Source organism: Heterocephalus glaber, unplaced genomic scaffold, assembly GCF_053883595.1.
Source record: "Heterocephalus glaber isolate CG9 unplaced genomic scaffold, H.glaber_assembly_v1.0 deba00001538, whole genome shotgun sequence".
Lineage (NCBI taxonomy): Eukaryota > Metazoa > Chordata > Mammalia > Rodentia > Bathyergidae > Heterocephalus > Heterocephalus glaber.
The window spans coordinates 7019960-7164138 of record NW_028258333.1 but is presented as its reverse complement, the minus strand read 5'-3'; the positions used below and the strand labels follow the sequence as shown (position 1 = coordinate 7164138).

Sequence of the window (144179 nt, the reverse complement as noted above, 5' to 3'; positions counted from 1 at the left end):
TCCAACAGACGACCAAAAAAAATGGTCTTCTCAACAAATTGTGTTAGAACAATTGAATTTCCATTGAATCAGTTTGCTGGGTCTTTCATAACACAATACTGCAGACTGGAAGGCTAGAAAACAGAAATACATCTTCTCACAGTTCTAGAATCTTGCAGTCCAACTTCAAGGTATGTGGTGGTGTAAGCTCTCTGAAGGCTCCTCTGTCCTCAGCTTATACATGGCTACCTTTCCGCTGTGTCCTTGCATGCCCTGTCCTCTGTCAGCTGTCATGTTTGGTGTTTCTCAGAGTCCTAATCTCTGCTTAGAAGGACACCTGTAAGATTGGATTCACCCTGAAAACTGGTATAAGAGGTGATAAACTTTGTGTATTAAATTAAATTAAAATAATTATAGAGGGGGCAAAAACATACCAACAATAGGTTAGTGGCTGCCAAGAGCAATGAGCAAAGAAAGAGACTGATTACACAGAGGCACATGAAAACTTTTTGGAGTGATGGAAATGTGCTCTCTCTTGACAGTTATGGCAGGTACCAGGCTATAGACATTTGTTAATGCTCATCAGATTTCATATTTAAAATACTTAACTTTGAGGGTGGCAAACCCTGAAGAATGGTAAGATTATAGGAATTTTTCCCATTCTAAAAATTCATCCCTGTATACATAGACTCAGCTCAACTGAGAACTCTAAGTCTTTGTGCTCCAAAGTAGGCGACAGATAGGAAAGAGATCACACAAGTTTGCACAGAAACAGTAACTGGGAAAGAAATGCCTGTTTGGAGGGCATCTCATAGAGGTGGCACTGTGGTGATCTTTCAGTGGAAGCATTTTAAGACCAACTTTTGATCCTTCCAAAGAACATAGTAATAAGGGAGAGAGGGATAATTTCCAGAATTATGACAAGGTGAGAAAGAGAGTATTGTATTTCACAGCTCCATTTTCCCCCAGACTGGTGTCACCTCAGAAACAAAACACTTTTTAAATTATATTACCTCATATCTCTTAAGTGATAGAATGCAAATTTCACTTTTCAATGTCTAAAATACTAATCATATTAAAGCTTAATCACTGCAGTAACTACTGAGGCAAAATGAAGTTACAGACAAAATTTTTTACACGCTGCAGGAATTTTTTTTTCCTGCTGGGAGAAAAAAAAATTCACACCTCAGTGGCTCTGAATAGATGCTGCAGGAGTGCCATAGGAACATCCTTTGATGATTAATGTAATCAATGTTCCCTTCTTACTCTCCAGCGAATATGATTTGTTATCCAGATTAATTTAAACTTTTAATTAGCCTACAGGGCTATCCTTAGCATTAAATTATGTACCTGTACTGCAAATTAACTTTAAAAGCTTTAAGGTACTTCCTAGAGAAAGAATAATGCAGGATTAATCATACTAATAGTATGACATAAATAATTATATACAAAGACAGTACATAGAGAAGATAAATTTTAGACAAATGTGAAATTACTCCTTATTTTCATTGCAACAAAAATAAAACATATGCAACCCTTATATGTTTCCTAACTTGCTATCCCTGAATTTGGTAAAATAGATTTCAAAGCTGTATACATCACTACATTTTTTTTCTGCCTTAAAAGACACATCAATAATTTTCATTTGAGCCTGGAAGAGTCTATTACCTAAGAAAATTAAGAACCACTGTATAAGACAATTGGCTTTTTCTAATAATAAAATGAGAAAGTACTTTAAATTTCATTTTCATTTGTATCAATCAAAATATTGTATCTTGGAGCTAAAAACATTAGAACATTAACCATGATACAAAAGTATTTGCAATCTAAGTCTATTCATTCATCATGAAAATAAAATGTAATAATGACAGCAAGCATTTTACAGCAAGTACCATCTGTTAGACATGGTCCTAAGTAATTCATATGTAGAATGTCATCTACCTTTCACTGTCACCATATGGACTCAGTAAAGATGAGGACACAAGCGTGGCTTGCCAAAACCATACAGCTAGCAAGTGTCATAGCAGAAACACTGGGCCCAGATTCTATGCCAGCCAATCGTGCTCCAAAGACTCCTTCAAGAAACACATTAAACTCCATACTTTTAAAAAATTGACATCTATTTTTAAAATCAATGTGGTCATTAGAATGCAATCTGCTTGTATTCACATCCTATAAGTACAATCATTTATACTACCAAGTATTTTTCAGCTTTACTAACCAACTTTCATATGGAAGAATTTTAAAACATAGATTCACATTGATTTTTAAACATGGCTTAAAATAAAGTGATTCTTGATATTTCCACTGCTTTACATTGTAGAATAGCCTTGGATAACCTGTATTGTTCCTTTAATTTTATAAGTTATATATTTTGAAACCAAGATGGTGACTATTTAAAGTTCTTTGTATGAATATGTCTTTATTAGATTGATGTATTATTCCATTTTTCTAGAAGGGTATTTAATTTTCTTTACATCACTTTGCTAATGACTATATCCTTGAATCCAATATAATTAAGAATCAGGATATGTCATGCACAGGTACAAATTCCTTATGATGAATGTGATCATAACGTACACCTAAAATGTACCCATGAACTTAATGAATAAAAAATAAGTCTAACTATGTTGATTTCACTAAATACCATTCATTTCATTTTTTCCTGCATGTGATACTCTAAAAATTCCAGGAAGTAACTTAATTTAGCACAAAATAATGGCCATTTGGGAAAAATTGAAATAATTTAATTCTTTACAAATTTGCATTTGCTAGGGACTTGTAGCAGAGGTTAGTGTGATGAAGTAACTATATAGTTCAAGTCCCACTTTTCTATTTCCTCTCATTTGTTCTATTTCTGTAGTCTTTATTTTTAAAAACTTACCATCTGTATTCACCTAATTCTTGTTCTTTTTAATTGTATACCATTATACAGGGAGACTCCAGCAAGTAAGAATGGTGTCTTCAAGGTAGCAGGGAGCAACTGCTTTACCAGGTAGTAAGAAAGAGTTTTTGGTAGTGTGATGTGTAGAGCAGAGCTTGGAAAACATCTCAAACTTTGTACCATACCACACATAGCCCATCAGTAATTTGATCCTAATCTTTTTTCTTAACTCTTGTCTTCCAGTCTTTCTCTCTTGTACATTATGTATTTCAATCTTCAGTTGTTTTCCAAATCAATCTCATGTTTCTGATCATTGATTAATACTTTTCTACCACAGTGGGTTTTAGTCAATCTTCCTATTAGATGCAATGTCCTTAAATTCAGAGACTAATTTGTATTTTCCACCCCTTGATCTAGTATTTCCAGGGTACAATGATATAGGAAAAATTTAACTCCTCACCTGTTATATGTCAAATGTGCTGAGTTCCTGGTCTCACAACATCAAAGAATGACGTCATAAACCAAAGGAGGAAGTTAGGAGTTTTATTGGAAATAATAAGAAGACTAGCTCCTGGCTTTCCAGGAGGAATTCCAAATGGGTGGCCACTGAGGCTCTTTGTCAGGGGTAATTTACACGATAAAATCACAATGTGAGTACAATGTAGGCCAGACTACAATGAACCTATAATATTACAAGTGGAGCCACTTAGGAGATACTGATCCAATAGGGAGATGAGTCACATAGCAAGGGTACATCATGGCAAGAACAAAGACATTTTGGAGAAGAAATGGATGGGTTCAGATGAAGGTCACTCACCTGGGTGACTGATACCTATCTGGACTTACAGGACTAGGGCGCGCTAATAACAGTAGAATCTCAAGTTACTGATTATCCCTTGGGCTGCCCATTGCATCTCCATCTCGAGGGCTGATCTTCATGTGCACCTCCAGCCACATTTCTGATGTCTTTATTGTTTGTGCTGACTTTCTTGAAGGCCCAGTCCCACTCTGACTATATTAATTTCTATCTAACTTAGCTGCCTATAATAGCAGAACAGTGATTAACAAGAAATTAATACCTATTACTTAAAAACCATGCATCTTAAGAAGAATATAGAATAAGTTTCACCAGAGCTCATAAATGTAAAGACTGCTTGGGTGAATGGATGGAAGGAGTTGGAAAACCAAAAAAAACCTAACAGTGACATTTTGGGGTAGGCTTCAACTGAAAGGATGTAGGTGTGAAAAATGCTAGAAAATGGCCCTCAAAAAATACTAAGCCAAGATAAATAATCAGGAAGGCATGTGTGAAAAAAGTTTAATCCCATCTGGCCAGAATAACAGGAAGAAAATGGGAAGCTTAAAAAGACTGCTATTAAACTGGAGAATGCCCTGGAGTTTAATAGTTAGAATTTATTTTGTAAATAATATAGTAATTGCATTGGTATCTTAGGTAGCATAAATGGAACACCACTGAATAATTAGTCTGAAATTTTGAATTTAAATGCAATTAAAATTACATTTAACAGATTCGTTACACATAGCAGGAACTCAATATAGTTTTATTGAATAATAAGTGAATTAATGAGCTGCATATCAACAAAAAATAAGTTTTCAGAACTGTACAAAATGTAGCAAAAAGCAGAAATCAGCAATAGCCAGCCTGGGTTCTGTCCATCATAAGTTGCAGGCTGAAGGCACTGAACTTTTTCAATGATCAGTTTGAGTCAGTTTCCACCAATGTTGACATAAACTACATGAGTGCCTCCCAAATTCATATATTGGAGCCCTAACCCCAAGAAGAATATATTTAAAAAGTGAAGATTTTGTGAGGTTATTAGTTGTAGATGACATCAAGAAAGCCAGAAAGCACTCACCAGAACCCTACCACATTGGCACCCCAATCCTGGGCTCCCTATTTCCCTGAGAAATAAGTGTCTTCTTTGGAAACTACCTTGGTTATGGTATTTTGTTCAAACAGATTCCTATGGCCTGAATTATGTTGGTGTTCCCTCAAAACTCATATTACCAAGTACCCGATGAGATATTAATTGTGAGGCCTTGGAGGAGGTGACTCCACCCTCATGACTGAGATGACTTGGCATGGAAAGTCATGAAAAGAGTGTCCCTTCCTTCCCCACTGAGAAGACATCAGAAACGGGTCATCTATGGAGCAGCACAGCATAAGCTCTCGTTAAAAACCAAACCTGCTGGTGCCTCAAGCTTGGACTCCTCAACCTCCAAACAGAAGGACTAAATTATAAATTAGACAAGTTGTAAATCACTGTATGTGAAGTATTCCACTATCACAGCCTAAATGGACACACCCTATGCTGAAGGCACGTCCTATGCTAAGACATGTTATATCCAAAAATAAATAAGTAAATAAATAGACATTACTAGGCTTGGAAAAATAATAAACAGTTGCTAAACCAGTGACCTGCAAACCGTAACCCTGACTGGTGCATAAAATCTATATCATATCTCAGCATGAACAAATTTGATTGGCTGACTTGCTTGATTCTTTAAGGTATGTAATGCCTACACATAAAAGGAACAAAATTGCTCCATATTGTCTTGGCATTTTCTGACTTCATAGCTATCACTGTCTCTTTAATAGTTAGGTACAACTTTAGAAAAATACTTTCATTTGTCTATGCTTGATTTTGTTGTGTCAATTTATTGAAATCAGTTGCATTTATATTCTGTCATTTATCTTTGCAACATTTCAAAATTAATTGAATTAAGACTGAAATTACTTATCTCTTCGTTATTAATGAACCAAGAAAACATTTTCTTCCTAAAGTTTATATCTTCCTATTTAATTGTCATTTTCTAAGAAGCTACTTTTTATAATTGGGAACATGATGGTTTGGACCTATACCTTTCCATATCTTTATTTTTTAGTTTTTTATGTAAAGTTTAATCTGTAGAAATATGATCCTTCCCTCAGGTCTTAACATTTTCTCCAATTAATATAAATTTTCTGACTTTTTTGTTCATATTATCTCCATCAATAGAGATCAATAAGTAAATTATAGAGGAATTTCATAAGTTTGTTTTAGAATCCCTCAAAAATTAGTTCTCCCCATTTTTTGTCTAGTTATTTGTAGGTTTTATAATCTTCTTTCTATAATCTTTTTTGGTGAGCTTTTATAACTGAGGCATAAGAGTCAAATAAAATATCATGAACATTGTATCTGTAGCCAAATATCCTTGGCTAAATTATGTTTCTGCCAATTTCAACTTCTAGAATTGTAGCGTAGGTAATCACTAGATTTTGTCAGACTTGAGTTTTGTTATATCAGCTATTTTAAAATACAGGAATGAATATGATGTTTCTCATAACCGAGAAATGTGATAGACACTTAAAAATCTAAAAATATTTATTATTTTCATTGAAGATATTACAATCAACCTATTAAACTGAATCTTTCATAGATTATAGAATTTGCAGGGATAGAGGAACAAATCATTGAAGAAATGATTTCATTAAAAATGTACTGGATACTGAAATCACTTAAATGATGCAGAAGTTAATTTTATCTGTTTCTTGAAATGATACTAGCACAAATTCCCAAATTTTTGGATTTCTCAGTAGCAGTTCTATTAAAAAAATCCATCATGCATATCAATGAATATGCTGTTTTACACAATTACTATGAACCAGAATACTAGTACCATACACATCCAAGTGCCACTTAAAATAAATATCTTGAAAGAACAGAATAAAAAATGCCCACTAATTCTTCAGACATAAAAAGATATAAGTTATGGAACACATATGATACAGCAAATGGAAAATCATATGCTTGAGAATCATAATTTTGAAGAATCGAAATGTCTGAGTGTCTTTATGGATCTCCAAATCCATAATTTTTCAAGTGCTTCAAAAAAACTCTTGCTAGCTAAGTGCTTACTTTCACACCTAATAGCATTTTCTAAATTCATTTGATTTCATAAATGCTGCTCCCCTTATATACATGACTACAGAGGACAGGGATAAACATAAAGTCTGTGAGATAGACCTTCGGATACTCAGGCTTGGAACATGAAGTGCAAATTTCTTACTTAAGCTGAATACAATGCAGCATTGGCAGAGAACAAACCACAGAAATGAGCAGGAAGCTATGATCAGCATACTGGAGAAAGGAATCTGGATGATTTTCAGAGGAAATTTCAAATCAGAACCTGAATGAAATAAACAAAATCTAGAGAATTTGAGCCAAAAGGACAGAAATGGAGCACAGTGTGTTAGAGTACTACTGCTCCATCAAAATTAATTTTTAAATTTTCCACAGTGGATGGAACCCTGGATGCAAAAAAAAAAAAAATTAAAAGAATTATAGAGTGAAAAATTCATTGTTCTCAATATAACCCTTGCCTAGCTCCACCAGAATATACCTTCTGTAACTTACCTTTTTCACTTTACTTTGTCCTTTTCAGCACTCTGTAGAAAAATTCACATTTTTCCATGCACATATTTTTCTTTTGTAATACCAGAGATCAAACCCAAACCCAGGGCCTCCTTAAGTAGATGCATGTTCATTTTCTCAGTGCTCTCCTGTGGAGGATATGCCACCTTGGCTTCATTGAGAAAAAGAATAAGTAGAGGTACTATTTCCCAATGATAGTACTACCAGTGCCAACCCAAGTTTGATTTCTTCTCTCTGTGTTCCAGTGTATTCAAATAAAGCATTGTGTATTAGATGTTACTATAGTCTGGATCCTGATGTCCCCAATGGCCCATGTATTGAAGGCTTGCTCTACAGATTACAGTGTTATTAGGAGAAGGTAGTACCCTTAGGAGGTGGGGCCAAGTAGCAGAAAGTCATATCATTAAAATAATCTCCTAGAAGGAGATATTGAGACTTGGCTCCTTCACTTTCTCACTGCTTCCCAGACCACCATAAAATAAACAGCCCTCCTCTGCCATGTGCTCCCATCTTTATACTCTGTGCTACTATAAGCCCAATGCAACATGGCCAACTGACCATGGACTGAAACCTCTGAAACTGTGAGCCAAAATAGTGTCTTCATCCTGTTAAGTTGATTATCTCAGGTATTTTGCTGCAGTAATGGAACAACGTTGACATAGATGTCATTAAAAATAGGATGATTTTGAAAATAATACAAACTGTTACTGTATCCTTTACCAGGTATATTTTAAACAGTTCAAAGCAGTAATGCTTTGAGAGATGTCTTTCAAGGTGAGAGGAAAAGAGTAAGAAGAGCTGTGTAGTGAGTAGAAAGGAAGAAGAAAAATTAAAATAGAGGAAACAGCAGGTTTCAAGCATTTGTGTAGTGTCTCACTATTGGAAATAAATAGAAAATGAAAGAGTATGAACTATTTGAAGAAAGCTATTTAACATGAATGATAAAAAAGAAATTTAATCAATTATCTCAGAACACTCTTTGAAAGGTAGAGAGCACAAACACCAACAAGAAAATAAGGGACAAACGGAACAAATTATGCATAGAAGAGAAAATTTTGCAACAACAAAAAAAGATGAGTAATGATTTTAAAGAGACAAAAGACCTAAACTCATTTTCTAATGAAAAGGAAAACATCTTATGAAAAAGGTAATTCAGAAAACAGATGATCACAATATTTAAAAACACTGTATGTTTGGTTGGCCCTCAAACATATCCAAATCCTAAACTATGGAAATTTTGGATCTATTATGTTACATGGAAAGGGGAAATTAAAGTTGCAGATGGGATAAGTTGTTAATAAACTGACCTTAACATAGGAAAGGATCTGAGAGGGCCCAGTGGAATCACAATGTTCTTTAATGTGGAAAAGAGAGTATCAAAGTATGGGTCAGCCAGCTGCTGCTGCGTTTTAAGAGTAAAGGATCCAAGGAATGCAGTGTTCTCTAGAAATGGGAAAAGGCACAAAAACAGAACTCCCTAGAGCTTCCAGAAAGGGTAGTGCACTTAGAGGTCTTGATTGTATCATTTAAGACCCAATTCAAAATTCTGGTCTGCAGAAGTATGACATTAAAAAAAAATTGTTTCAAGCTACTAAATTTGTAGTAATTTCTTTACAGAAACAACAATGATAAATTAACATACAAACTAAATTCAAGGAAATATTTCAGAAATTAGAGAAGAAAAACAAGTGGAAATTAATATGTGAAGAGGGCCAACACCCAAAGAATAGTAAATTTTAAAATAATAGTAAATGGAGGGAAAGAAGAGGAAGAAAAATTATCCATGAACATTTGCATTTCCACATTGAGAAGGCTCAAAAGTCACAAACCCTAGATATTTGTCCTGAAATACTGATCATGTGCAGATATCAAATTTTTCCAGGAGGAAAGATATTTCATATTATTTCAGGGTTGAAAATCAAATGAACTCTGGTCTTTCTGAACTTTATTTTACATTTAAAGGCCAAGGAAAATCCTGAAAGCAGTAGCCCTCCAGGACATTGCAGAGGAAATACAGAGTTTTCTGTCTACACTGATGAACTGACTTATAACATCAGTTTTCTCCTACAATTTAAGGCTAACAAGAGCCCCTTCTTGAAGTTAATAAAAGTTACAAAATAAAATAAAAACACATTCTGGAAGATCAGTTAGACAGTGTTGTCAGAGAACAATGGAACATTATACAGGCATTAAAATTGAAGTTTCATTTCCAACAAGACCTAATTTGCAATATTTTAAGCAAATAAAACCACAAAATAAGATATTTGTTGAAGAATATAATATTGTGTCTCTGTATCAAAATGAGTGAGGCATTTAACACATATGAACATACAGAGTCTGCCCAAAAAATGTATGCACACTTCAGCAGTTTTCCGTACTAATAAATATCTAGAAGCTGACAGCCCCCACTTTGAGCATCTGTTGTAATTGTAGAGGCCAAAAGTAACTTGCATTAATCACAATATGTCTCAATAAATTTAGTTTTAAAATATTTATACAAGTTTTTCTTTTCCCGACAGATAAGTTTTTGAGTGAACTCTGTATTTGTGTTTTAGTTTTTCTTGTCTAGGAAGATTTATAAGAGACTGCTGAAAATCATTGTCTGTTGGATGTGAACCCTGTGAAATATATATCAGAAATCAGACATGGACTTCCTTTTATTCTGTATACCGTTTTTACCTATCTTACAAAAATAGTATTAGTTTAAAATTCCTCAAAATTTTAAAAATGCAAAGAGAAACTACAAGTCAAGTGTTTCTAAGCAAGCAATGAAAGAATTGAAATGTATCTTTGGATTTAGTGACATAAAGATCAGCCATGATCAAATCAAAAGCCATTTATTGATATCAAAGGGACAAAGTCAGAAGAAAAAAACAAAAATGTGTAACGGGGATGAGGAAGTAAAGATAATGAGTATAAAACTTCATCAAGATGATTGCAAAGGACAGAAATATTTAAGATGGTAGCAAATTAAAAAAAAAAAGCCCAAAGCAGTTCTAATAAAAAATACAGGAGGAGCAATTGTTTTTAGACAAAAAAGATTCGGTAGAAAAAAATGTACAAGAAAATTTCTGAAGATACAGAAAGAGAAGTATAGATATTCTTGGCTGAAGCACATACCTCAGTTTTTAGATAATCAGGAAAAGCCTCTAAGGAAGAAGGAAAAAAAAACCAAAAACAGGAGCTTAGGCACTGAAGTGAGTATGACTTGCTAGGCAAGTATAAAGAAGATTGTTAGAGACAAAGACAGTGTGAGTCCATGACCAGAATATGCGATGAGGAAAATGGAGGTGGAGAAGAGTCAAAAAGCAATAGAGGGAAGGATGGAGGAGAAAAAGAGAGAATCATTTAGAAAATAAAAAGCATGAGAAGTGGGATGGAATTATGCTGTTGTTATTTTAATGTAAGCATTCCACATATAGAAGAACTATTGAGCTGAGAACATACCATGGCTGCTCATTGAGATCAAAGGTGAATCCTTGAGGAAATAAGTAACAAGAAAACAAATAAGATGAAACAAACCTGCACTGAGACTTGAACAGGGTTAATGGAGTAAAGAAAAAGAAAGAAATGACCAGTGTGGAAGAAAGCAGAGACTGATCTAGTAACACGGTGCTTAGCTGAAATCAGTTTTCAAGAGTGCCCCCAATGATAAGTGTAAACCTATTGTATACCTAAAATGTACCAATAAAAGAATTTAAGAAAAAAAAAAAAGAATGCCTCTTCATCAGTTTCAAAGCTGTTTGGACTATTAAAGTCTCACTTATATCATCAAATATCCATTCTATTAACCACACAACCAATGCTCGATAATTACTTTTAACAAGTGATTCAAGCCAAAGTTGAATCCTAAATCCACTCTAGACCAAAATGGAATATCATCAATCCTTAAAATGAACCAGTTTCAGAAATCAAAAGCTTGGAGCCAAAGTTGATCATGAGAATTTAAGTTTTATGGAAACACTAAAACTTTAGGGAGGTATTAGACTCCTACCAAGTCATGGGACAACATTTTAGAAATAAAGGTTCTATATTTTAAGGAGCAAGAGAATTATAAACAACACAAAGTTTAAAAAGATTAATAAATTTAGGTATACTGCCGTTAGTAGTAATTTATTAAAACAGAGTAACTTAAATTTTGGGAGTTTTTAATAATCAGTCTTCAGAGTTGCAAGTATATTTCTTAGATTCAAGTACACAGATTTTAAAAACTGGTTAAGAGGCTATAGCAGTGGGGTTGGAAACAAAAATAAGTGCATTTGAAAGCTGAGATCAATAGACGGGGGACAAAATGTACAAGAAAAGCAAGAGTAGGAGAAGAGAGAGTTGTGCCGCTATTCCCAGGTGTTGTATAATTGTGTAGCAGGGACTGCTGGTGTCCCTGTCTTCATTCTATCACACTGGAGCCATATGTTTAGCCAGGCTCAGGCTTGCTAAGAAAAAAGATACATTAATCAACTTCCTCTGCTGCTTGCTGCATGTGTCTGCTCATCCTGATTTGTCATATTCATTAGATTAAGAAACATTTAGTAGATTAGAAAAAAACATTTCTGAGTGTGTCCAGATGTATCTCAGAGGCGTGACTTTGGGTAATACATAAGGTCCCTAGCCAGTATCTTTCCACACTGTTCCCTTGCTGAGCTTCCTGGCCACCACGAATGAAGCAGATTTGCTCCACCAAGCCCTTTGACCATTATATTTCTGCCTTGCAGCATGCTGATCATGTACTGAACCTCTTGAAACCATTAAATAAACTAAACCTTTTCTCCTTTAAATTGTGGGTTTCAGATATTTTTTCTTAGTAACTGGAAAGCTAGCTCATGCACTGTGGGAATGTGATTAAATTCAAGGCTCTAAGTAGTTGTATTGCAGCTTCATGGACATGGTCTTAAATGCAGCCGAAGAGTTATTCCTTCTTCTTCTTCTATCTAGTGTCTGGTATGATGATAGGGGAGCTGAAGTTCCACCAGCTATCTATAATGATTAGAAATAGCAGAACAATGTGGTGGTCACAAACAAATAATCTAAAAGGAAGACCATCCTTTTAGATGGTCCCATGACATGGGATGGTCATACAATTCCAGAATTGATGGTATCTGGCCTTTTTACATGGCAAGTTAAAATGAAGGAGGGTTAAACCAACATCATTTGGTGTTTTTTGTCACATATATCATTTTAATACAGACATCACTATTTCTTTTGATACCATCCAGTATTGAAAAATACAAAAAGAAGGGACTTGCCAGGGAATGAAAAGGAATTCAGTTTTGGATGTAGAGAATTTAAGTTACTTATGAAATATTCATGCAGAAACAGCAGTGAGTTGAGAATAAAGTGTAAGACATAAATGTAAAAACATAGTAAATAATAATCAAATACAGAAATAGAAACCAGGAAGAAAACTAAAATTTGTGGCTAGAAAATCAAGAAATTTTGGCACCACAAAAACCAAGAAAGGAATCTGTTTTCTAGAATATTGAAAGGTCTACAGTGACAGATGTTCGAACATCAAGGAAAGTAAGCAAAGAACTCTGCCTCTGAAACAACAGTCAACAAATTTTCCGGCAGCCCAGAGGAAAGCAGGCCTGGTAAAGACGACTGACAGAAGCGAGCTGCTGTCCGCTGTGGTCTGCATGGTAAGGAGAGGCAAGGGCACAGGGCACGGCCCCTGTGTCACCCAGTGGGGCACAAACCTTCTGACCAGATAGCAAACTTACTTCCCATTCCTCTGTGGCCAGAGCACAATCGTCTTCCAGCTTATTCTTTTGTAATTTACATACATTTTGTTCATTATCTTACTTCTTGGACCAAGTAACTCTTATTGTTTTGTGGATTTTGGCCAGACCCTGGTCGTCCTCAGTCATCATAAGCACTTCTATCATTTTATTCAACAGCTATTCCAAATTTGGTTTATTCTCTGGACATTTCTGCATAGTTCTCAAACCCTTTTTCTGCAAATGACATCATCTACTGCTTCCTTACAGGAAGTTCTCAAACCCAGCACCACTGGCACATTGGACTGAATAATCCTTTTAAAAAGACTCATAGCAAGTTGATCCCTGAACACTCAGGGAAGCTTCCTGAGGCAAATGGAGTTGGGACCACATTATCCCACTTGCTCCAAAGCTGAGGGCCTGCAAGAGTGGCCTGTCCTGGGCTACATTTGCTAGGTCACAGGACCTGCTGGAGTAAAGCGCATGAGGATGTCTTATTTCAAGGTTGGAGAGAGAGCCTTACTATTCTGGCTAGCTCCCCGTTATCGAAAATGTTGCATTTCCAGCACATTATACAATTATTCTTAACAAATGGAAACTTAAAAAGGGGGAGAAACTGAGTGAATCACAACCAATCCAGCAGAATGTCCTTTAGGGGTTGAAATGTGTATTGTGAAATGTTTAGCAGTATTCAAGCCTTTACATGATAAATGGCAGTAGCAACACACCCACCCGTTATGACACGCAAAGTGTCTCCAAACATTGCTAAGCATCTACATCCACTGAGGAGAATTACCCCTGCTTGAGCATGTCAGATCTAGACCAAAAAAAGAAAATTTATCAAGAATTCTTTGGTCCCTTTTGCTCCACAGCTGCAGACTCCTCTGATTCTTAAACTAGAGATTCCAACGATGGATGCACAGGAATTTTGAAAACTGACTTTTCAAGCTTGAGAGTCTTTCAATATTTTCTCTCTGTTGAATTGGTCTCTCTCAGCCTACATGCATGTGGTTTCGTCCTGATAAAGTAACCATCTTATTTCGAAACTGCTTTAGCGATAGTCCTTCCTCTCACATTCTCTGAAAAGACTTCTCAACTACTTCTGTATGTCACACTCATTTCTTATTTTGTAACCATATGTACGAGTCAGATATTTATCTCTGTGAACAAACAGTCAACCTGAAGGAGAAAAGGCTTATTTTGTCTCATGATTTAAAATATGTCAGTTGATGTTCAGCTGGCTTTAAGGTAGAAATATTATGCAAAAGAATGTGGTGGAAGAAAGCTAGTCAACACTTGGTAGTAGAGAACAGAAAGAGCACCAGAGAGAAGGGGCAGAAACTACAAAGTGCCTAAGGTTAGACTATGTTAACTACCCAGATATACAAAGAAGGGTGCTATATCAGTCTCCTAGGCATCTTTCAAGCCAATCAGTTTGACAATCAAGCCCCACCATGTCAGCCATACTACAGTATACATGTATTGTTTTATCCCTAACTTCATTTCTCAAATCTTCATTATTTTGTCCCTCTTCCTTTCTACATAAAACAATTTTATTTCCTTCCTATTCACTTGTCTAACTCTGGTATACCCTTACTAACTCAATTCAACAAGTCTTTCTGACCCTAACATTGTGAGGGAGTTAGGGTCCTTGCTACTTCCAGATCCCTCGGGATTTCTTAGGTTATTATTGTGTTCTTATGATTTCAGTTGACACTTTCCTTCTGTTTGCACAGTTGTGAACAACTTAAAGGCAAGATCTACATCTGCTTCCTCTGTTATGCTTAGCTTTTTAAATCTAAAATGAACATGAACTGTGCCATATTATTACATTTAAACAGTTTTTGTTCCTTTAACTTGGTTTTGCTCTGCTGTGCTCAGACACAATAGAAGCTGTTAGGAATTTCATTTACACCTGGGTGCTTTACAAATACATCATCCACCTCAGCCTATTTTGGTCAACTCATTTTTTTTCTATCAATTTATAAGCTCATGAGGAGAGATGAAAGTAATGGAAATAACACATACTGTTTAGAGCCTGGTGAACAATTGCTTCTTTCTGTCGATGAAGGAACAGCTTCCCAATTGGAACCATGCTGCTTCTTCATTAACTGATGGCCCAAATAGAAATTGTTTCCATTCCTGCCTTAGGTGAGCCATAATTCTGAAAGGCACTTTTAAAAAACTCTGCGTGGATACCTCATATAAAGTTAAACAGCAGTAATAGGTACAGATTGATATACATCGCAACTGATTATCCTAAAATAATTTCCATGTTTGTTCAGTTGAGATTATACTGAGTGATACAGAATTATAACATCATCAAATATGCTTAAAACCACAAGGAACTATGCTATTATTTGGTAGACTGCAACACATATTCTGTTTAGCTTTTATTTAAACCCTAAGTCTCAGAAACTTGAGATTTTTTTCACAAAAACACTGAAAAATTAGAAAAATATAGGTTTATATAATTAATGTCATTTGTTAATTTTATTCCTTCTCATTTGGAAAAATATATAATTTTGTACTAAGATAATAACTTTATCTTAGAGTTAACAGCACTTTACGATAATTTAAACACTTTCTTGAGATAGATGTGTTGTAAATTGTTATAGGCTGAAGTAGTCAAGAAATCTGCAACATTGCTTCTATCCTTGGTAACATGGAAATGAAAAAATTGGGTAAATATCCAGATATTTGGGCCAGGGATGTAGCTCAGTGGTGCTGCACCTGTCTGGCAAGTTCAAGCTCCTGAGTTTGATCTCAAGTACCCACCCCCCCCCCAAAAATCCAGAGATTCTTTACATCCAGACTATCAAACTTGCCTCCTCTTTTCTACTTGTACTTGTACAAAACTAGAGAAATTCCTATAAATAAAGATTCAGGGAATGCTTTACTTAGGTAAATAGAAATGCCAAGATATATCAAAACATTGTTGCCATAGTGTCATGCATGATATTTCTGCATTGGAGTAGGCCAACCTCAAACTGAAACCATGAACTAAATTAAACCTCTCCTCCCTTAAGTTGTGGGTGTCAGTTATTTTGTTCCAGAAATGAGAAAGCTAACTAATACAGAAAATTGGTACCAAAGAAGCTGGGTAGGTGCTGTGACCATACCTGACCAGGTGGTTCAAAACCCTTTGAAACTGTTTTATAAAATAATTTTGGAAAAGTTTGAAGAATCAGACTGGAGAAAACCTTGATTGTAAGCAGAATTTCATAGATGATTGTGGTATGAGTTCCAAAGACCAGGAGGCTGCTAGAAATGTGAGCAGTAAAGGCCAGGCTCATGGGTTTCCATTGGGAATGAAGATTTTATTGGGAATTGGACTAGAGGCCGTGTGTAATATATTGGGCAAAAAAAAATTATATACATTTTGTATATGTCCTAAGCTTTTATGTGCAGTGTGATTTAAAGGTTGTTGACTAATCAATGTAGTAGAGGAAATTTTAAGGGAGCCCAATATTCAAGCTTTGGTATGAGTACCACTTATTTCTTTTAACTAGATTTATACTGAAAGTCATGATCAAACACAGAGCATCAAGATTAGAAAAACCTGAATTTGGGCCAGAAAGCAAATAGTATAAATTTGAAACCAAAAATGTTGTGGTTGCTGAAGAGGTTAGTGTAATTAAAAAGAAAACAAGTACTTTGTACAAGGGCAAGGAAAGATTCCTTGAGATAATCTCAGGAGTCAGTTAGACCCACACATTGCAGGCTGAAGGGTGCAAAAATGTAAATCTTAAAATTAAGAAGAGACACAGTGCAGAAGGGCCTCCTAGGAATTGATTCCCTAGGCAATTGGCACTTCTTTAATTCACTAGACTCAGTTCTCTAGGTATGCAGAGGCTGCTACATTTAGGAGTCAAGGAGGCCTAGATACTGCTCACACTGGCAATAGACCTTGGTGTCATCCAAGTCATACTAGTTTTTCAGGTATGCATAATTCAAGAGTTGTGGAATCATGGAGGTTTCCACACAGATCTCAAAAGAGATCCTAGTAGGCAGGCAGTGTCCCCATGAGAGGTGGATGCATGTGTGGGAATGAAACCAAAGGAGGAGTAAAGAACTCCGGGGGTTGGAACTTCAGGAATGGAAAATTTATGCCAAAGATAGCTATGTCATGTGGGTTACAACCAGCAGAGTATTGGATTGGGGCCACTCAAACCCTTTGGAACATACATCTTACCACCATGTGTCTGAGAGGGTGGACATAAATCTATGGAACTTAATAATTGCTCTGCTGGTTTTTGGTCTTGTTTGTCCTCTTCTTTGGTGTCCTCTACTCTACTCTTTTGTAATGAGAATCTTTACATTGTACCATTGTATATTGGGAATGTATAAGTTGCTTTTCAAATTTGCAGGCACCTTTTAGATGAGAATTTGCCTTCAGTAAAAAAGCCTTGAACTTTTATACAAGGCTGGAGCTGTTGCGACTTTGGGGAAGGGAATCATTGCATTTTCCATTGTGGACAGAATGTTTGAATCATTTTATGTGGAATTATAAACATGTTATACCTTTATCTGGAGATTAAGTATGGTTTGAGGCAATGTCCTGGGGTTTAAAGTTAACAAGTGGTGGAATGTAACGGCTAAGCTTATTTAAGCTCACATTTTCAATGTGATTGGCTTAAAAATCTGTGTAGGGGATTAGAAAAGCACACTTCTGATTATATATGGGTGGTTCATATGGTATATTTGGACTCTGGCCCCTTTATCTCAAGAGCTCCTTCCCCTTTTCTGCTTCCCAGCTGCCATGAACTCAGAGTTTGCTCAACTAAGCTCTTCTGCCAGGATATTTCTCCCCTGGAGGCAGCTGACTGCAGACTGAAACTACAGGGACCATTGACCAAATCAACAATTTCACCCTTAAGTTGTGTGTCAGACATTTTCTCCCAGAAATGGGAAAGTTGACCAATAATATTTTCTTTCTCCATTTCACAATAATAATGGCAACAGAGTCCAAGGATGCAGGACCAAAGATGACATGAACTTTTATCAATGTGATAAATTTAGTCATTTGTTCCTGGAAAGAATGCTAGACCAGTATGATTGTTTTTAATTAACTAAAATATAATTTGTTCTATGTACGGTTTTCATGCATGTATATAATGTGCAATATTTATTTAAGTCAGAGTAGACAGGCCTATTTCCTCACTTATTTTTATTTATGATATGAAGATTCAAAATCATTTGTTCTAGCTTTTAGTAATATACAGTACCTTATCATTGTGTATGATACTCTTTTTCTGTAGCACAACAGAACTTCTTACTTCTATCTAACTATAATTTAATACCCATTGATCAGCCTTTTCAAGTCCCTTTCCCTGACTTTTCCCAAGCTACGGCAACCACCACTCTATGATCAACTTTTATGAGATCAACTTTTTGAGAGTCCACATATGAGTAATGTCATGGAGTACCTGGTTTATTTCACTTTACATTAATCATCTCTAGTTCCATTGGCATTGTTGCAAATGACATCATTTTGTGCTCTTTTATAGCTGAATAGTATATGATCTATGTGTTCTTTTGCATTCATTTGTGGATAGACACTTTGTTTCTATTTTTGTCTACTATAAATAGTACTGCAATGAACACAAGAGTGCAAATATCTGTTAGTCTTATTCATAAAGTGATACATGAAATATTTTAATGTTCATAGCCTATTTTTCTTATGTATTTTCATTTTATTTCCTCAATAGAATGTATACTATTCAAGGGCAAGGATTGTTGTAGGACCTTGATAAATATTTGTTAAATAAATATTTTTACAAGTTATAGTTTCTTTCATTAATCATTTTGACAAGATCCACTGTGCAGAAACTTTAAGTGTGAGTACTCTTTTAATAGAATCATCCACTTTTCAGAGATCCTGATTTCTCTTTTGTCCTCTTTCTTCCTTTCCACCAGCCTAAGAAAGCTTTGTCTAGACTTGTTTAAATTCACACATTTGCTGTATCCTGAGTCCCATCAAGACCTACATTTCTGATACTTAAAATCTCCTCCACTTTGTCTGTAATATTTTATTAGCTTTTTAGAAGATTTGCCTTATGATGTATGAAACTGAGGGAAGGAAAAAAGAGAACATTGAAGAGGGGAAAAATTATAATTATAACATTAAAAAATCTTATTCCAAAAGATGCTTATTTGTGTGTCAAGAAAAGAAAGCTACAATATGATATAACAGGAAAATATGTGAATCTTATGCACTGGAAAAAATATAACACAATATTATTGAAGTCAAATTCAAAAGGAACATAATAATTTCTTTCACCTAATGGTCAAATATATCCTGAAAACTATGACATTCAAGCTGTCTTATAAAAGAGGAAATAGCAGTGTTGGTCCTTGCATAATGACCAATCATCCTCATAGGTTTACAGATATTAGAACTAAAATCAGCTGCTGCACTTGTTTGGTAAATGTCATAAAAGCTATCATTCTGTGAACTATGACAATTAGTTTAGTATCCTCTATTTCAGAGGTATAGAATCATATGAAAAATCTTTATCTCATAAATAGGTTCTCTCAATGGAGCACAAACAAAAATAAATTATAACATGTTGCCTAGCTAAAATACATATTAATCACATAGCAGATTCATGTGGTATATGTCATACTATGATGTAATACACTTGTTACAAAAACTTTACTATAAATTTGAAGGATTTCTACACCAATGTTTTGAGTGCAGTCTGCTTATTTGAAGCACACACAATTATTACCTATCCTGTTTAATCACTGTGAAGAAATTGGAGATATGTACACTATGATTTTTTGTACAGCAGTGACTTTACCTTCCACAGTCAAATATTTATTCAAATTTCAAAAAACACTAAGATAAGTTTATTTTTTGGCAATCAAAGAAGTAATATGAGTGATGATTTAACATTGAGAGTTTATCCTCATCTTAACAGGAAGAGTATGATTATCAAATTCATAAATGAATTTCACCTGTGCCTAGGATGAATACAATGGTGACTTTAGTTTTATTAGGAAATGTTTATATTGGATAAAGCAATTTGAGAAAAGAACTTATATTATTCTATATCATAATCAAATCTATTTTTTAAATAAATATGTAAACATTTCAACTAAAGAGACAATGATCTTGCAAGTGTTGAGTGACTCTTTTTTTATTCTTAAGTTCTTTTATTGGTACATTTTAGGTTTACAATACGTTTACATTCATCATTAGGTGCTTGCACCTGTACATGATGTATCTTGGTTCTTATTTTTCCCCATTATCTGTGCACCCTTCACCCCCTCCACCCTTCCCTATTTACATAGACTTCATTTCCATTTTTTTTTTTCTTTTCTCATAATTTTTCCTTTCCCTTCTTTCCTTTCCCCTTCCCCTCCCACCAACACTACCCCTTTGGACCTTTCTTCCTATTTCAAATTATCAATTATTCATTTTAACCATTTTAACCTTTATTTACACTTTCAGTTTTTCACACTAGAGAAATCTCAGTTTTTACACGTTTGTCCTATTTATTTCACTTAAGAGTATGGCCTCGATATGCATTCATTTAGCTATAAATGTTCCCAGTTTCTCATTCTTTATGGCTGAGTAGTACTCGATTTTATTTTTTAAAAAATACATCTTTTTTATCCCTTTAACAGTTGATGGACACTTGGTCTGTTTCCAAGGTTTAGCTATTACAAACTGTGCAGCTATAAACATGGGTGCTTGGGTATCATTCATCTAGTGATACTGATGAAATGAAATAAATAGATGTGAAATCGATTTGTTTGAAATAGATTGCAAAAATAATGGTGAGTTGATAAAAAATTCCTAATTAAGAGGCAGTGACCACATCAGCATGAAATCTGAAAGTGTACAGCTTGAGAATCTATGATATGCACATACTCATTTTTCTGTAAATAATATCACTACAATTTGTTCAGCCATCTTTCTCCTACTAGCAGGTAACATAGTATTTTAATCACTTTTACACATAAAATAAAGTTTAGCAAATTCTTTGAAATATTAATGTTCCTATGCACATAACTACTCTAGCAAGTTTTTCTTAAATTTCTTTGAAAAAAATCTATAAAATTACTGTGTAAATTGCCATGCAATATTGTTTATAATTAAATTTAATTTTACCACACTCAACTAAATCATAATATAAATATCATGTTTACTTTAAAAAGGTACAATATAATTCAAAGTAGGAAATTATAAAGATCAGAGCAGAAATCAGTAAGAGAGAGTCTAAAAGACCAATACAAAGAATGAATGCATTAAAGAGCTGGTTTTTCTGAAAAAATAAACAAACTAGACAAACCTTTAGCCATTCTTATCAAAAAGGGAAAGAAAATACAGAAATCAATGCAATTAGAAACGAACAAAGTTGAAATCCAGAATATTACCACCAACTACTTCATAAATTTGTACACCAACAAATTGGAAAACCAAGTAGAAATGGAGAGATTCCTAGATACATATGTATTACCAAAGCTGAAACAAGAAGACTTAAAAATCCTGACTAATCCAATAATATCCAATGAAATTGAACCAGTAATGAAAAAAACCTACCAAGAAAAGCCTAGGATCTAATGGATTCACTGCCAAATTCTACAAGAACTTCTGGGAAGATCTAACACCAATACTCCTCAAAATCTTTAATGAAATTGAAAGGAAAGGAATACTACCAAAATCATTCCTGGAAGCTAGTATTAGACTAATTCCAAAACTAGACAAGAATCCATCAAAAAAAGAAAACTATAGCCCAATCTCTCTAACGAACATAGATGCAAAAATCCTCACTAAGATAGAAACAAACAGAATGCAACAGACCATTAAAAGACCAAGTAGATTTCATTACAGTGATGCAAGGATGGTTCAACATACACAAATCAATAAATGTAATTATCACATAAACAGAGCCAAGGACAAAAATCATATGATCATCTCATAGATACAATAAAAGACTTTGACAAAATCCACATGCATTCATGATTAAAACCCAGAAACAAAAACAGATATAGAAGTATTGTATCTCAATCAGATAAAATCCATTTATGACAAACCTACTGACAACATCATATTAAGTGGAGAAAAACTTAAAGCTTTCTCTCTAAAATCAGGAACAAGAGAAGAATGTCCACTATCACTTCTGTTTAACATCTCCCTTGAAACATTAGCCAGAGCAATCAGGCAACAGAAAGAAAAGTATCATCATTTGCAAATGATCTGATCTTCAATTTACAAGACCCAAAAACTTGGTTAAAAGACTGGTAGAATTAATAACTAAATTCAGCAAAGTAGAAAGACAAAAAATCAACACACACAAATCAATACCATTCCTATGCACTATTAATGAACTCATTGAGAAAAAAATTAGGAAAACAATGCCATACTTAGGAATTAAATTAACCAAGGAAGTAAAAGATCTCTACAATGAAAATTACATCAGTCTGAAGAAGATTGAAGAGGAAATCAGAAAATGAAAAGATATTCCAGAGACAGGCAGGTCTGCAGATGCTGTAGCAACATCGGGAGTCTCGCAGAATGCGCCCAATCAGCCCGCGCCCGGCAGCAATCAACTGGACACACCCACCTCACCCCACCCCCTACCCCCGCTCACTCCTCTCTACAGTCACATGGTTCCACACTACAAAGATGCAGAGGACACCGGACCACAGACCACTGTACTGGGTAAGTTGGAGTCATCTTCCCTCCCATCAGGATGGGGACTATCTTCAGGGGAAGGGCAGCTGGAACCTGCAATACAACTCTGCAGAGTTCAACCCTACAGGAGGACAGGGAGCTCAACTTGGGACTTGCACCCAGAAATCTGCCTGAATCTCATGGGTCTGCGACTGGCTTGCTGAGGCTCATTGACTTATATCTGCACACTGCTACCCACGTTGTCTATTGTGACAGCAGAGACATACCCTGAAAGAGGCCCTTCATCTTCATGGTTATTTTTTATTCCCAAAATTAGTATTATTAGTTTGTTTTTTTCTCTTCTCTTTTATTTTGCTCCTCTTATCTTTAATGTTTTTCCTACTCTTTGCAAATATTTGATTTTCTCTCTCCTTTTTTTCTTTTCTTTTCTTCTTTCTTTTCTCTTTCCTTTCTCTCTCTTACACTCACTCTCTTGCTCTCACACATTGTTTATCTTCCCTTTTTGTCCCTGTTTTGGTCCTCATTTGGAGTTCTTTATTTTCCTATTATTCTCTTTTTCCTTCTCACCTGTGTCCTCTGACCACACTGTTAACCTTCCCCTATCCTTCTTCCCATCTATCCCTCCCTCCTCAACCCCTTCTAACTCCCCATCCCAAAAGGTAAAGTTGTTGTATTGAAAAGTTTATTCACTATATGTGGGGTTGGTCCTCGATCTTGATTTGATTCACACAGCTAAACGTGATAGATTAATAACTACCACAAAATGTCATTTTCGAAGGTGTACTTGATGCAATGGTGTTGCTGATTGTATCACTTGGACTAAGGTGTTGTTGTTGATCTAGTCAATGGACCTTCCTAGTATAAGGAAAATCAGATAGCCTTAGAGTTATTAGAGACTCAAAACTTAAAGACCAGCTATATCTGGAAGACACCTCTGAGAAGCAATCATTCCATAAGGGTTCTAATTACAATCAACAAAGATACCTACAATAAGCAATTTCAAACTATCAAACCAGGAGTTAAACCAAGGACAGTACCAAAAGCAAAAATGAGAAGACCTTTAAGCAAGGCACAAACTCAGACTTCCACCCCACCAAGAGTAAATCCTGGGGGAAATGGGATGGAAAAGTCCCATAGCCAACCACCTGGATACCCTGAACTGATAGCACAGGAAGTAACAAAACAGATGAATGAGGCTCTAGAAAAATTCAAAGCAGAAATAATCTCCCAGATATCCACAGAGATGATGAGCAGAATGAAAGACATGATTAGAGGATCTAGAACAGAAACAGATAAAAAAATACATGAGCTCAGAAACATGTTGGAAACAATAAATGACCAGCATAAGAAAGAAATGGAAACCATGAAACAGATTCAAACAGATATTCAGGAGACCAAAAACTCCATTGAAAGTATCCACAGCAGATTAAGATAGACTATCAGATATAGAAGACAGGATCACAGTTAGAGGCCATGAAAATAGAGATTTCTTAAAAACAGTAAGGGACCACAAGAAATCAATCCAACAACTGCTAGACGATACAAAGAACAATAATATAAGACTGATAGGAGTCCATGAAAAAACAGGAGAAAGCACAGTTAACATAGAAAAACTGTTCACAGAAGTAATCGGGGAAAACTTCCCAGACAGAGGTAGAGAGTTGGACATACAGATAAGTGAGGCATATAGAACTCCAACTAGCCATGATCAAAAAAATCAAATCTACATCTAGACATATAATAGTCAAGATCCCAGAAACCCAACAGAAAAACAAAATCCCACAAGCAGTTAGAGAAAAGAAACAAATCACCTACAAAGGAAAGCCCATCACTGAAAGTGTAAATAAGGACTAAATGTATAATAGGTCATGTGAAATAGGAAGAAAAGGGGCAAAGGAGAAGGAAGGGGGGGGGCTAAGGGAAAGGATAGAAGGGAATGGGATTAATATGAGAAAATGGAAAAATAGGAACAAAATCTTTGTAAATAGGGAGGGATGGAGGGGTTGAAGGGAGGGCTGGGCAAAGGTGAAAAATAAGAACCAAGAGAGACTATGTAAAGGTGCAAATTTCCAATGATAAATGTCATTATATTGTATACCTAAAATGTACCAATTATTAGAATGAATAATCGATAATGTAAAATAGGAAGAAAAGGTCCGAAGGGGTAGGGGTAGTGGGAGGCACAGGGGAAAGGAAAGAAGGGAAAGGAAAAAATGATGAGAAATGGAAAAAATGGAAATAAAGTCTTTGTAAATAGGGAAGGGTGGATGAAGGGAGGGCTAGGAATGGGAAAAAAATAAGAACCAAGATGCATTATATAAAGGTACAATTCCCAATGAGAAATGTAATTGTGTTGTATACCTACAATGTACCAATAAAAGAATTTAATATAAAGGAAAGCCCATCAGAATCACAGCAGACTTCTCAACACAAACCATCAAATCAAGGGGAGCCTGGAGTGAAATATTTTGGGCCCTAAAAGAAAATAACTTCCAACCTAGATTGTTGTATCCTGCAAAATTATCTTTCAAAATGGATGGGAAAATTAGATACTTCCATGACAAAGAACACCTGAGAAATTTCATGAACACCAAACCAGCACTACAAGCAATTCTAAATAATATCCTAGAAAAAGCAATGAAGGTCACAACTCCATGAGACCCAATAGAGGGAAGCCACCAGGCAAGGTAAGACAATAAAGGGAAAGGGGGAAAAATAAGAAATAAAAGAGCCAACAAAAGTAAAACATCATGGCAAAGATAAATCAATATCTATCAATTATAACCAGCAATGTTAATGGCCTCAATTCACCAATCAAAAGAAATAGACTGGCAGAATGGATTAAAAAGGAAAACGCAACAATATGCTGTATACAAGAAACCACCTAACTCAAAAAGAAACTCATAGACTGAAAGTAATAGGATGGAAAACAGTTCTCCATGCCACAGGAACCCAGAAGAAAGCAAGGGTAGCAATCTTATTTGCAGACAAAGTAGATTTCAAACCAAAACTAATTAAGAGAGACAAAGATGGTCACTACATCCATGTGAAGGGAACAATCCAAGAGGAAGAGATGACAATCCTAAATATATATGCACCAAATACAAATGCCCCCAACTATACAAAACAAATATTAATAGACATGAAAAACCAAATAAACACTAACACAATTGTAGTGGGGGACCTCAATACCCCACTATCACAAATAGACAGATCATCTAGACAAAAACTTAACAAGAAAATTCTAGAACTGAACCAAGCTATTGAACAAATGGACTTAATAAATGTTTACAGAGTGTTCCACCCCACAAAATCAGAATACACATGCTTTTTGGCTACACACTGGTCATTCTCCAAAACAGACCACATGCTACCTCATAGAACATATCTAAGTAAATGTAAAAGAATTGAAGTTACCCCCTGTATATTATCAGACCATAGCACAATAAAATTGAAGATCAATAACATAAGAAACCACAAAACCCCAACAAACACATGAAAACTGAATAACACCCTATTGAACACCCAATGGGTCACAGAAGTAATTAAAGAAGAAATTAAACAGTTTCTACAAGTAAGTGAAAATGCCAGTACAACATACAGGAATCTATGGGACACAATGAAAGCAGTTCTACATGGGAAATTCATAGCAGTGAATGCCCATATTAGGAAAACAGAGAAAACTCAGATAAATAACCTAATGCAGAACCTCAAGCTCCTAGAAAAAGAAGAGCATAATGAATCCAAACCTCAAACAAGAGAGGAAATTACAAAGATTAGGGCAGAAATCAATGCAATGGAGACTAAGAGAACAATACAAAAAATCAATGAATCAAAGAGTTAGTTTTTTGAAAGAATAAATAAAATCAATAAACCTTTAGCCAACCTTAACAAAAAAAGGAAAGAAAATGCTCAAATACATTCAATTAAGAATGACAAAGGTGAAGTCACAACAGATCCAACAGAAATCCAGAGAATCATCAATACCTACTTTGAGAACCTCTACTCCAATAAAATGGAAAACACAGAAGAAACGGGCAGATTCCGATACGTATGAACTGCCAAAGTTAAATGAAGGATATATAGAAATTCTAAAAACCCCAATTACAATGAGTAAAATTGAAAATGTAATAAAATATTTACCAACAAAGAAAAGCCCAGCTCCGGATGGCTTCACTGCTAAATTTTACAGGACATTTAGAGAAGAACTAATGCCATTGCTCTTTAAACTCATCAAGGAAATTGAAAGGGAAGTGATACTTCCAAATTCATTCCTGGAAGCAAGTGTTACTTTGATTCCAAAACCAGGGAAAGACCCAACCCAAAAAGAGAACTACAGGCCAGTCTCCCTAATGAACATAGATGCAAAAATCCTCAACAAGATACTGGCAAACAGAATACAGAGTGTCATCAAGAAGATCATACACCCTAACCATGTCGGATTTAATTTTTCCCAGGGATGCAAGGATGGTTCAACATTCATAAATCAATAAATGTAATACACCATATTAACAGAATTAAGGACAAAAAACACATGATCATCTCAATAGATGCAGAAAAAGCATTTGACAAAATCCAGCACCTATTCACGATAAAAACCCTACAGAAAATTAGAATAGAAGGTCTTTATCTTAACCTGATTAAGGCTATCTATGAAAAACCAACAGCCAACATTATACTAAATGGTCAAAAACTGAAAACTTTCATGCTAAAATCAGGAACAAGACAAGGATGTCCATTATCACCACTCTTGTTCAATATAGTTCTGGAAACATTAGCCATAGCAATTAGAAAAGAGAAAGAAATAAAAAGAATAAAGATAGGAAAAGAAGAAGTTAAACTGTCATTATTTGCTGATGATATGATACTTTACATACAAGACCCAAGAAACTCCACCAAAAGACTTCTAGACTTAGTTGACAGATTCAGTAGGTATGGATACAAGGCCAACACTCAAAAAACAGTAGCCTTCTTGTACACAAATAACAGGCTCACTGAGAGAGAAATTAGGGAAACAATTCCTTTTACAATAGCATCCAAAAAAATGAAATATCTAGGAATCAATCTAACAAAGGAAGCAAAAAACCTCTACACTGAAAACTACAGCACTCTGACAAAAGAGATCGAAGAGGATACAAGAAAATGGAAAGACATCCCTTGCTCCTGGGTAGGAAAAACCAATATAGTGAAAATGGCCATACTTCCAAAACTACTATATAGATTCAATGCAATGCCAATTGAAATTCCAACAATAAACTTCACAGAACTAGAGAAAACAATCCAAAAATTCATTTGGAACCAGAAGAGGCCTAGAATAGCTAAAGCAATTCTAAGCAACAGAGACATGGCTGGGGGGTATCATGATCCCCAACTTGAAACTATACTACAAAGCTACTGTGATAAAATCAGCATGATACTGGCAAAGGAACAGACCTGAGGATCAGTGGAATAGATTAGAAGATGCAGAAACAACTCCAGACATGCTCAGCCACCTCATCTTTGACAAAGGAGCCAACCACCATCATTGGAGGAAAGATAGCCTATTTAATAATTGGTGTTGGAAAAACTGGATTTCAACCTGCCAAAGATCGAAACTAGACCCATACCTATCACCACGCACTAAACTAAGATCAAAGTGGATTAAAGATCTAAATAGTAAGACAGAAACACTAAACTTGCTGGAAGATAAGTTAGGTAGAACTCTTGAAGACATTGGCATAGGAAAAGACTTCATGAACAAAACCTCAGCAGCAAGGGAACTAACAGGAAGAATCAACAACTGGGATCTCTTCTTATTAAAAAGCTTCTGCACTGCAAAAGAAACACCAACAGAGCTAACAGACAACCTACAATATGGGAAAAAAATTTTAGCAGCTGTACCTCAGACAAAGGAATACTACCTAGGATATATAAAGAATTGAAAAAAATCAGACCTCCCAAACTCAAAGACCCAATTCAAAAATGGGCATCTGAAATGAACAGACTTTTCTCAGACCAGAAAGTAAAAGCAGCAAACAAATATATGAAAAAATGTTCAACATCACTGGTCATTCAAGAGATGCAGATGAAAACAACACTGAGATTCCACTTCACCCCAGAAAGAATAGCTGCTATCAAGAAATCAACAAATAACAAATGCTGGCAGGGTTGTGGGGAGAAAGGAACCCTTCTCCATTGCTGGTGGGAGTGCAGACTGGTGCAACCACTGTGAAAGTCAGAAGAACTAGGACTAGAGTTCCCATTTGACCCAGCTATTCCCCTGCTGGGTATCTTCCCAAAAGAATTAAAAGAATCATACCACAGTGATATATGTGCACCCATGTTCATAGTGGCACAGTTTGTCATAGCTAAAGCTTGGAAGCAGCCCAAGTGCCCATCAACTGGAAACTGGATAAAGAGAATGTGTTTTTTTCTAAAGTGGAGTACTACTCAGCCATAAGGAATGAAAAACTAGAGTCATTTATAGCCAAATGGATGCATATCGAGGCCATACTCTTAAGTGAAATAAATAGAACACACGTGTAAATAACGAATAGTTTCACTAGTGTGAGAAACTGATAGTGTAAACAAGAGTTAAAATGATTAAAATGAATATTTGATAATTTGAAATAGGAAAAAAGGTCCAAAGATGAAGGAGTGAAGGGAGGGGAAGGGGAAAGGAAAAGAGGGAAAGGAAAAACTATGAGAATAGAAAAAAAAAGTGGAAATGAAATCTATGTAAATAGGGAAGGGTGGAGGGGGTGAAGGGCGCACTGGTAATGGGGAAAAAAATAAGAACCAAGATACATCATGTACAGGTACAAACATCCAATGATAAATGTAAATGAATTATATACCTAAAGTGTACCAATAAAATGTACCAATGAAATTAATTTAAAAAAAAAGAAAAGATAGTCCATGTTCTGGGATAGGGAGAACCAATATAGTCAAAATGGCTATACTTACAAAACTGATATACATATAGATTTAAAGCAAAAATAATCAAACTACCAATAGCATTTCTCACAGATCTAGAAAAACAGCTCTAAAATCTATATGGAAACAGAAAAGACCCAGAATGCAAAATCAATTCTGGGTAACAATAGCAAAGCAAAAGGCATCATGGTCCCAGATTTGAAGGTCTGTTACAAAGCTACAATGATTTAAAAAACCCATGTGATACTGGCACAAAAGCAGGAATGTAGATCAGTAGAACAGCACAGGAAACAGAAACAAGTTGAGGCAGATTCAGTTATCTGATCTTCAACAAAGAGGCCCAAAATGTACACGGGAGGAAAGATCTCTTTAATAAATGGTACTGGGAGCTCCTTTTTTTTTTTTTTTTTTTTTTTTGTTGGTACCAGGAATCAAACTCAGGTCCTTGTGCTTGCAAGGCAGGCGGCAAAACCACTGAGCTAAATTCCTGGCCCAATAAATGTTACTGGGAAAATTGAATAACCACATGCACAAAATTATGTCTAAATCCATATATCCTGTACTAAACCAAAATCAAAATGGATCAAATGTCTAAATGTTAAAACAGAAACAATCTATTGGAAGATAAAGTAACTAACATTGGTGAAGACATGGGGGTAGGTAAGGACATTCTGAGCAGAACACCAATTGCACAAGAAGTAATGCAAAGAATAAACAAATGAGGTCATACCAAATTAAAAGCTTCTGCACAGCAAAGGAAACAACCAACATAGTGAAGAGACAATGTACAGATTGGGAAAACAAACTTTGTCAGCTATTCCCTAGAGAAAGGATTGGCATCTAGAAGATATAAAGAAAATAATAATGTAAACCCTTCCTTTTGATTGAAAAGATTCAATCAAAAAGTGGGTGCCAAAAATGAATAGAAACTTCTCAGAAGAAGTACCAATAACCAATAAATACATGAAAAAATATTCAACATCACTGGCTTAGTTACTGTCTTGTTGCTGAGACATAATACCCAATATCCACATTTAAAGGAGAAAAGGTTCATTTCAACTCACAGTGCGTAAGAGGCTTTATTCCATAGTCCAGGGGCTCCAAGACAGGGAAGCATGGCAGAGGAGAAACCGTTCATGGCAAGACAGGCAGGAGGCAGGAGGCAGCAAACAGCAGCAGCAAGGCTCAGGTGGTGAGCCCACCTTCTTTCTGTCTGTTTATATTCCATCCAGGATACCAAGAGTGGTACCACCCACACCCAGGGCAGGCTTCTTATTGTCCACACCCAGAACATGCTAAAAGTGGTCTAATTTAGTACTATATGTCCTTAATCCCAGAATCACACATCCTAGTTCCGGCCAGCTCCAAAAAGCCCCATCTATAAGCACATGAGGCTTTGAGCGGACACCTAAATAAAGTCATAGCATTGACCTTTAGAGAATGCTAATTAAAACAACACTGAGAGACCATCTTACCCAAGAATGAATGGTTAATATTAAGAAATTAAGTTATAAAAAATGCTGATGAGGCTGCAGGAAAAAGAAACAATCATCCTCTGAAAAGTAGGCAGAACCTACTGCAAGTCTGCAGCTAGCCCTTCTAGGAAACCCCAAAGTTGGGCTGTTTCATAACTCTGAATGTACCCTAGACCTAGTAAATCCCCCAATACTTGTCAGAAAGCACAATGATAAGTGGAAAAGCATAGGCTAACATCCAAACTCTGAAAAACATGGGAGCTGAAAGCCTAGCAAGCTGTTTCTGAAGGGAGCTACATTTCATATCACTGAATGACTATGTTGATTATCAGCTATCACATAATTCTTAATGTTTTTCTTATTTCTCTTTAGCATTCATAATTTATTCTTGTATGGCTATGGCTATTGTGAAATTCAACCACTGTATTAATCATGTCCTAGTTTTCAAGAGAAATTTGGATACAAAATTTGCTCAACATAACATGGCCATGAGACTCTCAAGGAGGCCCAGTGAATGTGCAGGGAGCTGTCGGAAGGGGAGCCAATACTTACTGCTGGACATATGGCCACGGGGGGTAATCCAAGAAGCAGCGCATGTTGCAGCCATTGTCCAAAGGATAGCTGACTGCCCAAATAGGTAATCAATCTGGGGGAGCAGAGAGAGCTTCCAAGTAATGATGCCAATGTCATAGAACTCCGGAACACCAGACTGGAGAGAGGGTCCACAGCAGATGGTGAGATTTGCAGCCACCTGGAGTAATTCCCTGAGTCAATTAGCAAGTACGCCTGGTGACTTTTGGCTAATTCTTTAGGCTATAGAAGGGAATATGCCTGCCTTAAGGATATAGCTTTGATTCTATAGTGAAGGACATAGAATTTTTAACTTATCTTTCCTTTTCCTGTCTTGTATCAGCTCCCGTTCTGTCACCACCTCATTCCCTATCCAGCCTGGACACCACTGGTGGTGACTTTGGTTTCTCTCCTAGGATGAACCCCAGCTAACTTTCCGGTGTTTCCTTAGGTTACAACCGTGAATGACAATGCAGTGCTAACTTCTCTCTTGAGTGCAGGGTCCCTCGATCTCTACGGAAATAAGCATGGCTCTCAGCATTACTGTTACTACAAATTCTAGTCTAATTTGACCTCTTACTACAATTTATCAGTTGATTTGTCTTTAACCAATCCTCTCCTAAATGACAATTCTAAAATTTTGCTACTCTATGAATTCCTTCATGCTAACCCTTACTCTTCTCATTTCAGGACCTACTTCTATGATCTCCTTCCTCACTAGATCTCCTGTCTCCCATCTTTGTATAGTACATGGCCTGCACCCTGGGTTTTCTTTCAGGTCCCAGGTGGTGGTATGTGTCCTCTTCTCGGAGATCAGCAGCCTGTTCACACTCCTGATTCCACCCACGCCCACCTCTTCTGGGGGCCATCATTCTTCCTTGCTGCTCAAGCACTCAGTCTGCCTGGCTCTTGGAAATCCTTTCTCCAATCCGAAAATGTGATGCAGGTGCTTTAGACTTAAATCACAAAAGCAAAAACACAAAACAAATGTTTAATACTTTTCTCTTGAACCTTTTCTTTCTTATCTACTCCCATTTTTCCTTCCCCTTCTATTTCAGATTTTCAAGGAAAAAAATCTACCTTCTCATTTCTCAGTTAATTCTATTCCAGGCTGAAATTAATTCTACTCCAGGTAGTTCTCCTCTTTACAACTACCCTTGTTAAGACAAAGAGTTTCTAACTACCAAATCAATCTTACCACTATGTCAACTGATCCTTTAATGTGCTCTGTTCTACCAGATGCTCAACCAAGTCCCATGACACTTCAAGTCTCCACAATCAGTGCTTTTTGGGATTCTTCTTTTCCTGCTCCTATTTTGTTCATCCATTAAACATCACCATTTTGGCCTGCGAGTGTATTCTCAGTCCATTTCTCTTTAGTTTTGGGGGGGGAGTAGGGTTTGCTAGGGATTGGATCCAGTGCCTTGAACATGCTGAGCACATACTCAACCCCAGAGAGAGACACCCAGCCCTGGGGCCACTCTTCTCAAGGCAATCTGTTTCATCTCAATACCGATAATGAATTCTACATACTGGTTACTGTGTGTGTTAGCCATAGTTCTCCATAGAAGGGGGGGGGCAATTTTATTCTGCATAAAGGGAGTATAAATCAAAAATCTGGTATGGTGACCAGTGAAAAGTTGCAGTCTGAGTCCAGTGGAGTCTACTGATCTCTTCTTGGTCGGGCCATTATTTTAATAAATTAAGTCCTTTAACTGATTGGACAAGGCTCACCCACGTTATGGAGGATAATCTGCATAACTCAAAATCCACTGATTTAAGTGTTAATATCATCCAAAAAACACCTTCACAGCACCAAGAATAATGTTCCACCAAATATCTAGGCACCAGAGCCCTACCAACTTGATACATAAAATCAGGCATCACAGTATGGAATCTGAATTCCCCACTCATGACTTTCTCCTGAGTTGCATGTGCAACATAAGCACAACACCTCAAAATACCCAAAGCTGATCTTTCCTACTCCAAAAATCCTGGACTTTATTTATCCTGCATTTTTGTCTCAAAAGTGTTGCTAATGACCTGGTCTCCAATCCAGAAAACTCTTTTATCTTTCTGCCTGTTTTATAATCATCCCAAACTCTTCTCCAAGTCATAGTTTAATTGATTTTTCTTTATTCTGCTCATTGTCTTGCCTATCCTGCCACTGCCCCATCTCAGCTTGATGGCACACTTTTGGCAAAACATGATAAAAGCCTGTACTAAAGCCAAGAATGCAATCCAGAGCACCAAGAGCACCACTGATGACCCAAAACTGCCTCAAGGATGTCTCGGAGACCTAAAGCCTCTAAACCATACAACCTCAGGCCTGATACAGTTAGAGCCTCACATTTGCTCCCCTCATTGTGTAAATTTCTACCACAATAACCCCAGATTCCAGCTGTAGCACTGCAAGCGGCATCTAAGGAACACCTCTCAGCCAAGCCATTGGCCATCCAAACCACGCGTAATGTTGTACCGCCCAAGGACTGACAGAGGTCCACGAAACTGTTAGAGCCCACGTTCCTCATCTATTTAGCCAAAAAAGTCCAACATATCAGCACATATGCTCATCACACATGCACACACACACACACACACACACACACACACACTATATGGCTACACTCTTCTCATGTTTGCTGCACCATAAAAATCACTCACCATGTTTGTTCAAAATTCAAAATTCTATCATCTCTTCACATAATTTTATGAGCTAAATATTAGAAAAGAAAGTTTTTCCACTGAATAAATGTATCTGGCATCTAATGCCACGCTGAATAAAAACGTTAAGGTCTTGAGTGAAACTCATAAAAGCAAAATAATTTGATAGAGGTGGAAAATCTGCCCCATCACTCTGCATTTCTGAAAGTTTTGGCAACACTCAGCTTGAGGTAAACAGGGAAATTTTAATGTCACAAATTTGTCAAGATCTTGCCTGTAGATGTAATGCTAAAACTCACATATTTCATGGATTGTGATTAGGGTTGTGCTATTTACATGTATCATTTAAGACTGGAGAGAGGAGGATGTCACACAGTTTTCATGCTCTTAAAAGGGTTTATCTTGGAGTTTAAGAAAGCCACCTATTACTGTGCCATCTTTTCTTATACTTGTTTCTCTTTGAATATTAAATAATTCTTTACTGCATTATATATCAAAATTATATATATATATATATATATATAATTCAAAATTCTATTTCTTGGCAAGAGGCCTGGGGTGAAAGCAGAGAACAAGTATTTTTACCTGGGTGTGGTTAAATTTTATGATTAGGAAACTTTGAGAAACACTGCCCTACTAGTCTTATTCTGCAATTCACTGCATCCTCTTGACCTAAAACAAATTTATTTCTCTAGCCCCTCTCTTTCTGACTTTTTCCCATGACAATTTTGCTCATTGAAACTTCTCTTGCAAGATAATGAAGGTCCACTACACTTTTATCTTCTTTCTGGAAAGTTAACCCATGTTCTGGCTTAACTATGATCCAAGTCTCCAAGTGTGCTGCCCTTGACATTCTCATTGACACAGCTCATGTTCCTCGTACCTGGAGTTGGGACTGAGTCTCCTTTGCCCTTCTTTCAAATATTTACAGTTTTTCCCTTTACAAAGACCTCTTTAAATACTTGTGACCAGAAGGGGAGAGGCCTTAGGTTACACAGCCCAATATTGAGTCTAGAGCATATTTTTATGAAAGAAGAGATTAAAACCAGGCCAAGGGGGGTCAAGGAACACGTGAATGGGAGGGAGAACTGTTTGTGTTAATCCCCTGAGAACTAAAATGCAGAGCACACAGAAGAAGAAAAAATGCTTTTGAAACATACAAGGAAACTTCTCGCATTGCCATCGGAAAGGAAAAGAGGACAGTCTGATACAGATGCATTTTGGCTTCATTATTTTCCATGGAAATTTGACAAAATTTCCACATAGTGACTCTTTTTTCCTTTGTTGTGCTGGGGATTGCATATGTAGGCAAGCAGCTCTACTGCTGAGCCACACCCATAGCCTTATTACCTTCATTTCTTTTTTCTCTCTTTTGCAGTGCTGGGGATCAGACCCAGGGCCTCAGGCATGCTAGGTGAGCATCCTCTAATGATGTTTATCTACTCATTCAAGAAAGAGAGGTTGAAACAAGCTACTTAAGCTTGAGAAGAGCAAAAGAGATTTGATGCTGTTTCTTCATAGTATGATAATAAGCTGTCTGAAGACATACAGAATTGAAGGCTAATTTCTACTGGTAGAGGTCTGACTGTGCGGGTGTGCATGTGCACTTGTGTGTCCTCCACCAGGCAGTCAGTTTGGTGACACAGACCCAGGAGAACGCACGCAGCTGGGTTCAGTGGTGCATGAGGTAGGCAGTACACAGGGAACACATTTCTATTTGACATCTGTGAAGATGAGAGAAGAGATTTCAGAGATCACAAGAGTAGAACTGAAGTGCTAACTCCTTATGGAGATTTTTCATCCTGTGAATGACATCTGTACCTGACATGAGGTACCTGGGAAAATAAGCATGGCTATGTTTGTGGTCTCTAGATAATTTCTGTAATTTAGGCTACAGTAAAAGCTACAGAGATCTCCTGATGTTCTGAGACTTGAGAAATTATTTCTTCAGCCCCAACACCATCTGTTCCTGAAAAGCCTTGGTTCTTTCCATTCACCACTTCCCATCATCAAATGACAGTGAGTCCTGTGGAGAAGACTCAAAGAAGATTCATGACATTCTTATCATACAGTAACAGGTTCCTTCCTTAAGAAAATACACTTGTTTTATTTCTCCAAACTAGTGAATGTACTCTGCCATGTTGTGATTGTCCTGATTGATCATAGCCTGCCCATATCAAAGATTTATCAGAGTCCTTCCTAGCCTCATCTGTCGCCAAGATATTAACCACCATCTCCTCATCCCTGTGACAGCAGACTGACTCAGTTGTGATGGACACTACCTGACCTCATGAAAGCATCACTAGTAAATCACCTCATCCCAACATCACGGCATGTGAATCATCTCCAGCCTAATGGGTCCCCTAGTGGATTTTAAGGAAACCATGTGAACAGTCTTGGGGCTGCCCAGTGAAAGAATACAAAGGAGACAGCAGTTCATGATAAATTCTTCTTCCTTCATCCTCCTGGGTGGACTGTCCTAAGATGTGGTAGGACACCACCACAGGATCCAGATATCTGTTTTCCTTCACACTGAAAGTGGTAACTTGTTATCACACTTTGAGATTTCTCCTTCTGTATCTTACCCTTCCTTCCCGGGTTTTCCATTTTCTAATGGAGCCTTTTGATTTAAGTTTTCCTATCTGGGACAAACAAAACTGAGAACGTATTTCCTTTGTAATATATGCCCCTAGCATTTTTGGATTAAAGAAAATAAATGTATTATGAAAACACAAGTTGCTTTTGAGGAAAAATGATTTCCCTGGATTTTTCTTAAGGGTTGAAGGAATAGTATAAGATATAAAGAATTTCACCCAAATATTGAAATTTTTCTATATTTTTTGAAATATTTCTGAACACCCAATGTCTTTAATGTAAGTCAAAATTGGTTTATATTGTCAATAACTGCCTCTCAGGACTCATGGTGTCTCCGTGACATATCATTCTTGACTTTATCCCTTCTTCGAAGGTTTCCCATTACCTCTAAGATGAAATTTTGGTTTGTCTTCCTTCAACATAGGACCCTCCTTGATTGGGCTTCCGTTTTTCTCTGCAGATTTCTTGCATGCTGCTCCCAAGCCTGTACTTTACAAACTACATTCAGTATCTCACACACATTATCTAGTGTGCTGATTCTGTATTGGTCCATGCTGTTTCCAGATCCAGAAACTACAGGCCCATGCTTGTCCCTCCTTTTCATTCATGAAGAATGAGTAAACTTCAGTTTCCTGTAAGGGAGGCTAAAATTTCCCCTCCTAAAGCCACTGCCATCCTAAGAAATTTTGTTACTATAAAATTATATCACTATATTAAATTATTAGTTTCTTTGCTATCTCTCCAAACAGATCAACTTTGAGAGCAAGGTCCATGTTTTATTTCCGTATGTACACTTAGGACTTTTGAGTAACACTGCTGATACAGAAAATGTCAACTAATTTTTGGTAAATTGTTAAAATATCTAATAGAGAGTATTCAGTGGAAATCCATTGGCTAAAAGAACAATTGACTGTAGGACAATATCCAAAAAAAAGCGTTTTACGTTTAGCTGCAAGAAAAATACATGATGTTATGGCAAACAAGGCATGAGAAGTCTAAAAGCTTCTTCCTAAATATGGCCATGTTATTCTAGTAAATAGTATTTACCTCTTATCATTTTCCTATGAATAAACTCCTTAGCTTCGCTGTTACTATGGTCTGAATATCTGTGTCACCTCAAAGTTCATATTTTGAAATTTATACACAATAGAATACCATTCCGCCATAAAGAAAGAGATGCTTGAGTCATTGGGCTGGAAAAGGGATGCACCTTGCAACCATAATGTTAAGTGAAATAAATCAGACACAGAAGCTTAAATGGTGCATGAATTCTCTTGTATGAGAAACCCAAATTATAAATAAAGAGCAAAAGAAAAGACAGATGATAGGAAGAAGGGAAATAGAACTTTCTCAAATGGGAAGAGGATCAAGAAATAAGAGAGAGGTGAGAAGGGAAGAAAAGGAGATTTTTTTAAAAAAGGAATTAAGATGTGTTGTGTATTAACTCGCCACAAGAAATGTAAATATTATGTACCACAAACAAGTAATAAATAAATAAATAAATAAATATTAAATTTTAAAAAGAAATTCTAACCCACAAGTTGATGGCATTAAGAATTAATGTTTGGGGCCAAGGATTTAGTTCAGTAGTGCAGTCTCCTGCCTTGCAAGTGCAAGGTCCTGAGTTCAATTCCCCCTGGTACCCAAAAAAAAAAAAAAAAAGAATTGGGGTTTTTAGAGAGTGACCAAGCTCTAGGAGTTGCAACCTCAAGAATGGAAGCACTGTCCTTATGAAAGGAGGTGGGGAGCTTATTTGCCTCTTCTGCCCCTGGAGGATGTAGAAGTTCCCACCTATGAGGAAGAGTCCCTATTGTTTATGAATTATGCAGGCCAAAATATTCTGTGATTGCACCTAAATGGACAAAGACAATTACTGACTTCAAATGACTCCACATCAACCCTGGCTCCAGTCTCTGTTCATCCACTGACAGAGAGCAATCTTTATATCCAAAAGGTTTAGTTTCCATTGTGATTTTCATTTAGCTATTGTTAAATATAGTTGTTTCTAACAATGTTAGACAGTTGAGTTTAAAGTTCAGTTGAAAAGAATTTATCACAAATGTTAGAAAACAGTATCTCAAAGATAAAAGCAAATCATTATAATGTTAGTATCAGATACAATAATCATAGTTGCTGCTGTATATTAATAATCCACATTGCATGATAAATCTAGTATCAGGTATTTTATCTTTGATCTTCATCAGTAAAATGTAATCATCATATTTTTCTGCTTTAAGTCTAAGGAAAAAGAAAACATAAAAGAAATTCAGGATTTCATCTGAACTCAGATGTATTTGATGACAAAGCTGTGCTCATATTATGATAACAAATAGACATAGTATAATAGAATTAATTCAATATTGGTGGATAACTTCATAATTGTAAAATTTCAAAAATAAGAATTAAATTTGCAACATGCAGTCCTGAGAGACAGGATTTCTGTGGAACACATTGAATTGTATTTCTTTTTGCCATTTACTGCTAGCATTCATTTCCGTTCCACTTGTTTTAAATGTTGTATTTCTTTTCAAATTGCTTCCACTGTTACTAAAAATGAATTTAGGGCACGAATGAAAAAAAACACAAGGACAAGTTTTTCCAGTATCTTAGATGAGATTTCCAGGACTTCTGTCCTTTCAAAGCACAATCTTTTCTTTTGCTACTCTCAGAGAAAATTATATAACTAATGATTAAATTGATATGTCTTTTCTTAAAGGTTAGGAAATTGCCCTCATGATCTTTTATACTTCTTACCTCAAAAGTCTCTCAACGTCTTAATGAAATCCAGTATGTAAAAATTTTGAGGGTGATGTGTTTTTGTCTATCCTTAAAAAATTAGATTTGTCAGTGGAAATTTGAATTTTGCAGAGAGCTGAGGTTTTTGTTATTGCTCGGAACCAAGACCAAGATGTTGTGACATGCAGTTTAAAACGAGCACCTCTTCTGGTAGGCTGGATTTGTCCCAACCACAGTGGCAGAAAGAGACGTCAAGGGCACCGGAGGGTCACCTTGTGCCGGATGAGAGAGGGAAGGCTGGTGCTGTGACTCGGCCGCCTGCCAAAGCTGGTTCTGGGAAACTGAGCAGCTGTGCCCAGAAGGCCCAAGCTCCACTGGTCGTCCGGGCTTAGAAACCATGCTTGGCGGAAATGTCTGAACACGGGAGCCTTAACCAGTGACCATCAGGCTCTCCACCGTGCAGGCCAGGGCTGTGCCCACCTGTGTATGCCGCCTATATTCTGCAAACGCAGCTTGCAACCCAGACACCTCTCACCAGCACCAGGAGCAAACAGAAGCGAGAACTGGATCTCACTTGTGAGCGGAGAGACTTCTCCCGCTTGTCTTGAATGGAACTGAATGGGCAGACAGAATGGGCCATCCGGATTGAGTAAATCTCTGAGGTGTCTCAACAACTCAAGCAGTGAGGGAATTTCACAAGAAAGCGCTAGACTTCCTCATAATCTGGAAACCTGAACCTCCACCGGGCTTAATTTTGAAACGAGAGATGTGTTCCTGTTTGAACTCTAGCGTGATAATGTGTGTCAATAGCTATATACATATTCTGTTAATCCAGGAAGCTGTCCATAGCTTTGGTATTGTGTTAATGGAAGCAATTGGCTCCATCGTGATTATGTTTTGCTTTAGACTGAGTGGATCGTCCTTAGCGGAGAAAATCACGATTGCAATGTTCAGAACGAAGAAGCTCTATGTAGAAGTGCCATTACAAAACACTCAGTTAATCTGACTGTGTTACTCATTACAAAACCACAATTTTAATGTAACTCACAAGCTCTTATTTCCAGTCAATCAAAGTTGATGATCTTAGTTATTGTTTCCCAGGGTTAACCAAAATGTGATCCTCCCACATACACTCTGCCATAGTATTATAAACTGAATGATTCTGACACATCTTATTCCAGATTCATAATGCCATTGTTTTTAAGAACATAGGTTCATGATCTTGTATATTTACACCTCTAATATTTTTATGGTGTCGAACTGTAATAACCTTTCAGAAATGCATACTGTAATTGCATGTTTCAAAGGGTAAAAATTTTATTACAGCTTTAAATTTAAATTGAATATCCAGACCTTGTTGGGGATTATGATGCTTTCTTAATTTATGTCTCATATTTTAGTATTTAATATATTAAATATTTTTGAGCCACACGTTTTATCAATGAACTTGATCAGTCTCAACTTTGGTTACCTTTGCAAAAGGTGAACATAATACTCTAGGTTAAGGGATAAGAAAACAGAAAATAGCTGGCCCAAAGTCAGTAGATAGGAGCCCATATCTCTATGTTTCTGGAGGCTATTGCCAAGGAGAAATGATCTTCCAATTGTTGTGACTTCACATCTGGCCTTTCATAATAAGCTCCAAAACCTCAGGAAAATGAAGGTTTTTACCACACTGACCAGCATCATCCAGCAGCCCCCAAAAGACATTTTAGAGTTAGTTCTTCAGCAGAGGTGCATCCCAACTCCATTTTTGCAGGAAAAGGAAGTGCCAGGAAAGTCACCAGGTACGGTCCTTCCTCTGGATAAAGCCAGAATACCATATTGGCCGCTGACTATGTGGTTGAATGATAAACATTTTCCTCGATGGAAACTGTAACTTTCTGCCTGGACAGCATATTTTTGATATTTACAACAATCAAAATTCTTCACTCAACAGTCCAGTCAAATTTGAAACAGGGAGCACCCCTCTGACTTTTCATTCCTTGCAAAATATTAATTCTGAGTTTCTACGCAGATGCCTAACAGTGAGTTAAGTTGGGCATTTGTGCAAACTTTCAAGAATATCGAAGCAGAAGCACCAGTGCGAGGAGGTTTTTCTCCCTGATGTTCTTGGAAGCTACCAGTCCCCAGAACTTCCCTTACTCTGCCAGGTAATATGTAAGCCAATTCAGTTAGTTCCAGTGTCATCCTGCAGAGTCACTCTGCTGCAAGACATGAGCACGGCTATCACTTCATCCCAAGACTATTCATCAGAAGGAAGAATGTCAATCAAAAAGGCAACTCAGCAGATGAGTGGATAAAGAAAATGTGGCATCTACATGCAATGGAACACTACTCTGACATAAAGAAGGAAAAACCAGTCATTTATAGGAAAATGAATGCATGAGAGTAAAATGCTAAATGAAATAAATAAATCACACAAGCTTAAATATCACATGGTTTCTCCTGTATGAGAATCCAAAAAATATAAATAAAAGTCAAAATAAAAGATAGAAAATGGGAATGAAGGAGATAGAACATTTGCAAAGGGGCAGGGGGCCAAGAGTTAGAGGGAAGGGGGAGGAAAGGATCAGAAAGGGATGAAAAAAATTAAGATATTTTATATACATGTACCAACTTCCTGTGATGAATATAATCATTATGTACTACAAAAAATGTACCAAAAATCAACAGATGCAGAAAAAGCATTTGACAAAATCCAACATGCATTTATGATAAAAATCCTACAAAAAAATTGGAATAGATGGTCTCTATCTCAAGCTGATAAAAGCTATCTATGAAAAACCAACAGCCAATATCACACTAAATGGTCAAAAACTGAAATCCTTCACACTAAAATCAGGAACAAGATAAGGATGTCCACTATCACCACTCCTGTTCAATATATTTTTGGAAACATTAGCTACAGCAATTAAACAAGAGAAAGAAATAAAAGGAAAAAAGATAGGAAATGAAGAAGTCAAATTGTCATGATTTGCAGATGGCATGATATTCTACATAGAAAACCCCAAGAACACCACCAAAAGTCTTCTAGACTTAATAACCAAATTCAGTCAAGTAGCAAGATACAAAGTCAAAACACAAAAATCAATAGCTTTCCTCTACATGAACAACAGAGTCACTGAGAGAGATATAGGGCAAACAATTCCTTTCACAATAGCATCCAAAAAACTGAAATACCTAGGAATCAACCTAACAAAAGAAATCAAAGACCTCTTCTCTGAAAACTACAGCACTTTGAAAAAAAGATATTTTGAAGGGGATATCAGAAAATGGAAAGACATCCCTTGCTCCTGGTTAGGAAGGATCAATATAGTGAAAATGGCTATACTTCCAAAATTGCTATATAGATTCAATGCAATCCCAATGGAAATCCCAGCAGCATACTTCATAGACCTTGAGAAAACAATGCAAAAATTCATTTGGAACAAGAGACCCAGAACAGCAAAAGCAATTCTAGGTAACAGAGACATGGCAGGGGCTATTACAACCACCAACTTGAAACTATACTACAAAGCTACTGTGACAAAAACAGCATGGTACTGGCAAAGAAACAGACCTGAGGACCAGTGGAACAGATTAGAAGATGCAGAAACAACATCAGACACACTCAGCCACCTCATCTTTGAGAAAGGAGCCAAACACCCTCACTGGAGGAAAGATAGCCTCTTTAATAAATGGTGCTGGAAAAATTGGGTTTCAACTTGCCAAAGATTAAAACTAGACCTATATCTCTCACCATGCACTAAACTAAAATCAAAATGGATTAAAGATCTAAATATAAAAACAGAAAAGCTGAACAGGCTGCAACAGAGGTTAGGTAGAACTCTTCAAGACATTGGCATAGGAAAAGACTTTATGAACAAAATCTCAGTTGCCCATGAACTAGCATAAACAATCAACAAGTGGGATCTCTTCTTATTAAAAAGCTTCTGCACAGCAAGAGAAACCACCAGCAGTGTGAAGAGACAACCCACAATGTGGGAAAAAATCTTCACCTGCTCTTCCTCAGACAAAGATCTACTATCTCAAATCTATAAAGAACTCAAAAAGATCAGACCTCCCAAATTTAAAGACCCAATCCAAAAATGGGCATCTGAAATGAACAGAGATTTCTCACACAAAGAAGTAGAAATAGCAAATAAACATATGAAAAAACGCTCAACATCACTGGTCATTCTAGAGATGCAAATGAAAACAATGCTGAGATTCCACCTCACCCCAGAAAGAATGGCTGCTACTATGAAATCAACCAATAACAAATGCTGGTGGGGGCTATGGGGAAAGAGGAACACTGCTCCACTGCTGGTGGAAGTGTAGACTGGTGCAACCACTGTGGAAATCAGTATGGAGATACCTCAAAGAATTAGGACTGGAAGTCCCATTTGACCCTGCTATTCCCCTGCTAGGTATCTTCCCCAAAGAACTAAAAGAATCATACCACAGTGATATATGTGCACCCATGTTCATAGCAGCACAGTTTGTAATAGCTAAAACTTGGAAACAACCCAAATGCCCATCAACTGGAGACTGGATCAAGAAAATGTGGGTTTTTTTCTAAAATGGAGTGCTACTCAGCCATCAAAAATGAGAAATTAGAGATATTAATTGCTAAATGGATGCACATAGAGGCGATACTCTTAAGTGAAATAAATAGGGCACACATGTGTTAATATTGAATAGTTTCCCTAGTGTGAGGAACTGAAATTGTAAATAAGGACTAAATGGTATAATAGATAATGTGAAATAGGAAGAAAAGGGGAAAAGGGGAAGGGGAAGTGGGAGAGGTAGGGGAAAGGAAAGAAGGGAATGGAATTAATATGAGAAAATGAAAAAATGGAAACAAAGTCTTTGTAAATAGGGAGGGATGGAGGGGTTGAAGGGAGGGCATGGGAAGGGGCAAAAAATAAGAACCAAGAGAGTATGTAAAGGTGTATATCTCCAATGATGAATGTCATTATATTGTACACCTAAAATGTACCAATAAAAGGATATACAAAAAAAAGGAGGAATCCATAAAATGTGTAATAAAGTCCGATACAGCACACTCTGAAAGGAAGTTTTCATAGGAAAGTATCCATCCAGTGTGCAGTTGAAAAATATCCTATTTCTGCTGAGAAACCTAAATGAAGGGTGTTCGGTGAAGGAGTGTGCATATGTATGTGTGTGTGTTTTCGTCTCAGTTATCCGAGTTATTTTGTATCTGGGATTAAAATGATTATTGGGAACTAACAAATCTGACATGGCTCATATGAAAATATAAGCAAAAGTGAACTTTTACTATGCACATTATCAGAAACATACACACATTTACAAATAAAATATCCCTGAGCTGAAACGCTTGTGACGAGAAGTGTTTGGAATTTTAGACCTTTTTAGAATTTGGAATATCTGCATATACCTAATGAGATATCCTGCAGATGGGGCCCGAGTCTAAACATGAAATTCATTGATACATCACATACACCTTACACATATAGCCTGAAGACAATGTTATGCAACATTTTTCTTGCACCTGTGATTTGACTGCTACACATCACAGGAGGTCAGGTGTGGAATTTTCCACTTGTAGTGTCATGTTTGAGCGCAAAAGATTTTGGAGCATTTCAAATTTCAGAATAAGGATATTCAGCTTGTATAAACTATGCAAGACAAAGCTTCTGAAAGCTGTTCTAGAATGAGCGAAAACAAATTGAAATTGACAGCATGATTCTTATTACTATTATTTTATGACCTGTAGCTTGAGGTTTAGATAATTTTGTTACTTATTTTATTTTGGTTAAAATCAAAATAATTCCATGTTCCTTTATAAAATTAGCTATTTTATTGATCACCCTGGCTATTTTTCAAAAACCTTTTATGATCCTCAGTGGTTCAACAAGGATGTAGCTGCAGTACTGGGAAGAGATTGTGTACCTTCCTCTAGAGAAATTGCTGATTAGAATTCACCAAAGGAATTTGACTTTCTTTTTCTTTCCCTTTTATTTAGCCTGTGCAGTTTTAAAGTATGCAATACATAATCTTAAATCATTGTTTAGTAAGCTCAAATCTCCTTGACGTGTGTATTATAGAAGCAAGGGAATAGATTCTGGTTTTGAACTTCCAGAAAGGGACACAACCTATCAGCACCTTGATTTTAGCCCAAATTTTAACCAAAACCTGTGCCCAAATTCTGACCTTCAGAACTATAAAGTGACTTGTGTTATGTTATTAACTTCATGATAATTTGTTACAGTTAGAATAGAAAATGGTTATCAACATGTTTCTACTTTGGCAAGAATATAGGAGATGTGAATACAATGAAACACTTCAAGTGCCATTCTACCACTAAAATCCAATAATCACTGCTTTCTTGGATATTATTTCTTTTTTCCAGTTTAATGATGTTAGAAGACATCTTAAAGACAGCTTCACCTGGCTTACAGGCTATATGACACTTTCTTTTTTTTTTTATTGTGTTGTGATGGTGGTGGTGGTTAGGAAGAATAAATACAGCAATATTAAGTAGTGTTAGCTCATTCTTACTTTGGCATTTCAGTGAAAATGTTCCTTTTTTATTTGGGTATTTGGTGAGCATGTTATAATGTCCTATATTGTCTTCAAATAAAAAGTCTTAGATAATTTTAAAGACAATAAATATAATAGACTCTTAAAAGTATATATGAATCATTTGTTCTTAGAGTTCTATTTTCACAAAAAATTACTTTCTTTACTTAATTAAAGAAAATTACTTTAGGAAAAGTTGATTTATACTTGCAAAGAAAGCAAGTTAGATAATGTACACAGGCTCTAAAAAGATATTTCTGTTAATTAATTTCTATTTTAATATGAAATCTAAATTATTGTCACCAACTCACCAATAGATCGTGTTGAAGAAAGCCTGGAAGCCAACTGAACCTCAGAATCAGAATCTACACTTGGACTTTTTAGCCCATGACATAAATCTTATTTCCCTTTATATACCCACTCATAGTAGGAGTCAACTGTTTTGTCTTGACTTGACTCACTTTCTTCACACTAGGGCAAAATACCCAACACCCACAACTTAAAAGAGGAGAGGTTTATCTTGTCACATGTTTTAAGGTCATGGTCTGCTGGCTCCAAGGCAGAAATGGTATGGTGGAATTGGGGTGGAGGAAAGAAGCTCACGTGATGATGACCATGAAGCAGAGACAAAAGGGAGAAGCTGAGGAGTAAGATATTCCCTTCAGATTTTGTCCCCAGTGACTGGGCTCTAGCCAGGCCCCTCATCCTAATAGCAAATCAGCTATAAAATCATCATTTGATTAACACACATATCGAGTAGAGTAGCCCAGTGATCCAAATGCCATCCAAACACATGAGCCTCTTGAAGGACACTCAATGTCTAAACCATGGCATTCCAGCCCTGGCCTCCAAAAGACTCGTGTGTTTCTCTTTATGCAAAAATGTATTTCATCCATCTCTTAAGAGTCATCAAAATTTCAACAGCAGTACTGAAAAGTCCAAATCCAAAATCTCCTCTAGGAGTCAAGAAACTCTTAGCTAAGAGCCCTTGTAAAATAAAAAAGAAAGTTAAACACTTGCAACATACAGTGACACATGATAATCATTACATTTCCATCAGGGAAAATATATGGATAGAAAAGAAAGAGATCAAAACCTAGGAGAGTTAAACCTTATAGCTCCAGGGCCTGCATCCAGGGCAGACTGCAGTGAGATATGAGTCCCAAGGGCTTGGGCAGTCCCACCCCTGTGGCACTGCCAGTTGCACCCCATGTAACCTCTTGGTTGGGGTGATTTTGTTCACTGTAACTTTCCTCAGCAGATGTTCCACATCCCTGGCTTCCCCAGCCTCTTGGGGTCTCCACTGCACTTTTGGCTCCACTCTTCCTTTTTATTTTATTTTATTAGTACGTGTTTGTAATTCATGCAGTTTACAATCATCGTGGGAAGTGATTACATGTACCTATAACAGCTTGGGGGTTTTTATCCCCTTCCCCTGTCCTTCCTCTCCCCCTTCCTCCTCTGGTTCCCCAACCACTCTTTTCATACTTGTTGATACTATTTGTTTTAGCCCTAATTATGGCTTATAATAGTTACATTGATTTCAGTTATTAGGTCCCTGTAGTTGGCACATCTTGGTTCCTCTCATTTCCTCTTCCCCTCCCCCTGACCCCTCTTGTTACTTTGAACACTTTTCGTGTTGGATGAGATCTGTCCCCTTGTCCATTTCTATCCATCTTTTATCGTTTTCTTTATTTGTCCTGTGCCTCACTCACATGAGGGATATCATATGGCATTCAAGCTTGCGTGTCTGGTTTATTTCACTCAACATTATGTTTCCCAGATGCATCCATTTTCCTAAAAATGCCTCACTTTTGTTCTTTTTTATAGTCGAGTAGTATTTTGTTTATCCAGTCATCTGTTGATGAGTATACAGGCTGCTTTCAGGATTCAGCTATTACAGATGGTGCTGCTGTGAACATTGCTATGCAAGTATCACTGTAGTATAGCGACATTTTGGCTTCACTCTTACAGCTTCACATGGTACCCTATCAGGGGCATGCTGCCTGGATCCCAGAGTTTCTTCTGCAGTTAGGGTAGAAGCTTCCTGGACCCAAAACTTCAGCATTCCGCATCCCTGAAAAGCAGCACTACATGGATGACACCAAGGTCTACTGCCAAACTGAGCAGTAGTTGCTCCTCTTGGATCATGGCTGGAGAGGACTCTGAGGTCCTAGATGACTGAGCACTGTGAAACAAATCTCAGGGGACCAACTCCCTCCCGGGGTAGCCCTTCTATAGGAGGTGCTATTTGGCTCTCTTCTCAAATCGGAATCTTTCAAAGGAATTTACTTTAACCATTTTGAAGAGTGGGGTCTAGCTGATCCGTGAGATACATTCAAGCCATTTTTCCTATTGTTTCAATGCAGAGTACATGGCTTTCTAAATGCTAGTCTTTTTAGCAACCATGATCTCCTTTCCTCCAACTTTGCAGATACTTGCTTTCTGGCAAAAATGAAAACTTTTAAAATGAGCTATTTGCTCCTGATTCTCACTGTAAACCTGGCTGAAAGCACCCAGAATTACTCATGCCACAGCCTGAACTTTGGGATTCCCTGAAATTTCCTGTATCAGATTAATTAATTCACCACCCTCAAAGTCTTAGGACATGGGCAACATGTAGACAAATTTTCTGACAAAATGTAACACATATGGTCTTGTGTCCAACTACCAATGGAGTCCTTGTTCTCAACTGAAATGTCTGGAGCTTGGTCTTTACAGCATTTCTGGTCTTCTGGTTCTCTGAGACCTGACAAAAATCCCCCATCAAGCCTGGCTTACACCTTTCTAATTCTTCTCTAACCAGTGTCTCCAAACTTCCAGATTCCTCCCAGGAGGCAGTTTCAGAGGTTTCCAAACCACATGGCCAGATATAGTCATGGAGTCAGCCCCATTCCCAGTACCCAAATCTGTCTTAGTCACTTTTTTGTAGTTGGGACAAAATACCCAACATCCCCAAGTAGAAAGAGGAGAGGTTCATTTTGGTTCATGTTTTTAGTTCATGGTCTGCTGGCTCCATGGCAGAACTGGCATGGTGGAATGGTCTGGGTGGAGGAAAACTGCTCAATTCTGGTGACCAGGAAACACAGAGGAATAGAGGATCCAAAAAAGAGAGAGAGATACCCTTCCAGGTCACATCTCCACAGACCCACCTCTGACTAAACCCCATCTCCTAACAGCAAGTCAGCTATGATTCTTCACCAGACTAATCCATTGATGAATATACTACTGTGATGGCCCAAATACCTGCCAAACACATGAGGCTTTTAGCGCCAGATCTAAACCATAGAGATCTTCTCTCTGCAATTTGAAGAACTTTATCCCTTTGAGCACTGACATCTATCTTAATAAATCTTGTATTCCCTTGAATGGAAAGTAGGTACTGAGCAATCATAAATCTTTCAAGTAGTAATACAGAGGGAGGCAGGGAAGAGACATGCAGCAAAAGAAAAGATAACAAAACAGCTATGAGAGAAAAGGTGAGATCAAGCCTGTAGTCACTCCTTTGCCACATTCCAACAGAAAATACCTTTGACCCAGCCAAGCCTCGACCTTACCTCCTCCACAAACCCCAATACATTTTTCTTGCTTCTCTCCACTTCAGAATTCCTATAGACTTGCAATGAAGTCTGAGTAGAACTTCTAATTATTAGATGCAAAATAGTTTAGAAGCATTTTGAGATGTCACTTATTTACATAATTTTATCTCTTCATTTATTCATTCGTGCATGTAATTGTTCAGAAGGTCTGTACTGAGCACATATAATGTATGGCAGGCACTGCAAGATTTACTTCTAAGCTAAGTGTCATAATTAATGTTTATGTCTCAATTTAGGTCTAATACTATTAAAAACTTAAGTTAGGTATAAGTTCCTTAAGGCCAAGGTCTTTCATTGTAGTAAAAACTAGTTACCCTTGCAAAGTAACGGATCTACAGACTGCTTCCCCAGGGTTCTAAGCATCTGTATAAAGGAACATATAAAGGAACTAGAATAGAAAATAAAGCACACCACAGTCAGCAGGCCAAAGCGGGAAGATCACTGTAATTTCAAGGCCAGCCTTGGCTACATAGTGAGTACAAGGCCAACCTGAACAATATAGGAAGACCGTGTCTCAAAAACAAAAAAGAAAAGAAAATATGTAGGATAATCCATCACTATTTCTTCATAAATACCAAACTTGTCTTCATTTCACCTGATGTCAAGAAAAATTACTACTCAAAAAATTTACTAGACTGGCACAAAATTTACTCACAATATAAACATTTTGATTTCTGTACCATGCAAATTTCTCTCAAGGGAATGAAACTAATACTGACTTTGAAAACTGATAAGCAATTTCATATTATTTCAAAAGAGAACTTTGGTTAAAAAAAAAAAATGACCAAGTGAGGAGAATAATATAATGAGCAATGAAATGATTCATGGCCAACTAGCACTTCAAACAGATGAAGTGAAATAAAAAGTCATTCTTCAGAAATACTGCTTTAGATACAAATATATCTGAAAGAACCTGTGTCAAAAGGGGTTTTTTCTGCCTAATATTAAAGACTTTATAAGAGCCAGTGCCTTCAAACCAATGAAACGCTAGTGTTTTCTCTCTGAAAGTGTGTAGTCCCCTAGCCCTTTACAAACTCCATTAATCATTTCAGTTTCTACCATCCACTTCTCTTCCATTATTTTTCAGTCTCTTCAATCAAGTCTTGTTCTTAGACTAATGGAAAACTAGATTATCCAGACCAATGACTCCTCTGAAAAATACACAAGTCCTCAAAAAGAAAGTAGAAAACCTGGTTAAGTAGTTTACAAAGAATTGTAATTTTAAAAGAATTGAATGCAAAATGCTAAAGGGATATGTTTATTCATGCCCTACTTTAAAATATTTCTTTGCCACTGTTACTATTTAGCATTCTTTAGAATCAATTTAGCCAAATATTTTTATTGAGGAAACAAAAATGTTACGTTGTGGTCAAAGGATTGTGCCGTATCAGTCTGGGTGTCATGGGGAGGTCATAGGTTTTTATATACCTAAATGCTGACTATGTGACAACCAGCTCTGAATATATTTTTGATGCATAAACACTTTTTCACTGGGCTCTGTGTAATGCTCTGATACTTCATAGCATTGCTCTCATACCCCATAGAAAGAATAGCTTATTGAACATGCCACTCTGGTTTTCCTTTAATGTGAACTTAATATATGCTAACAAATATTTACATAAAATGTGCTTCTTAATAATCTTTCTCATTGATATCTGTAAGGGACTTTTTAAAAAATAAAATAATTCAGATTTATCTTCTCAAAGAAAAATGTCTGAAGAAACATTGCAAGAAATTTATAAGTTCTGGAACATTGATAAATTGGTAGAATAAAAGCAAGGAATTAAGTATTTGAAGTCTATAAATGAAACAAAATTAACCCAGTACACGTCAAATTCTAGTATGAAGATTTCAAAGTTCCAAAATGCTCATCTACTAATGAGAAAGTTATACTTTTGTGAAGCTGAATAGTTTCAAATGATTAAAACTTTATTACATTTATATTAATAATCACCTAATGATGATTGCTGTATTCATACATACCTTTTCTAATTCTAGCACATTTTCACCTGTTTTATGTGACTAATTTGCTGTTGAGAGATTCAAGAGCTAATGTCTTTTTCTATTACTGAACAGCACTTCTTGTAATAAACGTAGTCACTGAGTCAGTCTTTGCTCTGGGGTAGTACATGCCTGCTAGGTAGCACCTTCTTGCAGTGCCAATCAGTCAGCTGGCCAAGGTGGCCTGACAGATTTCTCAGTCCAAAAAAATGCAAAAGGCATCCCAGTCATCCAGCGATGGTCCCAAGGTAAGTTCTTTCAGGTACCTCATGTATAAATAATCTAAAACCATAAATTTTTGAGACTTTACTAGAATCCCTCTAGAAGAGAAACTTATTCATAGTACAGACAAGGAAAAACTACTAACAAATTTCTTTAGGTTAAATCTGTTCTCAAAAGGATACCAGGGCAATTTGAGTTCATCACACATATTATCACCACTGTGATTGCTTTCTGTTTTAATTCTCACATAAAGTAGTTTTCTCAGGTATAAATCATTCCCTGCAGAATTGATCACTTCCCTCTTAATCTCCCTGTCCATATTAACCTACTAGGTGTCTCTCTCTCTCTCTAACATCATGGTACTTTTATTTCAGAGACTCCACTTACTTCCCTGCCTCTCGTTCTTTCTTGGGCCCACCTAAATCCATTACAAAAACATTTTCAAACTTTTCTAGGGGACGATCTTTGCAGACCACTGATTCTTCCCTCCTAATAATCAGTAGGCACTTAGACAATGACAAACCTAAACCTCCCCTTCACACTTGTACCAGGAGCTTGTAAATAGTTACAATACCTTTTCTCATTTCTGTGATATGTCAAGCTTACATTTAAGAAAGACCTATAGTTTCCTTAAAAATGTTTTTTTCTAACTCTGCTTCTTTTTTGGTTACTTTTGTCTTATTTTTAACTTAGTCATAAAGTTGTAGACTTTTATTATAATAATGACCATTTTTGTATACAGTTCATAGCAATTCTGAAAACTGAACAATCAGCTCTCAAAAACTAGAGCAAACTAGCTGCAGAACTCTTTACGAAGTGAACTGCAAAGTTGATATCTAACATATTAGGACTATGCATTTTCTTTAGTCAATTAATTGAGAAAGAAAATAACATTATTCTCAATAGCAAAAGGAAAAGAAATGTTTTTGTAATGCTCCTTCAACAATTTCATCACCAAAGCCTGCCAAAGTTCAAAAGGAAACCAAAGGCCAACTTGACTTGTGAAAGTAGATTTGAAATTCCTAAAATGATAAATCAGAAAATCAAAGCAAATGTGCATTCACGATTTTCATTTCACCACCTCCCAATAATACTTATCACAGAAATACAATCGATATAACATTAATAGATCATTTTTAATATTCACATTTAATAGGACTTTTAAATTTTTATGCTTTTATTCAACTGTAAAACTGTCTTCTAATGAAATGAGAAATACCACTTCCTGTCACTGTTCAAATCTCTTGTCCCATATAACATTTTATATGTTAAAGTGACAAGTTCCTCTTTGGTACGGCTGAGGTAGTATTACATTCTTCAAACTGACCATACATAGAATCACCCTAATGAGAAGAAAACCACACTCAAGTTATAACTAAGCATCACTAAACTTCCTTGGGATAGGTGGTTACGTAATTTTGTTAGATAAATTCCTAGAATTAGAACTGCTCGTCAAAGGTATTTTAATTCTGATTAAAAACTTCAAAAATAATCTTCAAAGTACAGTATACCAATTTCAATGCCTTCAAATGTCTATGACCATCTAGCTGAAAAGTTGACCTTAATATTGTTTGATTTACTGTGTTTTAAATTGTGAGACTCTTTGTATTTCTCTGTATGTGAATTTTGTCTTCATATTTAGTCTGCTTTTCTTTTGAGTTGTTCTTATAATTTATAAGAAATATCAAAAAATACTTGAGGAAACAAAACATTGTAAAAGCATTTTCTGAAAACTTCTAATATGTGAAACAACTGCGTATGGAAAGGTCATTATTATCATTGTATACAAAGCCATTCAGAGCATAGTGATACATTAGTGGTTGATTAGTCAATGATGTGATAAAATAGAACCAGTACGCAGAGGGCTTAGCAATGGACAGAACATGCATTGTTTTTGTATTTTGCAAGTTCCTCTTATGCATCCCTTGGTGACTAAATGCCTCACTTACAAAGTAGATTCATAGCTGCCTGGACTTTTTTAAGATCTCCTGAAAGAAGACTTCCAAACAAGATTTGAAATTATAAGAATGTAGACCCTAAAATATAAGAATGTAGACCCTAAACTCACACCTGAACCAGTCTTATGTCGCCAGTCTTATTTGGGAACAAGCAGATCACTTCCAGCCAAGAACCAGTCGACCAGTGTAAGCAAGCATCTGTAGCTCTTCAAGCAGAGGCCCAAGGAAAGCTCTGAGTTATCACAAGGACTCTAGGCTCGGCTCCAGCCCACACTGGCATTGAAACAGGAAGCCTGGAGCCATGCTGCAGTCACCAGTGAGTGGCGTACTGTCCATGAATTTTCCATTTAACTATTAATGGAGGTGAAACAGCATCTGTAATTATTTTCTAATATTTATATGACTATGGTGTTATCTAAAGGATTCTACTGTGAATTGCACTTTATCAACTTTTTAACACCTTAACTTTGTTATTATTCAGCACAGAGATTAACATAACTTTTTAAAATGATATATTATTAAAAAATTCAGCATAAAAATTATAAAAGCATTCAATTTTATTTAGATGTAGTCAAGCCTTTCCACAAAAAGTTGCATGTTTTCATCTCACAGATTAATCAGAAGACATTGATCCAACAACCTGATTTTATTTTATTTTCATGTTGTTTTTATTTTGATCATCAATGCTGATTATACTCATCTCTTCATTATCATTCTCTAGATTAAGACCAACACACAGAACAATGTACCCTTTGGAAATACTGAGCCAAAATTTCATTTTATTTCCTATTTTTCTCTGGCAATTTTGTATCTTAAATTCATGTTTAAATGTGTTCAATGATTAAATGTTAAATTGAATGTGCACTTTTCTAGTTTCTACTACGTCAGCATTGCAACATAATATTTCTAAACACAATATTTTATTTTGATATCTTTAAATGATATGGAAGGAGAACATATATAGTAATATTTAGGACTGTGAAAATTATACTTGTAAAGATCTGCCACTTTTGAATATCTTCTGTAAATTCTTAGTCTATTACTTACAAAATTGAAACTTTATTGTTAGTTTTATGTTTTTAAAATATGTTTTATTATGTAAGTTTTGTGAGGTTCATGGAAAGCTTTCAATGTTTAAACTTATTTTAAATTATTCTTACAGAATTGGAAATTATCTTAACTTCCATAAACTGAAATTCCTAAAGGATTGTTTTGTAAACTAAAAAAAAAATTCAGCTAAATGTGGCAAAATTAGTTTCCAAGATGTTATAATTTTGTTCAATGATTTCACAAGAGTCTGTTGGGCTATATGTGTGTTTTTATGTTGGGAGGGTGTGTATGCCTGTGTAGAGAAATGTGTATTGTTATGTGTGTGCTTATTAGAATAGCTTTCTCACTGTTTTTCTAATTATATAAAATTGAATATACTTACATTGCTCCATATTTAAAATCTTGTAATAATGGAAGACTACAAAATGCTTTTATAAATACATTTAAATATATTTTTATCAAATGATGTCATAATTATGTAGATATGCTGTGACTTGGGGTCACTTGCAGTGATTTTACACTTAGTTGGCACACATATACAGATTATACAAGTTAATTACACTAAGAAATAAAATATTGTGTTTAAAAATAAGCTAACATAAATATATTTAGAAGAAATATTTCATAATCAAATGTATCTATCTAATGTCAGTGATACAAAACACTAAAATGGCATATGGTTCTCTGGAATGAACTGTAATTTTTGTATCTTTCTCCTTATGCCAATCCATATGCATATATATATATATATATATATATATATATATATATCAACTCTGTCCAAAATGCCATTGTAATAATTTAAAACTATATATAAGATTAAAAAACAATATCTTTTAAATGAATTTAAAAATAAGATCATCCAAAATAAACAGCATAAAATATAGAAAACCAGAACAAATTTCTCACATGTAAAACAAAAATAATCATTTAGAATGCAAATTAGATAAGTGAGAAGAATGAAATATTATTGTTTTGGGTGAAATCGTTATATACAAATGGAATATACTGGGTTTTCATGCTATAGCAAGGACTTTTTAAAAGTATTACATGGTTCTATTCCATTTGTTCCTTAGCTCTATTTTTTTAATCCCTAAGGCTACTTGTCAAAATCCGGTCTTCTTAAATTGCACATTAAAATACAGCTCATCATGCAGATACCACACAATTCCCCATCTGGTGCTGTCATCGCATTCCACACACTACTCTCAGACTTTTGCACATATTCTGCTGCTGCATCCAGAAATGGATAAATTTAGCCTATGTGAAAATAAAGACCCCTCTCATCAGACACATGCATCCACCCAGCTGAGAGACTTCCCTCTTTTCGTCATCTCAAAGATGGATTGGTAGAAGTCCTGGGTCCCTGGAATTTGTAACCAGAAAATATGATAAGTCATATGCAAAATTGTCCTAATCATTGTAGTAGTACATTATTTTTAAGGAACAGGAATTTTATTCTGTTAACCTTTTTTTTAATCAAACATTTATTATATATCATAAACTACAGCAGGGACAGAAATACAATTGTGAACAAAATAGACTCAGCCTCTGGTCTCAGAAAATTTATTGCAAATGCATCATAAGATATTAATTAAAACCACAGTAATAATTTTATAATTAGAAGATTGATTTGTTTCTGCCTGGGATAGCAAAAGTGCCACAAACTGGGTGGTATAAACAGTTATTATCTGTTTTGGAAGCTAGTTGTCTTAAATCAGAGTATCAGCAAGGTTGGTTCCTTGTGTTGAATAGGAGGAAAAGCTTGTTTCGTATATTTCTATAAGATTTTTGGAGAATCATTGCCATACTTTGGATCTAAGATGCATCTCCTAAACTCTGCCCTCATGTACATAGCATGGTGTGTGTGTGTGTGTGTGTGTGTGTGTGTGTGTTCAAACTTCCCCTTTTTATAAGGACACCAGCCACTTTTTAGGGGATTACCCCAGTGTAAATTCATCTTAAGTAATTGCTTCTGCAATGACCCTATTTCTGTATAGGGTAATACAATAAGGATTAAAACTTCAGCATACAAATTTGGTGTGGTAAAAGCAGGACACACCCAAACCATACAGATGACAAGTGCTTTTAAAGAACAATTCATTAGAGTATAAAAGTATACTGCAAGTTGGAGTAGAGTGTGAGTATTGAAGATTGGTTAGGGGTAGTTTGCCTTTAAACAGTAACTCAGTGAACAAAATAGAAAAATAGAAATTAAAGATGGATGCAGAAAGTGGACAAAGGACAGCCTTGATAAACTTAGTTTTAAGGTGATTTACTTCCATGATACCCAACACCTCAGGAGGTCAAAGCACTGGAACATTGAATGGACCTGTCATAGTAAGCAACTAAAAGATTTTTATTGACTTTTTCTACTGCAGCTGGGATCCGTACTTGTCACTGGTAGTGTAGACAACACCCACAAGGAGAAAAATTTCTTCTTATCATAATGCATTCTAGATACTGGAAAGACTGAAATCATTAGAAAGAAACCCATAGAAATACAGGAGAGTAAATTCAGTAGAGTCCCAATATGTGTAGGTACTAAATGTAATGAAATATATACGACTTATATAATGTCACAGAAAAGGGTTAGGAAAGATAACCTTAGATGTCAAGGTGAATTAACAAGATAAAAAATTGGCTGTATCTTTGCAAGATAAATAATCTACAAGAAATAGCTATGGCAAGAAGAAACTGTACTTTTTGCAAGATGTGATAAAAGATTGGGAAAGAATATTGAGTGGGAATGGAAGAGAGATGAATTATAGAAATGTCAGTATATAGAAGCAATTTCTGATAAAGCCATTCACCTGGATTTTGGCAAAGAATTTCCCTGCAAATAATTGGAAAAATGACTTAAGAAAGAAATACTGGTAAATATTTAATTACTGGCATTCTGAGAAAAATCTGTATAGTCTTAGTTACTTTTCTCATTGCTGAGACAAAATACTCAAGCCCCAAAGGTAAAGGAAGAAAGGATTATTTAGCTCACAGTTTGCAGAGGTTTCAGTTAATAGTTGTAGGGCTCTAAGGCAGAGTGGCCTGGCACAGGAACATCACAAATGAGAAACAGTTCATGGCAGGCAGAAGGCAGCTAGGTAGCAAGCAGCAAGCTACAAGTGATAAACAATGATCCTCTTTCTGTCCCTTATATCTTATCCAAACCACACACTGTTAGGGGTGGGTAGCACTCACACATAGGGCAAGGAAGCCTTACTACAAGCATCCCACTATGAATCAATCCCAGCTCAAATCTTTAATCCCAGCAGCACACTCTAGATCCAGCCACCTCTGAAAAGCCCCACCTATAACTGCATGAGGCTTTGGAGGAACATCTTGATACAAGCCATGTACATGTATGTATATATATATATATATATATATATATACACACACATATATATGCATATATGGTGTACAACATAAATTTATTATAAATTTAACTGTCATAAAATTTACAAATAATAAGATATATAATACTTTTATTGAAATTCCTTGTAGTTATTTCACTGACACAAAATGCTTCATTTATTTTTGCCAAAATGTTATATAACTAATCGGGCTTTACAATTAATGAATGAGCTTAATTCCAACATAAATGTTGGTTGATATAAATATGAGCTTATTAATGATAAGATAACATTAAAATGATAGGGATATATATTGAAACTTCTTCATTTTTCAGGGTGTCCAAATGACATCTTTGCTCATCAGATAATACCCTTTGGTACCAGAAATGTTTTTCCATTTTGTCCTATTCACAGCTATAGCTACAACTGCAGCTACAGACACAAGATACTTTAAGTTAAATTGGCATTTTTTCTTCATCACTATACAATGTAGAAAATAAATCAGTCATGTAGATTGGGTTCAAGAACAAGACAGGAGGGAAATTTTGGCAAAAAGATAATGTCTTTCACTGCAGTTACCATCAAGACACTCTGCTGGGCATTTTAGGCAACAAAAGACTAAAAACTGAAACAATTGTCACTTTAAAATAAGAGATATTTGATTGTTTAAACTTTTAAAAATGGAATCAGGAGTATGAAATATAGAAAGCCTTCACTATTTCTCTGAGGAAAGTATCTAGGATGAGTGAGGATGAAATGAATTAACAGAACTGTCAGTAAACCCCCCCAAAAAAGCAGTCAGACAGCCATCACTAAAAAAAAAAACTAATAGTTTATTGGATTTTCAGAACAACTTGTTCTAGGAAGTACCTGAAGCTGACATTTCAACACCTACACTTATTAATATCACCAATAACCTTGAAGTTGCCAAATGCAGTTGTCAATTTTTATCTTCAACTGACTTGATATTTCATTTGACATCAATGTCTATTTCCTTCTTCAAACATCCCGTGCTGTCTTCAGTGATACAGCTGTCCTCTTCCTCTTTCTCCTCCTCTTCCTCCTGCTCCTCCTCCCCTTCATCCCTCCTCCTCTTCTTCTTCTTTCCTTTCTTTTTTTATTTTGTTTTCCTTCTGGCCTGGCATTTCCCCTATGCTTTTCTATTGATCCATTTTAATACCAAAGTTCTCCAGGGATCTATAATCAACTTTCTTTTCATCTCACATCCAGTGATTCTCCATAGGTTACATTTTATACAAGAGAGATATCTAGAAAAATCTACAGACATTCTTTGTTGTCATAATTTGGGGACTGCTAATGACTTCCAGGGGGTAGAAGCCACAGATGCTGCTAACCATCCTGCAGTGGACAGAATATTGCCATCTACCACAACAATGACATCTGGCCAGTAATGTCAATAGTGACACAATCTCCTTGGTTTCAGAGGCAAAATTAGAGACTAGGGTTTGGGGTGGGTATTGATGACATCTCTCATGGAACATAAGTAAAGCAAAATTCATCAATACCCACGCCAACCCTCAGTCTCTAATTTTGCATTTGACACCAAAAATGGAACTGAGAGTTATGCTACCCTGCTGTTTCTTTTATACCTCATATCAGATCAGTTTCCAAGTCTATAGCTTCTGTCCAATACAGGCATACTCATTATCTAGGTTTTGATATTTATTTTATCTTACTAAGAGCATCTGCACTGGTTAATCTGTCTCCAGGTTAATTAATTGGCCTTGGTTAATTAATTGGCTCTACTTAAGCAAGGCATCTACACAGCATTTATGTAGATCTTTCTAAAATGGAAATGTGAATTTGCTTGCTTTAAAAATTATGATGGCTTTCCAACCCCTCTAGATGCAGTCACTTTAGGAGGAATTTAAACATTTTATGATGAGATACCTGCCAACTTCATGCCATTGATCTGCAACTTCAGGCTAAATTCCAGCATTTCTGAGAAATGCAATATCCCCTCCATGTACATTTGCTCACTATTTCCTCTTATCCATTCTTCTCCCACTTCCACTTACATGGCTCATTCTCATTCTTTCATCACTACTCAACTGAAATACCACCTGCTTTCTAACAATATAATATATTTTTAAATTCTTTTATTGGTACATTTTAGGTATACAATACATTTACATTTATCATTGGGTGCTTGTACCTGTACATGATGTATCTTGGTTCTTATTTTTCCCCATTACCTGTGCACTCTTCACCCCCTCCACCTTTCCCTGTTTACATAGATTTCATTTCCATTTTTTTCTTTTCTCATAATTTTTCCCTTCCCTTCTTCCCTTTCCCCTTCCCCTCCCACGAACCCCTACCTCTTTAGATCTTAATAGGACATACATGTGTAAATACCAAATAGTTTCTCTAGTATGAGAAACTGAAAGTGTAAATAAGGATTAAAGTGATTAAAATGAATAATTCAGAATATAATATTTTTAAACAATAATGTCCAGTTTGACAAGAGTATGACTGGAAATGCATTCTCATATGATGTTGTTACATTATAAACTTTAACAATCATTTGAAGAACAACTTTTCAGCGAAAATATTAATATTCCTATTGTCTTGGAATTGTAAGCACTCCTTTTATATTTAAGGTTTATATAAATATATTTAGACAAGTGCCCTTTGCAATATTATTTATTAAGGCATTGAAATGGACTCATCAACACAAAGACTTTAAAATATCCAAACTGTTCACAGATTTTATGTTTTTCTGCTAATATAATTAGATGCTCCAAGATCTACTCCAGAGTATGATATATATATTTTGTTAATTTTTAACTTTATACCCTTATTTGTAATTCTTTTCAATGGGCATATACAACTTTAACAGTGTTAGCATGCAGCTCAAGTGTTACTTTCTGGAATTCTATCCCTCTCAGCTCCTCCTAAGTTCTTAGAATATTTTGAGCATTGCTCCAAAATCACAAATGTTAAATAGTATTGTAATCATTAATTTCCTTTTCTGTCTCCAAAACTAGTTTTAATTAAGCAACTCTGAAATAAGAGAGTTCTCGGCATTGTAAGTTTAATTTGTTCCCTCTCATCACAATAGCCCTGGAACCAATATGCAAGATATTAATAAGAAATCACAAGTTAAATAATAAATATCAAACACTGCAATAACAGAACCAAGAGAAAAGGTTACATAAAATATTTATACCTACATCTTTACACAACTTGGTAATGAAATCAGTGAATGCCAAGAGGAAAGATACAAACCTTACAGATGCTCAGAACCAACTAAAACTTTTCCATTTAAAATTAATTGGGTCATTAAATGATTTCATAATCACATTTCATTGTTATACAGGGCATTTATGAAATCTTATTATAGGTTTGGCTAAAGAGAAAACATGCACGGGAAAGCGAATAATACCATTACTTCTCAGAGAGCAATAAATATTAAAACTAATCATGGAGAGAACCTTTGTAGAGAATTCTAAATTATTTTTCCAATAGAACTCTCCAGATACTATTTTATTGATTAAGCATTTTATGAAATCCTTTGAAAACATTATGCATTTGACCACTTTGGTGATTTCAAGTACTACAAGCAATATAATGACTATTGTGTATAAACACAACAAGTTTTACAAAATATATTTCAATTTCATTTTACAAAATATTCTTAACCTATTGAAAACACTATTTGGAATAATCAGATCAATAGCGAAAAGGAGATAAGAGATGCATGTCTGTGAACAGCAGTCTGAGCAAAATTTTAACAACAGCTAGTACTTCATTTCAAATTAAAGAAAATTTTTCTAAACAAGTGTGTACAAGCATCCACTCCTCAAACAATTCAGAGGAATAGATTATTAATCAAACCAAGTGGATTCTCTGTAACATTTGATGTATCTTGTTATCCATCATATAGCTGAAGGAATTTGTTAAATATTCCTAAGGAGTGAATGTCTCAGAAGAAGGAAATCAGTTTAAAGTCATGGGTCAGAATGATCAAGAATGAACACCAGAAGTAAATCATTTACAAATTTTCAGAGTGCAAACCCTGTCTCAGACAATTCCACCTCAAAGCCTAGAATTAAAGAATAGAATTTCTGCAAAGTATAGGCAGAACCACTCACCAAACCAAGGAAATCAAAGTCATCCTATTTACAAAAATAGCTTTAGGAACATTTTATGCAAAAATTGGTGATTTTAAGAAAAGTCATATGAAAAAGCAATAGCATAAAACAGGTAAAGTGGGACAAATTATGAGATCAAGCAAATGCACTTCCATGGATGGTCCTTAGCATATCATGGTATCATCACACCACAATGCTCAACCAGGTCCAAGTTTTACCTTTCTTAACACCAGTCTCAAATGAGGAAAAGAATTTTTTTCAAACAAATAGTTCCTTCACTTCCAGTTGTATTGAGTCAACATCTCCAAAACATGGGCCAGGTATGTTCTGATCATCATGAGGAAGGCACCATCTGCTCATGCAGGATGCCCTTCACTGAAGCCAGAAGCCTGAGAGCAATGAGAGGCACACGTGGGTACTGTCCACACTAATTAGTTCCACTTCAGCCCCTTCACTTCCGGCTTGCCCGTGAGCCTGCACTTTTCCTTCTGGGATTCCTGTTCTGTGGACTTCGGCCACTGAAGTCAGATAGAGAAATAATAGCCACGTGTAGACTATGTAAGTAGCTCCCACATTCATATAACATCAAATCCTTATAGTAAATCCTTTATTCTATACCTGTCTTGTAAACTCTCTTTTTCTTACCAAACCAAAATGATCCACAGGAGTTCTTGGGATTTACAAACAAAAAGGATAAATATAGACTAAGTGCACATGCACGCACACACACACACACACACACACACACACACAAACTTAGTAATCCTAACAGCACCCTAGACTTGACCATGCCATGGCAAAAGTGGAAGAGACAGTGACAAAACATTAGTCTCACATATTCTCAAACAACTGAAAACATTTTTAAACCACCCAAGGGCCAGGGATTTAGCTCGGTGATTCCTCCACCTGCTTCACAAGCTCAAGGTCTTGAGTTCAATCCCCGGTACCAAAAAAAAAAAACCCACCCAACAATTAAGGAACAGTCAAGCACACTCAGAAAGGAGAAATTTCATCACTTGCATTAAGTGATCATTTTAATTTTTTACAAATTCTCTTTCCTGAATTATAGTACAATTTCAATTTTGCATAGTACAATTCACTTTATTTTAAATGATGCTTACAAAGGGAGTATATCATGCTTGCCTTTATAGGTATACATTAATTCTCAGAAGGACAGACTATGTAAGATTCCTCCGAGTTGTGTGAGTCATTCACAGCAGAACTTGAATCTATTGATACATTGTTACTTTTTGAATTTTCAAATTGTCAGCTACACACCAGTTTCTAAATTTTAGCCACTTATCTAAATAACAGATTATCTTCAAGTTTATAAATCAGCTGGTAGATTTAGGCTATTTGGAGACTATCTGTGATGAGTCAAATAGGGCATGATTGTGAACTTTTAGTTACCTCTGAGAGCATAAAATTACACCTTAGTTAGCTGATATGTTTGATATGTCAAAATTATGTTATCTTTAAAACTACTTGCTATCACATATATCTAAACAGGGTAAATGAAATAAATACCAGTAAAGGAAATCACAAATCAAGAGCTACTTAAGCCAAACTTAAAAGGAGAAACAAACAAAATATTCATCTCCTCACTTTATAGGAAAATACATTACACTCATAATGGTTACCATGAACAGATAAATTAGCTGGCCACTATGAACAATTTCTCCTCTCCAACCCCACTTTGCCATGTGCCACTCTGCCGTGGATCCAGCCAATTAAGGGCTGAAACCTCTACAAACTGTGTAGCAACCTACAGCAGCTTCGATGTTTATTGCAAAGTCCCTTGTCAAAGGGTGCAGCCAGGAAAGTTCTGGGTACAGTGTACCACCTGCAAACAAGCTACACTGACCATGGCCCAGGCAACCCTTCAGCAACTAATGCTTGTATGGCCTGTTATTGCCTAAGAGAATTTTCACATTAATTAGCTAATTCATTATCTTAGTTGATCCCGAACTCTTATTGTCCATATTTTATAAATAAGATAGTAAGAGAGGAGAAAGTTGAATGACATTAGGCTGACGCCCTACCAAGGTCCTGAGTCACACAGAACACGCCGAATCACCCCACTGCAGACAGGCAGGTCTGCCCACACCCTACCGAGGTCCCAAGTGTCACAGAAGATGCCAAATCAGCCCGCTGCAGACAGACAGCCACCTGGTTGCACACTACAAAGATGCAGAGGACACCACACCACCAGAACAAGGTACTGAGTCCCACTGCTCCCGGCCCAGAGGTAGGGGATTCTGAGCCACCATCCCACTGCTCCCAGCCCAAAGGAAAGGGCTTTTGGGCCACCATCTGTCCCGCTGCTCCTGGCCCAGAGGAAGGGGCTTCTGGGCCACCATCCCTCCCACTGCTCCCAGCCCAGAGGTAGGGGCTTCTGAGGTGCCATCGCACTGCTCCTGGTCCAGAGGAAGGGGCTTCCGAGCCACCATCCCTCCCGCTGCTCCCAGCCCACAGGAAAGGGCTTTTGGGTCACCATCCCTACCACTGCTCCCAGCCCCTGTCCCACCTCTCCCAGCTCAGAGGAGGTAATCCATGCAGGCACTAACAGCCCCCCACCCCAGTCAAAATGAGCAAACACATAAATAAGTCTCAAAACCAGACTTCCAGATCACCTACAGCAACCCCAAAGGGAAATGAGATGGAACACTCTGATACCCAACCACCTGGACCCACTGAACTGGCAAAAAAAAGGGATCTGGAAAAAATGAAATCAGAAATAATTTCTCAGATAACAGGAGAAATTGTGCCCTTAGTGCAAGACATGATTAATAAATCTAGAGAGGAGCTCAGGAACATGATGGAATCCCAACATAAGAAAGAAATGGAATCCATAAAACAGATGCAAATAGATTTCCAGGACATGAAAAACTCCACTGAAAGTCTACACAGCAGAATGAGCCAATGTGAGGACAGAATTTCAGATATAGAAGATAAGATTGCAATTAGTGACCAGGAAAAGAAAAACTGCTTCAAAATTATAAGGGAACATGAGAAGTCAATCCAGCAGCTGCTAGATGATGCAAAGAAGAATAACATAAGACTGATTGGGCTCAAGGAAGAAACAGGAGAGAGTGGAGATGACATAAAAAAATCTCTTCACAGAAATAATGGCAGAAAACTTCCCAAGCAGGGGAAAAGAGCTTGACATACAGATAAGTGAGGCATATAGGACTCCAAATAGCCTTGATCAAAAAAATCTACACATAGGCATATAATTGTTAAGATTCCAGAAACACAACAGAAGAACAAAGTTCTCCAAGCAGTCAGAGAAAAGAAACAAATCGCATACAAAGGAAAGCCCATCAGAATCACAGCAGACTACTCAACACAAACCATCGAGGGAAGAAGAGCTTGGAGTGACATGTCCCAAGCCCTCAAAGAAAACAGCCTCCAACCCAGACTGATGTACCCTGCAAAACTATCTTTCAAAATGGATGGAGAAATAAAATACTTTCATGACAAAGAGCACCTTGGGAACTTCATGAATACCAAACCAGCACTCCAAAGAATTTTACACAATATCCTAGGAACAGACAATGAGGATCACAACCCCAGGAAGGAAAGCAAAATGAACCCATCTGGCATGACAAGAAATTAAATGTAAAGGGGGAGAACCCAACAAAAAGAAAAAGTCATGGCAATGACAAGTCAATATGTTTCAGTTATAACCTTCAATGTTAATGGTCTCAATTCACCAATCAAAAGAAATAGACTGGCAGAATGGGTCAAGAAGCAAAATCCAACAATATGCTGCATACAAGAAACACACTTAATTCAAAAGGAAACTCATAGACTGAAAGTTAAAGGGTGGAAAACAATACTCCATGTGACAGGAACCTGAAAAAAAGCAGGAGTAGCTATCCTCTTGGCAGATCAAGTAGATTTCAAACCAACACTGACTAAGAGAAACAAAGAAGGACACTACATCCTTGTAAAGGGAAGAATCCAACAGGAAGAGATGACAATCATAAATATCTATGCACCAAACACTAGTGCACCCAACTATATAAAACAAATACTAATGGACATGAAAAGTCATATATGCACTAATACAATTGTACTGGGGGACCTCAACACCCCACTGTCACAAATACATAGATCAACTAGACTAAAAATAAGTAATGAAATACTAGAACTCAATCGAACTCTTGAACAAATGAACTTAACAGATCTTTACAGTCTTCCACACCACAAAATCAGAATACACATTCTTCTCAGCTGCACATGGGTCATTCTCCAAAATAGACCACATACTCACACATAGAACATGTTTAAGTAAGTGCAAAGGAATTGAAGTTATCCCCTGTATATTATCAGACCATAGTGTGATGAAATTGGAGATCCATAGCAAAAGAAACTCAAAAAATTTCATAAACATGTGGAAATTGAACAACACACTTCTGAATAACCAATGGGTCACAGAGGAAATTAAAGAAGAAATCAGACAGTTCCTTCAATTAAATGACAATGACAATACAACATATCGGAATCTATGAGACACAATGAAAGCAGTCTTACGAGGGAAATTCATAGCAGTGAATACGCATATTAGGAAAACAGAACGAGCCCAATTAAACAACCTGATGCTGAACGTCATGCTTCTAGAAAAAGAAGAGCAGGACAACCCCAAAGCTCATACAAGGGAGGAAATTATAAAGATCAGAGGAGAAATCAGTGCAATGGAGACTAAGAGAATGATACAAAAAATCAATGAAGCCAAGAGTTGGTTCTTCGAAAGAATCAACAAAATTGACAAACCTTTAGCCAACCTTGTCAGAAAAAGGAAAGAAAAGGCCCAAATCCATGCAATTAGGAATGAAAAGGGTGAAATGACAACAGACCCAGCAGAAATCCAGAGGAACATCAATACCTACTTCCAGAATCTATATGCCAATAAGATGGACAACACAGAAGAAATGGACAGATTCCTAGATACATATGAATTACCAAAGTTGAACCAAGAAGACCTAAAAATTCTGAACAACCCAATATCAACCAATGAAATTGAAAATGTAATTAAAAACTTATCAACTAAGAAAAGCCCGGGCCCTGAGGGCTTCACTGCTGAATTCTACAAGACATTTAGAGAGGAACTACTGCCACTACTGTTGAAACTCTTCAATGAAATTGAAAGGGAAGCAATACTCCCAAATTCATTCCTGGAAGCAAGGATCACCTTGATCTCCAAAGCAGAGAAAGACTCAACTGAAAAAGAGAACTATAGGCCAATCTCACTAATGAACATAGATGCAAAAATCCTTAATAAGATACTGCCAAACAAAATGCAGAAGGTCATCAAGAAGATCATACACCCTGATCAAGTGGGATTCATCCCAGGGATGCAGGGATGGTTCAAGATATGAAAATCAATTAATGTAATACACTATATCAATAGAGCTAAGGACAAAAACCATATGATTATCTCCATAGATGCAGAAAAAGCATTTGACAAAATCCAACATGCATTTATGATTAAAACCCTACAAAAAATTGGAATAGATGGTCTCTACCTCAAACTGATAGAAGCCATCTATGAAAAACCAACAGCCAATATCATACTAAAGGGTCAAAAACTGAAATCCTTCACACTAAAATCAGGAACAAGACAAGGATGTCCACTATCACCACTCTTGTTCAATATAGTTCTGGAAACATTAGCCACGGCAATTAGACAAGAGAAAGAAATAAAAGGGATAAAGATAAGAAATGAAGAAGTCAAATTGTCATTATTTGCAGATGACATGATACTCTATATAGAAGACCCCAAGAACTCCACCAAAAGTCTTCTAGACTTAATAACCAAATTCAGTCAAGTAGCTGGTTACAAGGTCAACACACAAAAATCAATAGCTTTCCTCTACACCAATGACAGACTCACTGAGAGAGAAATAGGGCAAATAATTCCTTTCACAATAGCATCCAAAAAATTGAAATACCTAGAAATCATCCTAACGAAAGAAATCAAAGACCTCTTCTCTGAAAACTATGGCACTCTGAAAAGAGAGATTGAAGATGATATCAGAAAATGGACAGACATCCCCTGCTCCTGGGTAGGAAGGATTAATATAGTGAAAATGACCATACTTCCAAAACTGCTATATAGATTTAATGCAATTCCAATTGAGATCCCAGCAGCATACTTCATGGACCTTGAGAAAACAATCCAAAAATTCATTTGGAACAAGAAAAGACCCAGAATAGCAAAAGCAATTCTAGGTAACATAGACATGGCAGGGGGTATCACAATCCCCAACCTGCAACTATACTACAAAGCTACTGTGATAAAAACAGCATGGTACTGGCAAAGAAACAGACCTGAGGACCAGTGGAACAGATTAGAAGATGCAGAAACAATGCCAGACACACTCAGCTATCTCATCTTCGATAAAGGAGCCAAACACCCTCACTGGAGGAAAGATAGCCTCTTTAATAAATGATGCTGGAAAAATTGGGTTTCAACTTGCCAAAGATTAAAACTAGACCTGTATCTCTCACCATGCACTAAACTAAAATCAAAATGGATTAAAGATCTAAATATTAAAATAGAAACTCTGAACCAGTTGGAACAGAGGTTAGGTAGAACCCTTGAAGACATCGGTGTAGGAAAAGATTTTATGAACAAAACCTCAGTTGCCCATGAACTAACACAAACAATCAACAAGTGGGATCTCTTCTTATTAAAAGCCTTCTTCACAGCCAGAGAAACCATGAGCAGCGTGAAGAGACAACCCACAATGTGGGAAAAAATCTTCACCTGCTCTTCCTCAGACAAAGGTCTACTATCTCGAATCTATAAAGAACTTGAAAAGATCAGACCTCCCAAATTTAAAGACCCAATCCAAAAATGGGCATCTAATGAACAGACATTTCTCAGACAAAGAAGTAGAAATAGCAAATAAATACATGAAAAAATGTTCAACATCACTGGTCATTCGAGAGATGCAAATGAAAACAATGCTGAGATTCCACCTTACTCCAGAAAGAATGGCTGCTATCATGAAATCAACCAATAACAAATGCTGGAGGGGCTGTGGGGGAAGAGGAACCCTGCTCCACTGCTGGTGGGAGTGTAGACTGATGCAACCACTGTGGAAATCATTATGGAGATACCTCAAAAAACTAGGACTGGAAGTCCCATTTGACCCTGCTATTCCACTGCTGGGGATCTTCCCCAAAGAATTAAAAGAATCATACCACAGTTATATATGTGCATCCATGTTCATAGCAACACAGTTTGTAGTAGCTAAAACTTGGAAACAGCCCAAATGCCCATCAACTGGAGACTGGATAAAGAAAATGTGGGTTTTTTAATAAAATGAAGTACTACTCAGCCATAAAAAATGAGAAATTAGAGACATTTATAGCTAAGTGGATGCACATTGAGGCAATACTCTTAAGTGAAATAAATAGGACACACATGAATAAATACCAAATAGTTTCTCTGGTGTGAGAAACTGAAAGTGTAAATAAGGACTAAATGTATAATAGGTAATGTGAAATAGGAAGAAAAGGGGCAAAGGGGAAGGAAGTGGGAGGGCTAGGGAAAGGATAGAAGGGAATGGGATTAATATGAGAAAATGAAAAAATAGGAACAAAATCTTTGTAAATAGGGAGGAATGGAGGGGTTGAAGGGAGGGCTGGGCAAGGGTGAAAAATAAGAACCAAGAGAGATTATGTAAAGGTGCAAATTTCCAATGATGAATGTCATTATGTTGTATACCTAAAATGTACCAATGATTAGAATGAATAATTGATAATGTAAAATAGGAAGAAAAGGTCCAAAGGGGTAGGAGTAGTGGGAGGGGCAGGGGAAAGGAAAGAAGGGAAAGGAAAAATGATGAGAAATGGAAAAAATGGAAATAAAGTCTTTGTAAATAGGGAAGGGTGGAGGGCGTGAAGGGAGGGCTAGGAATGGGGAAAAAATAAGAACCAAGATGCATTATGTAAAGGTACAATTCCCAGTGAGAAATGTAATTGTGTTGTGTACCTACAGTGTACCAATAAAAGAATTTAATAAAAAAAACAGATAAATTAATGTTATAGAACTATTTGCCTCCATTTAAAAAGAAGGCTGGTAGCGGCCAGGGATTTAGCTCAGTGGTTTTGCCACCTGCTGTCCAAGTGCGAGGACTCAAGTCCAATCCCCAGTACCAAAAAAAAAAAAAAAAAAGAAGGCTGGTAAGTGTGAGTTATGCGCTAGGTACTTATGGAACAAAAGCCCACATCTCTTTCTTTTAGCAATCATTCATGTTTCCCATTCTATCTACTTAATGACCATACCTGTGCACTTGGGAGTAGACTACGCCCTAGGAAACTTTCTAGACTGTTTTTCATCTGATTCTTTATCAGACAAAATTTTCTTGACTATTTGAAAATTAAATAAAGCAAGACAAATGAACTGATGTTTAATCTCCAAGAAGACTTAGTAGAATTTCTCACAGTCCCATTAATCATCCTTTCTCCTTGGCAAAATATCAACTTAATGTGTTCTCCTTATCTTATCAAAAGTTTGCCAAGAATTGAGACCGACCTAAAATTTGACCCCACATGCATTATAAGGAGTTAGCCTGCCACAGCTTCATGGGAGCTGACCAAAGACACAAGGCTCCTGTCATAGAAACAAAGGACTTTATTACTCATAATACAGGCAAAGCATGAGTCCCGTAGTGATGTTTGTCTCATCTTGAGCTAAACGTCCCACAGGGAGGATACAGGGGATCCCAAGTTGATGCTGTGCATTCATTGGGTTTTCATCATAGCCTAGGGGCCTCAAACTTAGGGAACTTTTATGTAAGGAGTTATGAAGAAACTTGATCCTTGCTTTGGATGTGATATTATCTCTTTCCCCCAAGGTTATTTGCTATGTTAATACCCTTGAAAAATATCACAAAACAAAAACTGCCAATTACTCTGCTCACGAGATATAAAGAATCACAAGAAACACATGGAGGTTTATTAGCCAAAAAATTTCCCTAATTATGAAGACCAAACATTTGCCTAATCTTTGCCTCAAAATAAAACTTAAAATAGTAAAGGAAAGAAGCATTCTCACTTGCAGATCTAGGGTCTGCTAAGGATTCAACCTCTGGTTCTATGACCTCACAGGATGGAGAGAGCAAATAAGTTTCTTGGCATTTATTTTTATGGACACTTGTCTCCTTCACGAAGGTTCCAGCTTTATGATCTAATCACCTCCTGATGCCACCACTTTCAGTGCTAGAATTTTGCATTGAGGCCATAGCAGAATACATTCATTTACATAGTAGAAGAATAAGAGTCTGCCTCAAAAACTGGGACACTAGGTAAATTTAAAGTGGGGACACAAATTGGTAAAGAGAGATGAGAGAGAGAGAGAGATTCACATTAATACAAAGCATTCACTGAGCATTGACTAAGGTATTATTATTATGCTAAGCTTTGGAGGCAGGATGAGGAGAGACACTGAGTTAGAAAATAAAATTTCTATTAACAAAGACCTGATTTCTCTATATCAACACCCAAAATCTTATTTACTCCTTAGATTATGGTCACAGATGTAATTAGAATGACCAAACTTATTGTTCATTGAAGGATAAAGTTGATTCAAGATAAACTGGGCAGTTTTTTTAAATCATGCAAAAATAAATAACTTTGCTTTCAAACAAGATACTTACACATTATAGGATTTCGATTGTGCCTGTTTTTCATATTGTTATTTTTTCAAATAGTTGGCTTACGATTTTTTAAAACATCTCCTTATTCTTCTATATGTAAACCAATGTTGAAAGTGCACTAATTATAGATGCAATGCATTTAAAAATTTCACAAACACAGATGGGAACACAGAGCCTATCTTGACACAGACACAGCTCTGAGGCTACCAGAATCGAGAGATGGAGAGTGTAGACTTCTACCTTTAAGGGGACACAAGAACATTACAGTCAACTGGAATAAGGTGAAGAACAAGATTCACACTCGATTGTTTTAATGTCTAAGACAGCAAGAGGGAAAGAAGGTGTGATATTTCTCTCCACTCAATGAGAAATCACTTGTCCCTCATTGCTGCAATCTGAGTGAAATACCCCATTTGGAAATGGATGGGCACCTGGTTCTTTTTTACCTTTGGCAATCTTTGTTAACAGTTCTACCCAACTTATAGTACTTTCTGTTAGCATCTAAACTATCTCTTTAAACAGAATGATCACTCAGAATTCAGCCACGACAAGAAGCTCTCTGGATTCTGATGATTCCACTGATTGCTTTCTAAAAATTTATATGTCAATTGAGAAACCATCCATATCATATCTCCACTAACATGTAAAGGGACAAAGATTTGCCAATTTTGTCTTATAACTGGATAATATAAACAAAAATTGAACTATGAAAATTTTAAAGGTGAGTACATGTCATAATTGATCTCTTTCATTTCAAAATGTATACAAAAGCAAAAATTTTCCAGTAAATAAAACTCATGTGTGTGTAAAGGTAATGACATACTCACTGAAATTAATGACTTCAAATAAAATCTAACAACTCTATTATTTTCCATAGTGTTTCTTAAAGGGAAAAAATTATCATAGGCCAAAGTCTTCTGAACACATATTCATTCTTAAGTTAAAGGATACATGAAAATCAATTAGTAGGGCCAGGGATTTAGCTCAGTGGTTTCGCTGCCTGCTGTGCAAGCACAAGGACCCGAGTTCGATCCCCAGTACCAAAAAAAAGAAAATCAATTAGTATACTGGAAAGAATTTTCTTCTGGCTCATAGACGAAAAGGAGAAAATGCTTGATTTTCTTTGAATCTTCAAGCAACCATGATGTATCTAAATCACTGCAACAGTACCTTTGTGGAACTTTATACTGTTAAAGAAAAAATGGCTGCAGCATTGTGTAGGCAACGATGTTCTTAAGGTGTTCTTCAGATTTTGGCAGGGTCTGGGTATCCCAGTGACTGACAGTTGGAAAAATCCTTGTGATTGGCAGAACACACTGATGCCCTCCAGGGGGATTGTTTGCCCTCTGACGCTAAAAATCATGCCAGCCTCCTTACTGCTTCTTTTTCCAAACTCTTTCAGTAGCAAATTTTTCTAGCTGTTCTGCCTATGCCATTAAACACATGTAGGTTCACATTCCCAGAAAGGAGAAAATAAGTACAGGATTCAACATCAGCACCTCAAAAATTAACCCACGGAGACATGTTAGGATGTCAGGTCAAATTCCAGATGAAAAATATTTTTGCATGTCTCTCCTCCACAACTGTCTTTCTTCCCCATTTTTTCCTGAGGTGAGATTGCTCTAGGGCATGTTTATTAGCCAAGAAAGAAAAATCTAAAATGTCCTTTTAATTCCAATTCTTTTTCCCCCAAACAATACAAAATTTAGGTTTTGAAATGTGCTTATCCTTTCATTTTTCTACTTTTTAAACAAACTTGGCTAGGAAGATACTGAACTTCTACACTAGACGCCAGCCTCATTGAACACATTTCTGTCTTCCAAAGTCATTCCTATATTTGTAGCAGGTGTATTTTTCTCTGCTGAATTCTCTTACACCATTTTTTCAGGCTGCAAAATACTATCCATTTAAAATCTTCTACATGATGAATAAATTCCAAACTAGAATATCATTCTGCACTGAACAAAAGCACTTATGGGTTTCTTCTAATTCATGGAAAAATAACCATTCCCTTTTCTTCTAGACAAGGAAGCGTTATGTGTCTTTGATGTTTAATTAAACTATTCTAAATTTCTCTGTATTTTCTATCTTCTGCATAACTAAAGAAAGTGGTCATATTAAAACTGCTCATTAGCAGTTCCATCTTGAACTCTAAACTGACCCAATAGAATAAAATTTGGAAGAGATGGAGGAAAGGATCAAACCAACTAAAACTGTGTTGCCTGCAAAAGAGTTTGCAGTAGTGTCTCCAATTTAAAAGCAGCAGGAGAGAGAGAGAGTCTTTCTGCATGGGGACCTAGGTTATGTAATCTTTGATAACTAACATTAGACCTTCAGATATGACGAAGGAAGAAGAGATTATATAAACTGAAGAATAAGGAATCTGCAGTGTACACCGGTGAATAAACTAGGAAAGGGGTAAAACTTAGAGATTGGTCCCTCTGAGCCACATGCAATATGAGAACTGGCATCCTCCACCATTAGTGTGGAATAAACACATTATCTTGACTTAGGAAAATGTAAACAAAGGGCTGGGCTTTCAGGCTGGATCTATGATTGGTAATGATGACTATTCCCAGAACAAATGCAAAGCTTTAATTACAGAGATTAAATGAAAGAGAAGCACATTGACAAACCAGGATGAGCATTCCAGAGCCTTAGAAAATAGAAAGGTTTACAGTCTGGAGTGTTTTGGGGGAGTGAAGAAAGAAATATTTGATGTCCAAAGTATTTTTCTTCCTAGTTTAAAATTTCCTTTAAGCTTCATTTGGTAAAATCTGACACTTTTAAAGACCTTTGGCAATAGAACTATAAAGCAAAAAAGCACTAGATATGAAGGCCTGTGTGACGCACTCCCTGTAAACCTCTTAGCTGGCTATAAATGCAAGAAATGGCATGAACTGAAGAGTTTCTGTCACGCAGCTCCAGTAGGTGCACAACAGCGAAGGGTGTGGTGGCATATGGTAAAGCAAGAGCAAATGGAAAGGGCAAAGAGAGACAGGAAGCAGCCACGTGCCCGGCGTGACAGGAACAGTTAGGAGACAAACCCTCTGTCCGTGTTCTAATGCAACTGAAGAAAGTTATCTTGATGAGACCAACAACTGACACACAGGTACACCCACCCCCAAACCACTGGGTCACACTGAGATTCCTACTAAGCATCAACGATACTATAAATATGAATCAAAGTCTCCCCTCTTTGATATAATACATGGGCTACTGATGTTGAACTCAAGAATGCTATGTCATGAAATAGTCTAACTGCTAAGATCTGAAACTCCCTGCTTTAAAACATTTTTAGAAAAAGGCTTATTGTTAGTTCATTAATTTTATATAATGTGATGCTAGTAAAATGTAAAATGCTAATGTTTATACACACTGGCAATGCTAAATGGAAATTTGAAAATAAATAAAGTGACTAATAGATAAAGTCATGGAACCAATTAATAAAAATACACATTTACAAAACATTAACTAGGAGGCAAATATATTTTCCATAAAGTGACTCAGTAGGGTCTTCATTAAGAGGCCAAAATCTTTAAAATACGAATAAATTCCCAAAACTTACTGCATTTGTTTTTCTAAAACATCACTATTTTAAAAAGAGAAATATTCCTGTAAAAATCAAAATTTCATCATTGCCAAAAAATGTTCATTTGGTGCCCAGAATACTCTGAGATCATTTCCCTACCTCCAGCAACTCCTTCCCTCCAGGGATCTTGGCCTGCACTTCTCCAAATACCACATCTATCTTGCTCTTGTTCTGACCTGTGATACTTTGTAGTTCATCATTGCTTATTAATCATCTGTCAAATTATCGCCATCCACCTATTTTAGTCATCCCAAAACTTTAAACAATCCTTGTTTTAATGTCTCTCCAATTTCCATGGACCAGAAGTATGGAAGGAGTTTGTCTGGGTGCAGTGGTTCTGCCATAGAGTGTCCCAGGATGTTCTTGGGGAGGCTGGTTTTATTCCATGACCACTAAGGGTGTCAGTATGATTCTTCAGAGAAGCCAGCTAAAGCTAACTGTCCTTCTACAATCTACCCTTGAAAAATCACATTGTGTTCTTTCACTGTATACTTTTAGTCAGCCAGTCACTAGGATGGCCCAAAATCAAAGAGGGGGGATGCAGACTTCCTCTCTTGATGGGAACCGTATTAATGTCTCACTACATTTCTGCAACAATATAAAGACTGAGGCCTATTGCAGAGGCCATCTTGGAAAATGCCATATGCTGTATACTCTGATTTTAACTTAAGTATTTAGCTTGGATAATATTCTCATTTGATTCCTATCTTATTTCCTCACCCCATTTTTACTTCCCAAATATATCCTTTTAAATTCTTGATTATTATTTATTAAATAACCATTGTCTCACAGTAAGTGGGGCATAGGTCCCTGCACTGTCTATACTGTGTTTGACCATGTACCTTACTTGGAAACTTGGAAATGATACAAACAGAAATTTTCAGTGTGATTGTGTGGTTTACCTTGGATCTTGTCTTAAAACAAGATCCAAGGTCTTAAACCATGGCACCACTATAGTTCCATGCAATGCAAAGAGTTTGCCCCAGTTATGGGCACTTCTTTAGCCTGAGATCCAGAGCAAACAGGGAGCTGATCTGAACCCATACGCAACCTGGAGCAAAGCTCAGCTGATAGAAATTTGGATCAGACTCAACCAGTCAAGCTAAGCCTGGCTCAGTCAAACCACAGTCAATAAATATTTGTGTGTGCAAACCACTGAGCTTTTAGCAGTTTTCTGTGTGGTATTGTTTTGGCAGAAGCTCACTTATGAATGTCCCCTTGCTTCGTTGAGGCATGTATTTGAGTACTGCTATGTGGAGTTCCCGGATAGGGTTAGAGTTAGGGTTGGGGTAAGGGTAGGATAGTGTTGGGATGGGAGTATTGCAGTGCAGAGTATCCGAATAACACTAGGGTTAGGGTTAGGGTTAGGGTTAGTGAATGGGAGAGTGTTGGAGTGCAAGTACTTGAGGAATTTGGTAGGTACAGATAGGATTAGGGTTAGGAGTTGTGTTAGGGTTAGTGTTGGAGTCCAAGTACCTAAGATCGGGGTGCAGGGTACCTGGATAGTGTTAGGGTTAGGGATAGTGTTGGAATAGGGGTAGGGATAGGGATAGGGAAAGAATTGGAGTGCAATTACTCAATTATTTGGGTGCAACTCAGGGTTACATTTAGGGTAAGGGTTAGGGATTGGGCTAATGTTTGTGTGTACTTACCCAAGTATTGGGGGGCCAAATATCTGGACAGGCTTAGGGTTAGGCTGCGTGTTAGGGATATTGATAGTCTTGAGGTGCATATACCCAAGTATTAGGGTGCAGGGTACATGGATAGTGTTAGAGTTAGGTATATGAATATTATTGGGGTGCAAGTACATGAGTATTCGTGTGTGGTGTTAGGGTTAGGGTTATTGTTAGTGTTAGGTTTAGGGATAGTGTTGCTATCCAAGTATCTGAGTATTGGGGTGTGTGGCACCCAGAGAGGATTAAAGTTAGGTTTAGGGTTAGATGAAGGTATAGTGTTCTGCTGCAAGTACCAGAACACCAGTACATGGGGTACCTTGATACAGTTATGTTTAAGGTTAGAGGTCAAGATAGAGTTGCATTGCCAGAATTCAAGTATTATGGTTCAGGCTACACTGATAGAGTTAGTGTTAGGGTTGGGAATAGGGATAGGAATAATGTTGGGGTGCACTACCTGGTTATTGGAGTATGAAGTAAAGATTAGGTTTAGGGTTAGGGTTAGTGTTAGGGATAAAGATGGTGTGGAGGTGCTAGTACCTGAGTATTGGAGTAAAGGGTAGAAGAGTAGGTTTAGGATTAGGGTTAGGTTTAGGATTAGGATTAGAGTTAGGTTTAAAGAGAGGAGAAGTTTTATGGTGCAAGTACCTGAGTACTGTGGTGTGGGGTACCTGGATGGGGCTGGGATTATGGTTAAGGGCAGGGATAGAGATAGTATTGGGTGCAAATGCCCAAGTATTAGGGTGCAGAATACCTGCATAAGGTTAGTCATAGAGATGTTGTTGGGATGCTACTATCCAAATATTGGGTTATGGGGTACACAGATAGGGTTGGGATTAATGTTTGCATTAGGGACAGGAATACTGTTGTGGTGCAAGTAGACACTATGGGGTGTAGGGTCAGGGATAGCGTTAGGGATAAGTATAGTGTCATATTTTTAAAACAATATATATCAACACTTTGAGAAAGGGCACTGAAATCTAACTATCAGACCACGAGTGCACATATAGATCAACATTTTGAAAAAGTTCAGGGCAGTAGGGAATTAGCACATATATATTCAGACTGTCTTTCTTTTTACTTAAGAAAATAATTACCTCTTCTGAATTTTTTCTGTAGATTACTATAATTTATAGTTATTATTAGCTCAATACTCAATTCTGAAGGTGATTTGGGGATTATTTTCATGGACAAATTGGAAAATATGGCAATAATTTTAAAATGTTAAAGTTTGAAATATTTTGCTACTAGGTCAGAAAAAATACATTCATCTTAGGTTAGTTAACTCACTTAAATGTATCATGGTTCACAAGCTTCATTCAGAGAAAATTGGGAATTAGAAAATAGATGACCAGAGCCTACGATGTTAATTTTGTTAAATGGTAGTGAGAGACAGAAAATCATCAAAATCTTCTTAAAAATGAGCTGTAGTAGATGAAGATAGATGAGTAACACTATAAGTGGATTTAGTGTCATTTTTATTTTTAATATCTCATAATTTTAAGAAATACTTTTGTAAAAATATGAGAAAACCATTCTCAGAGCATTAGACTCAGAAAGATTTATCTCAATTCAAGATAGAATTTGATGTTTGTGTAAGCCACCTATATAGTTAAGGAAGCAAATGACACAAAGGTAAATTACCTGTAATCTTTTCAATGCATTTCTCTGCTCAAAGGAGCAACTCAAATTATTCAGTGTAAATCTATTTCAGCTGTGGTTGATTATTATCCAAATATGAATCTCTCTAGTGTAACTTTGAGGAAAGGTATTCAATGCCTACCATCAATCATCAATCACATATTAGCTAAAATTCATTATCCTGTTAGTCTAGGAGATTTAGATAAAATTCATTTAATCTTAATGAATACTAACCTATTTGCTAAGAAAACATTAGAAAACAAGATCTTAAATCAAACAAAAAAAATTAACATGTATTTATTAAAGCCACTCTATAATCCTGTTATTGTCTTTCAAATTTATATATAATGATTAATATAGCTCTAACCTAAGATTACTATCTAAAATGGATATTATTTACAAATCATTTACTGGAAAAAATATCAAGATAGGTGCACCTTGAGACCATAGTGTTAAGTGAAATAAATCAGACACGCAAGCTTAGATATTGCATGGTTTCTCTTATATGTAAAATTTAAAATATAAATGAAGAACAATTTAAAAAATAATAGGATTTAGGGAGTCAGATCTTTTGCCAAAGGGAAGGGGGTCAAGCATTGGAGGGAACAGGAAGAGTAGAGAGGAGAAATTGACAAAAGTATTAAAATGTGTTATGTAGGGCCGGGGATTTAGCTCAGTGGTTCTGCTGCTTGCCTCACAAGCACAAGGACCTGAGTTTGATCCCAGTACCAAAAAAAAAAAAAAAAAAAATGTGTTATGTACAGGTACCAACTCCTCCAAAGAATATAATCAGTATATACTAAAAACATTTACTAATAAAGAATTAAAATTGAAAAAAGTAAATAAACTTCTTTACAATTAAGGAGACATAAAATATGTAAAATTATGATTATTTTAATTTTACTGAGCCCAAAGTAAGATTACATTAACTTGTGCATAGACACATATAAACATATATGCCTACTCACTTTATAAGGCCTTACATGTAAACTAGATTTCAGAAAGTTCAGATCCAGTGAGAAACTGTAATGATATACAATCTTAAGAAGGAAGAGAAAATGCTCATAAGAAAGTCTTAGTTACCTTGATAACAAAATCTTAAAATTAATAAAGTGAGGAAAGCATGCCTTGTACCCTGTGAAATGACAGCTAAATTCGGAGTATGCTACTGTTGCTAAGGTAGTCACCTGAGGAGAAATCTAGTACTCTATGTGATTCCCATTCACCCATCACCTTCTCTTGAACTAGCTGGGCCAAGAGCGCTATCTTGGAAAGACTGTAGTATGGTTCTCCTTGATCTTTGCACACACTTAACAATCTCAAACTTTTTCTCAAGCCACTGTTTTACTTATTTATCTTGGTTAGGTAAAGTACAATTTTAACTAGAAAGTTAATCTATTAGTTTTACTAGTATTTTTATTAGAAGTATGAGTAGACTTAATTGACTTACTAGATTCATAGAATTGGTAGGCTAGTTCCAAAGTTGCATATGATTTTAGTGGTCTATTTTGACACTCTATGTGGCATAATCCCCATTTGTTTTAATCTAATGCTTCTGCAAAACATGAAGCTTTTTTTCTGGAACACAATTATTGTATCATAGCAGAAGAATCGACAAAGCACACACACCCATGATCATTGATTAGCTGCTTCCACCATCCCTAATGTAAAGGTATAAAATAATCTATATCTAAATATTTCTGTTCCTGATCCATTTCTGCCAAGTATTTGCACACAAACACAGATACATAACTTACACACAAGTTATAACAATGTTTTGTTTTAATTTTCTAGCTAAAATATTGGCCATTAGGGTTTATCAGCCATAAGAGCTTTAGCTTTAATGGATTAGTATCATTACTTTGCATCATTTTCTATTATGTGAGTTACACTTTCTTAATTGTCGTTGATTCCAGATTCTGAGTACATATCAATTAGCCATTGGTGTCAATAAGTTACCAATGTCATTTTCTAGTCTCTATTTTGTCATTTTATTTTGTCTCTGTCATAGATAGTTTTTAGTTTAATCTATTTAAATGTACAAATTTATTCCCTTTTGATTTCTATCTTTTGACTACTTAAAAGAGATTTTCTTACCTTGATGAAAAATGTCTCATAATTTTTCTTTTTTTGTCTTATAAGTGAAAGGCTAATAATTTACACTCTTGATCTCATAAACTGTGGGGCCTTACTGATTCCTGAGATACCTTCATGTTATCTCTCTTCTTGTGCCTGTACAAAGTGCTTAGTTTCTTATTAATGACATTGTTCTCCTTATCAGTCATACTTCCTTTGACACCAACTTCACAAATGGTTCCTTCTGGGTCAAAATTTAAGTTTTTTAAAATTTTTCTGCTCTGTCTTTTGCTCCCAATTATCAATATAAAGCTAGCTAAATACAATCATCAGTACCCATGTCACAGTTTGAAAGTTGTGCTGCTTTGAAATTTCTGCCCAGACTCACCAGTTCCTACTTAAGAAGGTACTCAGAGAGAATTGCTTCCCTGGAATTCATTTCACCATGCTCAACCATCTAGACACTCAGAAGCCACTGCAGCCATAGTCCAAGGGGACCTGGCTATTGCTTCCACTGACAGCAAGCATTGTTTCTATGTACATAATGTTGGTTTTACACATATGGAACATGCAAGAGTTGGGGGATCAGACAGAGACAAAAAAGTAAAGCACAATATAATATAACTTCATACCATCAAAAATGGAAGCTACCACACATTCCTCACTGGCTAGACCTACTCACATAGTCTCCTTTAAACTTAAGTGAGGCTGAATAGCCTGGGAAGGCAGGGAGACAGACACAGTTGGTGAATGGCACAAACGGCCCATCACTGCTGCTTCTAAACAATTGTCTCACAGTTCAGTCCAGTTTTGAAGGACAGTTTTCTGCTTCTCCATTCAGGGAGAACTAGATCTTGCAGATAACATTTTATACAAGAAATAATTGTTCACATTTTCCAAGGATAGATTTGCTTCTTGATCTGTGCATTGCTCCTTTACAACCCACATATATCGAGTGCTGTGTGCTGAAGGATATAAGTTAAAATAAATAAGTGTCAACAACTGAACTGTATGTGAACACAAATGTGAGCTGCTCAGACATATCATCCCAAAAACTAATGGTGTTCCCTTCTCCTCCGCACTAAGTCCCAAATGTGCATGAACCACCCAACCTAAGGCTAAGTGTGACAGAAAGGAAGGAAGAATGAAGCAGTGGGCCTAATTAAATTACAGTTAAAATATTTTACATTTTAACACACTGTCAAAACCCTTCCAGAGGAATGCAGTAAATGTCTCTGGTGAGATTCAGCTCATTTATTTTATGCTTTTACTAGCTTAAGGCTGATAACTCACTAAAATGTAATTAAATGATGATTGGTGTTCTCAGAGAGAGGCTGTTTCAGATGTCCTTATATCTTAATGTAATATGATATAAAGAGGCAAAAGAAATAACCAAATTCAAGATTTATTTGATTTTGCTTTACTTTCTTAGGAAATTCAAAGGAATATTTTAAAGGAAAAATCTTTATTTTGCAACAGCATAAAGATATAGACCTCAAATAAATCATTCTATCCCTTTCCTAAAAGGAAGAAAAATCCTAACTTCTTAAAGCAGAACTAAAGTATGTTATCAATATTATATGAGAAATCAAACTTGAAAGCCCTATGTAAGGTTGAAGCAAAGAGTGGTCTCAACTATCCAATTTAAATCTAACCAGAGTTCTGACAAATAAAATTGATCTGATTCCTATGCACAGGCCTTAATGTTCTTGTGAACTCTCTCCATGTGTACAGTTTCCATAAGAATATTTTGGTAGCACTCCATTGCCATAGAAATTATGATTCTGAAGCTAGATTGCAAATCTAAGAAGTTGTTATCACATCACAAGACCTGCAAGCCGGGAAATAAGCACTGAATCAGTAATTCACTTAATCTTTTCACTTAATCTTAATTCACTTAATCTTTTGTTAAGATACATCATTATATTGTACATTTTTTACTGTAAGAGCATCTGAGACTTTGTACCTTGAATTATTCAGTTTTCGAATGACTTAAGTGAGCAAATGTCCCACGAGTTTTGCTGCTCACCCTCTGAATTTAGTTAGCAAGATAATAATATAAATGTCTGTTCTCAAATACATATGAATTAATGTTTCCCATGAACCTGTTGTGTTTAGGAAGACTGTGAGCTCTGATGAGTCTTTGAGTCTATTTTCAATCAACGTAATTTATTAAATTAGAAAAAACATTCTGGCCATTGGGAGCATTGATCTCCAAAAGCCATCTTGGGTAACCAATTGGTGAAATATATGTGTTTTCAAGTATAAGTTACATGACTGTGTGCCATCAATATTAATATTGGTACATATAAAATACTTCTGGGTAAAGTTTTCATAATTAGCACACACTTCTACCTTGACTCCATCCCCAGACCCTAATAAATAACAGGAAAAGTAAAATTTGAAAAATCCTTAAACCACAAAAATAACTGTATAGATGAAGGCAGCAAGAAAATGTTGGAAGTTGAAAAATACAGGGTAGAGGTATATGACTTAGCAGAACTAAGTGAAATTAATTCAAAGCAGGCAGCATGAAAAAATCAATAAAAAATCTTGACTTATTTCATGAAGTTCCAAAAAGTCTAAGAAACTTCAGGAATTTATACAAGTGAGGAGAAAACATGCAACTAAAGTTAGAAGTACATTTTTTAAATGTTGTAAGAAACAAAAAAGATTTCTTAGAGCCCCTTTATTCTGACAAATTACTGATAAATAGCAAAATGGTAAACTAAGAAAGGTAAAAGTAGTTAACTTTAGGGAGAGAAAAACGTGGGTGATCTCTGTGTCATAAATCTATATAAAAAATGTAAAACTAAAATTTCAGTGGTAAAATTGATAAGTGCTTAAATATAAGTAGAGGTTTTAATATTTTTCAATACTGTAATTAGGCCTGTACCCTTCAAAATTTTGAGTCCACTTAAATTAGAGATTAAAATACAAGTCATGAAACCAATCATCTGTGGTCAGGAAGAGGGTGACTTCGATGTCTGTAGACCTAAGGTGTATTTTACTTTCATCAGATGACCAAGATGTCAAAGCTGGGTAGCCCTAGCTGCTGTAGAAGTACTTAGCTCAGTCAAGAGACAAAGGACACACCCAAGTAAGATGGAATTGCCCCCAATTAGGGTGAAGTCATGTAGAACACAAGGCCTTCAACCTTTGTCATCACAGTTCATGAGAAGAACAGGATCCCATGCTTCCTACCTCAGCCTAGACACTGTTGCCTACCCCCAGTCCATGTAGATTTATCTCCATAAACAGCCATTTCTGTTTGTGTCAGTCATTCCAGATCCCTGGCCACACTGGCCCCTTCTGCTCTTCTGCACTCTAACCTCAACCTACTACTCACTTAAGGCAAATTAATTAATTAATTAATTTTAAAACTTCAAGTCTAGTACTGTCTCTAAAATTCTCTTACGACTATATAATAGATTCCCTAGTGGCTACCGTTGTTTTGCTCTGAAAGAATTAATATCAAACATAAATGATAAAGTTAATCAAACCTTTAATAGTTACAATTCTGTGTTAAAGGATAATTCTTACGTATTTTATGTAGGAAGTTTATGTAACTTTAAAGTGATTTTCCTTATTGCAGTAAAAAATCAGTATGTAATTGGGCCGAGGATTTAGCTCAGTGGTTCCGCCACCTGCCGTGCAAGCACAAGAACCCAAGTTCAATCCCCAGCTCAAAAAATAAAAAATAAAAACAACTTATTAGATTTCCAGGAATTATCTCAAAATGTGGAAATTTTGTTGTTGTTTTAGGTGAGGAAATTAATACCCATTAAAATGAGAATCAAATGCATTAAAATTATAGATGATTTTAAAAATATTAACATGTATGAAAGTATTTTTCTAAAACTGCTTTTAATCCATCCATTAAAATGTATTAGATTTACCAAGAAAATAATGAGATATGTAGTGGAACATAAAAGCCTAATGATGTATCAGTTTTAGAGCTTCACATTTGAAATTTTATAAATGGAATGTAAAAATTAATGTCACTTCATGTAAATGTAAAATAAAAACATAATTAGTGTCAAAATAAAGTAACTTTGAGCTAAACTTTTCTGTGCCCCAAAACTCCCACAAGGATGTTTTATTTAGGAGAAAAGCTCACATTAATATAAATGAATTTTTTAAAAGTTTCTAAAGTTGTTCGGAATAGTAAGCAAGAGGAATAACTCAGCCTAGCACTACCCCTGTTGGCATTTTCTTCTCCTGTACCTGGCTTTCTCCTGCCTCCTGGGATCAGCTCTCAAGTACATCATTTGCCTCTGTCCTGTAACAGCCTCCGCTCAGCAGGAGCAGTAAATGTAAGGCAGTATATCAGATCTTTCAAGAAGACTTCCACTTCCAATCCAGCCAAAGGAATAGCAACTCGCTTCACAATGTGTCACTTACCTGATACAACAAAAATTGAACAAAAATTGAAAGTGTTGTCATGATATTAGACTCTGATGGTGAAAGTCGATGACCTCTAGTAGATGAGACACAAGTGAAATGAGCTGAGCGCTGCCCTACTTTACTGCCTGAAGCTGGAAGTTCCAAAGGGCTGAGACAGGGAGAATCTGCAGGCATGAGTAACATAAAGAAATGGGCTACCCAGAGAGTTAGCCACCTGCAAAGCCTCCCTTCTCATGCTATACCCGAGTATTGGTCAGTAAATATAGATAACAAAATTACTCGAGATACAAGAGAGAAGCACATGAAATAAATAATCTTCAGACCTCATAAAAATTTGGGAATAATTTTGTTTCCAGAAACCAACATGGAAAATCCTATAGTCAATCCTGTCACAAAACGGGGTCAGGAGATCATGCAGAAGGGCAACCCTGGCTTATGTGTCTGAGATAAGAGCTATCACAAAGACATTCTACAGCTTACAAGAAATAAGCACATGTCCTACATGCATGTCGTGCCTTACTTGCCTTACATGCTTCACTCATTTCTGGCATGGCTGCACATATTTCTGTAACGAGTTTTATCCCATGGACTCTCCAAGACTGCAGAAATTCAGACAAGTCGCCTGCTTAGCAATGGCCATCTCCACCAACGGACTCATAACAACTCCTGCAATGAGTTTCTTAGACCAGTATTCTTTGCTTCAAAACAGATTATATGGACTTCTTTTAGTCTTTAAAAAGATATTGCAGATGGAGAGGAGATCCAGGAATGGAGGGAAAGAGGAGGCAAGGGAAAAGAAGAAGTAAAAATAACTAAGGTGATAGATAGATAGATAGATAGATAGATAGATAGATAGATAGATATGAATGAATTTGTTATTTATGTATTGCAAACATGTACTAATAAAAAATTTATAAAATAAAAGCTTGCCCTAACCTCAACCTCTCCAGAGGCAACTATGGCTTCTTTTGGACCATTTATTACAGATTGGCCAATCCCCTGTTCATTCCCAAATTCATTCACATTTTTCAAAAGCCAGCTTCTCTGCTTCTGAGGTTGACACATACTTCAGGGGACACTGAAGAGGTAACTCAATGGTGAGGATGATCAGCAATAGACTCAGTGTTGCTCTGGTTACCCCACCAAGTCTACATTACAAAACCCAAAGCGGTCAACCCCCTTCAAGTACCTTAAATACTTCCCAGGGCAAGGCTTTGGACTATGGATAGAACCACAAAACTCCCAGAATACAGCAAAGAAAAGGACAATGTCTCACCTTCAATCACAAATTACTAGGCATAGGAGGAAGAAGCAAACTTGAGCCATCATTTGGAGGAAAACAAATAAATTGAAATGAATACAGAAGTGATAATATTAATAGCTTTAGTGAACAAAAATAGGAAGAGTTATTATGATTGTGCTGCAACTGTTTTAAAAGATGCTGGAAAGACTAAACATGTTATGTAGAGTACAAATTAAATCCACAATTAAATACTGCTGCACACCTATTTAAATGGCTAAAATTAAAACAACTGGCTGACAAGAATATAAAGCAAGTAAAACTCTCATGTATTGCAGCTGAGAATGTGAAAGAATGATGCCTTGAAAAAACCCTTTTTCACTTTCTAACAGAATTAAACATACATATGATGACCAGGTCATTTGACCCTTACGTATTTATGTTGGAGGAATAAATACGTATGCCGATGCAAAGACACGCATAAATGTTTATAGCAGCCTCATTAATCATCACCTAAAACTGAAACAGCCCAAATAACCACTTGCCAATGAATGCATTAACAAATTATGACACGACCACACAATAGGATCCTACTTAATTATTAAAACAAATAGTTGGTACATACCACATGGATGAATTCCGACGTTATTGTACTAAGGAAAACATACAACCACCAAAAACAAAGAACCTAATGTATGATTCCATATATAAGTCTAAAAGATCCATACTAATCTACAGTAATATAAAATATCTGCGATCACATGGAGATATGGGACTGATGAGTCTCCCTGCTCTATTTTACCCACAGAAGGGAGAAGTGCTAGGGGACCCATCCTGGCCCCAGGTCTGGCGCACTAACACTCAAGGTGGTGGTGTGAGATGTACAGGTTGTGCAGAATGGCAATAGAGCCAGGGCCCAGGGTTCAGGCAACATGGGGTGACCAGTACTCCAGGACCCAGGCATAGGTAGGCCTGCTGTGATGCTCACTCTGGGGTCTGAGGCAGATGCTAGAGGGCTCTCAGCTTCAAACTGTGGAACTGCAATGCAGCAGGCACAGAGAACAACGGTGACACCTACCAAGTGACTGAGAGGTCCTACAGGTCATTATTCCTACCCAGCACCAGACTTCTCCTTTATGATGATCTCCCTAGAAATCTGGGTGTGGCAAAATCAAAGCATGAGCAGTTCTTGGAAAAGCCAGGGAAGCTGGAAGTTGGCCTGACACGCACTTGCTTTCTGTTTTCACCCATGAGGGAAACTTGGGGGCCAAAGAGTTTCCTCTTGTCATGAACTTGTGTCATCCTGAAGGAGGAATGATCCAAGGGAAATAAAACTATTCTTCTTAACTTTTTTATGAAGATAGTCTTTATTTTTTGAAGTTGTGCTGGGTTAGTGCAGTATCTTAATTAGACCCCCGAGCTCCCTCGGAGCTATTTTAGCCCAGAGATTACTGCCTAATTGGAATTTAGGGGGGAGAGGGCTAAACCGTGAGATCTCCTACTTGGACGTCTTGCTGATGTCATTCCACAATGTTTCTTTAGTGAATCAGAGAGAGGCCCTGTAAATCTCTGCTTATGATTTCCATCTCAGTTCATGGAGCTACCTCCGAGTCTCGGTCCTCGCAGACATTTTCAGTCTTGGTGGTGTTTCTGCAAACATCACTCTCAGCAAGGATTTTTGAATAATAGGCTTTTACTGAAGGTTCAATAAGTAACAGCAGGATGTTACATAAAAGCCTAACAAAATTTAAAAAGCAAAATTAACTATTACATATCCCGTTTAAAAAATATCGGCACGCAGAGAATCACTTTCCTAACCTATGCCGCATCCCCTTTCTCTCTTTTTTCCTTCATTTCCTCGAGTTTGTTCCATTTCTTAAAAACTACCAGAGTAAGAACATGTTTATTTTTAATTTATTAAGCAGCACAACACACACCCACATAACCATAGAGGTTTTTGTTAAAATGAGTAACAACCATACTCTACCTACTGGGGCTAATAATTAGCGAGTACACGTGGAAAGGAGACTTTTTGTACAGTTAATCTTGGAAGGCCTTAAAGTTACGAGGATCCTGTCTTCCAGCCATCAATATGTCAAAGCAGGTTGTGTGTCAAGTGGGAACAAAAGCTTTTAGAAATATTACCTCCCCTACACGATTGGGATGCTACGGAAGCTCTTTCTCCCGGAACTTTCTGCAAGATGGCCCCTAAGTTTAGATCTTCAGAAATTCTGAGGCAATCCTTACTAGATATTTGGGGGTCCTCAATAAATGGTAAATAATCTATAAATGATATAATCTGAGTTTTCTGTGTCTTCTGTTTATTCTTTATATATAGGTTCCCGCTGAGAAGTATGATTTTAGGCATAGGTACTATGATCACTATCTGACAAGACTACGAAGTCGTCCTTCTCAAGTCTGAAAAGTTCAGGGGCACAAACAAGAAGAATGGCACTGTCCCTGAGGGAGCGTCCCTTTTAGGAATGTAAATCTAAATTAGAAGAGAGATATTTAGTTATGAAAGGGGAGTGAAGGTAGAATATTTGAGCTTGAGAGGGAAAATGATCACTCTAACACCCTAAGAGGCAGAGAACAAAATAGCCCATCTAGCCACGCTCTGCCCCCATCCTCTCTGGGAAGCTGCAACTGTTAGTGTAAGCACAGGCTCCCCAAAGCCTCAGAAAGGTCTCTCTGGTCACAACATTAATTGGTAGCGCCTCTTCCGGATTGCTAGGCTACTTACTGCTGTGTTTATTATCGCAGAGTAACAAAATCATCCCCAGCTGCGCTCTTCTCGCAGGAGAAAGACACAGCCATGACCCAATTATTAATGTTATTAAAAGCATCTAATATGCTGACTCATCCTCACTTTCATGAACATTTGCAAACACTGTGGGTAGGTTTCTGCTTCTCACAAGCCTTCCACACCAGAAAGGAAAAACAGTCAAAACTTTAGTTTAGTCTTTCTACTCCCAAGTACAACAAACAGGCGCCCATCGTTCAGGCCAATTGTATAGAATAAAATATTTATACTGTAATTAAATAAAGGAGAATATGGCACATATTAAGAACATCTTGTCTAATTATCTGTTGTTATTATAAACACCATGTGAGCAAACTATGTTAAAGCCTGAAAAGAATGTATGCACCTTCAAAGGCTGCCTTCTCCACTTGAAGGGGACCAATCAACGCCCAGGGGAAATTGGTAACAGATCCAGGGGAAAAGCTGAAGACTGTTACATCCCAGCTGGCTTCTCCCTCTAGGATACTTTGTACATTTAAACTCTTCATATTTTTTTTAAAAGGCTACCAGTATAGGACAAATTCTATTAGAAAAATCTTCAGATAGGATTGAGAAAATGCAAATTACTAAAGGATACCCACGACTTGAATTTTTCACACAGCCTCATTTTTCCAATGAAGAAATTTTCCTAAATTAATAATAAGGGGTAGTTTTACAAAAATGGATATTCCCTAATTTTTCTGGGGTCCATAGCTTCATAAACCCAACTCTATGGATTAAATGCTTATGACTCTTCAAAATTCATAAGGTGGAATCCTAGCACACTAAATAATGGCACTAAGAGTTGGAATCTTTGGAAAATAATTACATCATGGATTGGAGTCTTATGTTAGCATCTTTATAAAAGACACTCTAGATAACTTTCTAGCACTTTTAGCACCATATGAATATACAAAGAGAAATTGGTGATCTGCTCTCACCAGAACCTAACTATGTTGGTACCCTAGTCCTAGATTTACAGCCTCCAGAAGTGGGAGATATGTATCTCTGTTGTTTATAAAATATCCAATCTTAATGACAGTATCCTGAATTAAATTTCTCATCTGATCATTGTTGAATTCTAGAGTAAGAGTTTTCAATTTCTTTTAGAAGTTGAAGAAATTAAACATGGATAGATAAAGTGAATTAATAATCAAGAAAATTTGAGCAGATAATACATGCATCATGCTCTATTCAACTGATAATGGTAAATTAGATAGACACATGATAGACAGACACATCTCAATTGTAAAATGCAAGAAAGAATGGGAGAAGTGTGCTGTTCAATATAAACTTAAGGTGTAAGATAATATAGTCAAATATCTTCTTAATTTATAAAATCATTAAAACATTTGTAAAAGTTTACTTATAGTGCATAGTCTTGTAATTATGAGACTACACGTATCACTAAATCTGTTACATTTCTTAGCATCTATTTTTTGCTCTACCAAGAGACTAATATGAGATCCAAATAGTATTTACCAGCATCATCACAGGCTGAAATAATTTCACCAAATGCATTTTTTTCCTCAAAATAAAGTCATTAAGAGGGTATCCCAGTGTGTGGAAAACTCTGTAGGGAGAGTTTGGCGAGTATGTTTCAGCTGGGAGAATTAAAATAATAAAACAAAATGCTTTAGTACCTGTTTTACTATAGAACATTTTATTTGAATCATATTATTGAAAGCATTTAAAGAAAAATGAAAGAAGTAGTCATGACATGTTAGGCTATTTGGAGAAATCTGCATTTTAGAATGTAGTCCATGATATATTCAATATGAATTAAAAGAACTGGAAGCTGAAGTTTGGAAAAGCAATGAAAAGCCAAATGCATTGAGTTGTATCACAGCTTAAACGAAGATACTGAGTGGAAAGGGAAAAGAAATAGCTCAATTTAATTCAAAGGTAACAAAAGCAGCAATGATTGAACAGGTAATCTTCTACAAATAATTAAAGAACAATGGGATAATATGTGTCTGATACAAGTTGATATAAGACTGAAATACCAAGATCCTGTTAATAAAGATGGAAAAAACTTCTCTAATAAGCTATTAACACCTCTGTGAAAGCTGAGAATTTGTTGCTAGGTTCTCTTACCTCCTAACTTAGTTCTTTCATGGTGAAAGAATGGGTGGAGGAGAATTTATAAACAGATTCAAAATGTTTTGAAAATAATTCTCTAAAAGCTTGTAACTTTTAAAAGAAATTTTACTCAGGTTTCAGCAGGTATAATTACATAGAAAAGTTTATTGCATACTCTTAATATGTTTTGAGGAACATAAAGAGTCATATTACTAACAACACAATCAACATGTAGATCATTCCCATTCCCCCCAGAAAGTTCTTGTGTGTCTTTTTGGAATAAGATTTTTTCCCCAGAGGCCCTGGTAACTGATAACCTGGTTTCTGTGCCTATGATTTTTTTAAGTGTCATTTAAATGGAAACAATGTACCATGTAGCCTTTGTCCTTGTCTTTTTCTGCTTTCATAATGATATTGACCTGTAACCACGTTATTACGCATGTGGGAAGAGTTTTTCCCTGTAATAGTGCTATCTGTATACACCATAACTTTATTTGCCATTCAATATTTGCCTTAAAATTTCAAATTTCAGGCATTATGAATAAAGACACATGTTTTCATTGTTTTGAAGAAATACTTGGAAATAGGGTCATTGTTTATATACTGAAGACATATTTGACTTATCTAAAACTGTCAAATTGTTTTCTAAAACGATGGAAAAGTTTTGCAAACCTAATTCCAAAACATAAAATGCTGAAATCACTAGAAGACAACATAGAAGAAAGTCTTTATAATTGTAGGTTAGAAAAATACCTCCTAGATAATGAAAGAGTGCCAACTATACAACAACTTAAATTAGGATCAATAAAATACAAATCTTTGAGAAATTCTTTTAAAGAAATGAAGAAGCAAGGGGCTCAGGATTTAGCTCAGTGGCTCTGCCACCTGCCCTGCAAGTGCAAGGACCTGTGTTCTATCCCTGGTACTAAAAAAGAAAGAAAGAAAGAAAGAAAGAAAGAAAGAAAGAAAGAAAGAAAGAAAGAAAGAAAGAAAGAAAGAAAGAAAGAAAGAAAGAAGAAGCAAGCCATAGACAAAAAGAAAATGCTTTCAAAATATACATCTGTTAAAGGAGGTATATGCAAATTATATAAAGAACTGCTACAACCCAAAACTAAGAAGACAGCCAAATAAACACCAGGCAAAATATTTGTGTAAACAATCAACAGAGAAAAGATTCAGGTGACAAGAACACTAAGAGGTGTTGAAGGTCATTAGAGATTAGAGAAATGCACATTAAAACCATAATAAAAGGTAAAAAAACTTTTTAAAAGTACAAGTGAACACAAAGAGCTGGAACACTAATAAAACTTGACCTTGATGTAGATTACTTTGTTTCTGATGGCTGATCATGTTTTTAACAGAAATGTCTTCATGTAAGGGAAAAGAATTTCTCCATAGTATTGCTCAAAACTATCTTCCAGAAACTACCAAATATTCTCCATTTTTAGCAATATTGTTTTGCATAAGGCAATTTTCCCAAGACATTGATTATAATTAGTCTGTTTTGGAAATCAAGGTTCTTTTCAGTGCTGTCCACAATGGACATATTTAATGAGGGGGGAAGAAGAAGAAAGAAGGAAGAAGGAAGGAGGAAGAAGAAGAGGAAGAGGAAGAAGAGGAGGAAGAGGAGAAAGAAGAGGAAGAAGAGGGGGAGGGAGAAAGGGAAGGGGAAGAAAGGGAAGGGGAAGAACAAGAGGAAGAGGAAGAGGGAATGAGAAATGAAGGGAGGGAGAAAAAAATAAACTTGGTTCTAGTACAGAGGCTTTAATAACATGGAGCTAATTGTGTCCACTGGGATTTTGAATCTGGTTTTGAACTATCCAGATACAAGAAAAGTTTAGATATTTAAAACTACCTCACTGTTGTAGACTGTCTTACACCCAGAATGATACCACTTGTTTCCTTCATTTTTTAGTTATCTTTTCAACAATAGATATCTGAGCTATAGATGATATTTTACTTATCTGTCTACTCAGTGCAATGGCTAATAATGAATTTTCAGAAGGGCAAAACTAAGACCCTTTATTGTATACTACATCGAATTTTAAAAATGCAAAATTAAATACTCTGATCAAAAGATTCATTTTCTATACACCTATCTCACATCAAAGTGGATACTTCTGCCTGAACTGAATTTGGCAAGAGTTGTTTGGCTAGTTATGCAACCTTTCTTTATTTGCTTTACCTACATATGTCCCCATTGGCACTTACTGCCAGGCTGTGCAAAATTTAGATCAGGAATTTGCAGAGTCAGTTCTAACAAGCAGCAGGTTTCGTTCCTGCAAAGACCTAGGTCACAAGAGTAGACAGGGCAGCCAGGGGTCGAGGAAATCCAGGGCCAAGTGGGGCAGATGTCAGATGCCATGATTAGGAAGTCGTGCCAACCAGCCATCAGGATCCCAGGAAGTGTCCCCAGTGAGACAAGCAACAGTTTCTACAGAGATCAAATTCTCCAGGATGCTCCAGGAAACATTTATAGGCGAACAAGCCTGAGCCAACTCCTGTTCTATAACATCATAAAGATGGTATTCTGACAATAAAAGCCCATGGATCTTGCTGTTCTTGCTGTGGTTGTTTAGAATGGTTATTGCCCCTGTCGGTGAGCATAGTGATATAATTTTAAAGCCTCATTGCCGCTCCTTCAACCAGATAATTGCAGACCCTTCAGAATCATGCCTTACTTACTTTTGCACATCTCTCCTAGCTACATTGGTATGTTGCACATATTAGATACTTGATAAAACATTTGTTGGCTGCATTTTCCTACATGTCTAAATTTAGAGAAACAATTCTAAGAAGAAGCCCAACTGTATTAAAAAGAGACCATTTGGGTTCTGATATTTTCTCACTAGTTATCTGGAGAATTAAACTTTGTGATCCTCACTTGTAATACCTGCAAAATATAGTTAAATGGGACTTTACTCACTCTAGTTTAGTAAGTTAAACCAAAACTGTAATCAGGTGGAGACAAAAATGGAACCGACTTTGAGAACGTGGAAGCAATCTACATTAGGGTTTGGAGGAACTAGATGCTAGTCTTGCATATTTCATTAAGGTGATGTATAACTGTGAAAACTAGAGAATGTACTTATATATTAACATTTACTTCTATTTACGGAGATTTAAAAGAACAAAACCTTCAGAACAAATAGGACGCTAACCTCATTCATTCAGCGAGAGACTGACAAATTGTTCCCCGTCACTTTGGACCCACAGATGGTGGACATCTTTGACCTTAACCTTATAGGCAAACATTAAAAGTGTGGGAAATGCATGGCTAACATAGAAGAGCTTAGAATACCTCGGAAAGAAATCACAGGAGAAAAGGACATATCTTTAAAATTTAGGTCAACAGTTGAATAAAGTCAATTTCACATTCCTATTCCATGATGTCATGAAATTGATCTAAGTATGTTCTCCTTTCCTAAATAATATTTTTAATGATCAAGAAAAACTTCAGATAAGAAAAATAAGGAGTTATATAAAGCATTTTACTGAGACATGTAAAGCAGTGGATGAGAAACTGAAGAATTTCTTGAAAATGATCACATGTGCACACCTCATTGCTAAACTCAAGCAGAGGAACGTTTCCCTGAAGATTGAAGTAAAATTTTAACAAAGTAAAACACAAAGAGGAGGCCAGAGGGAGATGTGGAGGAGTTTGCAGAATAACTTTAAAAACTTCCCCTTTCCCAGACACACATAGCAACTGACTTTGTACCATGCTGAAATCTAGTTTGATCACTATGAAAGGTTAAAGTTTTGCCAAACCGGACTTTCAATATTGGTGTGAGAATTCTGGAAGAAAAAATAATAATTCTCAGCAACCTTTCAGCATCAGTTTACATACAGCATAAAATGACTCAGCACAACAATGAAATCTCCAGAAACTTTAATTTCTGCAGTGTACTTTTCCCGGCACTCTTACCACTGCAAACTAAAATTCAGGCTAGAGACAGATAATGCTAATATTCTTCCACCAGAGGGTTGGATTTTGATTGGTTTACAAAGTAGACACTGGGGAGCAAACTAATGAACTTTGACAACTCCTTATTACAGCAAGTAAAGGAGTATTTCCTCAAAGGATCAGCGTGTGGCTATCCCTTAGGAAAAAAATATAAGCATGGAACAAAACAAACAAAAACTAAAGTGTTGGTAGGGCCAAGACTCTGCCTGTAGCAATGCCAACTTGCCAAGGTTTCTTGGATCGTTGGTGCAGTCCTATGCTGCAGAAGTCTGCGCCAGTCACATTGTCAGATCCACACTTCTGTCCCCAAACTGGCACTGTTGTCAAATGATGTTACCCAGGGAACAATCCCCTTCCTAAAAGAAGCTTTAATAGAGATAGTGCCATCTCTTTAATGAAGCAGGACTAATGCAAGAAAGTAAAAAGAATATTAGTATTCTCAGGGGAAACTGAGAACATATGGCATCCATAAATCAAGGGCAAGATAATACAACAATTGCATCAACAAAGAATCAAAGGAATTGAAAATCATAAACCTTGAGACTTTAAAACATTCCATCTAAGGAATGAAATTCAAGAAACAACCCACACACATGTGCCCTCTAGTCAAACTTCTCTCCAAAAAAATTACAACTGCAACAATAAAACTAAAATAGCAATTAATATTTTAAATAAGGATAGCTGATGAAAGCAAGCTGCTTTTTAAAATATCAATACAAGAGAAAATCTCTTGGAAATATTCCCAAGAATAAAGAAATGAGTGTTTAAAAAGAAAAATCCATGGGGGCGGGGGATTTAGCTCAGTGATTTCGCCTCCTGCTGTGCAAGCGCAAGGACCTGAGTTTGATCCCCAGGACCAAAAAAAAAAAAAGAAAAAAATCCACAACAGCAAAATCTTCAGACAAGAGAATTGTAAATTTGAGCCCAGCCTGGGCAACTTAATGATTCAGTGAGACTCTGTCTCAAAATAAAATATAAACAAACAAACAAATAAATAAATAATAAATGAATAAAGAAATAGGGGATGTAGTTCAGTGCAAAGGCTGTGCATTTAATCCTCAAAAAAGGAAGGAGGGTCTGGGATGTAGCTCAGTGGTGCCCTGTCTGTCTGGTAAGCACAATGTCCTGAGTTTGATCCCCGGAACTAGAAAAAAAGGAAGTAAAGAAAGGAGGAAGAAAATGTACAGAAATAAAGTATACCGTTATATTTTCTTAGAAAGTATAAATGATCAGTCTCATTTCATAAAAGATTTAGAAAAACTAATGAGACCGGTAAAAAGGGCAAGAGACTCATAAGACTTCAAAGGTAAATCTCAGCAAAGGCTCGGACTTTTCATTTGTTTTTGATCCAGAGCATCAGAAAATAGGAGACTCTTCGAATGCTTTTCATAAAGCTACTATAACTCTAATACCCAATGATGATGGTATAAAAATTATGAAAGATAAATATCACATAGACATATAGATGATTTACTAATTTCCCATAGGTAAGTAGTAGCTCATAAATTACAACACAGTTAAAAGTATGATATATCGTAAAGTAGTATTCATTTGTTTCAGGAATGTAAGTATAGTCCAATATTAAGGAAATGTAGTTATGTAATTCATTCCATTACACATTAATGGAGAAAATTATAAAAGCTAAACTAAAGTTATAAAAGCTAAACTAAGTCACTGAGCAAAATTTAAGGATTCATTACTAAGGATTCATTACTTCTTTCCCATCTACTTTTGTCAGTGCTATTTGTTAAAAAATATATACATAGATATATAGATATATAAAAATAAAAAATATATAAAAATATATAAGATATATAAAATATATATTATATAAATGATATATATAAGACATATTAAAATAATATATATAGATACATAGAGAGAGAGAGAGAGATTAGCTGTTGTGATAGTTACCTGATTGTGTCAACCTGTGTAAGAAACACTCAGCAAAATTGGCTCAGCACAGTTCTGCATGCAGAGCACCCACCCTAGGGGGGACTGTTCCGGAGCGGAATAAAAGGGAACTGAAAAGGAAGGCTCTCTTCTGTTGTTCAGAGGAGCTCCAGCCTCCACTTTCATCTTGGACATCATCTTCTGGCTTCCAGCATCGACCCCTCAGCCTCCAGCACTGACCCTTCAGCTTCCTGATGGGTACTGCCACGGAACACTACAGTGAGCTCCAGGCCTTCTACTGGGTCCTTTGGATCCCCAGTGTAGAGGCAGCCCTTTTATACTCTCCCACCTCTGACTCGATGGGCAACCACTATAAACCAATCTTATTTTTATATATTTGTATATCTTGAATTAAATCTGTTTCTCTAGTAAGCACTGACTGATATACCTGTAGAATTATTGAAATTGAAAAATATCATATGAAAATTATCTAATTGGAAGGATGAAAACTATTAAGTCAAAAATTTTAAATAAAATAGATTACTAGCTGCCAGATATCTCTTTTAAAAAATACAAAAATAATGCATTTAACTAAAAATAATATATCACATTAAAATATACTTAAAATTCTGTTCAATATCAAGCTCTAGTTCACATGAAATTCACAATTCTAAGGCAAAATGTTTGTTAAAGAGTATAGATTTGTTTCTTTGGGGGTTTTTGTTTGTTTTGAGACAGGGTCTCACTAAGTAGTTCAGGCTGTCCTTGAACTCATGATGTAGTCCATGGTGGCATCAAACACAGGGCAATCCTCCTACCTCACCCTCCCAAGTGCTGGGATTGTAGGCATGTGCCACCACACCCGGTGCTAAAAAGTATAAATTTAAGTATGCGCACACACACACACACACACACACACACACACACACAAATATTGAGTAAATGGTAAGATAGATCTTGTACCCCCAAAAAAAGGCACTGCATTTTGTAAAGGTATCACTTGACAAAATTTTTCCATAAATTCAACATGAGCTCATTCAAATTTTCTATTGTAGGTTTTGGAAATATTTTATCTTTCTTGTTGTAATGTTAACAAAAAATAGTAAATCATTAATCAATGGCACAAACAAACAAACACACAGTGTTTAAGGTAGCCATTTAAACATCTACATCAAACCATGGCATGTCCCTCTTACAGTACTCCCATGGTTACTGTTTGCTTCAGTACAAATTCTTTGCCATAGTAAGACAAGACTGTACCTCCTATCCCCAGCTCTTCCCTATGTTCCTCACATGCACACACATGCTATAATCCCCTCCTCTCATGGGGTTAACTCAATACCAGGGATATGGAGATGTCCCCATCTTCATCCTTGGAAACTATGAATATATTCAGTTTTATAACAATGTAATTGCAGTTGTACATGGAATGAGGCTGCTCATCAGCTGACCTTTTTCAAGAACCCCCTGCATGCAACAGTCTTGTGACATTTCATCTGATTTTTTTATGAAACTTACCACAATTCGAAACTACATTTCTCTCTTTGTTTGCTTGGTATAACTTGTTTCCTTTACCAAGTTCTATGGCTCTGTCTTTCTTGCTACATGCTGGATACCCAAGTCCTCACACAGTGCCTAAGATAGACAAAAAATTAGGTGAATAAGTAAATGTCCTATGAAGTTACAAAAAGGAAATCATATAATTGCATATAAGAATGAGTATATATCAGCTGATAAGATGAAAACCCAGAGCCAGAAGCAAAGACTTTTATAACTTCAATGTTCAATAGAAACTTTATATAAAAGCTATGAGTAAAAAGTTGACTCGCTAATTAATATCTGTATATACAAATTAGAGTAACTGTTTAAAAATTTGTGATATCCTGCTATGCTCAAAAAAAAATGAAGACGGTGAATATTTAAATGTAAAAAAATATTTTTATAACTTTAGAATTTTAAAAATCCAAGTAAATATAAATAAAAACAGTTTAATATTTTTCATTCATCAATTGACAAAAATCAAGATAATAGCTGAATATGGAAGGGACCAGAAATTCTTGACCATTTAAAGTGATCCATTGGTACAATACATTTTACAATACCTAACATTCCTTCCCTATGAAGCAACAATTCTACTTTTAGTGATCCCATACAAATTTACTCAGATAAATAGATAGAATAATCATTGCATTAGTGTTTATAATCATAAGAAGGGAAGATTGTCCAAAAGGAAGAGAAAAGAAGAAAGGAAGGAAGGAAGGAAGGGAGGAAGGAAGGAAGGGAGGAAGGAAGGAAAGGAGGAAGGAAGGAAGGAAGGAAGGAAGAAAGGAAGGAAGGAAGGAAAGGGAGAGGGAGGGAGGGGGAGGGGGGAGGTGTTGGGAGCAATTCTACATAATTTTGGAGGAAAAATCATTTCACAATTAAAATTATGATGAGACCCAGTTCTCCTGCCTACAGGCCAGCTGTGGCATGTCAAGACATAACTCCATTTTCGCCTCCTGTCACAGCTAAAACCTCAATGGTCCTATAATACTGTGTTGCTCCAGGGCAAGATTATGCCAGCTGAAGACATCCTGGAGAGGAATAAAATCTTCATCTGCATAGTTCCTCATTGTTCTAGGATTTTCACCACTGCTGCCCTCTGAGTCATCTGCTTCATCTGTTACTCTTGATGTAATGAATAAAGCTGTGTCAAACTTGGGGCCTTTTTTCTTTGCTGACCAGAGCAGCATTGATCAGGCCGAAAGCTCAGCTTCTTCTCTAAGTCTCATTTTTCTATCTTTTCTGTCTAATTAATTAATTTGCCTTGGGCTGCTGTGGCTCACAGGAGAGTAGGGCTTAGTACAGAGGTTCTAGTAATGTCCCCTTTCCCTGATCCCTATAGGGAGAGAGAAACCAAGCTACTTAAATAATCGAGTTACAGAGCAGTACATATAGGAAAATTTTCCAAGGCATATGTGTGCACGTACGTCACATAGATATCTAGAATAATATATATCAAATTTTTAACCCTGCTTATCTCTAGAGAGTCATAAAATACCAAAAAGCCTTCATTAATCATTGTTTTAATGTGTTATTGTTTTTCCTGGCCATGCAAAAATCTACCATAAAACATTAATATGCTATTTTCTTGAATAGCAGAAATTGGTAAATGATAATTGTCAAAATTAAGAACATAAGAACAGTCTACAGCTTTAGCAAATAATGAAGGAGAATGATTACCAAAGCTTCTTATAATAAAGTAGTCTTTTAAATATCTACATCAAACTTTAGCACATTCCTCTTAAAATACTTCCATGGCCACCAAATCTCATAAAGCAAGTAGGAGCTATAGTATTTTTCAGGTAGAGATGGTACAATTGATGCAAGTTAAAATCAATCCTTGATATTTGAGACATTCTGGGACCCTGCTGGCAGTCATACACAGTCAATCTAGAAACATAGAGAAGTCATCCCCTGGAACAAATCTTATACTAGTTGGAGCCAAACCTAATAGATAAATTATCTTCCTTTCTCTCCCCAAAAGGACTATGAATTCAGTGCATCATATAGCCTCTCCAGCAGTAATCCTGCCAAATTATACAATCATTGTTGGGTATTAAGCGATAGCTAATACAGTATATACACCCTCACATTTGCTTTCTTTAATTCCTACCTCTTTCCACTATTCTGCCTCTCCTACCTCCCAGAGACTGCATTCCCTACAAAATTCATAAACATTTGCCTATCATTGATTTATAGAAAAGCTTAAGACCTCTCCAAGTAAATGCATGAATTTCTCTGTTTATCATGCAAAAACTAAATACTCAAATTTTAAGCCAAGGTGTTTCAAAAACATGCAGAATTTCAGTTCTGTTATATTTATCAAAAATTAGTTCTGCTATCATTAGACAAGTCAATTAATTTTTCTGGAGTTCAATTACCTCATTTGTAAAACTCATTTTCTTCTCAAAAAGCCTTTATTTCACTTATAATATCTTCCAAATGTTTTACTACATACTAGTGATAAAAAAACAAATTATACTGATCAGTATTTAGATGAAAAAGTACTTTGAAAATTATGATAAAATATGTTAAATGAAATGATAGTTATTCAAAAGATTGTGGCTACAGAGAATATCTAACCTATCCATAATGCTATCCATGAACCTATCCATTAATATATATAAAGTAACCAATATATATGTAAGTCTAAATTATTGATTGCTGAACCAGTATTTGTGAAGATTCTTAAGAATATGTAATGTCTAGCTTTAAATCCATGTTAGAAAAGAAAGTCTAGGTAAAGAGAAAATCATTATTAAAGTCTCTGAAAATTTCTTTATTAAATGCACAACAAATTATTTGAACAAAAACATCATAAATCCAGAAATGAGGCATGAAGAGAGAAAAGCACAGGAGATTGTATTTGCACCTGTGTGGCTTTAGCCTTGCTGAAATTGACAAGGAGACAATACAGAATTTTAAATAGAAGAAATAACATGGCTGCATCAAGTGATACCACAGGCTTTTTTTTAAAGCCTTGATTCTGTGATTCTATGAAACCTTGTCCAAAATTAGACAGAGGTTAAAAGTGACATATTGTTGGAGCTATAGAATCTATGATGCTACAATACGGTATGTTAATGTACATTAAAAGAAAATTTGTGACATTTCATAATGTAAGATCGATTCTATACAGTTGAAATCCATAAGCATGATTTCATCCAAGCAGCTCTGGAATGTTGCTTTTATTCTCGGACAATGTGTTTTAGAAAAAAATTGCTAATCTGACAATATCCAAAAAGTTCCTAAGATTATACAAAACTAACAAAACCATTTCTGGGGAAAAAAATAAATTCCTATCTTCAAATTTTAAACACATGTCATTGAAAAAAAAAGTTGATCTAGACAATGTAACTAAATTATACAGAATTAAGATATATCCATAATCTGTGAGAACGTAATAGGAAGCTAAATTCCAGCTTAATATAAAAACAGGACATGACAAAATTTAGTTTTTCAAGAAGAGAAAAATTATTTTTGGCCCTGCAAATTCAAGAAGAGGATAAAAGCAAACTCTGCTTCAAAAACAGATGCCAGTCTCTGGATATGGAAGAATAACATTTTACCATTAAAGAGTAGAAAAATATACAGAATTATGAAAGAGTTGAGTGTAGATACTGGACATGGGCAGTACAAGACTGTGATGTCTCAGCTAAGAGTAATAAGGTGAGATATTGATCGTCTCAGATTTGTACCTCACACCTTTTCCAGACCATGATGCAGGGAACAAGTTGAAGCTTAGGAAGACAGAGATGGAGTTTAAAGATGCTGATACCTGGACAGATTCAACACCAAGCAAAGAAAAAGTTGCCATACAATAAAGAAGCCCCAGGACTATAAGTAAGCATTTCCACAAATACTACGATATGCATATATGAGACTGAAATTATGAGGCAAAGTATTACAATACTGGATAATTTCCAAAACTCACACCAGGCTGGAGATGTTTGGGTTTCACATTGGTATAACAAGATATTTGTTGAATACCATGAGCATTGTGTAGAGGTTATAGGGAGGTCACAGTATAATAACAAAGATACACAAGTTCTATATTGAAGCTTGCTGATGGCAAAGGCTAATTTAGGTCCACTCCAGTAAAATTTATAAATGAGTTTCAAGAGGATCAGTCTGGAGTTAGAGTAACTTAATTGTCTGCCAAAAATAAATCAATCTTTCAGAGAAAAACATAAAATTCTGATTCTCAACAACATAATATTGGTGGAACCCAGATTCCAACAAAAAGTACTATATGTGACAAGAAGTAGAAAACTGTGATGTAAACATGAGAAAAACCAATAAAAGGAAACTGACCACAAAATGACAGAGAAAATGAAACTGGTAAGTATGTTTTAAAGAGCTTTTATAAGGGTGAAAAATTTCAAAGAAAAATGTACATAATGATGAGGAATCCAAGATATAAATTAGAACAAATCAAACTTGGAGAGCTGAAAAATATATAAAATGGAGAAATGTTAAAAATCTAAATAAAGAGGCACACCATAATTAAGGATTTAAAGCTCAAAATCGCTACCATGTCAGTTATCCTCAGTTGAGAATAATGAATCTATAATTCCGAGTCCTACAATATTTTGTGAAAATATACAAGACAACCCTAAAATCTATATGAGAAAGCAAAGAAGACTAAAAGTGTCAAAGCAGTGTTGAAGAAGAACAAAATTAGAAATTTCCACTAAGATTATACCTCTGTAGCTGTAGGTAACCAGAGAGTGTAGAATTCATATAAAACTAGACTTATAGATTAATGGAGAAGAATAGAACACAGAAATAGACTCATACAAATATAGCCAACTGATTTTTGCCAAGTAACTTAGTAAGGAAAGAATACTGTCTTCCACAAATTTTGGTGGAATATGATATGGGAAAAAGACAATTTCAACCCTGATGTCATACAACATACCCAAAGTTCAGTGCCAAATAAACCATAGACCTAAACATAAAAGCTAAAATTTAAGAATTTCTAAAACAAAACACAAGACAAAATTCTTGCAGTACTGAGAAGATGAGGGTTTTTAAGACAAAAAGCATGAATAAAACAAATGACAAATTACAGCCAGTAAACATTAAAACCTTCTGATGTTCAAGAATCCGTTAAGAATAAGAAAAGCCAAAGAAAAGAAAATTCATAGGTAGATAGAGAAATGAGAGATGATAGATAGATCCAGAATATTAAAGAACTTCAACAATTTACTAAATAAACGGACTGAAAGAGGCAGTATGGACAGAGACATCAAATAAAAGGATATATATATAAAGTAACCAGTAGGTATCTGAAAAGACACTTTATTTTATTAGTAATCTGGGAAATAAAAATTAACCTTGATGAAATACTTCTATAAATCTAGTAGAATAGCTAAATGAAAAGACTGGCTGTACCAAGTATTGAAGAGGATGTAGTGTTATTAGAATACACATATATTATCATTTGGAATGAAATTCTTCCAATCACTTTAGAAAATAATTGGTCATATTTCATAGACAAACATATACTAAACGACAGCATTTCTACTAATAGGTATTTATTAAAGAGAATGAAAACATATATTATAAAATCATACACTATTTTTATACTGACAAAAAATAACTTAACTGATTATTACTAATGTAAATGGTGTTTTTATTTTGTTTGTTTGTTTTTGGTACTGGGATTGAACTCGGGACTTTGCACTTGCGAGGCAGGTGGCAGCACCACTGAGCTAAATCCTCAGCAATGGTGTTTTTAAATATGCTGTTCATTCAAAGGAATAATTTCCAGAAGTAAAAGATAACAAAATATCAGTTCACACAAAACCTGTACGAATGCCAACATCATGCTGACTGAAAGAAGTCAGAACACGGAATGGATATGCCATGGCTACTGATCCAGCTTGTATCGAGAAGCTCCCTCAAAGCCTCATGCATTCACCAGGAGAGATTTTAGGAAGTGACTTAGTCACAAGTGTGTGACGCTGGATTAGAGTGTGCATATATGGATTAAGGGTGTGTGATAACTAAATTAGTCCACTGACTGGTTTAGCATTAAGTTAATGTCAATTTAATTCTCTTTTGTAATATTTGGCTTGGAAAATTGCATTTATGTGAATAAATGCTTTGCATTATTAATGGTGGGGTTAGGGCAGAACACTAAATCCAAAAGCAACATACTGTGTGATTATTAATGCAAAACAGAATATTATTGCTCATTACATAATCTTGTATTACTATTCACAAAACTATGTTAACAATGATGAATGACAGACACAAAAAGGTTTTACAAATTTTTCCTAAGAGCACTTTAGTCATGCTCATTGATACTTTCTTTGCACTTAAAAATTTTTTTATTACTTGTCATTATTTTTGTCTGTAATGTTTCTGTAATAAAGTACCTTTTATATCCTCATTTTGAACAACAGATCACAGAAACTTGCAATTAAATTTTTTGTATAGAATAAGAAATATTAACAAATTTACATGTCTAGTGGTATCAACGTACTCTTAACACTAGACATATTAACAAAGCATCCCATTCCTTTTACCTTTATGTCATAACATCAAATATGGATTTTATGCTCTAAATTGAGAAAAGATTAATACATATTGAACACTGACACAGATTAAAAATGCATCATAAGATATCTTGTTATAGTCATTTTATTGATGACACTAATATGTAAATGGTGTTTTTAAATATGCTGAAAAATGCTTTCAGCAGGGCCAGGGATTTTGCCTGCCTTGCAAGCGCAAGGACCTGAGTTCGATCCCCAGTACTAGAAAAACAAATGCTTTCGGGTGTTTTTCATTCATATTTATGTAATATATTTGAAAATCCCTTACAGAAAAGATGGAGAAATATGATATATATGGCAATAAAATTTTGCAGATACATGATCAAGTTAATAACACTTTTCAGTGGTAATGATTGATTCAACTTGAAGAGAATCTACTTGCAATTTCTCAGTTGTGACAATTCTTTTTGATCAGTAATTCTAATATAAATATTGCTGTCACATTTACAGAATTCCAGTGTGGCAGGAGGTACAAGAAATAGCTAATATAATGGGAGGTTGAGTGGCCCAAATTTATCAAATAAAATAAACTTGAAACAGATGTGAATACTTAAGTGTAGATTTTAATTCCTTTCATAGAACAGGAGAGGAGGAATTTTATTACAAAGAGTTCATTTGAAAAAGTCTTAGTGGATTCAAATTCCAAAGGGCTTGAGTAGGAAAGTTGAGGTATCCCACTTTTATTTGAATCCAAACTCTGTATTTGGTTTTCTACGTGCTCAGGATGAATCAACAGTGATATCCCTGCCCAAAATGTTAATGTCATCCTAAGAGGCATTAGGAAACGTGCTCAGAATGCAAACACTGAGAATGGGTCCAACTCGGCATTATTCAGACAATCTTGGAAAATGTTTGTGTCCCCTGTGCCTCTGCCGTGATGAACCTTGAGATGTTGGAATGCATCTGGAAGACAAACACTGGCAAAATACTACATATGAATTAGAAAGACTGATAAATTGAGAATATTGAGCCTCAAACAACATACCTAGTGTGTCAGTTCGAGTTCCCAAGAAGCAGATGCCACGGTGGAATTGGATGTATTAAAGATTTATTTGAAACAATATCTGTGATACATACACAAGGGCGATGGAGGAGACAGCAGGAGCAGGCAGGAAGGTGTGAGGCAGCTCTAGCACCTGGGGAAAGGAGAAAGGAAGGTTCTACAGGAAAAACCTCGGACAGCAGCACAGTTCTCCAAATACTGTGGCCAGAGCTAGAAAAGGCGTTGAAGTGAACGCCAGCTGTTCAGCAAATCTCCCACGTACAGGAATGGTTGCTGGTACTGCAGCCGTGTGCTGTCATTTGACGCAGTCCAGAGAAAAGGTGTCCGACCCCAAAGTGCAGTCCAACATGGAGGCAGTCAGTCAAGCCCACCCTCCAAGTCCGCAGCCACGGCGTTTGGGGGTATCAGGCGTTTGTTATGGACAAAAGTCTAGGTTTCTTCCACGTGACCTCAAAAGGCAGGAGAACAAAGAGCTGAAGTTACACTCAAGCTTCATCAAAATGTAAAAGGTTTCTAATAATTAGAGCTCCAGTAATTAGGACACTGAGTTAGGAGGCTTTTATGCTTTCCTTTTGTAATATTGGTACATGCTGTGTTTCCATGGAATGCAGTAAAGAATATATTAAAAACCCATTGCTTTTTATTAGTGGGAATTGATTGTTCCCCTGTATTGGATTAGAATCCGAGAACTGGACTTAAGTCATAACCCTTCTGAATTATTCTGATAAAAATCAATAATGTTTTTCTTTAAAAAATCAATGTTTTTCTCCCCTTTAATTATTAAAAAATCTTCTTTAATTCCTTATCACCACAGCATGTCATGGCAAAGCATTGTTTCTAGTGATGGCTTCTGCTTCCCTTTGAGAAGAAAAAATTTAAAAGCTTTTGCACCCTATATTTTCTCAGCCCAGTGAAAGGGTTAAATAAACTACAGTAGAGTCCTAAATTCAAGAACTAAAATTCTGGCAAACATCCCAGAGTCCGCTTCCAAAAAAGAAGCAGCTACCATAAGCCTGTACAAAAGACGTGGTTGCCCTAGCAACAGTATCTGATAGAAGAAAATATGGCCCACAGGTACATAGACATATCGAGCCTGAAAGAGGGAAGCCGCTCAGCTACTGCAAGCCTCAAAGTTAAGAAACCTTTTAGCAAATCTTACATTTTAGAGCTGAATTGCCTAATATACAACACTGGAAATTTTCTGAGTAGTACTTTTTTTAGGTCATAAGCAATGTAGTTCATTATTTGGCACTTTGCAGTGATTGCTGAGCATGAATATACCTTACAATCTCAACACAGGCCACCTCCACAGCCATTGTCAAAATACACCAGCTAAATCCAAAGATGAATTTCAAGAAGGATTTCTCAAAATAAGCATTGATTTTCCTCCAAAAAATCTTTAGATTCTTTAATTATAACCTAGTTTTTTTTTATCCTTGTGCAGATCTGAATTTAATGTAAAACATGCCGGCTACTCAGCGCTCTCATTATTTTACAGAGTTATTTGTAATTGATGTTGTCATCCATTTTTTAAAAGATTGAACATTGCTCAACATCCTGTGTGCACCGACTGCCTTCTTTAAGTTGAATAATGCCTGGTGAAATATTTTATTGTGGTACCACTCTTAAAGATTTTGTTAAGTGTCTTTAAAATTAAGAGTCTTTCAAAGTTTTGAAAAGTGTTATCTTTGTTAATACTGTCTTCTTGATTACAAGGACATGGGTGGATGCTACAGGATCAGTTTTCCTAAATGTACAATTCAGATTGATGTCCTGATAGCTTTTACCATGACCTAGGAATATAGTGCTGGGCTATTCAGTTATGCAACAGTAAGAGCATGAACTAGAGAAAAATAAACCACCAGTTTGACACATGTTTGTACTCCCTGCTTCGATCCCCACGAAGCCAATTTCATTTTCCAAAATGTATATATACAATTCAAGGAAAAAGATCAATACTTTTTTCAGGCATCCAGATTCTAATCTCCATATTTCCACTAGCTTACAAAATAACCTTAGCAGGGCATTTAGTCTCCCAAGCCTGTTTCCAGGAGACAACATGATGTTCGTGACCTCTAAGACTTTTCTTGACTGTGGCATTTTATGAAAATGGGCCATTGCCTACTGCAAGCAAAAAGCACAGATTCTGTCTGCACTTATTCCTTAGATTTCTACTAAAGCTTCTTTATCATTTTTTAAAATAAGTTTTCTCTGCCTAAGCACTGCTGATTTTCCTAAGAAAATCAAAATATTACTATCCTTAAAATTCCATGTAAGCAGATTACCGTGTAGAATGGTGAAGGACTCCAGTACACACTGCTCTGAGACATTTCGATGACTTTTGATCTGCCTGTTTTTTGTATAGGAGTAAGAAACCCCTGGGCCCAATATTTTTATACTATTGTGTTTTATTAGAACTTGTTTGCAGTCCATAATGATTACATTCTTTTTCCTCTTCTTCTCCCACTCCCCTCCCTCCATCACTTGCAAATATCTACTTTGCAAAGGATCTATCTCCATATTTCCTATTATCTTTTATTTTGCTCTTTATTTATACTTTGGGTATCTCACACATAAGAGACTCCATGTGAAATTTAAGCTTTGTATTTGATTTATTTCACTTAACATTATTCCATCCATTTTAATACAGTGATGCAAGTTTATGCTTCCTTATGGCACAGTAGTAATTCATTATGGGTAAATACTACAGTGTCTTTATCCATTCAGCTGTTGATGAACATATAGACACTTCCAAGATTTAGCTATTATAAATGGTACTGCTATAAATATGAGTATGCACGGATCACTGTCATATGGTCTTTAACACTGTCAGGAAGATGCCTGGAAAGAGAGTAGGTGGGTCGAGTGGAATTTCTACTTTCAGTTTTTGAGGAATCTCCCTTCTGATCTCCATAGTGGTTATACTAGTTTACATCCCAACCAACAATGTAGAAGGGTTTTTCTCCATAGTTTTGCCAGCATTTATATTATTTGATTTCTTGATGATAGCCATTCTTTCTAGAGTAAGATGGTATCTTGGTGTTCTCTTAATTTCCATTTCTCTAATGGACATAGATTTTGCGCATTTTTTATGTACTTATTAGCCATTTGTTCTTCTTCATTGGAGAAGTGTCTACTTATTTTGTTTGCCCGTTTTTTGATTGAGTTTTTTATTTTGTTTGTTTTTAGTTTTTTATGTACTCTACATATTAGTCTCCTTTCCAAGGAATGGCTGGCAAATTTTTTTCCCATTCTATAGGTTGTTTCTTCACTCTGGTGGTTCATTTTGCTGATGCTTTTTAATTTGATATAATACCATTTGTTGATTCTTGATGTTATTTCTTATCCATTTGTGGTTCTGCTCAGAAAGCCCTTGCCTACACTTATGTCTTCAAGAGTTTTACATATTTTTTTCTTCTAGCACATGAAGTGCTTCTGTTTTAACATTGAGATCTTTGACCCATTTTGATTTTAGTTTAGAATGTGGTAAGACATATGGATCTAGATTCAATTTTCTGCATGTGGATATCCAGTTTCCCCAGTAACATTTGTTAAAGATGCTATCTTTCCTCCAGGGTATGTTTTTGGCCCCTTTGTCAAAGATCAGATAGCTGAACTACCAATTTAAAAACACACAGGAAGACTAAATAGATTTCTTATATAAAATATGGGCTAGCAAATGGTAGAATTTCACAAAATGGTACATATCTAAATTATCCTTGACATGGAGGCAGGCAAAGGCAATTTAATGCTTTTTGTAATTAATTTAAAGGGCTTTCTAATGCAAAGTTGCTAAAATTTGAGCAGAAGAAATTTCAAGACAAAAATACTGATCCGTATATCCAGGGTTGACTTGGTTTTACTTTTACTCTCCTCTTCTATGTTCTCATATATGTAAATAAAAATAGGGAGTAATGTCTTGTGCTCAGAGGACATAATAAGCTATAAAAACTCATTCCCAAATTAAATGTAAACCCAATTATAAAGCTAATAAATTAAAATTAATGTCATGAATGTAATGTGATGAATCATCTTGACATACTGAAATGGAATCTGCTTGAAATTTGAGTACCATACTGATGGCCACATCACAGTTTTGAAAGCAGTTAGCAAGCCAGTGCTGCTGTGAGCCATCTGCTACCTCTCTGCACCTACTATTTTCTCCCCCAACATGTTTGGAGCCCTTGTTCACACAGTGCTTTAGGGCATCACTTGGCTTCTACTTTCTATTCCTGTTTCATTAGCTGATGGCCTCCAAAGATTCATTACTGGTGACATGGGATTTAAGTACCACACAAATGTGAAGACCGGATCTAATGCTGTCACTTATGCAATTCAACATATGATCTTTTGAGCCAACGTAAAGTTTTTCTCTTGTATCATAATAATGAAAACAGGAAGCCTAGGTCTCACCGTAGAATATTCATGAAGCCCCAGGTGAAGAAATGGAAACTTAATGAATAATTGTGTCCAAGATAATGTATGTTTCCTTTGGTTTCCGATGTATATGTTCTCATAAATCCGTCTTTCCAAGCATGCACACTGTTGGTCAAGTAATCAAGCAGCATACTTTCTCCTTTCTTCTTTTCTGTTTCCTTCTAAGGATCTGAGAAAAGCCAAATTCTCATTCCCACAGACTCCCTTCCAGGAAAGGGTAATGACAACATGATTTTGTTTTGGTCAATGAGATGTAGGTGGAGGACTGCTTTGGATTTGCTGGGAAGGTGTTTGGGCTTTCTTTTCTTTCTGCCTTGAACAGAGTTATTATTTGTGGGGGTTTTTTTAATTTCTGGATATGTATCAGACATCTCATACCTTGAGGAGTGTCTTAATTATTTTTCTCATTGCCGAGACAACACACCTGACACCCAAAGTTAATGGAGGAAAGGTTTATTTAGCTCGCAGTTTGTAGAGGTTTCAGTCCATAGTTGGGTGGCTCCAAGGCAGGTGGCATTGCAGAGGAGAAACAGTTCATGATGTGGCAGGGCAGGCAGAAAACAGCAAAAACATCCAGGCAGCAAGTCCAAGGGATCTTAGCATCTTCTTTCTGCCTCTTTTATAATTCTATCCAGGCTTTCAGCCTTAGGATGGGTGCCAAACCAATCAGTGGACTGATTTAATAAACACACAGCCTTAATCCCAGCATCTTTCAGCCACCTCTGAAATAGCTCCAGCTAAGACCGCCTGAAGCTTGGGGGGTCATCCAGACACAAGCCAAAACAAGGAGCAATGACATGAAATGTGACAGAGAAGGAAGATAAGAACACCTGTGTCCTTTGTGATTTCTAGACTTCTTCACTTGTTTTTAAACTTGTTGTTAGGTAAAAAATGTGTGTCCATGTATATTAAGCCACTATTAAGGAGGATTTCTGCTTCTTATAGATAGACGAATTTTTGAAATGGAGAGACTATCTCCTCTTCCAATCACCAAACTGTTAGATGCAAAATAATCATGGATATGTGATTGGAAATGTAACTGATGAAACAGGTTTCATTTCCTCTGTGTAACATTTCATGTTTTATTTAATGTCCTATTTTCCCAAATTTCCTTTTCTTTTCTGTCCTTTGTGCCTGAATTAAAATTCTGTATCCATGTACACAGTTAATAATGACTGGAAATAAACAAGATGGATTTGGGGGGCAGAATTTTTGAAATGGTTTATAATCCTTGATCTTGAGGGTTGCCTTTCTACCTCCACCCACAGGGCTTTCCATCACATCTTGACATTTCAACCCTACCTCCGCTTCTTTTGTGCCTTGTGTCTGACGTGCTCTCTCCTACCTGGGTGTTAATGTGCTGTTGCTCTGAGCGGCCATCCCCGCACTGCACATACTCCCTCCTTGGCTCTACTTCAACCTTCAGGCCTAACCCAAAGCTTCACATACTCAAGAAAGTGTCCTGGAGCCACACCCTAGTCCGGATCCCGTTATCTCTCACAAAGACCTGCACATCTTCCCTTCTTCCTTAGTATATCTGAGTGTCAGAGCCCCAGACTGCTTCAGACCCTGTCTGCTTTTTTCCCCTTAATGCATCTCTACTCAGTCGCATGGCAAGTACACTATAAAGATTGGCTAAATGAAGGAAGGAATTGGGGAAAAATGGAAAAAAGTTACTGGTATTTCAAATGAAGTAAATACTCAGGACTGAAAATCTTTATTGGCCACAAAACATGATAATAAATAAACACAAAACATGTTTATCCCAGTGTGTATATTTCAACTACTAACTTTCAGATCAGTTACATAGCTACATGGCTTCTCATTCATTTGACAGGCCATGCTTTGGAAATTTAGCAAGGCACATGAGTGAAACTGTGATTTTATATATTAATGTACAGAGGATGAAGTAGTAAGTAGTAAGTAATCTCTTACTTACAGATTACATTTCTCTTTCTCCTGCTTTCTCTTCCTAAAGTTAACTATATTTACTTTTTTAAAGGTCTTATGAATCATAAAATAATAATCAAATATCCTACCTAAAATAATTTAAATGCCACAGGAAGTTTTCTTTCCATTAAAAGCCTGAATCTCATGAAAATAATGTAATTTTTAAAATTCAGTTACCAGCACAAAGAATTCTCATGGTAAGCTCTTTTATAAATTTCTTAAATGTGACATTTTCTTCCATTTTATCTGTTTGCAGGACATGAAAGTCAAATAGACTATTGTCTAGGTTTTTCCATTTACTGACAATTCTGAGACACTTTACCTAATTCCTGGAATGAAAAGAACATTGCAATGACATATTCTGATCTACTTTAATGCAAAAATCAGGAAGAATAGGGAGATATAAAAATTGCAGAAAAAAAACTGAGATAAAAATAGAAGTAAAAACTTAAATGATGCATTTATATTCTATTGAATACTAAATTGTATGTTTCAGACAAGTGTATAAGTGAATGTGAAGAAAATATTTGTTATGAAAATTAATACAGAAAAAGAGCATATTTATTTATTTATTTATTCCTTCATTCATTTCTATTAAAATATAAAACTATGACGTTGGCATTGACGAAATTAGAATTGTTAACAAGACTATATTCGGAGACCATGCAAAAGCTAATATATCTCCTTTTATTTCCTGATTTTGGGCTTTATCTTATTCCTTCTAATTTTAATGACATCAAGTTAGCCAATTTTGTTTTCTGTAAAACACACCATCATTTTAACACTGGACAGATATCCCCGTGTTAATGTCAATCTAGTCCCAAATTATCAAATTGTATAGTAATTCTTTTACCATCAAGGAAATAAAAGACATCCATCAAAATATATGACCACTAATTCAGATTCAGTCAACAATACAAAGTGCCTCACTAAATGGGTTGACTTGCTAGGACATGTGAGGCGCTACAGTGGTAAAGGTGACCACCAACCCAGCCCCTGTGTGTGTGTCATGAGTGCTATATAAAAAGATGAGGAGATTTTAAAAGGACCAGGTTTCCATGAGGAACATGGAGATTATGAACTAAGCAACAGAGGGAAAGAATTCATATTACTGCCCACTTACTGACCAATCATCCCACTGATGTTTAATTGCTGTGAAAGATTTTCTCCTGCTACTAAAGTGTGACTCCTACCAAAAAGTCATTGTGTGACATGACCTTGTTAACTTACTTTGTCTCTTTCTGTTTGTGCATGATGGTGTCTAGGTTTGCATGGAAATATTCTATCCAATGCTGAAAAAAGAGGCTGTCTTTATATAAAATAAGAGGTTTTGTTATAGCAAGCACTAATGAGGCCTCTTCAGTTGCACAACAGGAAAGTGGTGATGGCTTGATCCAGGAGCAGAAGACAGAGACAAATACATAAATTCAAGCTTGATTTAAGAAGAAAAGTTAATCTGTTTAGTCAACGAAGGGTCTGAGAAAGAGAAGTATGGTGAGCTGCCAGTGTCAAAATACAGCACTCAAAATTTTCTCACCTCGGGCCTGGAATTTAGCTTACTGGCACCGTACCTGCCTCACAAGCACAAGGTCCTGAGTTCAATCCCCAGTATCAAAAAAATAAAAATAAAAATAAAATTTTCTCACCTTCGTGACTTGGCTTAGTTCAAAAACTATCTTCCCTACATCTATCTTTCCTACTCTGGAGGAAAACTGAATGTTGGGTCAATCTCAGTCCTTAAGACTTTTGACCTTGTGTTTTTCCATCTCTGTGTACCTGTCTTAGTGATCAATGATAAATTTAGTAAATTTAAAACCAAAGATTTTTGTCTGCTAAAAATCTGTAACTCTGTGACAACCAGCACTAGGTCTTGGAGGTCAGTCATTGACTCTTTAATAAATGCTTCCTTCCTGCACATGCAGAAGCCCATGACCCTTCATGCAGTTCTCCTCCATAATAATTAAATGCTACAAATAAAATTACAGGAGAAATTAAGAATGTTGTTCCTGCTATTTCATCTAAATAGCATCTAGTGGTCCATAGAAGTGTTTATTCAGATCACAGCTTGTTGAACCTAAAATTAAAAACATATCCTAGAGAGGTTTTACCATTTACCTTACTCATTATTACAGAGACTAAATGTGGCAAGGTCTTCCTGGATACCTCGGGGCCAATGGGGGTTGAGAAGCAAATGGTAATGGGGTAGCACAGGGCTGATTTTCATTGAAGAGCATTGGATTGGGAGGATATCCCCTGGGTGAGCAACAAAAATTGTTAGTGACTGACTGAAATCACATCATTTAGCATTCTCTGGTATAAATTGGTCTCTGTTTATTAGCAGACCATTGTGAAGACCTGCAAGCCAGTGAAGCCGTTGGAAACCCCGCACATTTCAGTCCTGCTTGTTCCAGCTTGTGAAAACCCATTCTGAGAGAAAAATATATGTCAATAGTGAATATTCTTTTTCATAGAGCTTATATTTATAATTTGAACATAAACTATATTTGAAAGATGTCAGAGCAATGTTACAAATGCTGTGGACAACAAAGAAAGGTATAACAAAATCGTGAAGGAAATATTAAAGGTCAATACAAGGATATAGTGGAATATTGCTACATGGACCAGTAGTTTTCAATCTGACTGCATTAGAATTACTTAAGTGTTTTCAAATTAGAAATATCCAGGCAGAAGCCTCAAATGTGAGTCAAGTACTTAAGAAGAACTTTTTCTTTCTTTCTTTCTTTCTTTCTTTCTTTCTTTCTTTCTTCCTTCCTTCCTTTCTTTCTTAATTATGGAATCACATTAAAAATTCTACTGATTTTTATGGCAGTCTGTTGAATTATTTCTACACTTTGGTTTTCCTATGTTAAATAGGAGACACACATTTATAATAATTTCTGCTAATTAATGTTTTTAAGAGTACATCTGGTTAACTCTGTCTAAAAACTCAGTGTTCCATATGCTTTATGAAATTAACGCTCCATTTATGAAAGGAAATTTAATAAAAACCAAGTTATAAAAAATGGTACACTTATCCAAAAAATGTTTGCTTTATTTGTTTTATTGTTATCTTTCTTAAAAAATAGGCTTCCTGTATACCAAATTCAACAAACTATTACCCTCAGTCTTTGCAAAGAATTCCAGAAGTTCAAGAAGAAAAAGATTAGAAGAAAATTAGTCCATAATTATTTGACTGAAAACAAGGATACTATTACAAATATAAGCATTCCATTGTATCCTGTACTATTAGACACATAAAGAGTAAAATAAACTCAACTCTCATTTTTTGTATCTGCACATAGTCTTGAATGCCAAAGTGAATATATTTCCACAAATGATTTTGTGATCCTACTTCAAAGGTAATAACCTTAAAAATAAAACTCAATTTAAACATCTTGCTTTGAAAATGATCCAAAACTCAGACAATTTAAGAGTTTCTTGGTATGAACAGTATTTCTTATTGTCAGTATATCTTAGTGATGCATAACAATTACATTCCTCTCAGACAACTGATATACAGACATAGCTCATCTGGAACATTTTTATTTCCCCTCTCCATCTCTTCCCTTTTCCAAATTCTCTTTCCAACTCTACAAAGTCTATCTCCATGTTTTCTACTATGTCTTTTATTTTGCTCTTTAAATTATTTATATTTTGAGTTTCTTGTGTGAATTAAAACATGCCATATCTTTCCTTCTCTGCCTGATTTGTTTCATTTAGCATTATGGTCTCAAGATGCATCTATTTTCCTACAAATGACTCAAAATTATCCTTCTTTATGGCTGTGTAGTACTCCACTGTGTGTGTCACATTTTCTTTAGCCATTCATCTTTTCATGGGTACATGGGCATTTTTTCATGACATCCTCAGACTATTCCAAAGAGCATGCTACCAAATAGTGCTCTGCATAGAACTGCATAGGACTGGTATCAGAGACATGTGCATCCTAAATAGTGCCAAATTCCTTGGATGTGAAGCAAATATATGTCATGGAAAATAACTGTCAAGCTTCTCATTTATCCCTTCTATGTTACTTGGAACAAGATGTGTGCAACAACAGAGGCAGCCTGAACAGATTTGGTGGCAAGAAAATAGGAGAAAGCATAAGCATTTGTTATACCTTTGATATGTCTGCTTTCCTCCTTGGAAGCATGACTCACACTTAAAAGTTAATTCATTCAGTATCTCTTGAATCCTAAATAAAACCTGCGGCAGGATGAGAGTGTGAGGAATACTAACATCACTTACAGAGATTCTATGACCTTAAATAACTCACATTCTTGTGAAGGAGCGAGAAAGAATTGATCCCAAAAGTTTCTCATGATTAAACCTTTAATATAAAAGTGGAACCAGTGGCTTCTGAGTCTCAGCTCCAGTGGAAGCAGGAACCATGAGATATACCGGCCTTGAATGGTTGGGCTGTCTGTTGGGACATCACCTGCCTCTAAGGGATCCCAGCCAGAAAGGAATAAAAGCCCACATGTGAGTTAATCTTCAGAGGCTGGAAGTTAAGCCACAGGCTCTGGTCACATGCATGTTCTCAAAGCCTATCTTTGGTTGATTCGCAGTGTTACCACCAAAATGTGGCATCTTCAGCCTTGTCCACTGAATCTATTTTTTACTCAGTTCTCGCTAAACTAGAACAATTTGCCTATAGAAAATAAAAGGCCATTCAACAGTCTAGACTTTTTGGAAAGGAGCCTCAGGCAAATGTGGAAAAGGAAATTGATTTTACTAGGAAACTTCATATTCTCTAAAAGACGATATGAAAGCAGTCTTGGTGTGGAGATGTCATCTGAGAAGAGAGTCTAGCTGGGCATGGTAGTGCACACTGTCCTTCTAGCACTCCGGAACTCTGAAGCACCAGGATTGCAAGTTCAAGGCCTTCGAAACCCTGCTGCAGATAAAAGAGGCTGAGGATGTAGCTAAATTAAAGGCACTGAGTTCAACCCAGAGAGAGAGAGAGAGAGAGAAAGAGACAGACAGACAGATGGAGACTCTCCATAAGTGACCAGTACTTAAACCTAAGCAGTGAGACCCAAATATGTTTTTCCATATTAGGGAAATTTTCTTTAAAATGAAAATGAACTGTGAAGTCTGGGCTGGTGTAACACCCAGATTCATCGAGCAGCAGCAGCACAAGATACTTCATCGGTCAATGAAGTCCTGGAGAGGAAGGTAATAGTTACCACTCCGAGGGCCAATCAAATTAACAAACACTTTTTAAAAGTACTAAATATATTTTTGGCAACAAACAGTTTAGGAGAAGTTCCAGAAGCCTGACAACATAAAACAAAATGTTAATGTGCCATCACTGACCTTAACTTGCGTGTCTGAGAATGCAGGCTTAAAACTGATCATCAAATGAGCAAAGATATGTATAGAAATGTACCATACCCTAACTTTCTGTATTATTTTAAAAATTGGTGATACTTCAATTCCTACCAGGATGAGATTGGTTACATAAATTATGAAAGGGCTAAAGAAATCCAAAGTGACCATTAAAAGGCATCAAGGAAATCTTAAACTATTATGTATATGGAGAGGTGTAAACTTCATTTTTACAGTCAAGTAAAAATGCTGATGTAAAACAGTGTGAATTGGAAGCATAGAAAAATTGTCTGAATTATAAATTTAAATGTTAGAAATATACAATGTTAACAATAATTAACAATGAAAAGTTAATTTCACTTTAAGAAACTTTGTAGCCTTCATTACATATATATATGTATATAAATATATATACATATATATATATACATACATTTCCTTTACTTAATGTTTCTATGTTTTTTGAAAATTTTCACCCCCAAAAGCATAAGAATAAAAAGCAAAATGAGGGCCAGGATTTAGCTCAATGTCACCAAGTCTGCCTTGCAAATACACAGTCCTGAGTTCAATCCCCAGTACCAAAAAAAAAAAGCAAAACTAGGCAAAATATAGAATTGGATCAATCTAAAAACATAAAACCTAAAAAGCACAGCAAAGGAAACATTGGACAGAATTAAGAGACTACGTGTAGCATGGGAAAAAATATTTGCAAACCGTATATCTGATAATTGATTCTGAAAAAATGTATTAACAAGAAAATAATACCCTGTAAAGAAATAAGCAAAAGATCTAAAGACATTTCTCAAAAGAGACACACAAATGACCAAACAGGTATATGAAAAAAGTCTCATCATTGCTGCTCGTCAGAGAAATGAAATTAAAACCCCAATGAGCCATTACCTTATACATATTAGGATGGCTATTACCAAAAAGACAAAATACGAAGTGTTACCAAGGATGTGAAACAAAAAGGAATCCTTGCACCTTAATGAGAATGTAAATTAATATGGCCATTATTGAAGCCAGTACAGAAGTTCCTTATAAAGCTAAAAACAGAACTACCATGTAGCCCAGTGAGTTCATTTCAGAGTATACATCCAAAGGCAATGAAATCAGAATGTTCAGAAGACACATGTAGTTCCATGTTTATTGTGGTATTAGTTACAGTAACCAAGATATGGAATATACCTATGTATCTGTCAATGGATGGATGGATAAAAGAGATGAAGAGATGTGGCATATATAAACAATGAAAGGCCCTACCGAGGTCCTGAGTCACACAGAGCACGCCGAATCAGCCTACTGCAGACAGGCAGGTCTGTGCACACCCTACCTGGGTCCTGAGGTGCACAGAACACACCCAATCAGCCCACTGCAGACAGGCAGGTCTGTGCACGCCGTGCTGAGGTCCTGAGTCACACGGAATATGCCGAATCACCCCACTGCAGACAGGCAGCCACCTGGTTCCACACTACAAAGATACAGAGGACACCAGACCACCAGACCAAGGTACTGAGTCCCGCTGCTCCCAGCCCAGAGGTAGGGGCTTCTAAGCCGCCATCCCACTGCTCCTGGTCCAGAGGAAGGGGCTTCCGAGCCACCATCCCTCCCGCTGCTCCCAGACCACAGGAAAGGGCTTTTGGGTCACAATTCCTAATGCTGCTCCTGGTCCCTGTCCCACCTCTCCCAGTTCAGAGAAGGTAATCTATGCAGGTTCTAACAGCCCCCCATGCCAGTTGAAATGAGAAAACACATAAATAAGTCTCAAAACCAGACTTCCAGATCACCTACAGCAACCCCAAAGGGAAATGAGATGGAACACTCTGATACTCAACAACCTGGACCCACTGAACTGGCAAAAAAAGGGGATCTGGAAAAAATGAAATCAGAAATAATTTCTCAGATAACAGGAGAAATTGTGCCCCTAATGCAAGACATGATTAATAAATCTAGAGAGGAACTCAGGAACATGATGGAATCCCAACATAAGAAAAAAAATGGAATCCATAAAACAGATGCAAATAGATTTCCAGGACAGGAAAAACTCCACTGAAAGTCTACATAGCAGAAGGAGCCAATGTGAGGACAGAATTTCAGATATAGAAGAGAAGATTGCAATTAGTGACCAGGAAAAGAAAAATTGCTTCAAAATTATAAGGGAACATGAGAAATCAAACCAGCAGCTGCTAGATGATGCAAAGAAGAATAACATAAGACTGATTGGGCTCAAGGAAGAAACAGGAGAGAGTGGAGATGACATAAAAAATCTCTTCACAGAAATAATGGCAGAAAACTTCCCAAGCAGGGGAAAAAAGCTTGACATACAGATAAGTGAGGCATATAGGACTCCAAATAGCCTTGATCAAAAGAAATCTACACATAGGCATATAACTCTTAAGGTTCCAGAAACACAACAGAAGAACAAAGTTCTCCAAGCAGTCAGAGAAAAGAAACAAATCACATACAAAGGAAAGCCCATCAGAATCACAGCAGACTACTCAACACAAACCATCAAGGCAAGAAGATCTTGGAGTGACATATTCCAAGCCCTAAAGGAAAACAGCCACCAACCCAGATTGATGTACCCTACAAAACTATCTTTCAAAATTGATGGAGAAATAAGGTACTTTCATGACAAAGAGCACCTTAGGAACTTTGTGAATACCAAACCAGCACTCCAAAGAATTTTACACAATATCCTAGGAACAGACAATGAGGATCACAACCCCAGGAAGGAAAGCAAAATGAACCCATCTGGCATGACAAGAAATTAAATGTAAAGGGGGAGAACCCAACAAAAAGAAAAAGCATGGCAATGACAAGTCAATACGTTTCAGTTATAACCATCAATGTTAATGGTCTCAATTCACCAATCAAAAGAAATAGACTGGCAGAATGGGTCAAGAAGCAAAATCCAACAATATGCTGCATACAAGAAACACACTTCATTCAAAAGGAAACTCATAGACTGAAAGTTAAAGGGTGGAAAACAATACTCCATGTGACAGGAACCTGAAAAAAAGCAGGAGTAGCTATCCTCTTGGCAGATCAAGTAGATTTCAAACCAACACTGACTAAGAGAAACAAAGAAGGACACTACATCCTTGTAAAGGGAAGAATCCAAGAGGAAGAGATGACAATCATAAATATCTATGCACCAAACACTAGTGCACCCAACTATATAAAACAAATACTGACAGACATGAAAAATCATATATGCACTAATACAATTGTAGTGGGGGACCTCAACACCCCATTGTCACAAATACATAGATCAACTAGACTAAAAATAAGTAATGAAATACTAGAACTCAATCGGACTCTTGAACAAATGAACTAAACAGATCTTTACAGTCTTCCACACCACAAAATCAGAATACACATTCTTCTCAGCTGCACATGGGTCGTTCTCCAAAATAGACCACATACTCACACATAGAACATGTTTAAGTAAGTGCAAAGGAATTGAAGTTATCCCCTGTATATTATCAGACCATAGTGCAATGAAATTGGAGATCCACAGCAAAAGAAACTCAAAAAATTTCATAAACATGTGGAAATTGAACAACACACTTCTGAATAACCAATGGGTCACAGAGGAAATTAAAGAAGAAATCAGACAGTTCCTTCAATTAAATGACAGTGCCAATACAACATATCGGAATCTATGAGACACATTGAAAGCAGTCTTACGAGGGGAATTCATAGCAGTGAATATGCATATTAGGAAAACAGAGAGAGCCCAATTAAACAACCTGATGCTGAACCTCAAGCTTCTAGAAAAAGAAGAGCAGGACAACCCCAAAGCTCATACAAGGGAGGAAATTATAAAGATCAGAGGAGAAATCAATGCAATGGAGACTAAGAGAACAATGCAAAAAAATCAATTAAGCCAAGAGTTGGTTCTTCGAAAGAATCAACAAAATTGACAAACTTTTAGCCAACCTTGTCAGAAAAAGGAAAGAAAAGGCCCAAATCCATGCAATTAGGAATGAAAAGGGTGAAATGACAACAGACCCAGCAGAAATCCAAAAAACTGAAATACCTAGGAATCATCCTAACGAAAGAAATCAAAGACCTCTTCTCTGAAAACTATGGCACTCTGAAAAAAGAGATTGAAGATGATATCAGAAAATGGACAGACATCCCCTGCTCCTGGATAAGAAGGATTAATATAGTGAAAATGGCCATACTTCCAAAACTGCTATATAGATTCAATGCAATTCCAATTGAGATCCCAGCAGCATACTTCATAGACCTTGAGAAAACAATCCAAAACTTCATTTGAAACAAGAAGAGACCCAGGATAGCAAAAGCAATTCTAGGTAACAGAGACAGGGCAGGGGGTATCACAATCCCCAACCTGTGACTATACTACAAAGCTACTGTGATAAAAACAGCATGGTACTGGCAAAGAAACAGACTTGAGGACCAGTGGAACAGATTAGAAGATGCAGAAACAATGCCAGACACACTCAGCCATCTCATCTTTGATAAAGGAGCCAAATACCCTCACTGGAGGAAAGATAGCTCTTTAATAAATGGTGCTGGAAAAATTGGGTTTCAACTTGCCAAAGATTAAAACTAGACCTGTATCTCTCACCATGCACTAAACTAAAATCAAAATAGATTAAAGATCTAAATATCAAAATAGAAACTCTGAACCAGTTGGAACAGAGGTTAGGTAGAACCCTTGAAGACATCGGTGTAGGAAAAGATTTTATGAACAAAACCTCAGTTGCCCGTGAACTAACACAAACAATCAACAAGTGGGATCTCTTCTTATTAAAAGGCTTCTGCACAGCAAGAGAAACCACCAGCAGTGTGAAGAGACACCCCACAATGTGGGAAAAAATCTTCACCTGCTCTTCCTCAGACAAAGGTCTACTATCTCGAATCTATAAAGAACTTGAAAAGATCAGACCTCCCAAATTTAAAGACCCAATCCAAAAATGGGCATCTGAAATGAACAGACATTTCTCAGACAAAGAAGTAGAAATAGCAAATAAATACATGAAAAATATTCAACATCACTGGTCATTTGAGAGATGCAAATGAAAACAATGTGAGATTCCACTTCACTCCAGAAAGAATGGCTGCTATCATGAAATCAACCAATAACCAATGCTGGCAGGGCTGTGGGGAAAGAGGAACCCTGCTCCACTGCTGGTGGGAGTGTAGACCGGTGCAACCAATGTGGAAATCAGTATGGAGATACCTCAAAGAACTAGGACTGGAAATCCCATTTGACCCCGCTATTCCACTGCTGGGGATCTTCCCCAAAGAATTAAAAGAATCATACCATAGTGATATATGTGCACCCATGTTCATAGTAGCGCAGTTTGTAATAGCTAAAACTTGGAAACAGCCCAAATGCCCATCAACTGGAGACTGGATAAAGAAAAAGTGGTTTTTTTATAAAATGGAGTACTACTCAGCCATAAAAAATGAGAAATTAGAGACATTTATAGCTAAGTGGATGCACATTGAGGCAATACTCTTAAGTGAAATAAATAGGACACACATGTAAATACCAAATAGTGTCTCTAGTGTGAGAAACTGAAAGTGTAAATAAGGACTAAAACGTATAATAAGTAATGTGAAATAGGAAGAAAAGGGGCAAAGGGAAAGGAAGTGGGAGGGGCAGGGGAAAGGAAAGAAGGGAATGGAATTAATATGAGAAAATGAAAAAATAGGACCAAAATCTTTGTAAATAGGGAGGGATGGAGGGGTTGAAGGGAGGGCTGGGCAAGGGTGAAAAATAAGAACCAAGAGAGATTATGTAAAGGTGCAAATTTCCAATGATGAATGTCATCATATTTTATACCTAAAATGTATCAATGATTAGAATGAATAATCGAAAATGCAAAATAAGAAGAAAATGTCCAAAGGGTAGTGGTAGTGGGAGGGGCAGGGGAAAGGAAAGAAGGGAAAGGAAAAATGCTGAGAAATGGAAATAAAGTCTTTGTATACAGGGAAGGGTGGAGGGGGTGAAGGGAGGGCTAGGGATGGGGAAGAAAAAAAACCAAGATGCATCATGTAAAGGTACAAGTTCCCAAAGAGAAATGTAAATGTGTTGTATACCTAAAATGTACCAATAAAAGAATTTAAAAAAAAAACAAAACAATGAAATAGTATTCATCCTTTAAAAAGAAAGAACTTCTGTAATTTGCAACACAGATAAATCATGAAATCTCACATTTAAGCAGAATCTCAAAACATCACTCATGGATCAGAAAGTAGAGTGGAGGTCCCCAGAGACTGGGGGAAGGGGTTGAGGATTAGAGAAATGTTAGACGAAGGATAAAAAGTTTCAGCTGGACAGAAGGAATGAGTTAAGATCTATTCTGCAATGTGATGATTAGTTAAGAGAAATGAGCTCTATGTTTGAAAATTGCTAAAAGAGTATATTTTAAATGATCTCACCACAAATAAAAGGTATGTGAGGTCATGAATACGTTAAGTAGCTTTAATTAGCCATTCCAGAATGTATGCATATGTTAAACCATCATATTATGCCATAAAACTATCAATAAATTTTTTAAAGTTTTTGTAGGAATAAAAGGTCCCCTGCTTTGGTAAAAGGTCACAGCTACTCTCCAGGAGGAGTTAAACACTTATGTACTTTCCAAGAGTAAAATACTCAAAGAGACCACGTAGTAAGCACTTAAATCTTCATAGAGTATGCCTTGTAAAACTCATGACTCCTCTGTAATATTTGTGCTTTTAATCATGATCTCTTTTTTGGAACTTTTCCTCCTCATTAGCTTTTCTCACCAACTTTAAGATTCAAATCCAGAACTCTTTCCTGGGCAGACTCTTCTCCCTGAATATCTCAGATATAACAAAGGTATTGAATCCTACACACACATCAACCACATTTTATTCCTCTGTGTTTCTTTTTGACTAATAAGCATCATCAGTGTCTCCAAATACAAGAACTTTCAGAGTCAACTTCACCGATCCACAAAGGAAGATTTTACTCCTAAATATTTCTCATATTTGTTCTCCACTTGCTACTTCCACTGTCACTACCTTGGTTTTGACCTTATTTATATTTATTTTAATTATTTAAATTTTTATTTAAATTATTTAATTTTAAGTGACTTCCAAGTTTTACACTAAGGACATCTTTTCCTTCATATACCATCTCATCATGTTATTCCTGGATTTAAAATTTTTCATGAGCTTCTCATTACTTTCAAATTCTCCGTGACTTTCTACCTTTCCTAATTTAGCTATCTTGATATCCATACATATACTATATTCTTTCTTTCTCCAATTTTTTATCAGTGCATGTTGGCAATGCATCATAGTTCCATTCATTATGGGGCATTGATACTATACTTGTAAGGTCCCCTAAAGCACTATAGCTCTTGTACCTCCATACATTTTCTTATACCCTATACTCTCATGATTCAGTTTGTCACGGACCCACTGAAGTGCTGCTGGAAAACTGAACAGGATTTCTCCCAGGACATAATGCTATAGTCGATGAGTTGTATCATGGGAAGTTTGAGCTCATATAAACAGGTAAAGAACAGAATCATCTTCAAGAAAAATCAAGATCATTGAAACTTTAACGAAATTCATGGCAAAACAATATCAGCTATAAGGAAAAGCAAAGAAATACAAGACACTTTTATTTGGAAACTGAGTTCTTTCAAGGAAATTAAAAAGGGACAAGTATAATCATGGAACACAAACTGGGGTGGCTCAAACACTTGTAATGACTCTTCCAGAGTCAAGTCCACCAGTCTCTTTGGCCATGGTTCCTTGCGTCAAGTCTGAAGATATGTGATCCAAACTAAATCTATATTCTCACTTCAGAATTTATAAAGTAGACCGGGAGCAAACAGAGGCAAAAAAAAAAAATTAAGGCAAAAAGAGTAGAATCCATTACATCCATATCTTCGTGGGTGGTTGCTTCTGACCTCTCAGAAGACCCTTGGCTTCCTTCCTTCTGGGCACTTAATTTGGATTCTCAGTTCCTGTTACTGAATTTCTTTTGTGCCTTGAGTACATGGAAAAGTCTCAAAATTACTGAGAACACAGCAGGAAGGAATCAATACTTTCAAGATGATACCTTTTATGTGAAAAGGTGGTGTTTAAAATTTATATTTATGCAACCAAAAACTAAATCTCAACCCCAGGAACATGCTCACGGCCAGTAGCTGGAAAGTGGCTGCTGTTTTCTGTGAATGAGAGCCCAGTTCCTCTCCTCATTGGCGCTATGGCCTCCGCTTGGCATCATACAGCTTGGCTGAAGCCATTACAGAGATGCTCAGTAAAAGTGTACAGATACCTACCGGTGAGCAGTGACATTTGATTGAGCGTGGCTATGATATAAGCACACCCTGCCTGTGAACCTCTGGGAAAGAAATGTTTCCCATACACTCTGCCACATGCAATTAATGGATACATCAACAGTTTAAAAGTTTGGTCTTCAAGCCTAGGTGTCCATCAATAGATGAATGGATAAAGAAAATGTGGCAGATATACACAATGGAGTATTTTTTAGCCATAAAGGAGAGCAAAATTTTGTTATTTGCAGGAAAATGGATGAATGTGGAGACTCATGCTGAGCATAAATAAGCCAGACTCTGGAAGAGCAATATCACATGTTCTCCATAATATGTGGAATCTAAAAATAGATAACACCGAATTATTATTATTCCACAAGAGGAAAGGAGGTGTAAAAGCATGTGATGATGGAGGGATATGATCAAAATACTTTATACACATTGAACTCTCCCCCAAAAAAGTGAAACCAGGGAGATGGTGGGACAATACAGGTAATGGGAGAAATGATTAAAATATGCTATGTGCACACACAAATTTGTCCAAAAGAAACCCATTAAACAGTATAACCAATATTCACTGATAAGGAAAAAATGCAAAGAAAATTTTAAAAGTTTTGTTTCCAGCTGGTAAGTAATTAAAATACACTGTTAGATTAGGGGGTATAACTCAGAGTACAGCAGTTTCTTGGCTTGTATAAGGCTATGGCTTCAATCTCCACCACCAGAGGGAAAAGAAAAAAACAGTGGCAGCACAAATGGACCAGGATGACATTGAGAATAATAGCCATAGAATCAAAACAAAGTAAAATCACCTGATTAGCCAGTGCAGCATAGTCAAGAGAAGAGGCAGAACTAAGATGGCACAAAGTTATAATTGGGAAGATGATACATTCTGGGATACATTCAAAGACTGGGCTGAAAAGAGTAAAACAGGAGATAGAGACTGTAGTCCACAGAGCAAGCCAGGAAGGATGACTCTGGGTGAATGCAGTAGGAAGAGTCTGTTTAAAGAAGCTGTCATGTGTTCCTCAATCCACAGGCTCATTAGACTCTGTGACAGCACTGGACCTGCAGGGGCCACTGAAAGCCCTGGAGGTCTCCGGCACAGAGTTGGGCTCACAGAAGAGGGTGACACCCCACTCACGAGGAGGCCCAGCACTGAACTGAGTCCCTCATCCTGGGACACCAGAAATGCCTGCTGAAAACACACTGAGTGAACTTATACACTCTTATAGCACAGATGTAGTGTTTCAAACAATCTAGACAACTGCAGAAGAGAATGGCAGGAACAAATATATTACAGTAAAAATGTTTCTAAAAATGCAAATACAATACTTTTGTATAAGAATCCTTTTCAGATTGCAAATAATTACCTTATGCTTCTGAGTAACTTTCAAACATAAAAATGCTGCTGGAAACAGGAGGAGTAAAAGCAAATTCACCTTTCTTGCAGCAAATAAAGTATGCACTTTCTACTTTTGCCAAATCCCTGTGTTCTAGCAGAATAATATCCTTGTGCTCTTCGTGCATATTTATGACCTTCTAGTGCAGTGTTAATCTAGCTAAGATCAATGACATGTACTTAACAACAACAACAAAACAGTACCATTTGCCTCTAGACTAAGTAAAATATTTTCACTGCTTTAGCGCACACTGGGAAATGTACTTTTAAAAATTGTCTACTCACCATGTGATCATATCTTAAAAATCTTTCAAAATCTATTAATTTGGAAATACTAATCTACACTTGAAATCTCAGAAGGCAGAAGTAAAATCAGTAGAAAATAAAAACTCAGGATAAATCTAATTGCACGGAAGTTTGTTCACAATTAAAAGATGAACCTAATCTCTCAAGATGTCCTACCAGTCATACTGTGTGTATCAATAGGTCATATATTCTTCCTAGATTGCAAACAACAAGAAACAAGTTAGTTACAAGATGAGTTGAAGAGTCCACTGTAGTCTGTTTCTCTAGTACATAGAAAGATAATAAAAAGAGCTGGCGAAGGAATTGCCCTGTATAACGAAGCCATTCTCCAAGATAAATATGTACAAATCCTTCATTCTCTTGTGAATTTGGCAGAGCTTGGAACAGTATTCTGCATGTAAAAATAACAGTAATAGTAATAATAGAACAAGAGCCTTCCTGGAAACTTAATTTCAAGTTTCTACTTGTTTGATATTTCTTGCCAGTATTTCAATATTCAGAAAGGATTTATCTGATCAATAATAAAATAGAACTTTACAGATACAGAAGCATGGCTTTGGAACAAGCTAGAACTCAACCTAAATATCAACCTTACTACCTGTGACTTCCGTCTAAACAACTATTAAACAGGATAAATAATGGCCTGAACATCAAATTAACATGAAGAATAAAGCAAATAGGAAAATGTAAAATTCCTGGAATAAAGTGAAACATTTGCCAATATGAAAGGCCTTCTAATTTATTTTAAGGCATGACGATTTAATGGAAGGGACAGACTATGAAGGAGGAAAGGAAAGACAGCAAATATGGGTTATACATCGGAGAAAACTGGTATGCTGGAGAATAGATGCCTCTTGGGGATGAAAACGAGCAGGGATTTCTGGAGCTGTCACCACAGAGTGCAGTCAGCCACCCCTGCACAACTCCTGGACCCTTTGGCAGACAGAAAATGATAACTTAGGCCCAGGACTCATGATCTGATGGATCTGCAAAAGCTCTCACTAAATCATTGCCCGATGTCATTCCATTGTCTCTGCAGAGTGAGAAGAGGCTGACAGAGATAATAGCTGGAATAACTTATGAAAACAGCTTTTTACCCAGTGCCTTTTGCACGGAACTCGGGGAACCTGTGTTTTCACATCCAGTGTCCGTGACAAACTCTACTTCAAAATTATTTTCAATTTTTGAAAAGGTTTGAGATTCAAATTATTTTTAAATTTTTTCTTATTATTTACATCTCTCTATGTACCTTTCAGGTTTGGACTTTAAGTTTTTCAAATACTTGGAGAGTGTACTATCTGAATAAAGAAATATGGTTAGGTTATGTATTAATTTCATCATCTTGACTAGGAAATTGTAAAAAGGAAGGAAGAAGTAAAGAAAAAAGAAAAATGTTCACGCTCTTGCTCAGAGAAGCACTGATGGTTTGCAAATCCTTTCAGAGTCATAGAGCAGAGAGAAAAATGGTTGCCTTGGTAACAAGGCAGGCCAGTCAGTTGCATACTCTCTCCCAAGAGCATTGAATTTATTCAGCAAGTGCAGCTAGAACAGGTGGCTAACCTAGATGATGCCAAAGACCACCAGCCCTCCAGCGCTAGCATCCTCCACATTTTCTTGTATACAAAGTGTCATTCTTGTCTGCTATAGAGGAAGAGATAACAAGGTACATTTCAGTGAGGCTCATAATCCTTTACTGGACAGGAGAACTGTCTGTATTTGTTCCTTTTGAATTTTCAGATACAAAAAGTGCATGTGATTTCACAAAATGGATCTATACCAACAACTTAATCATCTTAACCCCATATTAAATTGCATTACTCATCTTCTAACAAAACATATATTATTGTGAGTTTTAAAATCAAGAGTGTTTATTCTTAGACTCCAGTTCTTGCTGTAAATGATAAACAACCCCTGAAATTACAATCCCATAAGCCCTATGAAAAAATATAGGTATGTGGGACTAATTCTAGATTGCCAAAGGAACAAAAAAAGGAATATATCAAGCTGTTAAAGTTCTGGTATTGCAGCATTAAGTAATACCAATTATTGTAAACCTACAGGAAAGCTCTGCAAAAGGAGTAGTAAGAAGTATAATTTTTTAAGTGACATAGGCACATTCATGGTCGAGGCCCAGTGTTGTTGACCAACCCCATCTCTAAACATCTCTCCCAGTACATCTGAACTTCATGCAACAGAATCCACTGCAATCTACTCTTTCCACTCTGCTCTTACATTGGCTGTTGTTTCTGTCTTCAAGGATGGATCCACCCCACAAGGCCAACACCTGTCATTTCCTCACCTCCCTGGGAGGAATTGTTGCTTTAGATGATGAACATTTCACCACGTCCCCTCTGCAAGTGATCGCATTGTTCATTTCACAAACTGCCTGTTCTTCAGCTTGAGTCTGGTAGACTTTGAATGTGGGCACGCAATATGAAATCGCCACTATCTGATAACAGAAGGAAAGAGTAAGTTAATGTGGGAATGGAATTTTGTCCTATTGACACAAAATTTGTTCAATTCTGATATATGACAAAACACTTTCAGAAACGAAAGTGAGAACTGAAATAATATAGATAAAATACAATAAAGAATAGAATCTTCTTTCAATGAAGTCTTAAAGGGAGCTTCTCTTTTGAAAACTGAATGTTGGTCCATTTCCAGGCAGTGACCCTGAACATCCCTGTACTTAGAGCAGTTCCACCAAACAAAAATGAAAAACAAAAATGAATAGATAAATAAATAAATAACACTAAGCTTAACTGATTATACATTCAAGTTTGTATTGCTACTCCCCACTGTATGGTAATGAAATGAACAAGTGTTTGCTGAAATGACATTTTAAATAAGAGGCAATGTCAGTTACGAACTAGAGGCCTTAGCATTTCTCTATTGATCTGCTTTAGAAGTCTTGTGATTGTTTCCAAAGGTGACCCTGGTCCAGTGAGGATGTCTCCTTGGCAACAGGGATGACTGCTTCCGGTGTGTAGAGAAAAGGCTTCTGTGTTTGTTTTGTACTCAGCTACCACCCAGAGATGCTATGTTGTTTCAAAGAAAGCAACAACCTCTGGTTTTTAAGTACCGATCTGCTCTCTAGCTCAAGGATAGCACATTACTCTAGAAAACAAAAGGTAGTAATAATTATCAGGCAACAGCTTCCTCATCTCATAAAGAGGGCAAGACCTCTATGCGGAGATGTTTTTCATTCTCCTTTTCTCATCACCTCAGTCTGTGTGTCCGTGTGTGCCCATACACACGCTTCGTGCCTTCCCCCACCCCAGCCTTCTTTTCCCATTTTCTGTTGTAAAGGGTTCTTAAAAATTCTCTGCTTTCTGTTTGGTCTCTGTTTTACTTATTTTTCTATTCCCAGTAATGGCTTCTTTGCACATCTCACTTTCTAACATCAAGCAAATTATGGATCGGAATTAAGCATTAACATATTACTGCCAAAAAAGTGCTCCTTGGAGCAACTGGCAGTGGTAGGTAGCCATATTGGAGTCCCACGTTGCTGCAGGATGAAATGGAAAAGCATAATGGACCAGGAGAGTAAAGCTTCCTTTTCTACTTGATTGTCTTGGAAGCCACCTAAGGAATGAGTAAAACACATCTCTGCATGTGTCTAGATGGGTCATGGAGTGTGACCTTGGGGTCCGCATCTGGTCCCTGACTCTTTCTTCTTGGACACTGTTCCCCTGCTCTGCTTCCCAGCCACCATAATCTGAGCACTTTCATTCCCCCACACCCTTCTCCCATGATGCTCTCCCTTAGGACCAGCTGAGCATGGACTGAAACCATAAGCCAAATGAAACCTCTCTTTCTTTAAGTCAAAAGCCTCGGGTATTAGTCCAGCGATAAGAAAGCTGCCTAATAGATAAACCTTAAAATTAATATTGTTTATAACCAATTCCTCCTTTCATTCACATTCATATGTTTAAACAGTATAGTAGCATTTTATTTGTGTGGCTTTTTGCCTCCCAAGAGCAGTTTGGAGAGATTTTTCTTGATCTTCATGAAATCTCTTTACAGCAGTTTCATAAAACTCTCCAGTCACATCACAAAGTGGGTGGAAAATCTAATACATCAGACATATATCCATAGTAATGACATTATATTGTCTTGATTTTATGCTCATAAAAATTATTGACATTGTATAAAATTTTGCTAAAAAAAATCTTCCTAAGAGATGCTTCCAGACATTATTTAATGCAAATAACTGAATAAAGTAGTTTTTAGAGTGGGATGTGATATATCAAAAGGCTCAATCAAATAACCCAGCTTTCTCAATGTAGAGCATATGAAATTCCAAGAATGAACAGGAAAAGTGCAATAGGTTTTTCACATACAAAGCATTCATGGCATATCAATATTAAAATATTATTTGATGGGTACTATTACGAACGCTTGGATTTAAAGTACATTTTACCCAAATAGTCTGAAATTTAGTTCTGCAATGGACCTAAGAAATAATGCAACTCTTCATTTTTGTATAAGAAAATGAACACCAAAAAATATAAGAAACAGACCTATGCTGTTTAGTTACAAATGTTTACATAAGTTTCTTCAAAATAAGAATTGCATTTTGCCTTCATCATTAAGTGTTTTATTTTATAACATATTATCTAACTTCAACAATCCCTAACAAGCTTGATTATTTGGGGTATGTCTATAGCATCAGTTAAGAATGCTCTCAACTGAAAATAACAGAAAATATCATCTAGAGTGGCTTATTAAACACTGAATAATTTTTATGACACAGGTACATCATAATTTCAAGCTGTATCCCTTATGAATATACAGTTATTATGTGCCAATTAAAAATTTAAAAGGAAGTAGTCTTGAGAGAAGCAACAAGCGTTGGTTCAGTGGTTTGACCAGCTTGGGGCTAGTATTTCTGAAATTACCTAGAGGATCTCTCATGATTGACTCCTCAAGGTCACAATGTAGATTCAATCATGTTCAGTACCCCAGAATGCAAACTGGAAAGAGAGGAGAAAGGGTCGTGCCAGTCTTCAGGTTACATAAACCCAAATCCTTCATAGAGGTCTAAGCAAATTTATGCTCAGGTCTCATTCTCCATGACTAAACCATATGGTCACTCTCCCTGCAAGGTAACATGAGAACTTAGTTTTTTCAACTGATAATGGAGAAATGGATTTGAAATACATGAAGATGAGCTAAAAGGAATAGATGTTTATTTGAAGATAGATAACAGACAATAGACAGATGACAAAAGGTGGAATGCAAGAGGGAAGGAAGGATTAAAACAGGATAAACGTATTCCACTGCAATCTTAAAATAGAAAAATCAAGTATTCAAAATGAGAAATAGAAGTGATATGAAGCCACATTTTAATGCTTTCCAAATTCCTTCAGTGATGGGTATCAGTAGCACACTGTGTCAGTATTCAGTGTCAGTAGTAGCCAAAGCAGACCAACAGGGAGTATGTAGCAGTAGCAGAAAACATATAGAGCCTCTATGTTGTGCCAATTGTTAAGTCAAGGGAAAGCACCAGGTTAGCAACTGCTATGAAAATTGACCCAACTTTGAATACACAGAGTTTAAGATCACTACACTGTATGAACAGTGTAAATAATTTGTTCACACAGTTTCTTTAACGCAGCCTTTGGAAGGACTATTACAAGTTATTTGCTGTTTGAAATTGCTTCTGACTGTTCTGAAAGTCCTTATGAGTATCTGAAGAAGCTCTTTTTTTTTTCCTTTGGGTCAGTGTCCTACAATATGTAACCCAAGCAGGCTTCATGAATTTCCATGGTATCAGCAGCTTCAATTTCTAGACTACAACTGCTTCCTCATCCTTCAGAAAACAAGGATGGAAGGCTATGCTACCTCTACCTCCCGCCATCCTGCTAGAACATAAGTTCCATGAGGGTAGAGGCTCTCGAAGTCCTGGTGGCCATTGTATGCCTAATGTTTACACCAGTGACCGGTACAAAATAGTCATTCACTAAATGCATTGTTTCCGAGTAGGTAAACCTTAATTTATTATAGATCCATCACCTAGCAGGAAAAAATTATTCCACTTTAAGGTCAAACTCAATGAATTCTGCAAAGCTACAGCAACATAGGTAGCATAACAATAGAGTTAAACATCATATCTGTCAGAAATAACTAATTGATCAAAAGAATTAAATTAGTAATGGCATGAGTGTGAACCACATATTTAGCGCTTTTTTTTCACATACTTAGCTTTTGCCTCTCTTGTCTAGCCCAGAGGCTGACACATAAAAATGTTTATAAAATGATTTATATGGAGTGACTATCAGAGTGATGGAAATCAATATTTATTTCAGTCCAAGTAGTTGGCGCACTTCCCATGAATAGCCAACCCCTCAACTTCATTATTAAAGCTACGAATGAAGTTCAAGAGAATTCAGTTTTCCAACCAAAATGCTAATGAAATCTCAGAAGAAATTCGTAAGACAGAGTTAACCATCCACAGAAATACACACATGCACAAGTACATCATGAAGCATTTTGTCAGATCATTCTAGGCTAGGAAGATAAACTATTGCCAAAGAGAATAAAAGGATACTCCCAAGAACCCTAGGAGTTCTTATCTAAGAAGCAGAATCAAATAACCCTATGAAGACTAGGATTCTATAAATTTTAAAATTTTATCTATAGAATCCAGATAAATTTTTTAACAATTAAAATGAAGATAATATTATCTTTTATGTCTAGAAAACATAAAAACACATGGCTTTATTGACAATTACCATTTTTCCCTATTACTCAAACTATCTTTAAAGCAGAGCTGGCCATTAACAGCCTGGTTCACACAATTTTACAAACAAAGCAGCAGATGATGTAAATATGTAAATTCTCAGCAAGTTATTTACTGCATTATAGAAACACTTTTAATACAGGCTCTTCTTTTTCACTTGTTGTATTGCTATGATGGTGCGTGCAAATGTATCTAGTTGAGCAGAGCCTTGTCAATACCCTGGGAGTGCAAATATATGCACTATTCTTACTGACACTAATAAAGCCTTGAGCAGTGCAATGTACTATTTGTATAAGGGCAAACACGAAGACGTTTTTAATTCAAGCATTTTATTCCAGGAAAATGAAAGAAAAAAAAGATCCAGAGAAAATATACAAATGAACAAACAATAGGAAAGCATCAGCTAGAAGTCGGAAGGCTGGAGCGTTAATTGAACATTACCTTTTCTCATAGAGAGGCACATGCGTCATGGTCATTTCGGTCTTTTCTCCCAGTGCTGATTTCAAACCCCCAGCTGAGAAGGCAGCTGTGCAGAGCAAGGAACTGGTGCGCTCAGCAGGAGTCTTGTACCCTAATGCTACTCCCAGAAATTCATGCTTGCTTTCAGTTGCCGTGTTGTCAGTAACAATGCCAGAAATGTGAAATGTTGTCCTCTTCTGTAGCAGTGGTACAAAGATCACAGTGATGGTTTCGCTAAAGACTAAAAGCCTGCATCACCTTATTTTTATTGTTATTTGTTTTCAATTTAGCCTCCGAATAGGTCTTGGCCAGATTTCAAAATATTTGAAATTCAGGAGAGCTTCCATTAATCATGATCTTAATGGAATAATGGAAAAACAGACAGGAAAGTTGAACCATGTGGGAAAGGGGGTGTTGGTCGCTTCCTCCCATCCCCATGCCAAAAAAAAAGAAGAAGAAAAGAAAGAAAGAAAAGCTGCACTGCTACAGTACGTTTTTTTCCTAGATTGCAACATCGAAATCCTTATCTTTAATACAGAAAGGAATTGTATTTTGCTCTCTGATAAAATTAATAATAAAACATTAACTGCAAACTAAAATAGACCCATATTTTTTAAAAGCCCTTGAAAATGGAATTTATTTACATCTGTTTCCATATAGTGGCATTAAAAATGTTTTATGAAGTACTTAGGGAAAGGCTTGAGAAATAATTACCGAGAAAGCACAGAGCAACATAATGGCTGCAGTCGCTAGCTGCAGAGTATGATTGATGCCACAAGATTGTTACAAATGAATAAAACATGTCACATTCAAAGGTGGGCATTCTGTTGGGGGTTAGGGTTCAAGATCAGAGGAAAAGCAATTGTTTACATTTTTCAAAGCCCTAGATATTTAATATCTATACATGATTAATGTATAAAATTACATTTTTACCTACAAAATATGCATGGTGTTGATATGTGTATTAAAGGACATTTGGTTTCAATATTTAAAATAATATTTAATATGTCTCACCAATTCTAAGTATGCATTTCATTGAGTACACAGAATAAGTACTTTTGACCTCAAAGCTGCAATCAGATATAAAAGTTAATACAAGACACTTTGATAAAGGAATAATTACAAGTCATTTTAGGGTTGTCTTCCATTTATATTCACTTTATTTTCTGAGTTAATTAGGAAAAGACTCAGAAGTTAAATACTAAACTTCAGAAATTCTGATTTACCTGTGTACATTTTTAGAATAAACAACATCTAGAATTTTATCACTCTAATTTAAAACCAAGATTATACAAACAAAACTCATATACACTGGTGACACATTTTCTTTCAAGAAATTGTCTTTATGTATTATATGAAGTTCCAACCAAAAATATTTGGGAAAATAGAAGTCTAATACATGCCTATTGTTGAGTAACAAAACATCACAAATTTCACAGCTTAAAGCAAAATAGATATCTTATTTTGGAAATTTAAATGAAGAAATTATTTAAGATTTTGTCTAGGAAAACATCATTTCCAAAATTTTTACATACTGTTTTTAATATCGAAAACTATATTCAACTATCCAAAGATGCTACTTTTGTTTTAAAAATGATCAAAATATCTGTTGATAATTTGAATGCATAATAAAATATATAATGTTAATATTTTAGAAATTTTTTTCTCACTATGACCCAAAATAATTTCAGATAGACTAAGTAGGGAAGTTTAATAGTAGAATCCCTTTGGTCAACTGAAATAATGTATGAAAATAAGAGGGGCGTAGAAGGCACAAAGGAGAAGATCTGCTGAACTATATAAATTTTAGTATGCTAAACATTATTTTCCTTTTTAATTGACCCATAATATTTGTATATATCTGTGGGGCAAGATATGAAAATTTGATACATGTATACAAAGTATAATGATCAAATTAGCATAATTAGCATTTTACCTCAACATTTATTATTTCTGTGTGTGGGAAAACTCTGGATAGTTTTTTCTAAAGATTTTTTAGTGTACACTGAATTTCCATATGTTACATTTACCCTGCTCTGCTGCAGAAGGCTAGAACTATTTCCTCTCATCTAACTGTATATTATTACCTGTTATTCAAACTCTCGGTATCTTTACCTTTCCTCCCTATCCTTCCCTGCCTCCAGTATACACTATTCTAATCTCTGAGATTTTCTTTAGGCTTTCACAAATGAGTGAGAAACTGAAAACTACGTTTAGACTGAACTGTAAAAGTATTCTGAAATTACTACTTGAAGAGCTAACATGGTTTCAATAAGAAACATAATCTCGATTGAGATAGAACAAGAACACATACTTCAAAAATAGGAAATGTAAACACTAAAGACACATTTTTTAAAAATTCAACCTTACAAATAATTATAGAAACTCAAATTAAGTTAAAAATTGGATTCCTTTTTACTTATCAAATAATCAAATTTTTAAATAACCATAGTACACTATCATATATTACCATTGATATTTCAAACTGCTGTATTTCAATTGGGAAGAAAAATATGACAGTAGAAGAGACCAAAGAAAATTGACCACATCTTTCATTCTAGCAGCCATATCAGGGATTTTGTTATTTTTACAAAAGGTTTATTCATAATAGTACTTAGTATATTACATCATAGAATTATACAGTGGGGAAAACTAAATGGACAGCAGTAAGTAAATAGCTCAAAAGGTGAAAACTGCACCTACAGCAGGCAGTGTGAGTTAGGCTGTGATAAGCCACACACAAAATGCCAACAATGGCATGTGAAGTGCACCTGTGGCCGTGCCTGAAACGGAACAGAGACGAGGACATGCTACAATCACGACAGCTGAGCAAGAACCCAGTGACTACTGCATTGTACCTGTGACTCTTCTCCATTGCTTTGATCCTCTCACTACCTAGAGAGAACTGGGAAGAGAGCCAATCCCTAAATTGGCCCTGCTTTCACACAGCACCCAATTCTGAAATGATCCCATGTATTAAAGCCCTCGAGGATCACCCTGCAGAAGCCCAAACCCTCTCCAAAGCTTTACCTCAACTCTTCTCATTGAGGCCTCCAGGATCCCTCTGCTAAGGAGTCTCCTTCCTGCACCAGGCCGAATAAACTTCATTCTGAGCCACATAGAAGTGTCCTCACGGTCTTTGGCTGGTAGATTTCAATAGCTCAGACTACGACAATCTATGATGCAGCCAAACAGCAAGGAATAAATGTGCACATTACCAGCAAAATAGATACATTTACTAAGTGACCTGATGCCCTTACATTGGTTAAAAACAAAAGCTGATTAATCCATCCATATAATTATTTGATTTATTGGTACCTATAAATAATTGATTTGTATGCATTGGTAAATATTTGATATATATAACAGTATAGTAATTAATTTCTTTATATGCATTTATTGTGTGCGTTCATTCATTCATTATTTAATCAAATATAGTTGAACGTCTTTATTTATCCAAACATTTCCCAGGGCTGAGTGTCAGCGGTGAAGGGTTGAACAGGATTAGCTGCCTATTGGAAATGAGACAGAAGAGGCAGAAACACTAGCGAAGAGGGGGATCCTTGCTAGGCTCTCACACACAGATGGTGCCGTGCAAGAAGGGTCAGGACACTCGCACTCTGGCTGGTAATTAGGAGCGGAAGGCGGGAGTGCTGAGGGACGACTTCAGGTGAAGCTAGCCATCACCTTGAGTGTCAACAACAAGAATGTTTGTGAGGCAAAGGAGAGAAGAAAAAACATCTCAGGCTGAGCTAGAGTATGTAGATAAGAGCTCAGATGAGAGAGACACTGTATGTTCCCTGAGATGAAGGAAGTTGAGATCCGCGTGGGTGTGATCAGCGAGGGACTCGTAAAGGGAGTGAAAGGTAACCTAGAGCACTGACAATGGAGAAGGCTTGGAAGAACTGCATAAGCTTTTGTCCCAGCGTGGGACAGAAAGGACAATATAAATTTTTGTGGCATAGCTTGCCTGTTTTCATAGACATGTCTCACTTACATTAGGAAGTGCAATTTTAGTTTTGGGGCAATCTCTCCAGGTAGTTTTATGAATTACAAATTAAATCATCATAGCTCTCGTGTGGCATATGTTCATTCCTATAGTGGGAAACTGCCACTTGCTACAGGATCTTTCCTGAGCCTGGGAGATTACACACAGAAAAAGTCAGCTGAAAAAAATAAATGAGAAAAAACCTTCTGAACTACTCAGTTATCCCATGAAGACACCACCTGTCTATCAGGATTTCCCTTGTGGTGCAGAAAGGGATTTTTCACATACACACTGTTACATTTTTGAACTCAGAGTTCAGCCAAAACAAAGCAAAAAAAAAAAGGAAAAGGTAGTGCGTCTTTGAAATTAACTAGCTGAAGAAAAAAAGAGAAGATCAGTCAGATTTTGATGAAGAAAAGTTTTGCCAAGTTCCAAAGGTATAAAAATACGAAGTGTGGGGAAAGATACATTTGAAACTTTAAATTGGGTTTGGAAGTGCTGCAAGTGTAGTTACATATGGCAGGCAAACAGAGCACAAGCCAAAGAGGGAAAATGAGTGTGAGAAGGTGTGAAGTTGATCGTGCATATGGGGAACATTAGCAAAGGAAATATCTGTATAGCAAATGGGCCACGTTTGTATAGGCAAGGGAGCCCAGGGAGGGAGGAGATTCAAACAGAATGAGGAACCAGACAAATCCCAGTTGCGCAAACAGTCTTAGATTCTATTTGATTTTTATTTCCCCTTCTGTGCCTTAAAAATAGCCTTTTACTTCTTTATCTAGAAACATCATCTTTCTCTCTTTCACTCCATTAGCAAAAACTTGGGGGAAAGCCTCCTTGTATTGTAGAGTTAAAATGCAGACACACCTCAGAGAGCCATGAGGCAAAACTTGGCATTTATTTTTGTCCTATTTTATGTTTAAAATTATGTTTTTCTATTAATGCTTGGGAAGCATGCTAATGGGAAATAAAACAAAAATGCAGTAGAAGGGCTCTTGTATATTTAATGGGTGATTGAGGAATTTCCTTTGAATATAGTGTATATTTTATTGTTGTTCTGAAAAAGAAGAAGATATAGCATTCTTTACATCTTGTTTCAAACTGCCCTAGGTAAGGAAGTAATTTTTAACATGCAATCAAACAGAACAAAGGATTTCACAGATTTTCAATGTTATCCTCCTTATTTAAAAGTGAAAGCTCCTCTGGGGACTAAGTTTTAATGTAATATACCAGGTACTTAACTGAATTAGTTATGTAATTTTGCATAAAAAATGACACCAAATCTTAGCAGTTTAAGACAACAAACATTCATTATCTCATAGTTTCTGTGGGTCAGGCTTCCTAGCATAGCTTAGCCTGCTCCTGTGGCACATGATCTCTCACAAGGCTGCTGTGACGATGTCTGCCATGGCTTCAGTCATGTCACAACATGATTAGAAAAAGATGGATTCCAAGCTCATTCGTGCAGCTGTTGGCAAGTCTTGCCAAAGGTCTTTGTCATGGCTTCTCGGTGATACCACTTATAATATGGCAGGTAGAGCTCACTCCAGAATAAAAGTTAAATGAAAGGAAGAGAGAGACCAAGACAGAAAGGTGAAAGTCAGTATTTTTGTAACTCAGGCTATATTATGGTTTGTATACAGACGTCCCTCTAAAGTGTCACTCATGTGCTCATAGGTGGGGCTTCCTTTAGGTGGCTGGATCTAGGGTGTGTGAATATGGATTGTGGGTGTGTAATAGCTGGGTTAATCCTCTGATTGTATTAGTATGGTTCTAGATGTGGCTGAATGGATTTACTGAAGACAGAAGACCCCCTCCAGGTGTGAGTGGCACCAACCAATATGCTTTTAGCCTGGATGGAATAAAAAGGGAAAGATGGCTCGCTGCTGCTGATTCCTTCTGCGTGCTTGCCATGAACTGTTTCTTCTCCACCGTGCCACTCTGTCTTAGAGCCAGCCACTAGGGACTGAAACTTCTACAGACTATGAGGTAAAATGAACCTTTCCTCCTTTAACATGTGGCTGTCAGGTATCAATGAGGAAGTAACTAAGACAACCTCCAAAGTGACATACATCCCTTTTGTCATATTCTATTAGTTAGAAATTGGTCATTAGGCACACCATATTCTAAAGTGAAGAGAATTTAGCAAATATGCAAATATAAACAGGATGAATGATGCTATTTTCAGTGCTGCTGTTTAAAATGACAAAGAGTAGTTTTTAGCTTACTAGAAATCATGAAAATTTCACTTGAAGTAAAATATTCTATAGGTAAATTCCAAGAACACATAGAGTACTATTATTTCTCCAAAATATTATTCACTAACCATAAGTGATTGATTACTCAGCTAGTAACCCAATAACCTGGTTGAATGTGGCATTGTGTTTATCACCTTTCAATAGATGAATGAGAATAAATGGCCAGAATCAATTATAGAATTGTACCATTAAGTACTTATCTAATAGCATAAATATAAGAAGGGAATTAATTGATTTTGGGGAAAAGCCACTTAAAATTTCTCTAATAATTAAACTCCTAAACTTAATATCTAAATCTCAAGGATTCACCACTGGCCAATTTTAGTTGCCGTGACATCTGCTGCTTCTAGTACTGTCTCATCCAGGCCTGTATGGCCCCAGAAAGCTAATTTATTGTCTCCAGATTATCATTCCCTAACTCTCATCTTCAAGAATTCCATATATCCTTACTCAACTAATCTGATTATTGTGCAATCTTCAAAATCTAGTTCTGAATTATATTTTATTTATTCAAAATTTCCAGACTTACCATCTATAGAGATTCTTGTCATCCCAGCATTGCAAATGTAATGGAAAGCCAGCCTGCAAAGAATCATAAGTAGTTGTCTGGTTATTCCTATTATTCGCAAAACAGAGTTCACACTGTTCAATGGTTTTGTATTCTCAGAGCTCATTCATTCTCCAAATGATTATGGCACCCGGCTTGGACAGTCCAGACTGAATGCTCCACTCCAGCTCTGCCGTTCTTTCTCCTCCCAGGTCAGGTGTCTGCATAGCCCGCACCTCCCATGTGTCCCCAGACATGCAGGAGCCTTTTGGCTCAGGAAGACCACACCACAGTTTAAGGTTTTCCATATTCAAGCCCCGCTTTCTGGGAAACTACCTATATCTATATCTATGTCAAACTATTATTAATTAAAATATGTGCCTTATCAGATTACCTAATTTCTCCCTAATGTCATTTTCCCTTCCAGGACATCATGCAGGACTTCACATTACACTTGGTCATCCTGTTTCCCAGGGCTCAATTTAGCTGTGACATTTTCATAAACTTTACTTTTTTAATGAGCTTGTCAGTTTTGAGGTTTTATTGGTTGGCATTTTGTATAATCTTCCCCACTGTGAGTTTGGCTGAGGTTTTCCTCCTGGCTAGGCTGGGGTTCTGACTTATGAGGAAGAAAATCAGCAGGTGAAAACCTATGTCAGCATAGCATATAAGGGTTACAAGCTAAGAGCTTTCCACTGATGCCTTAAACCTCTACCACTGGATTAAGGTAGTGATTGCCACATAGCTCACTGTAATGTTACTTTATTACTCCCTTTTCCCAAGCCATGCCTTTTGGAAGCAAGTCACTAAGTATACTCCCTCCTCCAAACACATAAGGAGCACAGTTATAATCCATTCCTTTAGATAGAATCTATATGGCCTGGAATTCTCAGTAGGGTAAATTTATCTATTCCCCCATCTCTTTGCTTATTCAGTTATTTATTTGTGCCAGTATGAATCATGGATGTTTAATTATATTTTGGATTGTCATCCAATGCTACATTACTTCATATGAGATTGTAAGCTCTTACAATTAGAAATCCTTTCAGTTGCCCCTGTCTCTTTGATACTCCATCATTTCTTAACATTTGCTACTTTCTAATAATACAGAAGGTTTCAGGCTCATTGTGTATATTCCTGAACCAATCCATAATCAGCCATTTTTGCAAGGAGCCCAAGTTCCTTTTACTAGAGATTGGCATCAAAAACTGCTCTCTGAGAACTGGAGGACACGATGGGAAGTGGATTCAGTCAGACCCAGAAGGACAAATGCCACGTGCTCTCTTATATGTGCAAAACATTAAGTCCACCTGAATGGAGAAGAGTGATCATGAGATGCTAGAAAGGGTGAGGGGGATCGAAGGAGGATAGATAATAAGCACCCAAACACAGAGTCAAATACACTAAGCTCTAGTTTCCTACTAACCATAATTCATAGTAACCTATTACACATTTTATGAAGAAGTGGAAGATAGGAGTGCCAAACAAAATGAAAAGGAGATAGAAATGCTCATTACCCTTACTTGATCAGTACGTGTTGGATACATGTGGCAAAAATATATTATATCCTACAGATATACAGATGTACCATTATTATATATTAATTTAGAAAAATACAAGAGAAGTATGTGAAGAGTGTGACACAACCGGCGGACGGTGAGGAGTTAATGTAGAGAAAAACCACTACCGGGATGGTTCTGGGTTGTTGCCAGTGGGTTCTCACTGCTCTGGGCCTGTTCAGGGAAAGTAGCTAGCTGAGAAACGTATGTGTGTGCACTGACCCACGCCTACAAGCCGTTCATAAATATCTCCCCACATATCCATCACCAGACACAGGCGCTCATACTGATG

At 36.3% G+C, this 144179-nt stretch overlaps 1 long non-coding RNA gene across 1 annotated transcript; it reads right to left on the bottom strand.

Annotated features, from left to right (window-relative positions):
- Nucleotides 1-58947: 58947 nt before the first annotated feature.
- On the bottom strand, nucleotides 58948-136813 carry LOC101703938 (uncharacterized). Its single transcript, XR_205284.3, has 4 exons — nucleotides 135518-136813; nucleotides 130631-130780; nucleotides 99010-99126; nucleotides 58948-62982 (listed from the first exon to the last, which is right to left on the bottom strand). It is a non-coding gene; the product is annotated as an uncharacterized LOC101703938 (long non-coding RNA).
- Nucleotides 136814-144179: the final 7366 nt, after the last annotated feature.